The 144,179-nt window shown below is 43.9% G+C and overlaps 2 protein-coding genes and 1 long non-coding RNA gene across 3 annotated transcripts; 1 reads left to right on the top strand and 2 right to left on the bottom strand.

The window, feature by feature from the left end:
- Positions 1 to 16,911: 16,911 nt before the first annotated feature.
- Positions 16,912 to 20,970, bottom strand: LOC140531775 (uncharacterized). Its single transcript, XR_011976439.1, has 2 exons — positions 20,781 to 20,970; positions 16,912 to 18,342 (listed from the first exon to the last, which is right to left on the bottom strand). It is a non-coding gene; the product is annotated as an uncharacterized lncRNA (long non-coding RNA).
- Positions 20,971 to 36,809: 15,839 nt separating this feature from the next.
- On the bottom strand, positions 36,810 to 79,792 carry HEMK1 (HemK methyltransferase 1, mitochondrial release factors N(5)-glutamine). Its single transcript, XM_072650507.1, is given in 12 exon segments — positions 36,810 to 37,515; positions 37,518 to 37,537; positions 38,063 to 38,176; positions 39,464 to 39,559; positions 39,887 to 39,995; positions 41,496 to 41,545; positions 48,813 to 48,877; positions 49,861 to 50,019; positions 67,444 to 67,537; positions 67,984 to 68,075; positions 77,413 to 77,717; positions 79,635 to 79,792. Coding segments are annotated over 11 exon segments (1,059 nt in total). The 5' UTR covers positions 77,650 to 77,717; positions 79,635 to 79,792; the 3' UTR covers positions 36,810 to 37,492.
- Positions 79,793 to 82,387: 2,595 nt separating this feature from the next.
- C1H3orf18 (chromosome 1 C3orf18 homolog) lies at positions 82,388 to 107,668 on the top strand. Its single transcript, XM_072650514.1, has 5 exons — positions 82,388 to 82,847; positions 90,204 to 90,644; positions 94,813 to 94,838; positions 97,416 to 97,545; positions 99,200 to 107,668. Exons 2-5 carry the CDS (start codon positions 90,411 to 90,413, stop codon positions 99,278 to 99,280), a joined length of 471 nt encoding a protein of 156 aa, XP_072506615.1. The 5' UTR covers positions 82,388 to 82,847; positions 90,204 to 90,410; the 3' UTR covers positions 99,281 to 107,668.
- Positions 107,669 to 144,179: the final 36,511 nt, after the last annotated feature.

Here is a 144,179-nt window from a genome sequence, read left to right on the forward strand (position 1 = left end):
CATTCCACTAAAGGAAAGAATAAAATGCACACTCATTTTGGTAGGAAAACCTATCTCACAATACAGGAAAGTGGGGGACAAGGGGACAAGCAGTGGGGGGGGGATGACAGAAGGGAGGGCATGGGGAGGAGAATGCAATTCGAGGTCGACACTCATGGGGAGGGATAGGATCAAAAGAGAATAGAAGTAATGGGGGACAGGATAGGATGGAGGGAAATATAGTTACTCCTATACAACACAACTATTATGGAAGTCATTTGCAAAACTACACAGATTTGGCCTATATTGAATTGCTTGCCTTCCAAAGGAAAGGGGTGGAGAGGGAGGGAGGTAAAAAAGTTGGAACTCAAAGTTTTAGGATCAACTGTCGAGTAATGTTCTTGCCACTAGGAAATAAGAAATACAGGTAAAGGGGTATAGAAAGCTATCTGGCCCTACAGGACAAAAGAGAAGACGGAGACAAGGGCAGAGAGGGATGATAGAAGAGAGAGCAGATTGGTCATAGGGGTAATTAGAATGCTTAGTGTTTGGGGGGGGATGGGATAAAAGGGGAGAAAATTTGTAACCCAAAATTTTGTGAAAATGAATGTTAAAAGTTAAATAAATAAATTTAATTAAAAAAAAAAACCTATTCCTCTATAGGTGACCTCGACCTTTCTGGAACTTCCTTCAGGAACTCTTGAGGGGAAACAATGTTTCTTCATAAAAATTCTGGCTTTCAGATTCTCGACCATCTGGAACAAAGTCAAGTGAGAGGAATTGGGAGGAGGGCATACAGGAGAGGACAAGTGAAGGCAAAAATCATGTCAAGAGAGAAATTCTGTTGGAGAGAACTGAGTTACTCTCTGAATGCCCAAAGGAGAAGGAGTTGATCCACTGAAAGGAATTAGGGTATAGGGAAAAGAACTCTGTGTTTGGAGTCAGTTGGGAGACTTTGGGTGAGCCACTAACCACTTCCAGGCCTCAGGTTCCCTTTCTGAAAATGGAAATAATAGAATTTGTAGAATGAAAAGTAGGTGTAGAGGGTCCTGTTGAAGAAGAAGAAGAGATAAGACTGGAGAGAAAGGCAGCAGGGTGGAATGAAAAGATCATTGGGAGTTGGAGGTCTGTATTCAAATCAGCGCCTTGACATTAAACTGGATTACCTGTGTGAGCTTGGACAAATCTTCACCTCTGTGGGAGGGAGAAGGAAGGGTTAGGGATGTTCTCTGACTCTAAATCCTGTGATTTATCAAGGTAGGTTAGGGCTAGATCCTAGAAGGCCTGTCACAGTTAATTCAGCAATGTTTCTCAACACCTACCTTGAGGCTTACAAAACACATTCTTCTTACAAAACATGGCAACCCTAGAAGGTAAGGAAATGACTAACCCTGTTTAAAGAGCCTTTACACAGTTACCATAGTATTTGTACTAATGCTGACCACGTCATTCCTCTTCTCAGAAACCTCCCATTGCTCCCTATTACCTACAGGCTTTTGGGTTTGGTCTGCTGTCTCTTGATGTCCTGCATTCCCTACAGGCTCATTTTTGCACTTGGAAGGCATTCTTCTGTTTCTACTTGTCAGAATCCATCTTTTTATTCAAAGTCCAGCTCAGGTGGGACTTCCTCTAAGGATCTCTCTCTGATTTTCTCCCTTCACCTGCCCCAAGCTGAAAGTTTTCTTTTTCTCCTTAAATTTTCCTGGACCACTTTGTTCTATCACATTCTGCTTTTCATTATTCTTATTTATGCTATATTTATATCTCCATTAGATTATAAATTTCCTGAGGGCAAGGACTGTCTTTTGCTCCTTTTTGTATCTCCAGTGCTTAGTCCAATGCCTGGCACATAATAAGTACTTAATTAATTGGTTGCTTTATCACGTTCTGTTTAGCATCATTATTATTTATGTACATATTTTTATCCCCATTAAGTTATAAGTTCCCTGAAGGCAGGGATTATATCATTTTTTTCATCTTTGTATCTCTAGCATGAAGCACCAATGCCTTACACAATTTTTAGAAAAGGTAGGGAATTTCAGACATATAATTTCCCTAGTATGGGGAATTCCTGGTATGGAAACTATAGATCTTCAATTTGGCTGTACCTTACAGTCTTAGAGAGCTACCTAGGGGCACAGAGGTTAATTGACTTGCCCATTTTCTCAGAACTAGTATGTGTTAGGGGCATATTGTCTCAGGACACTTGTCTATGTACTCCTCCAAAATGCCTGTCATTATTTCATATAGTAGACACATTTTTAAAACTGAGGAAATTGATTCAGTTAGGAAATTACTTTCTCAAGGTCATACAACTAGTAATAGAGCCTGAGATAGAATCCCAGATCTAGAATGGTATGATGAAAACCACGCTGCAGGAAGGTGAATCTGTGCAAGGTAGATTGAAGGTGAGTAGAGAGTGGAGACAAGGACACCAAGGAGGAGTCTATGACAATAGCTCAGGAAAGAGTGCTGGGGGCCTGGGCTAAAGTAAGTGGGAGAACAGAGGAAATGGCCACCAGAAACAGCCTTTTGTGGTCCTCTTGTGTGTCCAGTGGTTTTCGTCTGCCCATTTTCTTCCCTCTGGGTTATTTGCTCTGGGCTTCTAGTACTGCAGATCTGCCTCAAAATTTGAGAGGTCTTGAGTCTGGGGCCTAAGAAACAGACCATTTTCATAATGAACTATGGGGTCTGAGTGAACTAGAAAATAACTGAGAAAAAAAATTAGTCTGATCCAGTCTTTCCTTTGTGGTGGGAATGCCTGATTTTCCAGTTCACAAAGTGGGAAGCTATAAGACATAGAGTTACATCTCTTTCAGGATGAAGTCTTCCTAGTGAGTCTCCCAGACCCCCACTCAGAATCCTGAGCATAGGACCAGACATATACTAGGTGTATAGGGAATGTATGATTATTTGCTGAGATTTCCTAAATCATAGTTTCATGTGGGCAGCTGCACTGTTCTGGGGGATTCTGGGATGGGTCTAGGAATCCAATGCTTTAATATCCTTTCTGGCTCTGACAATTTTTGATTCTGTTATCAAGCAAATGATCACATTTAGAGTTCTCTGTTTAAGGAGACAGTATCTGTGTGATACAGTTAGAAAGCTCTTATCCAAAGTGGCTAAAATAAAAATGAAAATACATGGAAAATTCATTTCTCATTTTTCCATCAATGCTTGATGACTCTCTGACTTCAAATACTCTTTGCACTCTCCCATCTCCATACCTTTGCTTACACTGCTCCCTCTCTCTAGAATGGCCCTTGTTCCTTATATCTACCAGTCCAGTTCTTATCTATCCCTCAAAGTCACACTCAGGTGTTGGAGAAGATGTCCTTCTCAGATTCCCACCCTCCCACCATGAGAAGGGATCTTTTCTTCCTCTGAAGCCCCACATCTTTCTTAGTCACTTAATACTCTAATTTGCATCACACTTAACCACATCCATACAAGGTCATAGGGAATCAGAACGAGAAGGCACCTTAGACATCATCTTGTCTAGCCCTTCATTTTACAGAGGGGGAAACTGAGACTCAGAGAGGGATAATGATTTGCCCAACGTCAGACAAATAGAAACAACAGAGTTCTTTCTCTGTCATCCGAACTCAAGCCGTCCAACTCCAAGTCAATCATGTTACCACATTGTTTGATATGTTCTTCTCCTTTATCTTGACTATAAGCTTTAGGGAGGCAGGGCAAAGGTCTTATTCATCTTTGTATGTCTGTCCATGCCCAGAGCTTGGTAAGCACTTAGTAAAAGTTTGTGGATGGAAGAAGGAGGAAAGGAAGGAAGGAAGGAAGGAAGGAAGGAAGGAAGGAAGGAAGGAAGGAAGGAAGGAAGGAAAGAAGAAAGGAAGGAAAGAAAGGAGAGAAGAAAGGGAAGGAATGAAGGGAAGGAATGGTGGGAGGAAAGAACTTGGTTTGCTAAAAATGTAGCAGGAAGACCTATATGTTTTTTACCTTGTACAGATGAATTATTAAGAGACTATATAAAAAAATGATAGATTCTTGATCATCATTAGCTTCCTTGAGAGAGGAATTAGTAGGTCCAGGAAATCTCTCACATTCTTCAAGTACTGTGTCTTCCTGGCTAGGGATTGCTTGTGTCAAAGGTTCCTTAGAGATCCTATCCTCCTCCCCTCAGTGTCTTCCTGCTGTACTTGCTGAGCATCTGTCTGGTTCATTCCTAAGAGGTCAGTTTCTAAACGAGTTCACCAGGATGCTGTCTCAGCTTTGGCTGCATCTGTGCCTGAGAGAGGGGACCATCAGACAGTGGAACTCAATAGGCTGTCCCCCAGACGTCAGCACTGCTGATCCATGGGATGCCCATTGGCCAAGTCTGCTGCTGGTACAATGTAGCATCCTGTATGACACCTCTCAGCAGCCAAGTTCTGGGCAACCACCACCAGACAGGCTGCTGCCATCAGCCTAGATATTGGTGAGAAGCTGTGGGCCCAGCACATCATGGCTGGGCAACCTTGGATCTGCCATGGGGACTGAATGAACAAATTCCATCAATATTGTGACAGAGTCAAAGAGCATTACAGTTGGGCCTACTCTTAGACATTATCTAGTCCAACCCCCTCATTTTACAGGGGAGGCAGCTGAGGCCCGACAATGAGAAGGACTTACCCAAGGTCACACAGTTAAGTCTTTAAGGAAATCTAATAACCATGTATTAAGTATCCACTATAATCCAAGGCACTGTAATAGGCTCCTAAGATAGAAATGAACTCTGAAGTCAAAGGGAGCAGGGAGAGGGGGATACTAACCCTAAAATAATCATAAAATAATCCTTTGCACTTTGAACACACTCCCTGAACACATCTCCACATAATGAAATACTTCTCTTCCTTCAAGGCCTAGATTCAGGTACAACTTCCTCCAGGAAGTCTTCTTAGATTTCCGCCAGCTGAAGGAAATTGTTTCCTTCTCCACTTGTCCGAAGGCACTTTGTTTGGATCTCTCCTTTGCCCTTCTCACACCTACCTCTCTTACGCCTGTTTACATAAATACTAGGATTGGGGATGGGGTGGAGGAGGAGGATTCTGGGGCAGAGTCACTCCTTTTGGGGAATCCCCAAGGGCATAGCACTAACCAGAGCCACAAGTCCCAACTCCTAATTCACAATTAGGCTAAGAGCAGAGGGAGGGCCAAACTTCCTAAAGAAATAGGTCACAGAGACCCAGAACATTGCTGTTTCCTGCTTTGACCTATGAATAAATCCTGCAGCCAGATGGGCCCTCTGAGGTCTGGAAAGGGAAACAGTGTGTGTGTGTGTGTGTGTGTGTGTGTGTGTGTGTGTGTGTGTGTGTGTGTGTGTCTATGTGTGTGTGTGTGTTTATGGGTAGAAGTGTTTCTGTGTGTAATGGAATGAGTGCTTAAATGTGTCTCTTAAGAGTATGTTTCGGTGTAAAGCATGCACATTTATGTGCATATATGTGAGTATATCTTTCTGTGTGCATGTGTCTATGTAGGAGCAAATGAGATAATATTTATAAAAAAAAATCCCAAACCCTCGGTATAAGCCTGGCCACCAGTAGGCTCCTTTCCCCGTGTGTGTCTCTGCTGCTTAGCAAGTCCTAGTAAAGGCCACCATCTATCCCTCTTTAGTTCAAGGCCCGGCTGGGTTCTAGGTTCTTTGAACACCCAGGGAGTGAGCTGGGTGGTTAGGCCTCTGAAACTGAGTTGAATTGCCTCAGTCATGGGCCAACACCAGGTGTCCCGATACAACACTTTGGGCCCCATAACAACCAATAGGCATCCTTCAGTGTCACCAGCTGTGAGTAGACCAGCCCAAAGACAGTGATGCAGCAGAATATCACCCCCCCACACGCATGTAGTCAGATCTGAGGCACCTTCCAAGCCCCACTCGTCCCCAAATATCCCCTAACTCCTGGTTTGCCACCAGGCTCCCTTTGGCCCCCTCTAACCTAGGTGGGCCTGAAGATTCCCTTGCTGAGACCGGGCCACAAAATCAAACTGTCTGCCAAAACCGCTGTGAATAAGCACATGGCACCTTGGAGGAGAGAATGCTAACCCAGGCTGGTTTGTCTCGGCAGCTTGTTTTCAGCTTGGAAGTCCCTGAGAAGCGGAGGGAGAGGAGATACAGGCAGGTGCAACCATCACAATCACTTCTTATATTGTTTCGTTTTCTCCATCCAGAATCTTTTGTCACTTCACAACAGCCCTGGGAGAGGAGGCAGGACAGGGCACATCGGGGAGGGGAAACCACATTTGCGGCTAAATGGGAAGGACTACGTGGTCTTCTGCGTGGCTCTTCTGGGCCCACGGTCAGACAGACCTGTCTCAGGTATTTACTAGCTGACTGATGCTGGGCGAGTCACTTAACCTGTGCCTGCCTCAGTTTCTTCCACTGTAAAATGGGGAATATAATACTAACACCTACCTTCCAGGGTTGCTGTAAGGATCAAATAAAATAGTAATTATAAAGTATTAACCACAGTGCCTGGCACATAGCAAACACCATATAAATGCGTTATCATTTTTATTATCATTAAATGTGTGCATGTATGCATATACACAGGAGATATGTCCGTACTCATGCATCTGCAGAGTATGTGTACATATACATACATACATGTCTTAGTGTGTGACTTAGGATATATGTGCAAAGATGTTGTATGTGTGTGTGTGTGTGTGTGTATTTCTATAAGGGTACACGCTGAAGAGGATGGACTAAACGGTCTCTAAGGCATCTCTCTCCCCTCTAGCATTCTAGAACTTCAATTATTATCCTTTTTAGACCAGTAAGAAGACTGATTCTTGGAAAGGATAATGACTTAACCAAGACCACGTAGCAAATTCCTGACAGATCCAGATTATAACACGTCTCTTATGGTCATCCTTTTTTCACTGATCGTTTAGGTCACGGGTTGGAGAAGAGATAGAGGGAGGCAGGGGAGCGACGTGACTCCGGCAGCATTTGGTTGGGGCCTTCATAGGGCAATGAGGCCTGAGAAAGCAGGTCAGACGACCATTCCCAGAGAGAAAGTAGGCTCCAGATGCTGGCATCCTGGAACAAAGCCCTAATCACCTCACTGCACGGGCCTCACATAGCTAGCAAGGAGCCAAGAATGGGAGTCCGTGTTTACTGACTAGAACCCCAGTGCTCTATCCATTATATTCTGGTCCTCCTGCATGGAAAGGTCCCTACCCCAAGAACCCTTCCTTTTCTGAGCAGAGAAGGCACAGAGATAACTAAGTTTCTGAACTTGAGACCACAGGCTTGTCTAAGGACAGCTCAGAGAATTAAGGGGATAGAGATGCCCTACAGATTGATGTAACTCAATTCCAGATGCTGTTACCTCTCCAAACTGTATCATGGGGGATGGAAGACAGCAAGGCAGAGGTCGTGGGCTAGGGCAAGAGACAGTGAGTGAGCAGGGGAAATGTGATTCAGGCTACTGTGTAGGGGTGATTTCACTCACCACTGCTGTGGGCAGAGATAAGATTGTGTAATCCCCTAGAGCTGGCTCCCATAAGCCCCACTGCTTAGGGAATGGAAGTATAAGCAGTTTCTTAGAATGAACCACAGGAGGCTCTAGGTGATATCATTCTTGGGGTGAGTGTGTGTGTGTGATGCGGGGGAAAGATTGGGCTAGGCACCTACACCTACCCACCACCCTGAGCGGAGAGTTAAGTATCAGTTTTACCAAGAACTAGGGAAGTAGGTGACCCTGTGCTGGATATGACACAGCCACCTCTAAGTGGTTGGTGAGGAAAATACCATGGCCAGCTCCTCTCTGCACATCAGACTGGCCCGTGCCCAGGAGTCTAAGCCCCTGTTGGAAAAATCAAGGTCTCAGGTCTTGACTATGTCCATCCCCTGGAGGGAAGGCACTCTAAATATTTTTATACATATGGGTCTTTTTCGTCTTTCTTTGATCTCTGTAGTGGCATTGATAGGTCAGAATGAATATCGGATACTGTGCCGGATGCTGGAGATACTAAGACAGAATAGTTTCTACCCTCAAGAAATGAGAGTTTTTATGGCCCTCCCAAACAGAGACCTCTCTGAGAGCAGGGATTGTCCTCTTAATTTTGTTTCTCCTGCAGGTCTGTACACAGAGTTAGGAGTTCAATAAATGCCTGTTGAAAATGTAAACCTGTACAATGATGTGCTTGACGTAGATAACCTTTAAGGTCTCTGCCAGTTCTAAATCAAGAATTCTACGCTTTGATTTCCCTTATTTGGAGTTTAAAGCCCTGGATTCAAGTTATGACTTGCCACTATTTTTCCATGTGACTTTGGGCAAGTCCCTTCCCTGTTTCAGATTTCAGTTTCCTTAGCTGTAAAATGAGGGGACTGGTCTCTATGATCACTTCCTACTTTTATATTCTAGTTATTTTATGGCATCATAAAATTTAAAGGTAGGAGAGACCTCAAAGATCCCTCAGTCTGACCCACACATAGTACATATGGGGAAACTGAGGCTCAGATAGAGAGATTGTGGCTTGTTCATATCATGCAGTTAATAAGTATTGCAGTTAGGATTATGACAGCCATTTCAGCCTGGGGGTAAATTGGGTTGAGTCTCAAACCCATTGGTGAGTTAGGGGAATATCTACCCCAAGTATGTGAAGACTCCCTCCCAACCCCATGTAATAGGTAGATGAGAACAGTTTGTTCCCACAGCCATGAAAGCATCTGAAGCAGGTTCTGTGGAGTGTTTAGAGCTTGATCAGACATCAAAGATGCCAAGGTCATCCACAGCATCCTGGACCATCATCGGTCATCCTTTTGTCTTTCCACTGGACTTTGATGACTCAGGAAGAGAGAGTAGGGCTGATGACTTTGTGCAGCTCTGCCTCATTTAAATCCAATTCATACTCAAGACATCACCCCATGATGTCACTGGTCCTCTTTGAAAATGATGGATGAATGACAAAGTGTGTGTGTGTACACATATATGTATACACACACATATATGAACTGTGTGTGTATATAACATGTGTGTATATTTATCTATCTAATCTGCACTATGTATGTGATGTTTTTCATTCCTCCCTCCCATATGGGGAGGGGTCAGCTCAGTACAATTGATTCTCTTATCCCTCATCGCTTCTCTGAATGAGCTGGGTACCCTGGTGCACAGATATCCCTGAATCAGGGACCCTCTTCTTTGCTTTAGGGCTCAGGCTCATTCTTCTCACAATTCCTGGGCTACATGATAATGGGGATGGAGTTGAGGGTGGGGAGAATGGAGGGGAAGTAGGGCAGAGGAGAGAGAGGCCTAGGATCTCAGAATGCTGGTTTCTGTCTAATGCTATGACTCAGCCCCCAGCTTCTCTACCTTACTCCTCATCCCACACTGGCCACAGGTGGGAGGGGAAAGAGCTATGTGAAGTGCTGTGGGCACTTGCTCCCTTTTTTCTGTCTTTCTTTCAGACATATAGTCATTGCCCCGAAATGGAAATACCCTGAAGAGAAACCTTAGGGTTTTGCTTCCATAGAAGCCCAGCTCCCACAGCACCCTCTTCTCTCAGCCTCTGCCAGCCACCACATGAGAAACCCGGAGGTACAGGCCTGGCAGACCTAGCTTCCTACCCTGTCCTTGGCTTTCCCCTTGACTTTGCTGTCATGTCTTGGATAGATCAGGCCCATTTTCCCCCTCGCCAATGGGAGCAAACATTTCCTGAATCCTCTGCATGGCTGGTGGGGACAGGGGGTGGGTGGGTGGGGAATATATCCAGTATCTCTCCTCAAGGAACTAACAGGGTAGCGGATGAATTTTTGATTACAGAATACTAGAGAAAGTATATAGTCTACAGTTATGTGCTGTATACTATGTGAGTCAAACAGGTTGTAAGGACTCAGTGGAGGGACAGATCCCTGTGGGCTAGAGCAGTCAAGGAAGGTTTCTTGGAGGAGGCATACATAGTTCAAAGAGCGTCATTGTTTCCCTTGCTTTTCTGCTCTTAGGGTCTAGAAGAAATTGGGGAAGTCATATGGGTGATGGCCAGAGTTGGAGAATTTGGAAATAGAGGCAAAGATACAAAAATATAGAATAGAACTGGAAAGAACTTTAGAGCATAAAATAGAAGTGAAGGGATCTTTAAAATATAGAATGTATATATATATAAAAATATATACACACATATACATGTATATAATATATATATACACATACATATAAACATATAAAATATATGCACATATACATATATAATATACATACACACACATACATATAAGCATATATTTATGTACATATAAACATATATACACACATACATATAAACACACACACATATACATATATACATTATATCTATATCTCTATATATATCACTTGGACAATTGCCCTCAATTTACAGCTAAGAAAACTGAAACCAGACAGAAGGGACTTGCCCAAAGTCACATGGAAAAATAGTGGCAAGTCATAACTTGAATCCAGGGCTTTAAACTCCAGATCCAAGGTTCTTTGAACCTCCTCCTCAGTCCTTACTGAAAGTATCACGGAAGCTGGGCCAGTCCCCAACCTGACTCATTTTTTGAAGACCCTCGTTCCTTGGCTGGTCTTCACGGCTTCTTTGTCTTAGCGTGTCAGATACAACTTTTCTTTCCTCTACATCCAGGTCTGGCTCAGGGTTGGATTCTCTAAAGAAACCTCTGTTCCCATTGCTCATTTGTAGTTTGTTGGTATGGAAGCTGCTAGCTGAGCCTGAGGGCTTGAAGGCCGGACTGGGACTTTGCCTTCTTATCCTCTGTTTAACTCACCACTATCCCTTGGGAATAAGTGAAATCTAGGTTGGAGACTCAGTAGAGGACCTGGATTATCTCTTAAAACAGCAGGACCCAGAAGATACTCAGCAAGGCCAGTTTAACTAGACAGGCATCTCAATGGCTGGCCCTGCTGTTATATAAGTCAAATTGCCCACCACAGGATCTCATCTTAAGGAGATAATGGCTTAGAAAGAAAGCCCAGGGTCCAGAATATAGCTGAGAATTTTTCTGTATATATACTATGTTTACTTATCTGTGAACATGTTTCATTCCCTAGTAGAATAGAAGTTCCTGAAAGGCAGGAATTGTCTTGATTTTGTATTCCAGTGCCCAGCACATGGTGTAATAGGTGCTTTACATAAGTATTTGTAGTTTGAACATCTCAGAGGAGGAAGGAACTAGCTTTGGAAAAAGAAGATCTGACTTTTATTTATTAGCTGTTTTTAATCCCAAGGGAGCCCTCTCCTAAACTTTCATATTGAGTTCCAGGGAAATGGCTATCCCAGTTTTAAGGAAGCCTGTGTTTTTGTATTCCTGAGAGAATCTAGCTCATGAGCCCCTATCAATGTATTTACCTTTTAATTGTCAGCCAGAGAGGACAATTGGCTCAAAGCCAAGACATCTAGTGATATGATATAGTAAGAAAGGTAGCAACAGAACATCTCCCCCATAAGCCTGGGGTGCATTTCCACAAATAAATCTACCATCCGTGTGAAGAGGAGACATACATAGAGGTCACAAGTAGAAAGACTCACACTTGGGAACCTATATGGTCAAGGCATCTGCAAAGAAGGACAAAACCTTCATAAGTCATGCTTCAGAGCTTCAGGGTCACTGATATCCTCATGTACATGACATCATATACTGAAGGCCAAATGGGTACATGATTTAGATATAAAGGCTGATACCATAAGCAAATCAGGAGAGCAAGGAGTAGTTTACTTGTCAGATGTGCAGAGAACAGAGGAATTTATGACCAAACAAGAGATAGAGAACATTATGAAGTGCCAAATGGATACTTTTGATTACATTTTATTGAAAAGTTTTTGCACAAACAAAGCTAATGCAACCAAGATTAGGAGGGAAGCAGAAAATTAGGAAAGAATTTTTACGACCAGTGTCTCTGATAAAGGCTTCATTTCTAGATATATATATAGAGAGAGCTGAGTCAAATTTATAAGAATACAAGTCATTCCCCAATTGATAAATGGTCAAAGGACATGAACAGGCAGTTTTCAGAGGAAGAAATTAAAGCTGTCTATAGTCATATGAAAAAATGCTCTACATCACTATTGATTAGAGAAATGCAAATCAAAACAACTCTTCAGTATCACATCACACCTATCAGATTGACTAACATGACAAGAGAGAAAAAATTATAAATGCTGGAGAAGATGTGGGAAAATCGAAATACTAATGCATCATTGGTGGAGTAGTGAACTGATCTAACCACTCTGGAGAACAATTTGGAACTATGCCCAAGGGCCTATAAAAATGTGCATACTCTTTAATCCAGCAATGCCACTTCTAGGACTGTATCCCAAAGAGATCCTAAAAATGGGGAAAGGACCACATGTACAAAAATATTTATAGCAGCTCTTTTTGTGGTGGCCGAGAGCTGGAAATTGAGGGGATGCCCATCAGCAGGGGAAATTGGCTGAACAAGTTGTGGTATATAAATGTAATAGAATATATTGTGCTATAAGAAATGATGAGCAGACAGACTTCAGAAAAATCTGGAAAGAACTTACATGAAGGGAGCAGAACCAGGAGAACACTATACACAGTAACAGTCACATTGTGTGATGACTGACTTTGATAGACTTAGCTCTTCTCAGCAATGGAAGGATCAAAAAAACAACTCCAAAAGACTGCATCCACGACCCTCTTCTCACAATTTCTGCTGCTTCAATGAACATTGATAGACATTTTTTGACTGTAGTCTCCGTAAATAGCCTCCAGTGTCTGGCTAAACTGAAATTCTTGGTGCCCTTGTATTCCACGTACAACTGTGTGGGAACCATATAAACTGCCTTCTTTCTTTTCCAAGGAACAGGATACATTAGGAAATCTCTCTGTCGAAGATCCCATGTCCAGAACCCTTTAACTCAGGAATTTTTGAAATAATAGTTAACCCTGAGACAACTCTTAAAGCTGGGACTTATTCGGTATTCTTGGTAATCTTTTTCTTTTCCTACAAAGCTAGATTCTGGAGTCCTAATTTCTGGGGAATTTACAATCCCCTCTTTTGTACACAGAAGTTTGGGGTGCAGGAAACTGTTCTTGAGTTCCCTTCTCGGGCAGCATGTAAGAACATGTTTCCAAAGAGCATATATTGCTGCTACAGAATGCCATTGCAGGGAAGGGGGAGCAAGGGGTGCAGGTGGAATCTTCCTTCCCAGTCTCCTTCACTCTGCATGAGGCACAGTGGGAAAGTGAAAATGAAATCTTCCAAGCCCTCAGATATTTTTCCAGAAGGCTTTTCTCAAGATCTGACTGTAGATTGAGACAATTTGCTTTTTAAAGGCCACCAAAAACATGGCTGATCATCAGTGGATCAATCACAAGAAGTTTCTTATATTTTGTCTGTTGGCTTCATCCAACAGCCCGCACCGTCTAACCCCATCCTGTTGAATGGGGAACTTGTTCAACTTGATCAGTAACAAAAATGGCCACTTTCCATTATGTGGAAACCCTTTTTGTAATTGATCAAGTTGCTTAGGAAAATTCCATGATTTGATCAGAAATTTCCCTCCACTATTTCCTTTACAGCTGTGTGAACTTAGACATCACTTCCCCCCGCCCCAGCCTCCTCTGTTTTTGTTTTGTTTTGGAGGGAGGGCAGACTAGAGATCTTTAAGGTTCCTCTTAGTCCAAAGTGTTACGACTTATGTTCTATAAATCCTTTTCCCTGACTGGGCTTCAGTTTGCTTCTATATCAATTGGGCTATGGGAGTAGGAGACCTCGAGATATTCTTTCCAGCTCAAAATTATATAAACTTGTGACCTTAGATGGTAGCTTGGTCAGACTTTCTTCCTAATGCAAGAGTCTCCTGTACAATACCGGGACTCATTCAGCCTCTGCCTCAATATCTCCAGGGAGGTAGTTCATTCCATTGGTTAGGGCAGTTAGGTGGTTCAGTGGATAGAGCACCAGTGCCGGAGTCAGGAGGATCTGAGTTCAAATCTCACCTCAGACACTTGACACTCACTAGCTGTGTGACCTTGGGCAAGTCTCTTAACCCCAATTGCCTCATTCTGGGTCATCTCCAGTCATCCTGAAGAATATCTGGTCACTGGATTCATATAGCTCTGGAGGAGAAGTGAGGCTGGTGACCTGCACAGCGTCCCTCACTCAAAAACAAAGTCAAGTGCAAGTCATGTCATTATTTCTCTGTTGGCATGGTCTTCTTGGGCAACAAAGGACGAACACACACACTCATTCCATTGGTGGCTATCTCTGATTTTTTGAGTTTTTCCTTAATTTGAGCCTACCCCTAGCTCTTCATAAACTCTCTATGTTGGTCCTCGCTCATTCCCAAAGATTATAGTCAACCCTCAGCAATCTACAGTAACAGCTCTGTCTCTAACCAGTGGAATTTGTATGACCTTGGAGAAGTCCATTCCACTTTCTGAGATTCAGTTTTCCCTTTTGTATGAATGGATGGGATTAGAGCACATCTACCACTAGCATTATTCATTCATTCATTTCAGACTCTCTATTACCTTCTCTGCTCCTCTTGTCACTGTTTCCTTCCCCTTCTACCAACTCAACCACTGTTGAGACTTTCAATGACTTCCTGGAATAGCAGTTAAACTTGGCTGCCTTTCCCAGAATGAGTTGTGGGGTAGCTTGTAGGGATGGAAGGAGGAACTGAATTGTTCTTGGAAAGCGAGGAGGGGAAAGGAGGAAGGGGAAAGAAGGAAGGAAAAGTCCCCCAATGGAGGTAAGGGGAAGGATGTAGGGGCATTACATATAATAACTAATGGAAGCCTTATAAGGTTTTGATTTGGGGATCCCTTGGGGATTTTTCTGTTCATCTAGAGGCTCTGTTTGAAGTTTCTAGGAAAGAAGAGACAGGGCATGTATTCCTAGGAATGTGAGGAGGGTGGAAGAGACCTTTAGCCTGGGGGAGTTCTCTCAGGACCCTCTCTGTTCTAGGCATAGAACTCTCCAACCAAATTGCTGGGTGCAAGGAAAATAACCTGGCACTGAGTTCATTTTCTGACTAAATGTGAGACCTTGACCAATTCCCTTCCCCATCCTTGAATCTCAGTTTCCCTAGATGAAAAATGAGGGAGTATTGTGTCCATTTCTAGCATCTAGATTGCTAGGTCTACTTTGGTTGGGCCACATCTGGAGTGATGGCTGTAACTGCCTCTGGCTAGACCTTTTCTAGAGTGTTGAATTCATTTCTGATTGGACCACATCTGGAGTGCTTGATACATTATACATTTTTGCTCAGACCACATCTGGAATGCTCCCACCCCTCAGTCTGGTTGGACTAAATCTAAAGTGTTATGCAGTGTTATGCAGAGACCACAAATTCAGTATGGCGAGCAGCTTATGGGGATGGAAGGAGGACCTGGGTTCAAGTTCTGGCTCTTAGGGGCTATGTGACTCAGACAAATCATTTTCCTGATTTGAGATTCTGTTTTATCATCCACAAAATGAGGACAATAATTCTGGTATTCCCAACCTCACAGAGCTGGTATTGATGGGCTATAACAGTATGACATGGGATAGAAATTACCAAGTGTTACCGATATGTATGCTGTTATCATTGCTGCTGGTGTAACCGTTGTCATTCAGCTCTTGGGGTCACATTTTAGGAAGATCAGTGACAGGTAGGAGCAAACTCAGATGAACCTGACCAGCGGGGGAAGGCACTAGAAGTAATGTCACCTAGGGGACAGTCGAGGTAACTTGGGCTGTTTAGCCGTTAGAAGAGGAGAACAAATGATCTTTGTCTTCAAAATCTGAGGGACTGTCACAGGGAGTTGGGACTGTCACAGCACTAGAATGATTCTGCATGGACCTAGAGGGCAGAACTAGGAGAAATGGGTGTTATGGAGGCAGGTTTTAGACCAGCCTAAGGAAGATTTATTAATTAATGAAATGGGTTGTTCCAATGGTAGCAAGTGACCTGTCACCAGAGGTGTTCATGCAGAGGACTGGATGGACTCTTGGAGCTGCTTTGTTGGGGATCCTTCTCCAATTAGATGGTTTATGATATCCATCCCAGCTCTGACTTTCTGCCACCCTCTGGTTCATTAGCTGTAGGATATCTTAAGCTACTCAGGCCCTATGACTTCTAGTAATAGAACCAGCTGAAGGCAGGGACAATCCATGGAAATCGGATTCTAAAGATCTAGAAGGGCAGTTTCCAGGCTTTGTGACCTAGGTCAGCCAGAGTGTCTCTGGGCCTCAGTGAGACTTGGAAACTAGGCTTGGGAGATATGGCCTCTGCCTAGGGGTGGTACAGAAGCAGAGACTCAAAGGAGCCTTCAACCACATTGCCCCAATGTCTAAAAGATTCACAAGTGGACCCTGGGTGAGAGCCCCTACCCATATGACTCATTAGTTATGTGTCCATAGACTGAGCTTCACTGAGACTCAATTTCTTTATCTGTAAAATAGAGTTAATACCATCTGTGCTCCCTACCTCAACAGGGCTGTTTGCTGAGAGGAAAGCCTTTGTAAATTCTAGAGTGTTTTAGAATTGTGAGCAACTATCATTATGGCTATTTTAAATATATTTTACAGATACCTCTTGTTTTTACATCATTTCCAAACCTGTCCCAAGTGAACCCTCCCTGGGACAAAGAAAAATGATTAAGCAAAAGCATTCCATGAGATGACGACTTGTGACAATGTATATAATATCCTGATCTAGTAGTTCCCCTGCTCTCTGCCGAAGAGAGGAAGAAGTGTGTTTCATTATCTTTCCTGTAGAAACGATATCGGTTTTACTATTACTTAGAATTCAACTTCCTTCGAGGGAGTTTTTCATTTACGTTGTATACAGTCATAGGTATGTTGTTCCCTCGGTTCTGCTCATTTCCCTCCATACAAATTCACATAAATCTGTCCACACTTCTCTGAATTCTTTTTAGTCGTCACTTCTTCCTTCCTCTTGCTCTCTCTCTCTCTCTCTCTCTCTCTTTCCTTTCTTTCTCTCTCTCCTTTCTCCCTTTCTCTCTTTCTTTCCAGACTTATGATATCACTGGTATAGGCAACTTCTAATGAATAGGAAACTCTGTCTCCCAATGAAGAGTTACAGAATTGCAAGATTTCTGCCTTAGACGTGAAAAGAATCCTTTCTATGACGTTCCCAATAAAAGATGTCCAAGGATGGATGAGGAGCCCATTCCAATTTTGGGGTAGCTTCAGTTGCTCTTCTCTCTGCGACTCCCACCTACTCTTGTGGTTTTGCCTTTGGGGGCCAAAAAGAATAAATCTGCTCCTTCTTCCACCTGAAAGCTCTTAAGATACTTGAAAAAAATCTGTCATGTCATGTCATGTCATAACTCCCTCCTGAATCTTCTTCTCCGGGCTAAAAATACTCAGTTCCTTCAACCTATCCTCATATGACATGGCCCCAAGGCCCTTTAATATCTTGCTTATCGATCCCCTTCTTAAACCGTGCTGAGAACTGAACACAGTATACCAGATGAGGTCTTAGGAGGGCAGAGTACAGTGTGCTGGTCACCTCCCTGTTCCTGGAAGCTCTCACTCCCGTAATGCAGCCCAAGATTGCATTAGCTTTCTTGGCTGCTACCATCACATTGCTGACTCACATTGAGTTTGCAGTCCACTAAATGCATAGATATATTTTTTAGAACAACTGCTATCTGACCATGCGTCCGCCAACTCATACTGGTGATACTGATCCTTTATAGCCAAGACTCTACATTTATCTTCACAGAATTTCATCATAATTAATTCTTCATAAAGCTGGTTGAGTCCGATAAAATCTTCTGGTACCCGATTTTGTTGTCCAGTGTGCTCGTTCTCTCCTAGCTTTGTGTCATCTGTAAATCTGATGAGCACAAAATCTGTGTCTTTATCCAAGTCCTTGATAAAAATGGGGTTTTTTTGGTTGTTGTTATTCAGTCGTATTCTACTCTTTGTGACCCCATTTTGGGTTTTCTTGGCAAAGATACTGGAGTGGTTTGCCATTTCTTTCTCTAGCTTATTTTACAGATGAGGAAACTAAGGCAAATAGGGTTAAGTGACTTGCCTAGGGTCATATAATTAGTAAGCGTCAGAGGCAGAATTTGAACTCAAGTCTTCTTGACTCCAAGCCCAAAGTTCTAGCCACTTGCACCACTTAGCTGCTTGGAAACACTTCCTGCTGAAGGTGATACTTGAATCTAAAGGAAAAAGTGGATTCTCTGAATGTTAGATTACAATTTTACAAATGTACATCAGAGAGATACAAAATATTAGGAGAGGTCAGAGAGGGAAGCTCATTGCCATTTGGGGAACCAAAAGGAAGCTTCCTGGTAGAGGTGATATTTGATGTGGATGTCTTCCGAGCTTTAAAGGATGGATGTTGGGCCATGGCCAGTCATCTTGACTTTTGTCCTGCCACTGGATTCTGATGACCCTAGAGGAGAGAGTGAGGCTGATGACTTTGCACTGCTCTGCCTCACTTAAATCCAGTTCACTCTCAAGCTAAGACATCACCCTCCTGATATCATCAGTTCTCTTCAAGAGTGGAAGACAGACAACAAAGGATGGATAGGTAAAAACATGAAGAGGGGCTGTTTCAAACACAAGGAGTGGTCAACCATGAATAGACATTTTTTTCAGTACCTACTATGTGCCAGGCACTGTGTTACATGATGTGAGCAAAGACATGGAGGGAGAAAAGCCTAGGGTAAATTCAAGGGACAGAGAGTCGTGAAATTTGTTTTGAACTCAGAGTAAGTGGAGTAACACGAGATAAGACTGACACCAGATTTTTGAGGGCCTTGAATACCAAGCAGAAAGATCTGAGCTGTATTCAGGAAACAGAAGGAAGTCACTGATGGGGTTTGAATAGTGGAGTGATAAGATAAGATCTAAGAGTAAAAACAAAAACAAAAACGTTTGGCAGTACTAAGGATGGAGTAGAGAGGAGAGAGAGGGAGGGGAGTCAGGAGACTTTTTATAGTGGTCCATTTGGGTGTACTGAGTGTCAGTACATGGGGAGTGGCTGTGGCAGAGAGGTGACAGGTAATGCAGAAATGGAATCAATCATATTCTACTGGACTTCTAGAAACTTCCCTGTTCCCTCTCTCCACATTGTGCCTAGAAGGGATCTCCACTCTCTCCCTCTTCCCCAGTATCTTTGCCTACTGAAATCCAACCCTTAAAAAAGAAAGAAATTCAATCCTTACCTCAAGACTCTGCTTAGGTACGACATTTTTCATGAAGCCTTCCCTGATTCCTGGACTTTTTCACACCTCTTTGATGTTTTGGGCACTTAATTATTTTCTAATGCATTAAATAGATTTTATCCCAGCTTCCTGGGATTGTTACCTTCTCATGGGCAGAGACCCATGTCTTATTCTCCACTTTCATTAACATATAGTCCAAAGCCTCTGGGTGCAAACTGACTGGGTCTGATCCTGGGAGCTGACACCATAGAAGGGCATTTTTTCCCCCTCTCTTTGGCTCATTGTCTCCACCTGGAATTAATCCAGGAAAATCTCTAAATATAGATTAGGTATATTCTCCATATGGGGGTAAAAGGGAACTCCCGTTCTCACACAAGCTCTCAAAGGACTATTCTAGGTTCATTTGGAGTATGAGATAGCCTTTATTTCACCTCATAGAAAATGGAGCTTATAAAAGGATGTTGAAATATATAAAGGACTCCAATAAACTCCTAATTCCCTGCTCAATAAGGAAACCAAACTTGGATTTTCCAGCAAGTCAATACTTTGCCATTTCAATGACTACCTCTTTCCCAAGAATCCTTCACAGTCCACCTGAGGAGAAAGTGAGGCTGGTAACTTTGCACAACCATGCTTCACTTAAATCTGTTTCACTCGCCCATCATGGCATGGCCTCCCTATCGTCATGATTCTCTTCTAGAACCAAAAGCAAACAACAACACAGTCCACCTTGGACTTCTAGTTGTACTGTACCCTGGAAAGTAACATACTTTAGGGACCACTGAGCAAGGAATCTTCCTATTAGATTTGAGTATTGAGATCCCAAGTCCCTTGCCCCTCCAAGTCCCAGGTCCCCTTTACTGTTCCTCAAGTTTCCAACGCCATGGAGGTGATCCTCTTTCTCTAAGAAGGTTAACATTTCTCAGAAACTATATAAGCAATCCTCTTCCTTCTCTAGATGGTCTGATGCCTAAATCCTCCAACCTTAAAAACTCTTAATCTTAGTGGTACCCCCAAGGGTGGCAATGCCTAGGACATATCTCTATTTTGACTAGAAGGCAAAATTCTGGAATCACACTGTTGAAATTAAAAATTCCCCCTCCTCCACACAGATTAGGGTCCCCTCTTGGGGATGTGGCAATCTACTAGCGCCCTGGCTACTGCCATTTCTTGTCTAAGAAAGTCTACTCTTAAGCATGTCTCCCTTCAGACCAAAGACAAGTACATTCTGCTCTCATATGTGTCTTTGCTCCGAGATTCTGGGGGAGAGACAGTGTTCCAGCACAGGCTTCCTTCCTCGAAGGGTCAGGCATTCCTTAATACCCAATGGTTGAATTTTTCAAAAGGAATAAGTTCAACAATATTAAAAGGAAAAGAAACCTTCTTCTTTATTGGGCAGTTCCTAGGACAAGAGCTAGTCTATAGACAACCAATCAGGAATCCCTCATGTCCTCTCAGCAGGGTGTGTTCATGAATTAGTGCCTCCAAAATAGTCTCCTGCTTCCTAAACTCAGTGGAGGAACTCATTAAGCGAATCTCCTTGGATCCTCACCCCAAACTCAACCATACAACAAATTGCACTTAGCAGGTCATTAATCAGTGTCTGTTGAGTTGAGTTGAACTAAACATTTTAAGTAGAGGCCATGAAAGCAAAAGATGTTACCGAGAGGGACGTGCCAGGGGATATTGCCAGTCTGCAGTCAGGTGGAGCTGGCAGGCTCACAGGCAAGCGCTTTGAGGCCGTAGGAGCCACAGCACCCGGCTTGGAGGTAGGGGAGGGCGGTTTGGGCTAGCTCCTCTCTAGGACTACAGGAAACCTCCGTCTGCCTTCTCCAGCCTGCCAAGTACAGACTGTCCTTTGCCTGCCTTCAAATTACATGGATCAGGTGCATTTATAGCTACCCTCAGCTGAGCTTCTCAGAAACAGCTGCCTGGCCCCAGCCTTCAGGCTACAGCCCTGGCGGGGAGGGGGTGGTGTTCCAAGAGGGAGCACAGCTTTCTGAGTTCCCTTTGCCAGCTACTATAGACAATCCTCCTGCTGGTTTTTAGGGCACCAGAGGGATATTCCTGTGGGAGATTGTAGGGGATACTCTGAACTTTTGGAAGGTTACCATTCTGGGCAGTCCATAAGCCAAAAGAGGAGGGTCCTTGTGTCTTTTCTTTTTTTGGGGGAGGGGGGTGTGTGCAAAATAATCAGTGTCTTAATAGTAGGGAAATGCTCTTGTCCTGTTATATAGAGGTTGCCTGGGAGGGATTGGTGTCATGGAAATGGCCAGAAGGTCAGAAGGATGGGTGGGGCAAGATGAAGTTTCTTTACTGCCTGCTCTGTGTTGGGTCTTGAAGGTTTAGGGGGTGAACACGTTTTAATTGTGTGTGTGTTTAAAGACAGAGAATAACCAGGAATACAGTACCAGAAAGTCAGGGTTCTTGGGTTCTGGGCTTAGCAGTTCCCCCAGATGGATATACCACCTTGAAAACTTGGTTTTTGGATCTCAACTTCCCCATCTCTACAGTGAGGGGGTTGAACTAGATGGTCTGTAAGGTCTCTTTCAGCTTTGGCATTCTGTGTTCTATATTTTAAGTACCTTCCTAACTCTGGCAGTCTATGTGCTGTTTGCTAAGGACTCTGTCAGACAATTTGACCCCGAACTGGGGCTGGACTGAGCTGGACAGAGCGTTCAGGGGTTGGGGGTGGGAGTAAGTGAGCTAAGGAGTGGCAACGACTGACCCGATAGCAGACGTAGTTGGGCAGCAGGGTTTGTGACTCAGCTTAGCTTCCTGAGACTTGATTGCTAAGATGTAGGCTCAGGCAGCTTCTCTGACTCCAAAATTCATGGGTACCAGCAGAATGTGGCAATTTCTTCTGACCTATTATACCCTGCATGACTGACCTCCTGGCTGGATCTTTCAAAACTAGGTATTTTGAGGGTTCCTCATTTCCCCCTTTGACAGGAGTGCTCTGTCCTTAATCTAGGTTGAAGTTCAAGATGCAAAGGTTGGCTGTAGGAGTTATCCCTGGGAATCAAGGCTGTCCTCACCCTTATTCCCCATTTGTTTATTGAAATATACTTAGCCCAGGTGCCACCTACTCCATGAAGCCTTCCATATACATACTCTCTCCAGACCTGCCTCTCAGTTCTCCAGGCTGCAAGTTCTCCACTAATGATCCCTAAGGCTCTTTCCAACTTTAAAAATCCCCAAATTTTCTTTTTGTCCTTAATGCAAGAGTCATAAATCTTCCCCATCTCTCTAGGTTAGAGGTACCTGGCCTGGATGAGTGGTATGGAAGGGTTGGTAGTTTTGGGAAAATAAAGCAATAGTGTTATAGAATGTATAAAAGGTCTAGCTCATGTACAGTCATGGTCACTCTGCCCGCAATTGCACTTTATGATGGCAAAGGGCCCAGTTCCAGTGGAAGATTCTTTGTGGAGGTCTCAAATTCAGGGTTGCTCCACAAGTCTAGGTCATCCCCAGGGCCCTAGTGTCCCAGCTCTTTCCTCTCCCTTCCCCCCTTCAGTAGTATTCAATCCGCCAGGATCTTATGATAAAGTAGAAAGAGCATTAAATAGGAGGCAGAAGACCTGTGTCCAAATTCTAGCTCCAACACTTTGTGAGCAAGATCCTTCCTTTCCCTGTGTCTCAGTTTCCTCATCTAGACATTCCTGATTGGATGCAAGGACCACTACCCACCAGTGCCCAAAGTATCTGTGGATAGATTTCAGGGGGTCCAGGAACTTGCATACAAAAAAATTACATCTTTATTTTCATTAACCATTGATTTCTATTGTAATCCTATGTGTTTTATTTTATGCCTTTTAAAAATCTGCTTTTGAGAAGGGGTCCATAGGCTCCACACAGACTGCCTGCCCATGGGGTCCACCACTTCAAAAAAGGTGAAGAACTAGACTCAATGGTCTCAAAGATTCAGTTCTGTTCTAGATCTATGAGCCCATGATAGTGCAGAGCCCTCCTTGTCCCCTCACTCCCTCCTTCTCTGAAATTTCCCCTTGTTTTCATAGAAAAGTGATACTTCCCTTTGGTGTTGCTGCTTGAGGGAGTAAACTCCACCCCAGAAGGCAGTAGCAGTTCAATCAAGGATATTCTGGTGGTGAAGCTCTTCTCCCCCAGCCTCTAGGGCAGGGTTCAGATCAGGTGAGTCCAGGAATGCAGGTCCTCCCCTTTTCCAGAAGGTGTTGGAGCAGCCCACACAGAGGAATCTGCAAGTACTCCTACTAGGGGGAGGAGTCACCCAGGAACCTACCTCGACCAGGAGAATGGATGAATTGCCCAAGTTGAGCAACTCTTAAGGCATAAGTGTTATTTGTTTTCTGACTGACTGAGTGAAAAGGTCTTGAGTGAGTGTTTGCTGTGTATCAAGAACTAGTGATACAAATACAAAAGTAAGACAACTCCTACCTTCAAGGAGCTTATATTCCAGTGGAGGAAAACAGCAAACACATTAAGGAGTGTGGTGTTGAGGGAGGAGAGGTTCCATCTGGGAGTCACAGGTGGTGAGAGTTGCCTTAGGGGAGTTACTTGGCAGATTCTTTTCAGTATTGGCAGTGTTGATTTGATTACTGGTATCCCGAGAAAGAGAAAGAATAGAGGGAGAGGGTGTTGGTGTCTGGATGGTGCAGCTTCAGGGTAGATGGCAAGGTGATGGCTAAGGTGGAATGTGGACTTGACAAGAATCAGGGCACAGCAGGATAGAGGGTCAGGCAGAATCAGGTTCAATGTCAATGGGTTCACACATCACATCTGGACAAGTTCCTTAACCTCTCACTTCCCCCCACCCCACCCTGCATTCCCCCAAGGCAACTCAACACCCTAGATCACAGAGCAGTTGCCAATGTGCTTGGGTGGAAGGCATTTCTTCGCCTAGAGTTCCTTACACCAATGAAATCACAGATCTTGGCCAAAGGGTGGAAAAAGATTAGGAAGGGAATCAATCAAGGATAGTGGAATGAACCCTGAACATGGCATGGGGAGACCTGGATTCAAACCCTAGCTTTAGGGAAATTGACCTGTCCAAGTCATGGTTTCCTCATCTGTAAAATGTAGCTAATAACCTTATTATGAGGAAAATCTTCATAAAGCTTAAAACCTAGTTTGAATGGGTATTAATTTTCATCAGACTATCTTTATAGGACTCCCACCCCCCTCAAACTCAGAGGTGAGGATGGAGGGATGGGGGTGGTGGTACCACAGTTGGTATAGCCATTCCCCAGTTGTCTAAGAGGCCATCCAAGGCACCCCTTTAGGTTCTAGTTCTTCTCATTTTTTGGACCTCTTTTGCCACTTGAGTTAGCCTATTTTTAGAGGTGTTGTTTTCTTCAGCATTTTTTGGGGTCTCCTTTAGCAAGCTGTTGACTCACTTTTTGTGATTTTCTTGCATCACTCTTGTTTCTCTTCACAATTTTTCCTCCACCTCTCTTACTTGATTTTCAAAATCCTTTTTGAACTCTTCCATGACCTGAGACCATTGCATATTTATTTGGGAGATTTTGAATGCAGAAGCCTTGACTTCCTCTGACAGTATGGGTATGCCTTGTTCTTCCTCATCTGAAAGGATGGAAGAAAATACCTGTTCACCAAGAAAGTAACCTTCTATAGTCTTATTTTTTTTCCCTTTTTGGGCATTTTCCAAGCCAGTTACTTGACTTTTGAGTCCTTTGTCAAGAGGAGGGCATTCTCTGGGGATCTGTAAGTTCTTAGTTCCTCCAAGGTACACAATCAAGGGAGAAGAGTCTCCTGGCCTGCACGCTGGTCTGGGAACAACCAAAAACTTTTCTGCAAGTAGAATTCCATCTCCACAACCTCCTCCAGCTCCACTATGCCAGTGCTCCTCCTTATCCCAGGGCCAAGCTCAGGGCTGAGATTCAGCTCAGCAGCTCAATTCCCCCAAGGGCTTTAGACAGAGAGCTCCAAAAATGGACGCTGCCACTGCAGTGACTACCTGAAGCCTGTTCCAGGTCCTGTCCCTGCCACACCATGAAGCCCATGCTGGGCTGTGCTCCACTCTGTGCTTAGTGTAGACCTTTTGTTTTGAACTTCCAGGCTGTCTTGGGCTGGAAATCTCTTTCACTGTCGTTTTGTGGCTTCTGCTGCTCTAGAATTTGTTAAGAGTCATATCTCAGGTATCTTATGGACTATGTGGGGGAGCTTTTACAGTTCTGTCTTTCTATTCTGTCATCTTGGCACTGCTCCCTCTTCTCATTTTTCATATACTTTACTCCATTCACGCTAGAATCCAGTTACCCTGACCTACCTGTTACTCCTCACATGTGACACTTCCATCTGTGCCTTTGCCCTGGCTATGTCCCAGGTCTAGAATGTTCTACCTCCTCATCTCTACCTGGCTTCCTTTGAGATTTAGCTCCAATCCCACTTTCTTCAGCACCCCTTTCTGAGATTTTACAGCTACTAGTGCCTTCCCTATGAGACTGCCTTCCATTTACTCTCTACGTATCTTGTCCAGGCTTACTTGTTTACATGTTATCTCCCCCATTAGAATAATAACTCCTTGAGGGCAGGGACCAGACTTTTGCCTTTCTTTGTCTCCCTAGTCCTTAGCATGGTGCCTGATGCATGGGAGGTGCTTGATGGTTGATTGACAAGTATAGGTGAAGGAACAAAATGATCTCATGAGAAATGGTCAAACAAGCATAAAGTACTAACCCAGGTGGTCCAGACTCTAAGTCTGTGGACATTATTGTCAATAATGTAGTCAGGAAATTCTTCCTTCAACAGGTGCCAATTAAGTTGAGTCTTGAAGGAACAGCAAGATTGGAGAGGAGGTTGGGAGGGCTTTCCAGGCATGAAAATGATCTGAATCTGGGTACAGGGGTGAGAAGGAATCTGTTATATGTAGGAACAATGAAGAACCTGGGTTAACAGAAGCAAAGACAACTTTAGAGGAGTAGTGTGGAAGATTACCTAGGAAGACAAGTTGAAACAAGATGATAGAAGGCCTTGAATATCAAGCTAAGGAGTTTGGCTTTTATTTCTGTGGGCAGTGGGGAGCCACTGTCTATTTCTGAATGCCAGTGTGACTTATTAGATGTAATTTTTAGGAAAGTAGAATGTGCACAATGGAAAGGCATGTAGGATTTGAAGTCAGAGGACCTGGGTTCAAATTCTACCTCTTTCAGTTAATACCTACATGACCTCAGGCAAGTCCATACCTCATACTCCATACCTCAGTTCCCCCATATGTGAAATAAGGGAATGGAATGAGAGGGTGACTGAGGTTCTTTCCAGCTCTCAAACCTGTGGTCTCATCTTCCCACAGCACAGTGATGGATCATAGAATGGAAAGCTGGAAAGATTCTTAGAAATTGTCTTATAGAGGAAGAAACTGAGGCCCAGACAGGACCAAGATTTACACTAAGGTTCTCTGGCTCCAAATCTAATATTCTCTTTCTATTATATCACTATGGGGTAGAAACTGAAAGTAGTTATGAAGCAACAAGGAGGGAGGTGGAGATGGAGAAGGTAAGCAATTGCAAAGATGGCACTCAGGCTGGAGTCAGTTTTGGTTCAGCTGCTTTCTATCTATTATGGGAAGGGCCACTGACTGGGACAGGAATTCTTTTCTCGGTGAATATTAGCTGCCCAAGTCAGTATTAAGGTTGAGGCTTGTTTTGAGATGCGTACCTATTGGACTCTACACTAATCCCTTTCAGGCTTGGGGTAATTTTCAATGACTCACAATCAGAAGGTACAAAACTTAGCAAGCACTGGTCCCCTGCTACGCATGTCAGAATCCAAAGGAGATTGAATTAGATAGAAAATGAGACAGAAATTAGAAAGCAGAGTTTGAAAGATGCTTAGAGGTCACTTAGCTCAAGCCCCGCTCTGCATTCAGGACTCTCTTCTACAGCACCCCATAACATGAGGTGATTGGTTAGACAACCTCTGCCTGAACACATGTAGGGACAGAAAATTCACCACCAGACAAGGAAGCACATTTTACTTTGAGACAGTTCTAGTTATTGGAGGGGTAGTTGGGGGCAGACTATTTAAAGGAGGGACTGGTCAATGAAGGCCTAATCCTCAGGACAGGGGTGGGGAACCTGTGGCTCAAGTTTGGATCTAGAGGCCACATGTGGCTCTGAGGCCACAGGTTCCCCACCCCTGCCTTGGGACATATGTAGCATCCTGATGGAGACTTAGTGAACCATTTCTGGAAATGACTGATGGAGGAGTCCTTTGTCTTTATGTTTCAGAACAGGGGCAGGTATCCTTCTACTATTTCCTGTTGGTTTACTACAAGGTGACAAAAGCCTCTTTGAATGGATGAATTCTCTCTCTTTCCCCTGGTGATAAGTGAACCAAGAAGTATTTTATGCCTCCAAGGGTGGAAGGGGTATCAGGTCCTCTCTCCTACATGTTCTCCATGTGACTGAGAAGGAATGGGACTGTTATTTCATTTGTTTCTTTGTAATTTTTTTCCTGATTATTAAATGAATGAGTATTAGAGATGAAATGGACCAGGTATTGACTTGTGAGCTTCGAAAGACCAGAAAAAACATCAAAGGTCCACTCTGCAAGTCGGGTTAGGAGTGACTTGATTTATCCAGCCTAGCAGTGAATTAACCCAGGAACTAAAACACCATGTCCTGTAAATACAGGGGCCACTCATCCATTACTTATGCCATAGGAAGAAATGAACTTGGTGGTGGAATGTTTTGTAGCATTGGAGTTTCCTCCTCCCAGGGAGGACAAATGGGAGAATGTACCTGCCAATAAAGGGGGATGTTGTACTTCCATCCCTGCTATAGCATATTAATTAATAAATATCCCTTTGTAAAAGCTAATTATGAATTGGTTAATTGACATTGGGGAGATTGATACAGGACAAAGGTAGCACACCAGATGGGGGCTTGTGAGCAGCCATAGGAGAATCTCCAATTCATCTCTAGAACTTTAAGTGGATCATTAAAAGATGCATTTTAGAAACCTAACTGGTTAGTGCTGGAGAGAGTCCAGAGTGGGCACTGCAATTAAAAAGTCTTTTATGATATTGATCCGAAATCTGTCTCCTTGTCATTTCTACCCATGGTTCCTAGTTCGACTTTCTAGGGCCAATCAGGCAAATGTAATTCCATCTTTAAATAGAAACCTTTTAAATCTTTGAGGCCAAGGATCATTTTTGCTTCTCTAGAGTAACTGTGCTCTAAGGGGTGGGCCTGACTTGGACCAGCATCCTCTCAGTTCAGATTTGATTTGGGAACAAAATGAAGAGCACATAGTTTATCCCACACTTGACAAAAGGAGCTAACTTAGCCGTGGCATAGAAAGGAGAGTCAACAAGGATGTATTAGCACTTAGCTTGGGAAGACATGACCCTCTTCATCTCCACATGAAAAAGCTTTTGGTCAGCAAGGCAGGGTGTGATGGCTGCCATGGTCTTGAGACATCTGCCAAGTCTAAGGCCCCAACCCCACATGGGTGGGTCTTTTAATGCCTTTTATTGACCAGGAAGCCACATCAATACAGCCAGAAACTTCCAGGAAGCTGCAGCAAGGGAGGCACAGATTAAGCCTTAGCGCAGTAGGACAATCAAGGCCTGAGGATAGCTTCGTCAACTTTCGTGGAAAAACTAGCTTAAGGGTTTAGGATATTGCTTCTCCCACACTACAGCCCTTGGTGGTAAAGTTCTTATGATCATCGAGAAGATGTTCTATATTGCTTAAATAGCTTTAGGGTTGTTACTGAATGATCTTTATCTCAAGTATTCCAGGAGTCTGGCACAGGCAGCACCAGGAGGAAAAAGAGGAAGGGAAAAAAAATCACTGAAAAGATAGAAAATTCAAAATAAGATAAACAGCAAAAAAAAAATTGGACAGCCTCTGGAAGGAGTGGCCAAAAGCCATGAACAAAGGGAATGAAGACCAGAAATTCTAAGTTTTTTCACTTCCTTTTGGAAGGACCAAATCTTATATCTCACTGATCTGGTCCATGTGGTAAGTGGTGTCCAGTCTTTGAAGTGCACAGTTGTTTTCCTGATTAAGGCAGTGACAATGAGTGGGAGTAGCTCTGGGAACACCGGAACCACATCCTAGGTGATGACACCTTTGTCACAATCACCTACTCTTCCCTGAACATAAGGGCCATCTGCATTAAAGTGCCTAAGAGGTGACAAGCCTCTTGGATACAATCTGTTCCATGATTTAAATAGATAATGAGGCTCTGCCACCTACTCATAATTCCCTGACTCACCCACCCAAGCCTCCCTCTCCATGGGAGTCATATGAAGGGAGCCACATCAGGCCCCCTAAAAAGCTTCTGCCGAGGGGCTGTCCCCTTTCTTCCAAAGAGGTGAGAGAAGGATTCTCCTCACCTTCATACTGGGATTCAGTATTGCTATCAAGTCAGCTAAGGGACTTCCTTTCTTTAAGTAAATATACATTTACCATAGCAAGGCAAGGACAGTTTCATCTCTCCATGCTGCTGGAAAGAAAGATACCTCTTAATAATACCACCCCTTGGGGCTCCCAGGCACTTTCTGAAAAGTTTTTGTCCAAACTATCTCAAAAGAAAGGGAAGTTTGTCAAATGAAGAAAACCTGTGCTCTATCTCCTGGTGTATAAAATCCTCTGAGGGAGGCAAGGACCTTCAGACATAGGTGATTCTGTGCTGGGAAGGGAATAAAGGGAGACTTGAAAAAGCTCAGCTAGAAGCATATCAGGTAATCAGTCCATTCTTCTCAGGTAAGCCTTTCTGGAAGCTGGATCCAAGAAAGCACTGGACTGGAAAATGTGTCTCCTTCTGAGACGGGCATTGATTCCTTGGTCAGGGTTTCAGGGAGGTTAGATATGTGACCTGAGCTGTTAGGAACAGGATGATATAACTGTTGATTAGCAAAGGCAAATCTCCTGCCCTGAGGGCAAGAGAGTTATTTTGCCAGCTGGGGACTGTCTGTGGGCCATTTGAGTTAGATGGATGCTCTGACTGGCCCAAAGAACCCAGCGGGACAGGAATAGCTACCTTGTCTTTAGGAGGATCACATGCCCCTGCACCCAGCACCATGTGGCATCACTAGCTCCATTTCCAGATTGCAGAGAACCCTCTCCCCAAGTTCTACTGTTCTTATAATGGTTCCAACCTTGTTTTTAATTTATAGAGCATATAATGTTTCTGATGGAAAGGAAAGGATGGAAGGAAGGAAAGAAGGAAGCATTTATTAAATACCTACTATGTGCTAGGCACTTTACAGCTATTATCTCATTTGATCCTCACAATAACCCGAGGAGATATCATTGTACCCATTTTACACCTGAGGAAACTGAAGCAAATGGCAGTTATTTGGCTTGCCCAGAGTCACATAGTTAAGATATATCTGAGACAAGATTTAAACTCAGTTATTCCTGACTCCAGGCCCAGCATTCTATGCCCTGTCCCACCCGGTTGCCTGATGGGTGCTAAAATGCCACCACAATTGTACATAGAGGGAGGCATTGGCCAAATTCTTCCACTGATACTGCCCCCAAAGAGGAGACTCCGATTGTCCAGGCCTGTTCTCGCCCTTTAGCCAGCCCCAGGGCTACCATGCACGACTTGGAGCACATGAAACTCTTTTCTGCCCCGTCTCTTAAGGCATTCTCACAGAGCAGCTATGTGGCCTGCGTCCTACAGGGACACCTTCCTGAGGGTATCCCCTATTACTGGATGAGTGGCTGCTGAAAGACAGCCTCTCATAGCAGATGAAGTCATTGCTAAACCAGGTAAAACAATGTTCCTCGGGAGGTGAGGGTCCATTGGGCTATCAGAGGAGGGAGGGTTCCAGGGCCTGGCATACTCACAACTAGTCTGGAAAGAGTACTGATATCTAAGGGACCCAGGCAAGTGAGATTGGGATCTTCCAGGTCAACGTGACCTCCGTTGGCCCAGTCAGCATTATGTTATCAATGTTAATGATTGACATACCTTCCATCTTTCAGGTCTTAGCCCACCAGGATGTAGCAGAATGAAGGCAGAGTTCAAGTTCCCCTGGGGAAAGACATTGAATATATACTAGACTCCCTCCTAGGCAAAAGCGACTCATTTCAACCACAAGCAAAGACAGCAGAAGTATTAGTGATGTCACCAATATCAGACCACGCCCCTTGGGCCTTGGCTACCTAGTCTACACCACTGTTGAGGAAGAGGTGGTCAGGAACAGTGGTAGCGATCTGACAGCTGCGTTTAGCCCTCTATAAAGCTGCAAGGTACCCAGTGTCTTCCTCAAGGGCTACCTAGGTTTGTTGTGATGGGAGCTGGTATAATGAAATACTCCAACTTTTTTTCATCTCTATCATTAGAGAAGGAATATCTTTTGAATTTCCTCACTTATTGTTTAGTGTAAACTACATGGCTGAGACAACTCCAAGAGTTTCCATCTGACCCTACCTATAATACCTTGCAGAGAGGGCACCAAAAGACCCTCAGAGATCTTGACTCTCAGAGTTCACGAACACTCCTTTCTTCCCTGGCCCTTGTTTAGGGGATGCCTTAGGTTTGGATGGGTCCAGAGAGCCCTCACTGCCCCTGTATAAGATAGCACAGAAGAGTTTTACTAGCTTCCAGTACAGGCTGACCATCGACTGCTTTCTTATCAGCCTGTGCTTCTGGAACCACACTCCAGCAAAAGGTGTCCTCGCTCTCTACTTACTATTGTGGGGTGAAGGGTTCAGTGCCTCTTCCCCTGTTCCCAGAGTGCCTATTTGAACTGAGAGCAGTATTGAGCAGGCTATGACTGTCTCAATCACCTGTATAATTGTATGGGAGGGTGAGTGGGAAGTGGAGAGAGTCATAGCTCGAGTTTGAAGTCATTCTGGTGGGGCTCTACCCCAAAGGTGGGATGGAAATGCCCTCCAGTCATAGGATGTGGCAGGCCATGTGAGGGGAGGGGTGGTTGCACAGATCCAAACTTCACACCTTCCTTGTAGCCAGGAGCAGGCTATCTCAGTTAAAAATGAGTAGAAATTCATTTTTATGGATCCAGGTTCACGTAAGTCACCCAAAGTAGTCACCTATAAAAAGAGACTAAGGAGGGGCAAACTGGTCCAGGTCAGAAACAAAGCAGGTCAAAACTTGTGACAGTTAACAGTGAGATTGGGCCAGTGAGGGGTCACTGCATTTCACATTTAATCAAGATAGAGAAGCCAAGGAAAGAAGGAAGGAAGGGAAGGAAGAAGGGAGAAAGGAGGCAGGAAGGCAAGGAGAGAAGGAGGAAAGAATGAAGGAAAAGAAAAAGTGAGTGAGAAGAGAGAAAAGAGAAAGAGAGGAGAGAGAAGGGAGAGAGAAGAGGAGAGGGGAGATAGACAGACAGATTCAGAGACACAGAGAGAGATTATTCCTATCTGGCAAATAAGGAAATTGAGTGGCCTGGGTTATAATGGCCCACGTTTTTCTCACAACAACCCATGAGGCAGGCAGTATGAGGATTATTATTTTGAGGAAACCAAGGCTCAGATGGAAGTGACTTGCCCAAGTCCTCACAGGTGGTTATGTTCTCCTGACTCTAGGTCCTTGTATCCTTCCACTATTCTGGGAAGTTCAGGTACTAACCCATGATTTGTAGATGAAACCAGAAAGGTAAACTAGAGTCAGATCCTCCCTAAAGTTGGCCTTGGCCCCAGCACCCAACAGCTTTGTCTCCCACTGTTCCTTGGACCTCCACCCCTGCTCCCCGCAAAACATCCCAAGCTTCAGAACCCCTCCCTGGCCTAGGGCTATTCCTGCCTACTACAAGACCAGACTAGAGATCTGCCCCAAAGTCAGTTCTTCCCTGGGTCTTCCTAACCTTATATGACTCCTTAAATGGTTTGAGGTTGAACTGGGCTGCTGAGCTAAAAATACCAGCTTGGAGGGGGTGGGAGTCCTCAGTGTGTACAGACTGGAAAGCAGGGCCCTCAAAGCTCTCATTCTTCTCACCCCAACCCTGCCCTGCCCATCCCCCAATTCCCCAACCCCCCCACCCACCCAGAGCCCCCTGTCCCTGGAGCAGACCCAGAGCCTGTGCCTCTAACAGTCTCTTTCATTTACCCATTTGTGTTGTGTTGTTGTTGTGTTGTGTTGTTGTTGTGTTGTTGTGTTGTGTTTTGAATCTATAAAACCCTTTCACATCCATTTTCATTATGTTGCCTTTGCTCAGGGCAGAGGCAAAAAAGGCACAGGGATCATCTGAGAGGAGCAAGATAGGGCTGAAAATAAAATAGGGCAGCTGGATAGAGGATAGAGAGCTGGGCCCGGACTGTGTGACCCTGGGCAAGTCACTTAACTCTGTGTGCCTCAGTTTCCTCATCTGTAAAGTGAGCCAGAGAGGGAAATGGCAAATCCCAAATGGGATCACAGAGTTGGATATGACTGAACAAGCTGAAAAAATAGTTCTATTGGGGGTGGGCAGGTGTTGAGGATGAGAGGATGTACAACCTGACACATAACTGCTTCCCTCTGGTACTCACTTGTAGATTACGCCCCCCAACCTCTAGAGAAGGAGCAGGGCCTTGGGGCGTAATCCAACAGGACCCAAGGTGAGGGGCACCCTCAGCTCTTGACCATGCCAGGCTAATGAGTGTATCATGGAAATAGTTACTCAGTACCTTTGAGCTCTACCTTACAGGGGAAGGACACAGCACGCAGGGACGTTTTTAGAGATCCCTGGTCTGCCTTGTGGTCAGTCTCTGGAGCTATCCTCAGAATCCCAGGAGGTGCATGGCAGCTGTCCAAAGCCAAGGATGAGGCTGCAGCGCCCCCTGCTGGTGCCTCAGTAGGGTCAGTCAGCACCACAAATGTTTCCCTAGCTTGGAGCTGTGATTGAACTATATAATCAGGGAGGTGGGGGTGGGGTGGGTGGGGAAGTAACCTTAGATTTAGTCAGAAGATGCAGGTGCAAATCCTCATCGCACATCCTTCCAACTCTCTGTGTCTCTGACTATCAAATGAGAGGTCTGGAAGAGTATGGGCAGCGTCCAGGGAATGAGAGACTCTGACAGTATTGGGGAATGAGATGTCCTTGGAAGACACCATGGCCTGCCAGATGCCCCAGGCCCTGGTCTTCCCCAGACAGAGAGAACTTTTTATAGCACAAAGTGACAAACTACCCAAAAGTGAAGGAAAAATGGAGACACTCTGGGGGGCCTGCTGGCTTGGAGCCTTGGTCATGCCGGAATTGATTTCAGCATGGTATACAAGGAAACCCAACTCTCACAAAAGAGATTATCGTGGTATCTCTGGCTGTCTGAGGCCCTATCCATTCATCTCCCATTGTGTTGTGGCTCCTTCTCCCAGCCTGCTTCTGAACCATGGCAAAGCTGAGTCCATGTCTCCAAACTACATGGGGCAGAGATGTCCTAGCTCCCTTCCGTGGCCTCCCGAAGGCTCATTCCTGTGTTTGGGCACTTCTGCTAAGTGTCCAGAGTTCTTCCCTTCCTACAAACTGGACCATGCTCACTTCTCTGGTGTCGTCAAGTCTTTCTCTATTTCTGTGCCTTCCTCACAATGTCTTCAGTGAATGAATGAATGAACGAACAAATGAATGAAAACCATTTCAAAAGTTACTGGTGTCAAGCACTGTAGTAGTAATACACATACAGTCCTTGTGCTCAAGAACCTCACTTTCTAATAATGACTCCCCCTGCCCCCCGCTCTCCCCAGATCCCTCTGTGGAAATCCCTTCCATTCTTTCAGGATCAATTCAGGTGCTGTTTCCTCCATGACCCAGCAGATGAAATAATATGATGGCATTATATTACTTATACAATAAATTTATATAATATATATCATTCATATAATACAATAATAACTAGTTTTTAATATGGTGCTAAAGTTTGCAAAGCACTTTTTGAATATTATCTTATTTGTGAACCTTGCAATAAGCCTTGTGTCAGCATTATGATTATTTTTCCTCATTTTGCAGATGAGGAAATTGAGGCAGGCAGAGGTTGAGTGACTTGCCTAGGGTTACAAGCATCTGTGGTAGCATTTGAATTCAGGTCTTCCTGACTCCAGGTTCAGGGCTCTATCCACCTAACTGCTGAAAGCCATTTCTCCTCCAGCTCCATCCTTAAAGCCTGGCCTACACTTCTCTTTTGTAGGTATGGCCTTTACTCTCCTTGGTGTGCCATAATCCCTTGGTAGATGTAATCTTCTTGAAATCAGGGGCTCCTAATTTCATCTTTCTTGCTGGCACCACTGCCAGGTCTTAGGCACAGCATGCTCCTGAATAACATAAGACTGCTGAATTGAATTATGAGGGGTCATTTTTTCCATTGTGTGAAAAAACCATTGCCACAGATGGAAGAAAAGAGATGAGTTCTCACCCCCTGGCCCTTTGCAGGTCAAAGCCACCTGTCCCTGAGTTGTCCCAGAATGCTCTGAGCTCACCAAGGTCTCTATTCTGATATCAGCATTGTCTTCCACGTGGCAGGTGCACCAAACAAACGGCTTCTGGAATCAGGTTCAACAGGGAAGGTAAACATGCCTGAGCTACTGAAAGAATCTGGGACAAGGTTGAGAGCCCTGACCTCCCCACAATCAGGAGCCCCAGGCTCTGCCACCAACTCTCCATGTGACCTTGGGCAAGTCATTCCCCATCTCCTGGCCTTCGTCACTTCAGCTGTAAAATGGGGATATTAATCACTACCCGCTCCCCCTCCCAGCACTATTGTTCAAATGAGAATGAATGGGAAAAAGCTTTGTCAAACATAAAGGCCTCTTTTTTTTTTTTAAAAGGGGGAGAGACCATTTGGTAGGGCAAAAATGAGATAATACTTCTAAAGTACTTTACAAAGCTTGAAACACTGTATAAATGTTTGCTATTACTATGTTATCTGTCATTTCATCCATGCAGCATAAATGCTATAAATGGTACCTTATACACAACTTAACTCTCAGTGTAGCCTAAAACAGTGTAGCCTTAACAGAGGTTAAGTGACTTGGCCAAGGTCCCATCACTAGAGTCACACACTGAGGCTAGATTTGAACTCAGGTCTCCCTGATTCCAGGCCCAGCACTGTATTCACTAATTACTATTCTCACTGTCTCACTGTCCTTGGACATCAGAGCCAGAATTACTGCTTAAATTTTAGTGCCCTCACCTCCCACCCCTCTGGAAGTCACACAGAAGGTCACATAGCTAGTAAGTGTCTGAGGCTAGATTTGCATTCAGGTCTTCCTAAGTCTAGAGCTCTAACCCCTAGCTTTTGGAATGGAGAGAACCTGCCAACCCAGTCTTTGTGTGAGCTTTGCCCAAAGCCCCTTTAGGGAGCAGAGAAGGCAGGATCTTCAGGAATATTCTCTTCTCTGACAAATTATACACTAAAGCAAGAATCTTCCGAGAAGCCAAGGGCTTTGGTGGCTGATGGCACTCAGATTCAGATTCACTTCTACTTTCTAACTTCACTAAAATCTCCAATAGTAATAAATGGATGATGGGCAAAAAAATCCGGTGAGGCTAAGTGAACGCTTTTGTAAAAATCAACCACTAGCTTTGGGGGAAAAGGAGAAGGAAGGCAGTGTGCCACTTGGCCTGGCCCACCTTTTGGTTAAATAAATACAAGATTCAATTGAGAACAGAAACTTTGGGGAGGCTTGACCTATTAGTCATCAGCCCCAACCACAAAGCAAGGGCTTAGTAAGTGCTTGTTGACTGACTAATCCTCCCACACCATCCACTCAACAGACACACTCATACAAGGAATAGAACTGACTTTTCAAGACAGTTTCCATTTATTTAACATTAATTAAACTCTTGAGTTTACAAAATATGCTATGTATATTGTCTTATTTGATTCTAATAACCCTGTGAAGGGGATGCAAATAATATTATTCCCATTTTAACAGGACAGGAAACTGAGGCTCATATATCTCACAGCTAATGGTGACAAAATTAGTCACAGACTTGAAGCCAGGTCTCCTGGCTCCAAATCCAGTACTCTTTAGAAAGGACCCATGAAGGTCATTTTTGTCTTTCCCTGTTTCTGGCCAAGACAATAGTTTTCCCCAATATTGACTGGTTAGGAGTGGAGTGGGGAAGAATAGGGAGAGTAGGTAGTTGAGTTCTCCTTTGGGTCTCTAAGAAATATTTCTGTGCAGAAGAATAAACACCCCCACTACTACCAAAGAATGGGTCCAGGACAGGGGCAAAGACACTCCAGCATCTATCCTAAATCCGAACATCTTGGTAGCAAGAGGCTGGATGGAAAAAGATCATCACAGACCTCCCCCAGCCCCACTCCTCCACCATTGAGAGTCCCACGCTCCTGAAGTGTGGGCCCCCAGTCCTGGAAGGACAATCTTGCCTCTTGCTGCATTATCAGTGCCCTAAAAAGATGAATGTGCTAGAAGCTTCCAGGAGCTGCAGGCTCAGTAAGTTCTAGGTAGGTACACCTACTTCCAGCACCTCTTGACTTACAAATATGTAGAAACCGGGGCCTAAAAGAGATGGAAGAAATAAGGTAGGTACTAGGAGTCATCAGGAAAAGCATGAAAGCCCTGAAAGTTTTCTGCCTGAACCTATGGACACTGCGGCCCCCAGGAGAGGTGGACTGCCCAGATGGACAAAGGGGAAGCAAACAGATTGAGAGAAAAAGAGCTCAAATCAGTCCTAAGTTACCAAGAAAATCTAAGGTAACAGGGACCAAACAGGTGGGGAGTTGTTCCTCAGAAGGTTCAGTCAGCTTTGAATAGAGGAAATGTCATCTTTGGTCACAGAATGACCTCTGACCCTGGCTCCAGCCAGTCTCAGTGATGGCCATTGATGGACTCACAGATGCCTGCCTTTAGCCTCAAGACTCACTGTCTGAGAGTGGAAGAACTCAGAGCAGCCCACTCCCATAACTGGAGACACAACTTACAGGGACAGTCAAGGTGATATTTACTGAGGGTATTCATAGGGCCTGGATAGGAAAGACCAGAAGAGATGAAGAGAGAGGAAGCCATGGGGATGAGAAGCCTTACTTGCCACAGAAGTCAACATGTGTGGCCAAGATTGAGAGATTCAAGTCAGGCCGACTTTGTAACCAATTCCCAACCAGCTCTGGATGTCGAGGGTCAACTTCTAGAAAGATGCTTCTGTGGAGAGGGAAAGAAACGACAAGAGATCTGGTTAGAAGGCAGAGGAACCGAGTCCTGAGTCAAAAGGATCCGAAGTAAAGGTCTGGATCTTCCCCTTACTTCCTATGTGACTCTGGGACCGTGCCTCTGTAAAATGGGGAGAGCACCTGCATTCCTTCCCATAACAGGGACATTCTTTGTAAATCTGAAAGTACTAAGGAAATGTTAGAAGCACCAATCGACTTTTTACCTGCTGGGGACACTCCAGCCTTGCCCCCTGCCAATCCTGGTGAGAGTCTAGGTGTTTTTAGAACAAACTCAGCACATTTGTGAAAGAAAGCTTTCTCTCAAGGAGGGAGCTCACAGTGCCAAGGAAACTGACTTGGCCCATATTCAAAAATGACAAAATGTGAAGGACATAGGAACCTCAGTTTTCTCTCCTGTGAAATGGGGATAATGATATTTGCATCCCCTTCCTCAATGGGTTGTTAAAATCAAGTGAGATAATATATGTAGTATGTTTTGTAAACTCTAGAGTTTAATTCATATTAAATAAATGTGAGCTGTCATCACTAAATCTCTTGAAAAGTCTCATGATCAGTTGTGAAAGGAGATGTTACTTGATCAATACAAAGATCCAAGAGAATTCCAAAGGACTCATCATGAAAAATCCTATCCAACTCCAGAGAAAGCACTGATGCATTTTGAGGACAGATTGAAGCATACTTTTTTCACTTTATTTTTCTTGCTTTTCTCTTTGCAACATGACTAACATGGAAATGTTTGCATGATTTGGCACGTGTAATTGAAATCTCATCACTCGCCTTCTCAATGAGTAATAGGAGGGATGGGAGGGAGAGAATTTGGAACTCAAAGATTTAAAAATCTGAATGTTAAAAACAAATTAATAAAGTTTTTTGAAAGTCGTATAGGCTACTTCCTCCAACTCCCTCATTTTACAGATTGAAAAACTGAGGCCCAAGGAAATTCTTACGACTCTTTCAGCTTTAAAAGTCTATGCTCTCTACAGGAAGTATGTTAACCAAGATCATACAGGGAAGTCAGTGGCAAAGCTTAGGTCTCCTGACTACCAGTTCAGGCTTTTTCCATTCTATGTTTTGTGACCTTAGGTGGCAGAGAGCATCTGTAGGCATTGGAGAAAAGCTGTCATCACAGGTGGTGCTGATCAGCCTTAGGCTTGGGGAGATCACCCACGAAGTAAGGGATGGGGGAGCAGTGGGGGCTTTACCCCAGAAAACTCCCTCCCAGCTCCTCTTCCTACCCTGCTCCTTCCTCTCCTCATACCCTGAGTCTTTCAGCAGCATGGGTGCCTGGGACAGGATCTCTCTTATCACTCTCATGCCGTCCTCTCCTCCATCCAAACTGTCGGTATCTTCATAGCTGTAGCAAGAACAAGGAGAAAGAGGCTTCCTATGGCCTGGACTTTAAGGGCAAGGGCCAGACCACTCCCCAATTCACTTTCAGTCAGGCTTAACAACTATAATGTGCTAAAGCATACGTTAAAATAATCATGTAGCCCAGGGCTAAAGAATTGAGGCAGTAGACTCACAAGAATCCCCAAGTAAGCCAAACAACATGCCTCGCCAAAGATCCCTCAGTTCCATCAGACGCCACCACTCCCCATTCCAGAAAATTAGCATGCTTCTCCTTTCCTCCCTGTCTCCTGTTATACAGGCCCCTCCTCTAAGGATGGGAAGACACATGTACCTGAGGATCTCTGGAGCCAGCTGCTCCATGTCACGATGGAAGATGTATGGGGGGTTGCTGACCATGAAGTCCACTGGTCCCCATGGAAGCAGCTGTTCCCTGTTCATTCCTATATCAAGAAGGAGGACTCCTCTGTCCCAGGCTGGACAACACCCAGCCTCTGACCCCCAGGGTGAGAACTCACAGACAGACAGGCAAGGGAGAAAAGAAACAGTGCTGGACTTGGAATCAGAAGAGGGGCATTCAAACCCCAGTTCAGCTGCTCACTTCCTATGTCTTTCTAAATGGAAATGGTTTAGACTAAATGGCTTCCTTCTCTAAATCCACAATCCTATAAGAGCTGACATTGATACAGTGCTTTTGGGTTTACAAAGAACTTTCCATGTATAATCTCGCTCGATCCTTACAACAAAACTATTATATGCAATTATCTCCATTTTCCAGGGAAGGAAACTGAGGCTAAGAGAGAGTGGCTTGACCAGAGTCACACCGCTAGTAAGCACCTTAGGCAGATTTCAAATATAGGTCTTCCTGACTCCAAGTGCAGGGCTCTTTCTATCATGGAACATCTCATCCTGTGAATTTTGGAGGAGACAGCTCCACCCCGGATCTACTCTCTCCTACCTCCATTGCCCGCCTCTTGATAAGACTTATTTTTTTAGGTTCAAGACCCAGGAGGACAGGCCCCATCTTACCGGATGCCTACATGGTGTAGTACAGAGTAGAGAATTACCAAATCATAGAATTGAGGGCTAGAAGGGATCTTGAACATCATTTAATCCAGTCCTGAGGAGGCTGAGGCCTAGAGAGGCCAAGTGACATGCCCAAGGTCACATAGGTAGTTGGCTGCTGAACCAAGACCTGAAATCCATGCCCACAAACACTGTTTTCCCAGATTGCCCATCTCCCAGGAACTATACAAGCCTTTTCTTGAATGTCCTAAAGAGCTAGAGTCAACTCTCGAGTTTTCATGCCAGTGAGGGGAAGGACAGCATTGTGTATAATCCAAAAATTATGTATAAGAGAGGGATTTTAGCACTTGCATTTAAATAAGTTTGCATCTAACATTTATAGCAATGAAATCATACTATAAAGGTCTAGGTGAGGAGAAGTCCCACAGTTACCTCCTTTACCCCTTCTGACTTCAAGTCAGCTCTTCTCTGCTTCCTTGCTTTACACTGGGCATGAGGATTTGGTCTAGGGTAAACAAAAGTTTTAACAAACGTATATTAAGCTCCTACTGTATGTGAAGCACTATGCTAGGTGCTGGGAGATACAAGGACACAAATAGAATGACACCTGCCCTCAAGGAGCTTACCATCTCCTGGAAGGCCATATGTATACAGAGAAGGATAACACCAGGTAATCTGAGCCTGCAGAGAGTGCTGATAACTGGGGAGCAGTGAAGGACCAGGGAAGGCCTCACCTAAGCTGAGCTTTGAGAATGTGTGGCCATAAGTGAGATAAGACGAGTTATCAGTGTAAGAGTCCCAGTACTTCAGGAAACTGGGGAGAGGTCCCAGTGGGGAGAACCAGTAGGTGACTGTATCTGCCAGATTGCTGAGGATAAAGTGAGGAAAGGAAGAGGAAAAGGTCCAGAGGAACGTACCAGAGGTGATATCATGGCAGACAATCTGGATCCTATTTTCCAAGTTGAGCCTGTTGGGGAAAAGAGAAAAATGATAGGGAGAGATGTGTCCCCCAATGCCTGTGCTCATGGACTGACAGGACAGAGGACAGAGACAACTCCAACACACATATATGTATTTATATAGGTGGGTACGTAGCATGTCCATATAGAGGTAAAAATGCTAGCTAGCATTTGCAAAATATTTTAAAGTTTGCACAGTAGTTTACATGTTATCTCATTTGACCTTCACAATGACCCTGCAAAGGCAGGTATTATTTCCCTAATTTTACAGATGAGGAAACTGAGGCTGAGAGATTAAGTGATTTTTGTCTAGTAAGTGTCTGAAGAAGGATTTGGCACTAGGTCGACCTGATTCAATGTTTGATATTCTATCCAATATGCCACCTGGACATATACAGTGCTATGCCCCAAGGCCGAAAGCTTTCCACAGCTTGTATGTCACATGACAGCTTGATTGACACCTGGATGGCAGTGTCATCCCAAGGCCAGCTTAATCCACCTACAAAGTCTCAGAATGTACCAGATAGGGACAAGAAGAATGTAACCCACCCCCTGCCATGCTCAGATCCACCAAGGCACAAAAAGGAACTCAAGATTGAGCTTAAATCCTAGAACACAGAGGAGAATCATAAAATGGTAGAACTGAGAGGGATCTTAAAGACCATTGAGTTCAACTTAATTTTACAGAAGAGGAGATTGAGACCCAAGGTCACCCAGTGCCCCAGAAGCAGGGACAAGACCAGGATCCAGGTGTTTTGACTTCTAGGCCAGGGGTCTCCCCATACCAAGCTGTCTTCCATGCACAGCTATCCTGTACTATCTAGTCAAAAGACCATGTGCCCTCTGAATGGAAGGGGAAAAACCCTGGGCATGCGTAGACAGAGTTAGGGCTTTGTCCAGTGGGGCGGAGCCAGGGACTTGTCAGCACCCAGAACCACTGGCCCAAACAGTCAGAAATCAATCAAAGTCCAGAGAGGCAAGAGAAGGGAGGCTTCATGTCTGGGCAGAGTTAAGGCTTCCATATCAGCAAACAAAGATGGGAGGGGCTTAGATTGAGTCAGGATATGGTGAGAAGTAGCAGTTCAACAGAGAGATTCGCACCACAGAATCTCAGGTAATTTTGTCCATCTTCGGCCTGGGCAGGAACTTCCCTCTATAATATGCCTGCCAAGTGAATACTGAGACTTTGCTTGACGTCTTCCAGGCATGTGGGGACTCACTCACTTACCAGCTGCTTCCACTTCATAATAGCTGATTGATGGGAAATTTTTTCCTTCTAACTGTTGAAACTTTGGCCACCTACAATTTTAATTCCAGGATCACAATGTTTCATCATGATTGAAAACCATGTAGTACCACTGGGAAGATAAAGGTCTTTTAAGAAGATGGGTTTCAGTGGCAGGCAGAAGCTTGGGAATACTAAAGATTTGCACAATTTTTCAAATGCAATTCAGACTGCTTTCTTCTCTAATTTGCTTCTGGGTATGGATTATTGCCTATTTACAGTGCTTTTCCAAATATATGTATTGGTAGACTAACCCAATGGTCTGCCCATTCAGCTGCATGTCATAATCTTGGCAAGGTTAATTCTTCATCCATTTGGTTTCTTCTGTGTGGATGGTTGGGCTAATTTCTACTTGGAAGTTGTAGATTTCATTAAGGAAACCCTGAATTGCTCTGGGGGTAATGCAACTGGTTCTGTAAATAGCAAACAGGAATCAACAGAACATCTCCATCAATACGAAATCCTCCTTCATTTTGGACTTTGTGCAGAACACTCCCCAAAATATTGGCCAAAAACTTTGATAAGTGTATTATAAATTTTAGCAGAACACTGAACAAATTATATCTGGAATACTATTTGTCAACCAAACAGGTTGTTTGGTAAGTGAATATTTAAATAAGTTTTATTGACATCTTTTATCATTTTACATTGCCATGATTTCCCACTAGTATCTTTCCTCTTTCCTCTCTCAGAGAACCATCCCATATAACAAAATAATATGGGATAAAGAGGCAAAAAAGAAAAAAAATAGAAAAAAATCAGCATACCCTATCAACACATCAAAAAAAGTCTAAAGATATGTACCACACTCGTGGACTTCACTCCTTGTCAGAGGGTAAGGGTGAGGATATCTTCTCCCCTCTCATCTTTGGAGATATGCTAGTTCTTTGCAAATTTGCAACATCCATTTTTGCTTGTTTTTTGGTTGTTCTTTTCATGTACACTGTTGAAGTCATTGTGCATATTGTTTTCTTGGCTTTGCTTACTTCATATTGCATCAGTTCACGTAAGTCTTTCAGTGCTTTTCTGTGGTCATATTTGTCATTTCTTACAGTCTAATATTCCAATATATTCATGTTCCTCAATTTGTTTAGCCATTTCCCAGTGAATGAGTATCTTCTTTGTTTTCAATTCTTTGCTGTCACAAAAAGTACTGCTATATATATTTGGGTGCAGATGAATCTTCTTTATCAGTGGCTTCCTTGGGGTATAAAGCTTTGTAGAAGCAAGCACCCTGACACATCCAGGATGGCCTGCTGTCACAGGTTCTTTGATTTGCTATTCTAAAAGGAAAGCAACTTGAGGGATCAACAATCACTTTGATCAAGCACATGTATCATTCACTTAGTTCAGGGAAAAGAGTCAGCACCCTGAACTTCAGAGAAAATACAGAGAAATCAAAATCAACAGACAGAGCTTCCAACTGTCTGACAGATCAACAGACAGATAACTGTCTGACTGTGCAGACATCGTTACCAGAGAGAGAAGCACCAACATTTGGGTTTTCAAAGGGCAGGGTGTGCTCCTTAGCTGCTGTCCAGAGTCTCATCTGGCCAAAGAAACACTTCCAATGTTATTCATTGTACCCCAAAGTACAACCTTGCCTCAAAGTATTCATACATTTTTCAGAGGGCATCATAACCCTTGAGAACAAAAGGTGTGGACCTTCCTACAAATCTCCCCTAATGAAACCCCTTAATGGGCAGGCCCATTAATGGATGGGGAAGATCTTTAATCTCATTAGCATTACAAGCTTGTAGTAGAATTTTCTTCCTTGGGGAATGCCACCTCCTTCCTCTCCACTGGTTAAAGGTTATGGATATTTTAGTCATTTTATTTGCAAAATTTCAAATTGCTTTCCAGAATAGCTGCCCTGCTTCGCAGCTCCCTCAACAATTCTCTGGGATGCCTATCCATCCACAACCACTCCAACACTGACTATTCTCATCTTTTGTCATCTTTGCTCATTTTCAGAATGTAAGATAAAAATTCAGGATTGTTTTGATTTGTATTTCTCTTATTAGTGTTTCTGAACATTCTTTCCTGTGGTTATTAATAGTTTGCAATTCTGTTGAGAACTGTTTATTCATAACCTTTGATGAATTATTTATCATGGAATGGCTTTTAGACTCTATCTATCTGTCTGTCTATCTATCAATTACTTACTTATACATCTCGAATACCAAACTCTTATCAGAGAAATTTGATACAAAGATTTTTTTTCCTTACTCAACCACTTTCCTTCTTATTCTAGTTGCATTAATTTTATTTGTGCAAAAGCTTTTCAATTTCCTGTAGTCAAAGCTACCTATTTTGTCCTTTGTTATAGTCTCTATACCTTGTTTGATTAAGAAAATATCTCTTATCCATAGTTGTGAAAGGTATACCTACTCTTCCAGTTGTTTTTTTTAATAGCATGTTCTTTAATATTAAAGTTGCATATCCATTTGGAATGTATTGTGGAATATGGTATAAAGTGTTGGTCTAAGACTAATTTTTGCCAGACTGCTTTTCAGGTTTCCCATCAGTTTTTATCAAAGAGGGGACTTCTTTCCTAAGCAACTTATGTTTTCTGGTTTATTGAATAGTGAGTTATTGAGTTCCATTGTTTGTGACTCTCCTTTGTCTGGTCTGTTATCCTGATAGGGCTCTCTATTTGGCAGTTAGTTTTGAATGACTGCTGCTTTTAGTGTGCTCTCCCCACTTTATCCTGACCTCTTTTCATTATTTTCCTTGATACTCTAGATTTTTTATTTTTCCAAATGGATTTTATTATTTTATTGAGTTTTGTAAAGTATGCTTTTCATGATTTGATCAGTATAGTATTAAAACTACAAAATAATGATGGTATTATTGTGACGTTTATTATATTGGCATGGCCTAGCCATGAGCATTCAACATGCCTCCAGCTAATTAAACTGTTCTTTACTTCTTTAAGGAGCACGTTGCAAGAGAATCTGTACAAGTCTGTTACGTGATTTGACAGTTTGATCTCCAAATATTTTTAGGCATCTTAAAGTCATTTGGAATTCTCTTTCTACTGCTGCCTCTTGGCTTTTGTTATTATTATATAAATATGCTGTTAATTTTTGAGGGTCTATTTTGTAGCCTGAGATTCGGCTGAAGCTGTTAGCATTAATTCAATTAGTAGCTTTGCTGATCCTCTAGGATTTTCTAACTAAACCACAATGTTGTCAACAAATAGGAATAGCTTTATCTCTTTTTCATCTATCTTTATGCTTTTTAAAATTTCTTTCTCTTGTCTTATTAGTATTGCTAGTATTTCCAGCAATGTGTCAAATAAAAATGGGGAGAGTGGCTATTCCCAAAGGAAGTAAATATTAAACTCCTACTATACACTAAGCACTGTCCTAAGATCTGACAAAAGCAAAAAGGGATTTATGGTTTATGTCTATCATGGAACTGGCCATGCAAGTGGAAAACTGGTTGCCTTTTGCTCAGTCAAATGATTTATGTGACCTACAGACAGCAGGCACCGTGGCTCTGACATCATCTACAGCTCTCAGCACTAGGACTCTGAAGATGGTGATGGGCAGTGCAGTCCCTCCTTGACCTTTCTCCTATTTTTATCAAGAACACCTTCAATGTAAATCTCCTAAAGACATTTCAAAGATGAGAAAGAAGGAGCATGGTTTTATAATTGATTTTTTCCCCTCCCAGTTGCTCCTTTGATCATCTTTTGTGATTCTTTTCTATTCTTTTGGCTTCTTCTCCACTTTGATATATCTTTAGAATTATTCCCAGAAAGCCTTCAAAAACACTGGTACCTCCTACAGAAACTTTTTTTATGCATACATTTGCTCAGATTCAGTATTCCAAACAAGTTCCACCACACTTTTCTTCTTGGTACCACTGGGTCCCAAGGCGGTAATTTCCAAATGCAGTGGCTTCACTGTTGTCACTGAGGAGAACGGGTGGCTACAGAAATAGCAGCAGATTACATTTACAGCAGAGATTCCTAACTTTGGTTTGTCATGGACTTTTTTGGCAGTCTAGTGATATCATGGACATCTTCTCAGAATAATGCTATTAAGCATAATAAAATAAATCCATAGCATTACAAAGAAAATCAATTATTTGGAAGTATCAGTTATTTGTAAGTTATCAAAATTCATATATTTTTTAAAGTTCATAGATCCCAGGGTAAGAATCTTTGATGTACAGGATTATAGTATTTAGGTCTAGAAGTTCATCTTGTCCACCTCCCTTTTACAGATAAGGAAATAGAGACATAGAGGAGAAATAATTTGACTGAGATAACACAGCTAATGAGTAGGTAAATCTAGATCTCCTGACTTCAGACCTGGTGCCCTTTCTGCTACACCAACCTGTTCTACTTCATGTCTGTTGGTTGAGCTCTTTTCAGTTACATCCACAATGCTCTTGTGATGATCAAGCTTTGTTGGGTCACACGCCAAGTTCCTTGCAAGCTTATTTTCCTCCTCTCCCTTTAACCTGCTTTGTGACATGATAATGCTTATAATCTTGTGGCAACTTCCTTCCTGTTTTGCAAAGTCTATACTGTAAGCCAGTGTTGCCCCTGACTGCCAGTTTTTCTGCCTGGTGAGCACAGCAAAAATTTGCCAATCTAGAAGTTTCTGGGTTCTTCTGACCATCTTAGTACGGTTAACTATTTTAAATTGATCACAATTCTCTAAGAAGCAAATACTTCGCTTATACCATAGCACTCAAGATTATTATCCAGAGCCCTATACAAACATAGAAAACATCTCTACTTTTGTCTATTTCCCGTACATCTGAGTTGATGACTTATTCACACTTGTAGATGTCTGTCCTTCCTAAGATAGGGGGCCCCCAACTAGACACAAGTCAGAGTGAAAGACTGAAGTTATTTACCAAACTTAGTAGGCAATTTTCACTATACTGACAACACCACTATACAAAGGCATCTGTGATTTCATTAGGATGGGGAACTTCTAATCAGACAAAGCTAGCTGGCATGGATTATAAGCCTTCAGTTTAGATACATCTTAAGTGGTTTCCTGAGGCTCAGGGAAATTAATTTGACCAGGTCATGCACTAAGTAGTGGAGGCAAGATTTCTGATTCCAAGCCCAGCACTTTGTAGCTTCTGCTACAATAATAATAAGAGCTCACAGACCTTATGAACTCTCAGTACTGACCACAACAGCCTATCTGGCAACTCCTTAGGCAAAGCATCACGGTACAGCAAAAAGGACGCTATAGTCTGAGGGCTTTGGTGGTGGAAATTCTGTTTTTGCCCCTATCTGTGTGACCCTTGGTAAATCACTTACACTCTTTGGGCCTCAGTTTCCTTACCTGTAAAATGAGAGGACTGAACTAGACAACCTGCAAGGTCTCATCCAGCTCCAAGTCTATGATCCTCTGAAGGTTGTACCATTGATTGTTCAATGCTTGTCACTTCTATCAATAGGCCTGGGAAGGATCTAGCCCTGCGACTCAGGCTTGCCTAAAGTTCTAGCTCGTCCTTGGAACCAATCTCAGGGACCCTTCTCTTGAGCCCAGGGTTAGTTTTTTTTTTTTTAAACTAATTGCTAAACTGTGCTAATCTCCAAGCCCTACACTGAGACTTGATGTTTCTGGCCCCTGAGCTTACTTGGCTCTCTAGGTTCAAAGGTTATGCATACCCAATACCTAGTTCTCTGCCTTTCTTTTCCTCCCACTATTGGTACCCTATCTTGATTCCCAGTTCCACCATCTACACCCTCTATCCCTTATTCCCCTTGTATATCTTTTAGGATTTATTCATAAGGGAGAAAGAGTTGTCACTACTGAGGAGAGGGTGATGAAAAGTGTAGCAAAGGTTCATATATGGGTCCTGCCAGGGATGCAGAGAGGAAATGCTCATGGGACCTCTCAGGGACTCCTGCCCCATTTTGATGGGGCCCAGATCTCTTCACCGAGCTACAGGAGCCTACAAGAGCCCTCTGCTCTTGGTCACCAACTCATGCATCCTTCCCCCAGCACCTCTGAGCATTCTCTCTGGTGAGCTGTATGGCCGCTTCCCCTTTGTCCACTGCAACCGCACGGCTCTGGCAACAGAAGGACAGAAATTAGGAGATGAAACTTGTCCTGCTCAGTCCTAGAAGGCAGAGCTAGGAGTGATGAGGGGGAAAGTACAGAGAGGCAGATTCTGGCTCATCCTATGGAGAAATGACCTGGTAATTATGTTGCTTATAAAAGCTGCCAGCCCCAAAGCAAAATGGACTGCTCTGAAAGGGATAAGTTCCCCAGCTTCAGATGACCGCCATCAGGGATGGTCAAAAAGGAATGCAGCCTTGGGCAGGGTGGACTAGGTGATCTCCACAGTCTAGTGCAACTCTCAGAGTCTATTAGTTTTTCAAGAACTATCTAGAGAAGGCTAGAACCAGCAAAGATGGCTTCAGAGGACTGATACTGAAGGTCTCCTCAGGTGGTGGACCACAGGTGCAGAATGAGGCACACACCTTTCGACCTGACTGACGTCTTCATTTGTTTTGTATTGGTTTGACTGTATTTGTTGCAAGGAAGGGATTTACTGAGGCTGGGGGTGGGGTGGGGTGGAAAACGACTCATTGGGAAGTTAGTGACAGAAATAAAGGGAAGAGCATCTATTTATATATGTAATCACAAACACACATAATATGTGTGTATATATGTGTATATACACAGGTACACCGTTATTATACAGGCATGTGGATATACAATATGCAAACACATATACATAAATACACACACACACATTCTGGAAACACAAGGGAGAGGCTTGGCCAGTTTTCCTGGGAGAAGAAGCTGATGTTTCCCCATTTCACAGATGAAACCATGAGGTCTTGGGGCCTCTGAAGGCAGGGTTAGAATGAAGAAGGACAGTGAGTTCTAAAGCTGAGGGAGTGAACAGATGAGAGATGGTGCCAGCTCATTAGAGAAAACCTCAGTGTGCCCTGGCATTGTCTGCTCCATGGGCTAAAGCCAGACAAGGTGAGCCCAACAGGCCAGATGACTCTTTGGGTCAGGAGGCGGGGCTGGGAGGGCTCACCTGGGTCAGTCTGCTCAGGAGACTGAGGGCGATCGCCCCTGAGCCGCAGCACATGTCTAGGATGAGTGGGCAGGGGCGGGGCTGATGACCAAGGGTGTCCTTTCCTCTGGATCCTTGGCACCTCTGAGATTCCTCATGAAGTACTAAGTTGACCAGTTCCTACAAGGAGAACAGGAAAGGTAAATTAGTTCCTGAAAGAAAGACAGCAGTCAAGGGGGATGGGATGCTGGATAACAGCCCCTCTAGAAGAGGTCTGAATAGAGCAGTATATAATGGATGTGAAGACCATGTGTCTCAATGCAACCTAACATTATATTAGTGTTTTTAAAAATGATTTAATGGAATAAAACAAACATTTCCATAACACAGTATAATAAAACAAGATGATTGCACATGAAACTGCCAATCTGTTGTGTACAGCTTGCTCATTCTTTTTAAATATATAAAGTTATCATGTAGATTCTTCCCCTCCCTCTCTGAGATGGCTACCATTAAACACAAACATGCATACATGTGTAAGATCATTCTATACGTGTTTTTACTTCTCCGTGCTCTGGATACAGATAGCATCTTTCTTTGTATGTCTCTTGTAGTTAATTTGGATATCGATAACAGTCAAAATGAGTTATTTGCTCAAAGTTGTTCTTCAAACAATATTACGGCTGCTGTATAGCACATTCTCTTGGTCTGCTCATTTCACTCTTTCTTATTCCATGTAAGTCTATCTATGTTTTTCTAAGATCATCCATAACAACATTAGCTTTCTTGGCAGTCACATCATACATGATTCCTGTTGAGCTTGTGGTCCACTAAAACCACCAGATCCTTTTTAGATTCACTACTGTCTAGCCATGCTTCCCCCAGGGACAGCAGGTTCTCCTTTCTTGACTCCTCATTCTTGCTTCCACCAAACGTGATAGAATCTCCTTATTTCTCCCTCCACAGCAACTCTTATATATGACCCCTTCTCTCCTTCTGCTCACATAGCTCTCCTGACCCATCCCCGCCCCCACTCCCCACCTGTCCATCTTCACCTGTGGAGTTCCCCAATTGGTGAGAGAGAAAAATTCACAGTAGCAACACCAGGGGGTGACATGGTATCGGTACGCCAGGCAGAACCAGGATACCCTGAGCAGGTGGTACATTTGGAGTAAAGGCAGCCTGGAGGCCTGTGGGCAGTGTGGCACCCCACCCAATACCCGGTGCAATCATCTGCAGCTGCCAACTTACTTTCACCGGAGGTGTTGGGGTCACTCTATTGTGTCAACCAGGGATGGAGACTTTTAAACCACACTTCCTGGGGAGGACCGTGGGCTGGCTACACGTGCGTCCTCAGAGTTCCCCAGGGGTGGTGGCCAAAGCCACGTTACTAGAAAGCCCAGTCTTCTTCCATGAGAGGGGTTGGAAAGGCTTAGTTTGCCATGTATTGATGACTGGGGACTAAACAGACCCTCCAACTATATCCCAGCTGATCTCCCTATGTCTCCCTGAACCCTCAAAGGGCTTTGCTCTCTACCAGCTCTGAAGTCTTACTATCTTAGAGGATTGTTGATAAGGACCTTGGAACAGAGAATGTCAAAAGTGAAAGAGACCACCAAGGTCCTTTGGGCCATCCTCCTCATGCTACAGATGGAGATATGAAGGTCCATGGAGGCAAAAAGAATTTGTTTAATGTTCCACAGCTCATAAGTGGCAGGAAAGTTTGAACCTTAAGCCTTCTAACTTGGTGTTTAATGCTGTCCAAGGTGAGTCCTTGCCAAGTTGCTTAGCAAAGGAATTTCTAGTATGCTCAAGAATGTAGGGACAGAGGGGCAGCTAAGTGGTGTAGTGAAGAAAGCTCTGGCCCTGGAATCAGGAGGACCTGCGTTAAATCTGGCCTCAGACACTAGCTATGTGACCCCCGGCAAGTCACTTAACCCCAATTGCCTCTCTTCTCCCCCCTCAAAAAACAAAGGAACATTGGGACAGAGTAGATTATTACTACTGATGACTAACTGGAAGGAGGGGAAATGTGGTGATGAGGAAAGCACATTGTATTTACAGTCAGAAAATCCAGGACCAAAGCCCATGTTTGCTATTTATCCACTGGATGACTTTGGGTAAGACTCTTCCCCCATCTGGGAGGGACCTCAATTCTCTTCCCATGGATTGAGGGGGATGGGTGATGACCTCTAAAGGCTGAGAAAGGAAAAGGGAAAGGTGTGCAGACAGCAGCATCTGTTGCTTCATCTCCGCTTTTGAGGCTGCTGGGGGGTGGGGTGCATGCTCAGCAGAGCCGTGGGGACTTGGTGAGCCAGCACTGTGGTCTGGGCCTCCTCATTTCTGAGAACTGATACTTCCAGGGAAGCCCTAGGTACCTACTGTGGTCATGTACATAAAGCTCACCCCCACCCCCACCTCCTCCTCCCTGACCCAGCCTGGATTTCAATTCTGCAGCCTCAGAAATGCAGAGAAGCCACAGGTGAGGAAGTAAGGGGGAAAGGGGAAGGGGTCACCAATTACAGTGAAAACCTCATTCAACATAATGTTTACCATGTCAGGGTGCTGATTGTATTAGGGAGCCAGGGAGCCTTAGAACTGGGGTTGTTAAAGAGAATGTTAAATGGTAAAGAGAATGTCAATTATGCCAAGGTTACAGGTTAGATAGGATGGCAAAGGGCAATCCCTCGGCCTGAGCAGGGCCTGGACTTTCCTGTTTCCAAGCTCTGTCTTGACCATACTCTCCTTTGAGTCTTACAATACCCACGGAGTGGGCAGGGCAAGGATTTGTTATCCCATTTTACAGACAAGGAAACTGAGGCTTGTAGCCCAGGGCTTTCTCTTTCCACTATAACACACACCAACTTGGTTATGGATGTTTGCAGAATACAAAGTGGCATAGTAGGTAAGAGCGCTGGACTTGAGTTCAAATCTCATCTCAGATACTGGGTGACAGCCTCAATTTCCTCTTTTGTACAATGGGGATAATCATAGCACCTACCTCACTGGATTGTTGAAAGGATCACATGAAGTTAACATGTACATCCCTTTGTAAGCCTTAAAGCCTGATGTAAATGGAAATTATTAATATTTCAGTCATCCCCACAGGGTATGACTGGGGAAGGAATCCCCCTAGTATAGGTACATGTCCATGAATGTTCAGGCATCCCACCATTGCTCTGTCCTTACTCCAATGTGTCCTCCCGACCACTAACACAAGAATCTTCCTCTTGCACAGATCTTGCTGAACCCCTCCATTATTCAGACTTTCAAAGGTTTCCTATTAAGTTCTATTGAATGGAATTTCAATTTTTCTAGTTGGTATTCAAGAGCCTCCCAAATCTGACACTCTAACTTTCTGGCCTTGTCTGGCGTGACCCTCCTCTAGGAACTCAATGTTCCAGACAGACTGGACCACTGTCACCTACATCTGCCCTGTACTTTTCCATCTAGACTTATGCTCAATTCCTTTGTCAATCCTTTCCCTCTTTCCACTAATCCTTTAAAGCCCAAGTACCTCCTCTAGGTAGACTTCCATGATCTTCTCTGATGTGGAACATCTAGTATAGTTATCCCAGGATGGTAGATTTACAGCTGGAAGGTACCTCAGAAACCATCTAGTCCAACCTTTTCATTTTATAGATGAGCTCATTGAGGCAAACAGAGGATAAGTGATTTGCCCAGGGTCTCACAGCTAGTAAGTGTCTGATAGGGCCAGACTTGAGCTCAGATCTTACTGACTCTAAGTCCAGCGCTCTCAAATCTGAAATGCCATTCTGCCCCTAAGACACATGGGACACTGGAGAAAAAAGAAACCATCCTTTATTCAAAAGAGGCCCTGAATCAAGGTATAAATTGGCTGCACCTCCCTAACATTCTTTATTATGCTTTCTGCCAGATCTACCACAGCCCACCCAATGGCTCAGGGGGTGGAGCCCTTCAGCTTGGTCACCATTGGCACCTTTAAACCACAAGTCTATGCTCACTTTGGACAAACTTTGGTATCCTAAGGAAACACTTGTTCTATTGGAGGTCCATCTTTTTTCCTTTAGTTTGTCTCCTGCAATGTCACCAAAGGCAAGCTCCTGATGCCAAGGGCACATGCCACACCAACTGATGGCCCATAAGCAAATCTGGTCTTCCTTTAGGGTAGTCAATCACCTCTGCTAGTTTTCACCTTGTTCATGGAGGGAACCTCGGCTCAAAGGAGGTAGCCAGTCAAGACTTGATGGGCTCTGAGATGTGACAAGGATGCCCGGGGACTCAGACCGATTCAATTCATTTTCATCCAAGCTTCCATTTAACTTGTCAGGAGTAAGGATGACCAATAATCCAAGGGAAAGAGACTCAGCCTTTGCTGAGCTCACAGCTAGTGAGAGATAGGACAGGGATGTATACACAGTCTCTGGGATGGGGAAAAGAGGTCCAGGGAGACACAGGCCAGTGGACTCCTGGGAATCTCAGGATGCCTGGTTTCCATATCCAGACACTGGACTTCCTAAGTGGCTGTGGCCAGGGTAACAGACAGGTAGCTGCCTTCCACATAATGGGCAGGGGAAGATTCCCCTTAGACATCAGGGCCCTGGGGTGAAAGGCTGGGACATGGTTCCTCTGAACCCAAGAATATGAACCCTAAACATGGCAGTGGTCCCAAAATGCCCCTAAGACTCACCAGATTATGATAGGAGCCTAAGAAAATGCTATAGAGGCTTTGAAAGAGGAAGAGATTAGTCCTGGGCATCAGGGTAGGGGACTTGGGGAGAAAAGAGAAGGTGTCATTGAGGTTATCAGGTATGAGTAAAGAAGGGGAGAAGGATTATACATGGCTCTAAATACGGCATAGAACTTGGACAGTGGCTAGTGCCACCTCCTCACATTCAGAGGAGAAAACCAAGGTGCTGAGATGTTGTGTCCAAGGTTACACAGAGATTGGGTAGTAAGACTGGCATTCAAACACACATCTGTTGAGGACAAATCGAGCACTTGCAGGGTGATGGATTTAGACCTAGAAGGGACCTTAAAGTCCTGGTCCCAGATCCCTTCATTTTATAAGTGAGGTGCTGAGGCCAAGAGGAATGAAGTCACTTGCCAACAGTCACATCAGCAGTGACAGGTGGCGCCTGCACCTTGGCCTTCTAAATACTGTGTTCTTTCCACTGCACTATCCTGCCTCGAAGCCAAGCAGAGGAGAAAGGGGTAAGTGAAGGCATCAAGACGGGGGAAAGTATTTGTCATTTAGCTCTGCAAGGGTAGGGTCTGCCTATGTATGAGTTCATTGTATTCTCTCACACTGTTTAGCGTGGTGGGGGTGTGAGACAGAACACTGTACTGAAACTCAAACACCATCTCCCACACTTTCTAGCTAGATGACTTAGGGGAAAATCCCTTTACAGGACCATCAGCCTAGAATTCTAAAGGTCCTCGGAGATCCCTGAGTCCAAACTCCCTTATTGTACAGGGGAAGAAACCCAGAGGTCAAGTGACTTGCCTCAGGTCCCCTGACCCCATATCCACCACCCTCTCTACTACACTATTTTGCTGCTTCTTTACTGCTTTATCATCTGTAGAATGGGTATAATCATACTTGGGCTGTTACCTCTGTCTCAAGCCTGCCAGTGAGGAGAGCACTTTGCAAGCCTTAAGGGGATGGAGAAATGGAGACATTATTATTATTAATTATATTATATTACCATTAGGAATTAGAGTGAACTCAGTCACTGATATGTGTTGATTCTCCTCCTGACTGGCAGACAGGGAAATGTGCATGCCTCTGGAGGAGCTGGGTGCAAAGGGCCACACATCTGTCATATCAGTACACATGTGGTTAGGAGCTCCAGGATGTAGTGGGGAAGTGTCAGTCTCGGTCCCAGGGTGGGGGGTGCAGGCTGAGTACAAGCAGCTGCCAAAAGCTGGGCGGCTGTACTTTCCCCCTGCTGGAGGGTCTAAAGGCAACCCACACTTTGTGGGAAACTTTCACCAACTTTCACTTTAGAAACAGGGGTGGGGGGATGTGGGGGGATGCCCCCCCAGGCCCAGCCTTTATCTCTTTGTCAGGGGTGCAGCACAGGGGCACCATAGGCAAAAACAGGATATTTGCTCTTCTGGGGCAGCTGCCTCTTCTCCATCTGTCAGCCACATCGCGTTTCCATGGCAACCAGCTACGATGGGGAAAACATAAGTGTGTGACCTTGGAGAGGGGAGAGTGAGGCTGTTTTGGAGGGGAGCCATCATCTCCCCTTCCCCTTTGTCCTCAACTCTCTCTCTGAGAACTCTGGGCTGAGCCCGCCAGTCTCTGGGATGGAGAAGGGAGGCCCAGGGAGATACAGGCCAGTGGACTCCTGAGAGTCTCAGGGTGCCTGGTTTCCAAGTCCAGCCACTGGACTTCCTAATTGACTGTGGCCAGGGTGACAGACGGGTGGCCATCTTTCATATAAAGAGCAGGGGAAGATTCCCTTCAGACACCAGGGCCCTGGGGCGAAGGGCTAGGGGGCATGGTGCCTCTGAAACCAAGAATATAAATCCTAAACATGGCAGTGGTCCAGAATGCCCAAAGCATGGCTCTCAGATCCCCGCAGAACCCACAAACTTGTTTTCCCCTTGTAAACATTTCATCACAGCTGCTCAAACAAGTGACTTATCCTCTCTGAGTTTCAATCCCTTGAAACACCGTAATTAAGGAGAGATGCCCAAAGCCTCTGAAATCTCTCTGCCATGTCCCTCCTCTTGGATCCCACCATCAACACCTTCTTCATCTGTTACCTGGGATATTGTGAAGAACACAATCCCTGAAATTCATTCATTCAGCACAGTCTGTCAGAGTAATCTTCCTAACTTACAGGCCTGCTCATGGCACTCCCTGGCCGCCCAGAAATCTAGCAGCTCCCCACTGACTATGGCAAAATGCAAACTCCTCCGCTTGCTCGCAGCATTCCTCTTCAGATACCTTGTGCTCCAGTTTCACCTGGTTGTCTGATCTTCTGTTGATGTTCCCCATTTATATGTATTTACAAAGGCTCCCCCAACCCCCCACGTCTGGAACACACATCTCCCTCCAAGTTGTTCCTTATTGGAATTCTTCCTGTCCTTCAAAACCCAGCTGAAGCGATAACACCTTCCCAGATCTCTCTGGGTAGAAGTCGTTCCTCCCTCCTTGAATACACTCACAGACCATTTGAAGTGGAAGAGAATTCTGAGGTCAGCCCCTTGATCTTTGTGGTTGTTGACTCATTTCAATGGTGTCTAACTCTCTGTGACCCCATTTGGGTTTGTTTTTTGGTTTTTTTTTTTTGCAAACATACTGTAGTGGTTTGCCATTTCCTTCTTGTTTTCCAGATGAGGAAACTGAGGCAAACAGGATTAAGTGACTTGACCAAGGTAACACAGCTAGTAAGTATATGAGACCTAAATTGAACTCAAGATGAGTCTTCCTGACTCCAGGTCCCCTCCTCTATGCACTGTGGCCCCAACTAGCAGTCACTGATCTTACTGATGACGAAATGGAGGTCCTGAGAGGCCAAGACCTGCCCAAGGTCATACGGAAAAATCAACAACTGACCTAAAAAAGAGATAACGGGAGGTACCTCCTGCTTTCCTCTGCAGGGCTTGGTGACTGACCCCCCATACTGTGGTGCTTGGCTGTCACTTTGTTTTGCTACCCTGCTTTTCCCCCTTTTTTATTCTTGTTACAAGTGATGGGTCTATCAAGGTGGGGAAGTAGGCAGGGAAGTGGGCAGAGAAAGGACGTCTTGGGAATCAGAGGTGACAGAAAGCAAAAGACCTGAAATCAATGCGATTTTTAAAAAACACAATTGAAATACAAATTTAAGACTTTTTTTTAAAAAGTCAGTAGCAAATAAGGAAACTGAGGCCTTAGACAGAGATCATATTTTATCAGATCACTGAACCGGGAAGTAAGGGGACACGGTGTAGAGTCTCCACTCTGAGAAGCAAGCGTGATTTAATAGACAGGACGCCAGAGTTAGAGTCTAAAAGACCTGAATTCAAATCCTGCCCCTGACCCTGGGCAAGTCATTTAGTTTCCTGGCGCTGAAGTTTCCTCCCTATAAAATGAGGGGGTTGGATTTGATGCAGAGGAGGGGAGGAGATAAACACTTGTATGGTATCTGCTATGTGGCAAGTGCTGTGCTGTGCACTTTTTATAAATATAATTGTATTTGTATTGTATTGTTGTAAAATGTATTGATCCTCAATCAACACCAGGGGGCAGGTGCTATTTTTATCCTCATTTTACAGATGAGGAAACTGAGGTAGGTAGAGGTTAAGTGATTTGTCTGAGGTTGGATTTGAACTCAGGCCTTCCTGACTCCGGGCTCAGCTGCTTCTGAGATGGTCTTTAAGTTACCTTGCAGCTCTAAAGAGATAACCTATAAAATCAAGGGCTTGCATGTGATGGCTTCCGAGGTCCCTTTCAGCTCTAAATCTACTACAGCAAGGCTTTGGTCATGCTACTGTGAAGTCACTCCCCTTGTACCCTCAACACTGGAATAGAAAGGAAAAGAAAGGAATTTTAGTAAGGGCAAAAAAATTGACCCATTTGTGTCCAAACCTCTCCCTGACCTGATGGAAAAACCCTCTGTAGCCCTTTCAAGGAGGCAAGAGATGCCAGGTATCTGAAAGAGATATTGTGTAAAAGATGGAGACAAGTCATTCTGTTTGGCCCCTGAGTTCAGAGCAAGGACGATGGGTGCATGTTGTAGGGAAGCTGGTAGAAGCTGAGAACAAAGTTCCCACTTCCTAGCAGTTATCACTGCCTCTAAGGATTAGCATCAGTGGCCAGGAGAAGCAGTGAGCTCCCCATCCCTAGGGCTATTCAAGCAGATACTGGATGACCACTGTCCTGGAGTGGAGTCAGGGGGATTGAGCTCAGGTACAGTTAGACCAGATATCCTATGAGGTTCCTCCCACCTCTGAGCTTCGAACCCCCTGCCTCACCCAGAGGTGTGAGAGAACATCTATGAAGTTACCGGGTAAAAAAAGCCCAAATGGTGGGTTCTCCTTCATTAGTACTGCACAAGGACTGTGACTCCTTGATCAGAAGGATTGCTTGAACAGAGGAGAATCCCAGCCCCTTCCAAACGTCAGGTGAGAGCACCCATGGCCAAACATTACCCTCTGGTGGTATCTGGGGACAAGGTATCGAGGGTCGAATAATGTGCAAGGCTTTGGGGGTGCCAAGACCAAACTGACCAGGACATGCTGTAATGGAGAAGACTCTAGGGAAGGTCTATAACCTTACTGCCCCAGCAGAAAGGGAGCTCCAGGAGGCCAGGCCCTAGTTAGTTTTTGACTGAATACCCAGTGCCTATTTCTGCAAATGCTTGTCGAATGAATAAAGCCCAATATTAACAGGAGTTACGATGGCATTATTTTTTTGCTCAGTGGTTTCCGACTCTTTGTGACCCCATTTGGGGTTTTCTTGGCAAAGATACTAGAGTGGTTTGCCATTTCATTCTCCAGCTCATTTTACAGAAGAGGAAACAGGCAAGCAAGGTTCAGTGACTTGCCCAGAGTCATATACCTAATAAGCGTCTAAGGCGAGATCTGAACTCAGGAAGAGGAGTCTTCCTGACTCTAGGCCTGGCACTCTATCCATTGTACTACCTAGCTGCCCACTGTGCCACCAGTATTATTATATCAGTATTATTAGAGCTCGGAGTGGCCTTGGAGATCTCTCCTAAGCATCTCACTTTACATGTGGGGAAACTGGGGCCCAAAGAATGGAAGGATTTGCCTTTCAGGGATATAGCAGAGACAAGGCTCCCTGTGATAGAGTGGAAAGAATCCTGGACTAGTGGTCAGAAGGTCCAGGTTCTAATCCCAGCTCTGTAACTACCTGTCTGTGTAATCCTGGACAAGTCCTATCTTCTCTGTGGGCATCAGTCTCCTTTCTCTGTACAACAAAGGGGGTCAAACCAGATAATCTGTGAGGTCCTTTCCAATTCTAAATCCTATGAACTCTGACCCCATCTAGACTCTAAATGGTAGATCAATTGTGTCTCCAGGGAGAGTCACCCAGAGGACCCCAGTGGAAAACAGCTGAGTAGAGAAACAATGTGGTGTAGGGCCATCCTTGACCATTTTCTTCCTCCCTCATCACTCCCTTTAGCCTGTCCAGCTAGATAGGCTCTCCAGCTGGAACACAAAACACACACACACACACACACACACACACACACACACACACACACCCCTATCTTTTTTTCATAGTCCAAGTTGATCATGCGTGCTCTTTCTCCCTGCCCCCCACCACCCCCAGGGTAAAAATTATACATATGCAAACATTCCACCCTCCCGTTTCCCACCACAGCCCACGTCCTCTCTGATTCTAGGTATCTGGTATCTCCGGGCGGCCTCTGCCCCTCCCATCATCCCTCTGCTGAGATGCTACTGCTTTGGTCTCTCTTCCCCACCCCCAGCACCACATGGCTTCTCATGGGCCCTGGTATCTCTCCATTTCTCAGAACCGTGGCTGTAAGTGAAAGCTAGTACACTGCCTTCCAGCATCCAAACCACAGCCTTTCATGCCCCTACCCCCAACCCCCACCCCAACCTGCATCTCCACCCACTGGCTGCACGAACGCATGGCTCTGCCCGGCCAGCCCAGACATATTCGGGAAATGGCTAGTGTACAGTAGCTGAGTGGCTGGGCCCCACGGGCAAGAAACCGCCAGTGCAAAGGAGAACTCATTCAGCTCACCTTGAGGCTGCTCCTTTGACGATGGAAAGGGGAATTAGCAGTCATCTCATCTCCCTCCCTCATTTTAGAAAGGAGGAAACTGAGGTCTGTAGGGGGGAAGGTACTGGGTTACAGTTTGACTCTAGCAGTCAGGAGCAGAGCTGGGCTTTGAACCCAAGATCTATCACCCCAAATCCAGTGTTCTTTCAACCAGCCTTCTCTGGGGCTAGGATCAGGTCCCACATGATCCAGAGGAATTCAGTTCCTCAGAGCGCAGTAATGATGGTGGAGGGGGCAAGGAGCGAGTCAGACAGAAAAAGTCTCTTGTGGTTTGTAGGAAGGCATCTCACTCTGCTCACCATGGAAGAAGAAAAGTGTCCTCATGACCCATCCCTGATGACCCCAAATGATCCCAGGAGTTACTGACTTATACTCTCTGCTCTACTACCAGCTTGTTGTCTCATCACAGTGCCTCTAGACAACTAAGGAAGGAGCCTTGGACCAGTGGCCTCTCCTTCTCTGGGCCTCAGTTTCCTAATCTGCCAAATAAGGAAAAATAATGCTTGCCCTGCCTCCTTCCCAGGGCTCTTTTGAGGATAAAATAAGAGGAAAGATATGTTAAGATGGACTGGTCCTGGCTCTGTTCCAAACCTAATGTGTCCTATTTTGGGTCTCAACTTCCTCATCTCTATAATGGGGGGAAAATAATGAACCATCTGAGCCATTTTAAGTGTAGAGAACCAGCTATGCCCTGGTGGGTAACTCTTCCTCGCACATTTCAAGTTTCTATAGCAACCAGAGCTAAGGAAGGGATAGGGAATTAAGAAGGAGAATTCTCCTACTCCCCAACCCCATTTGGATTTAGGTTTTTCCCAAATATATGTAAGAGAGTTGGAGATCTGCACTAAAAGACCCCAAATGAAGTATGAAATTCAGCCTTTTCTCCATCTTTGAGTAAGAAGGAAGGCTAATGTAATATAGGATCAGCGAACCAAGCCAGGAGCTCCAGACAACATAATATTGTAGATGGGGCACTGGACTGGGATAGGGAAGATCTAGCTGTGTGACTTTGGATATGTCCTTTAACGTCTCTGTGCCTCAGTTTCCGCATCTATAAAAAGAATCAATCTTCTCTCAGCTCTCTTCCAAGCTATAAATCTATGACACTATGATCTGAACCCTCAGAACTCCTGGGGTTGGGTCTTTCTGCTAGTTACTGCCTGTGTGAACTTGGGGAAGTCTTTTTCCTGTTTGCCTTAGTTTCTCCATTTGTGAAATAAGTAAGGCTAGACTAAATGACCTTCAAAGGCTCCTCCAGCTAATTGTCTATAATCTTTGAGGAGGACAAAGCAGAGATAAGGACTAGGAAAGGATGGGAAAGATCTGAGTTTGGTTATTCTGTATTTCTCCGTACCTCACCCAGATCTCCCAGGGAATGTTTGCGTGCGAGGCTTTTTCCAGAAACACACATTCCTAGGCTAATGCTCTGGGGACTGCCCTGCCTGGCCCCAGCCCAGCTCTGCCCTGCTTGGCCTTTTCTGCTGCAGGTCAGTCAAGAAGAAAGGCTGGGATACCAAGAGATCTCCGAGGAGCAAGATCCTTCCCCTCTAGACTACAGAGTTCAGAAGATCATAGATAGGAAACTGAGGCCCAGGGGGGAAAATGATCTGTTTATGGTCTCCCAGAGACCATAAGAGCAGAAGGGCCAAGATTCCAACATCATGGCCAAAACAGAACTCATTCTGCCATGTTGTGATGTGTGTTGTCAGTGATTTCCTGGGTTTGCCTAACCCTGAGGGAGACTAGAGCCAGGGCCATAAAGAAGCCTCCCCAGAGTCACAAAATGAAGCAGAAGGATAATTTATACCAAAATCCCCCAGCAGAGATGAGGAAGAGGGGAGTACAGGAAGGCGGCATGACTCATAAAACAGGGACCAATGCCCTCACTTTACAGGTGAGGAAATAACCTCATAGAAGTCAGATGGCCTGCCCAAGGCCACACAAGAAGCACACCGCCAACCTGGGACCCAAAGCCCAGTACTCTTTCCATGACCTCATGTTCCCTTCCCCAGAGGTTGTTTCAACACTCCTTCCCCAGCCATGGGGGACTGGGGCCACTTCCATGCGTCAAGCTTCCTGGTCAGGTCAGGATAATCAGGGTTGCCTCACACCAGTTGGTCAATCTGCGACTGGGGATGGCCTCTGTGGAAAGGGGGCGGCTATGTATCATCTATCCATAGGCACAAAGGGGGCACCGTGGGAAAGTAGAACCTGAGAATAGGAGTTTTAATTCTAGCTCTGGTGCTATCTTGGTCTTTGGGCAAGTCTCAGATCCTTGGTTTCCTCATCTGTAAAATGGGGAATCTGTCCTATCTTTCTAGAACGGTTATGGGAATGCACTTCAGAAACTGAATTGCTAGCGAGATGGGAGCTAAGGTTGCTAATGTTGTCCCCAGGATGGTCATGAGGTTCCCTAGAGAAGTACTTTAATAGCTTATGTCTGTGTCTAGGAGGGGAGAGATTTCCCACCCCATCACAGTCCTGGAGGGGTGACTTTCTTCCTCTTTCATAATCCAGGCCTCTTCTACTGTTCTCAGTTCCTCCCCTCTTTTATTAAGGGTTTAATAAGTAAACCAAAAAAACTAATTCCTAGAAGTAGAAATATTCGTCCCTCACAGAGGATTTGGCAGCAGGATGGATGGGGCCGGAGTGCCCTCTGCTGGTAGCTCACTGTCATTATCAACTCACATTTCCTAGGCACTTGCTCAGGTCGGGTAAGGTCACTCCATTCTCCACTGCAGACATTGAGAAAGTAGCCTCACATCACAGAGTTTTAGGACGGTGGTCCAGATATTCAAAACCTTAGCATCCTCTTCATGCCCCTTCTCTGCTCGTGTACAGTCATCATTTCCACCCTGACACGTCGCCGGTGTGGCCTCTTTTCTCAAGCATCTGGGCTCACATCCTGCCTTTTATATTTATGACCCATATGACCTTGGGCAAGTCACTTAACTTTCTTAGGCCTAGATTTCTCCAACCATAAAATGAGTAAGATAGACCCTGAGGTACTTGGTTCTCAATCCATAAGCCTATAATCAGAAGCATATTGTAGGATTATGGATTAAAACCTGAAAGGTCACCTAATCCATACTCCTCGTTTTATAGATTAGGAAACAGAAGTCCAGAGGTGAATGGTTTGATGAAGGTTATATAGGTAGTACACAGCTAAGTGAGGATTTGAATTTGGCTCTCGTCAACTATGAAGCAAGTACTCATTCTACTTCACCACACCGCTCTACTTCTAGTAATACTCCAACAGAGGCCCTAAAAATATACAGTTAGTAACAGTAACTGTGAAAAATATTTGAAGCAAGTTTCTCTAATAAAGGCCTCATTTCTCAAATATATAGAGAACTGAGTCAAATTTATAAAAATGAGAGCCATTCCCCAAATGATAAATAATAAGTTATGAACTTATGAACTTATTAATAAGTTATGAGTTTTCAAATGAAGTAATCAAAGCTATCTATAGTCATATGAAAAAATGCTCTGACTTACTATTGATTGGAGAAATGCAAATCAAAACAATTCTGAGGTACTATCTCATACCTATTAGATTAGCTAATAGGACAGAAAAGGATAAAGACAAATGTTGGAGAGGATGTGGGGGAAAATCAGATATTAATGCACTGTTGGTGGAGTTGTGAAATGATTCAACCATTCTGTAGGGCAATTTGAAACTCTGCCCAAAGGCAGAAAACCTTTTGACCTAGAAGTGCCACTACTAGATCTGTATCCCAAGAGATAAAAAACAAAAAGGAAAAGGACCTATGTGTACAAAAATATTTATAGCAGCTCTTTTCTGGTGACAAACAACTAGAAATTGAGGGGATGCCCATCCATTGAGGAATGGCTGAACAAATTGTGGTATATGATTGTAATGGAATCCTATTGTGCTATAAGAAATGGTGGGCAGGATGCTCTCAGAAAAACCTGGAAAGGCTTATGTGAGCTGATGCAAAATGAAATGTATTTTGTACGAAGTAATAGTAATATTTTAAGATGATCAGTTGTGAAGGACTTTGCTATTCCAAGACAACTCTGAAGGATTTATGATAAAAAATGCTATGCATCCCCAGGGAAAGAGCGGATGGTGTCTGAACACAGACTGAAGCAGACTTTTTCAAAGTTTCTTTTTCTTGAGGTGTTTTTTTTGGTCTATGTTTTCTTTCACTACATGACTAATCCAGAAATGTTTTGCAGGACTCCATAGGTACAGCCTACATAGACATTGCTTGTCTATTAATCAGGGGGGTAGGGAGGGAGGAAGGGAGAGAATCTGGCATTCAAAAGTTTTAAAACACAAATGTTAAAAATTGTTTTTGCATGCAACTGGTGAAAAATAAAATGCTAAAAAAATATATAGGGCCTAAAAACCCCTGTTTGGATTATTACAACAGCTATCACTTTGCCTCCACCTTGCCTGTTCACCCACTGTTTTTTCCCCCATCCTTCCATTTTTTCCTTTGGCCAGAATTTTCTTCCTTATACACATATCAGCCATATCATTCCTTTGAACAAAACCCTTCCACGGCTACCTCCGAGGAAGATGCAATCTCTTCTGCTTGTATTCAAGGCTCTACACAACATGGCACCATTCCCACCTCAACAGTCACGGCTTTCTTCCCCATAATCTATCCCACCCAAAAGGATAACTCTCCACACCTTGAACACACCCTGCCCCTAGACATTCCTGTTTACTTACTGGATTCCTACTCATGTTAAAAGCCCAACTCAAGCGCCATCACTTCTAGGATCCAGGTCTACCATCACTCCTGGACAACCCAGATCCACTCTCATCACCTTTCAGTCTCCTAATTGATCTCCCTTCTTCCAGTTTCTCCCCCCTCCCATCCTTTTCCACACAGCTGCCTAGCACTAATATTCCTATAACACAGATCTGACCACATCACTTCTCCTTCTTCAGAATCTTCAGTGGCTCCTTATTATCTGTAGGATAAAATACTTAACTTCTCCTCCTGGTTTGTAAAGCTCTCCACCATCTAGGCCCAGCCTAGTCTTATTTCCTATCATCTCCCTTTCGTGTACTCTCTGTTCCAGTCAAACTGGCCTACTAGTTACCACTCAGGACATTCCATGTCTACCTTCCATGTCTTTGTATAGGAAGTGGAGCATGTCTGCCTTGTCTCTTGGAATTCCTAGCTCCCTGAAGGCCCAGTTCAACCGTTTCTAGGCACTCCTATAGGAGACCTTTCCTGAACCTCCCAGCAGTCAGGGTTACCTCTGAACACAGCAGTGGTTAATGTTAACTATGAAACCCACAGTGGTTCATGTTGACTCTGAACCTCCCAGTGGTTAATGTTCACTGCTCTCGAAATTATTTTCTATGCAATTTTGTTTACTTACCTGTGGAATCACTGAACCCCTCCCCATGCCTCCAGCTAATTACAGGCTTCTGGAGGTCAAGATCTCTTCCTTTTTTCGTTGTGTTCCTTGTACACAGCAGGAAGGTGGTAAACGTTTGTTGAACTGAATTTAATGCATTGTGATTTGATCATCATTGTGCTTTCAGGCAACTTCAACAAATATTTACTGAGGACTTACTGTGTGAAGGACTCTAAGTCATTGAGCATATAAGGAAGTACGAAAAGGAGAAAGGAATACGCACGTCGGCTAAGTGCTTTCAGTCCTCACAACCACCCTTCCAGGTAGGCGCTATTATTATCCCCATTTTACAGTTGAGGAAACCGAGGCAGGCAGAGGTTAAGTTACTTGCCCAGGGTCACACAGCTAGTAAGTATCTGAAGCTGGATTTGAACTCAGGTCTTGCTGGAGCCAGGTCCAGGGTTCTATGCACTATGGCACCACCTCATTGCCTCAAGTGTAAGACAAAAGCCTACGCAGGAATTAACAGGGAAATAAAGGACACAGATGCCTGTACTACAATCTGGGTCCTATAAGGATTAGTTAAAGGAACTTGGAGCAGCTAGGTGGCATCATAGTGCACAGAGTGCTGGGCTTGGAGTCAGGAAGATGAGTCAAAGACATGTACTAGCTCGGTGACCTTGGGCAAGTAACTTAACCCTGTTTGCCTCAGTTTCCTCATCTGTAAAATGAGCTGGAGAAGGAAAAGGCTGAACCATTCAAGTATCTTTTCCAAGACAACCTCAAATGGGGTTATGGAGAGTCAGACACAGCTGAAAATGACCGAACAACCACCAAAAGGAACTCGGGGGCTTTACTCTTGAGAAAAGAAGGCTTTGCTGACAGCCCAGTCTTCAGTGAATCCCCCTGCCCCTAAATTCCTGAATCCCTTACTATCTACCTGCAAGACAGTGTGGTCTAATGGAGAGAACACAGGATCTGGAAGTCAGAAGGTCTGGTAGCCCAGCTGCCTGACTGTAGGGAAAGTCGCTTGACCTCTGAGCCTCAGTTTACTGGATAACCCTTGCACCCCTCATCTCACAAGGTTGATGTTAGAATGTACTTAGTACATCTTATGAGTGTCCTATCTATATAGTGTTCAGCACAGTGCACAGCAAATAGAAGGAGCTTAACAAAGGCTTATTTCCTTCCCTATAAACAAAAGCTGTAACGTTATCTCTCGGCACAGACTGCTAGGGGTTATCACTGACATAGGCAGCTTGTCTCTCCTCCTAGGCTGTGGGCAGCCTGAGAGCAGGAACCACACCTCACTCATCCTTGCATCCATTCCCTTCAACACCTAACCCAGCTCATGGCTTTGCACACAGCAGATGATGAACACATTCACAGAATGAGTGAATGAAGAAGAAGTATACTTTCCAACGCAAACAATAATGGTCATGCACAACAGCCCTCCCCTCACCAAGAAGAGTTGGCCTCATGGCCACAGATTACTTTCCTACCTCAGTTTCAGGCCGTGGGATGAAGACTGGAGGTGCCATCTTGAGGGTGAGGCCCTGGAAATCCCATTCACCAATGACATACTGCACAGGCATCCTGTAAAAGAAAAGCACTCTAAAGGCCTGGCCCGGCCCACCACACCCCAAACTATGGACCCCCACAAGTCAGTGACCCAGCAGAAAACATAGGCACACCCATGCAGCTACCAGCTCTGAGCAGTGCCAGGGAAACAATGTTCTGGTGGAGGTCAAAGGCAGGTTTGCCTCTCCCTCCCTCTCACTCAAAACAGTTTCCAATTCAAACTAAGGGCTCTCTCAAAGTTGGGTCATGTCTCCCCAGTAAGACAGGGACACCCCTGGGACCTTATTCTATCAACTCTCCTGGCCCTCTTAACCAGGCTAAGAGGAGAGCAGGAAAAATGGAAAAAATAGGCTATAGGAGGAAAGGGGAAAAGGACTGGAGACAGTGAGAGAGAGAGAGAGAGTGGTAAGGATCAGGAAGGAGAGAGGCAGGCGATGGGCCTGGCCCTGGCCCTATCCCACCTCTGAAGCCTTCGAGCACACAGCTCTCCAATCCGCTTCTGCTGAAGGTCAGTGATGGAGGTGGACCTCTGGCTGGCCAGCAGGCTCTGAAACTAATCACCAAACAACTCTGAGCCAAGGTGAGAGCTCTGTGCCCCTGGCCACGTGCATGCCCATCCCCCCACCCCCCACCCCCAAGGGCTCTGGTCCAGATTTCAGCTCTGTGTGATCCTCTTAGAAAGTCTTTTCTCCTTCTGGGCCTTACTTTCTTCATCTGTAAAATGAGGGAGCTGGGCTAGGTAGCCTCTCAGGTCCCTTTTAGCTCCCATTCTATAATCCTAAGTCAAACCCAAGCTTTTCAGTCTTCCAAGATCCAAGATCTAATCTCTGGGCAGAGGGGAGACCAGTACCTGAGCATGGGACTTGCCAGTGGGACAAAAGAAGGGAAAAACAAAACAGGGGAATGGAGGCCCACAGAGTAGGGCTGAGTACCTCCCAATTCTCATGGCTCCCAGCCTCCAGCTACCCCAGTAAAGAGTCCAGATGCTTTTCTTCAGCAATCTGAGCAGGAGGACTAGATTCCTCTACTGTTAACATCCCTTCTCTCCTCACTCCACACAGACATCTAAACCTTCCTAAGGGATGGACCCAAGGCCAGGTTATACATGGCCATCCATCTCTGCGTGGTCTAGCCCTAGTATTCCAAACATGGGGGCTGGGACATGATCCACACAAAATAAGTTTCGAGAAGCTGCTTCACTGGGCAGGGAAAAGAACATTGGATATCTGGGGTCAAAAACTGTGATTTTGAAATCCTGGATGTGTCACTGACTACCTAAGTGCAATGCCCTCACCTTCTGGGGCATCTTCTTCTGGAAAACGAAAGGTTTCAACTAGATGATCTTACGGAATCTTTCTGGTTCTAAATTCTATGAGCCCCAGAGAGGCGGAAGGGGCCTGTCAGAGGTTACGCAGACAATAAGCCTCTTACTTTTCCCATGTGTAGGGCCCAGGGCGGGTGCCATGAGATTACAAAGAAGCCTAAGGCACAGTCCCTGGCCTCAAGGGGCTTACAGTCTAAGACATACACACAAATGACTACGCTATAAGGCAGACTGTGGCTACTGGTGTAAGAAGTTCCCAAGGAAGTGCTTTGGGGGTAGGAGAGGATCAAGGTGAAGGAGGGAAAGCTTCCTGGAGGAGGCGGTCACTGGTCTGGGGCTGAAAAGAGAGGGAATTCTGACAAGCAAAACTGGGAAATCGAGAGGGAAGGGCAGGAATAACTTCCTTTAGTAAGCTGTTAGAAATATGGAAATATGTTCTGCATTTCACATGTATAATTGATACCATATTGCTTTCTCAATGGGTGAGGGAGAGGTAGGAAGGAGAGCAGAACTCAAATTTTCTTTAAATGAATGCTGAAAATAAATAAAGTTTCTTTCTTTTTTTTTAAGTTCTTATAAAAGTTATACATGAATTTACCTAAACTTTTCCTGGACAGGTTCCAAATTTAACCAATTAGCCCAACATTCCACCCCAAAAGAAAGTCTGGAACCTGCTTGGGGTCCACGAATTTTAAAAAATTGATAAATAGCTCAATATAATGGGGTACCTTTGAAATCCTGTGTATTTCGTGCTTTTGAAGACATCAATCTGAGAAGGGGTTCACAGGCTTCACCAGCCTGCCCAAGTGGACTGGGACATTGGGTATATTTGCTTTCCCAGTGTTTAGCATAGCCCCTGGTAGATAGTAAATACTTAATAAATGCTTGCTGACATCAAAAAAAGGCTCAGTACCTCTGCTACAGACCCACCACGTATGCCTCTGGTCACTGTAATTAGTACCTAGGGAGACGGACATATGAAGGCAGAGGGTAAGAAGTTTGCCCAAGAGTGGCTGGGCTGTGATCAAGCCTGGCACTAGTTGGATCATGCTGGCCTTCTTTTTGAGAGATCAAATCCCTTCAAGGGAGGGATGAAGAGGTAAAGATCAGTAGCCACCCTCCACAGATGAAGAATCCAAGTAGGCTCTGTTGCCCATCCAAGGTCACCTACCACAGACCCGATGCATCTCCCAGGCTCTGCTCCTTAAAGGGGGAGCTTAGGAGAGTCAGCACAGCTCCATCAAGAACAAGGAGGTCATGCCAGACTAACCTCATTTCCCTTTCTGACAAGGTTACTAAACTGGTAGATATGGGGAGTGCCATAGAGCCCACTAACCCAGATTTCAGCCCAGCATCTGACAAAGTCTCTCAAGCTGTGCTTGGCAACAGCATGGAGAGATGTGGGCTGGATGTCAGCGTGATTAGGTGGATCTGGAAATGGTTGAATGGCCAGTCATAAAGGGAAGCCATTAAAGTCCAGTAGGGGTCAATTAACATCAAATCAACTTCACCTTGATAGGAGACCCTTAATGGAAAATCCTAGGGATCTGTCCTTGGTCATTTTTTTCAATGACAAGGAAAAAAGCATACATTTATCATCCAACTCCAAGACTCTGTAATCCTTTGGTGTCTCAGGCCCTACGATGCCTTTTTGTGCCAAATAATCTGTGGCCAGCCCTCAATCCAGTCCCATGGGGTTGAAACTTTGGCATGCTTTTCTTTCCCTCTCATACCCAATCAATTAATAGTCTGATTGATTCACCCTCCAGGGTTATGTATAATTTTTCTTTATTTTATATTTACTTCCTTTTTTGGTCAATGGTTAAAGTTTACAATAAAAACTTAATTTAAAAACATCTCCAGTGATTGCTTATGGTCTACTAAGTATAATAATACCTCACTCTGACATTTAATGCTTTCTACAACCTGGTACCACCGTTAGCTCACAGCTGGAAAAGTCCTCCAGTCCTCTACTCCACCCCCTTCTGCGGTCCTGAGAAGCTAGCCGAGACAGGATTTGAACTTGTGTCCTCCAACTCAAAGTTAGATGCTCTTATCAGTGTACCACTCTGCTCTCTAGCCTTGACTCACATCATTGTGCTGAACGTATGTAGCTCTAGCCAAACACACCAGGAACTCTCCCACTTCAGTTCCCTATTCCTGGAATGTGTCCCTTTGTCTAGAGAATCCCTACCCATTCCTTAATACTCAACTCTAAAACCACCCTTCCTCTATGAAGGAAAGAACTATTGATTGAATGCCTGCTAGCTACCAGGCACTTGACAGCTTCTCATCTGAGGTCCCTTCCAAGGCCAGCTCTATGAGTCTATGATCCAAAGACAGATTTCTCCTGACTCCAAGTCTTTTATACCAAGCATTCTATTAAACCAGGGGCCCTTAACCTGGGGTTTGTGGGTAGATTTCAGGAGGGCTGTGAACTTAGATGGGAAAATAACTACATCTTTATTTTCATTGACCTCTTAAGTGATTTATAGCATTTCTTTCAATTATGAATGTATTATGAACCATATTCTAGGAAGGGGTCCATAGGCTTACCAGACCACCAAAAGACTTTGGAAAACACATACAAATGGTCAAAAACCCCTTTACTGCACAATGTATGCCCTATTATAACGCAGATTAGTTATCTGTACAAAGAGCTGTGGATTCAGAAGACCTGGGTTCAGATCTCGCCTCTGCCACTTACTACCTTAGTAACCTTGAATAATAATAATAATGGCTCATACTTATGTAGCACTTTAAGGTTTGCAAAGTGCCTTATTACAAATATTATCTCATTCTATCCTCACAGCCACCTGGGGAGGTTGAAGTTATTATTATCCCCATATTATGTCTATATTCTTCTTCCCATTTTGAAGTTGAGGAAATTGAGGCAGAAAGAGAAAACTGCCAAGATTATACAGTAAGTAAATGTCTTAGGCAGGATTCAACCTCAAGGCTTATTGAAGCCAGGTCCCCACTCTTATCAGCTGTATCATCTAGCTCCCTAAGTCTCAGAACTTCCCACTTTCTTCTCTGTAAAATGGAGTGGGGGGTGTGAGGTCCCTCCAGGATCCTATGAAAATAGAATAATCTGTATATCTGTCTTATTTCCCCAATAATGAATGAAAAAGTGCTTATTTAATGTCCACTATGTGCCAATCACCATGCTAAGAGCTGAGAAAACAGTTGGAAAAGTGAGACCGTCCTTACTCATGCTGTAATTGGGGGAGCAAGGGGAAGGGGATGAGGGGGATGATAGAGGGGGGATGATAGAAGTGAGGGTGGATTAAGGGAGGCAGTGGTCAGAAGCAAAACAGACTTTAGAGAAGGGTATAAAAAGAGAGAAGGATGAATAGAAGACAATAGGACGAAGGGAAATACACAGTAGTCACAAAGGTGAATGTCAGTGGGATGAATTCACCTACGAAACAGAAGTGGACGGCAGACTGGATTAGAAAGCAGAACCCAACAATAAATTATTTACAAGAAACGTACTTGAAACGGAAATACACACACAGAATGAAGATAAGGGGATGGAGCTAATGCTTCAGCTGAAGAAACTGAGGAGGGATCACATACAAATGAGGAGTCAGTTACTGAGCAGGTGACAAGGCCCAGTGGTCCTTAGAGGGCAATGACAGGTCATAGTGCCAGTGCCTGTGAGTCAGCCAGGCCAATAGCAAAGTCCAGTGGCCCTCCATTTTATCAGAAGCATTATAGTTAGTGGCTCTCTGCTTATCTAGGCAGTATGAGAAGCCACGGGGCAGGAAGGAGCTGGGGGGAAAGTTGGAGGGGACAGGGCCCAAAAGGCACAAGCTCTGGCAGGGCAGAGCGCATCCAAGCCCCTCTACCTGTAACCGCCTCAGAGGGGGCTGACACAGAGTGGTGGATGGGGCTTCTCTCAGTATCCCCAGTGGACAGGCAAAGCGTACTAGGCAGAACAGGTGCTTAATTTCTATCTTCTTCCAAACCACCAGGGTCATTAGTTGTTAATGAACTGAGGGAACTGTTTTAAATCAAGTGGTTTAAACCCCTTCAGCAGAGGGGTTTTTGACAGAAAGCAATGTATGGCTTGGAAAGACAGCAGAGCTGGGGAAGGTTGAGAGAAGGACAATGAAAGTCCTTAATGGGGGAGAGATGGAGACAGAGAATCAGCAGAGACAGAGATAGCAGGGACACAGAGAGACAGAAAACAGAGACTGCAGAGATGCAGAGACAGAGACACAGAGAGACAGAAACATAGCAGAGACACACAGAGACAGAGAGGCAGAGACAGACAGCAGAGACACACAGAGAGAAACAGAGACAGCAAAGGTACAGCGAAAGAGACTGCAGAGACAGAGAAGAAGAGACAACAGAGAGACAGAAAGCAGAGCTGAGGAAAGTTGAGAAGGGCAATGAAAGCTAATGGGAGAGAGATGGAGACAGAGAGAGAGACAGAGACAGAGAGAGAAAGAGACAGAGAGAGGGCAGGGGGAGGCCCCAGGAGGATACACTACAAAGAAAAATCTTCTAATCTAGACAGATAGGCTGAGGAGTGAGTTAAAGATCCATGCATCATCCTAAGGAAGAGAATGCAGGGCTTCTCCCACCAATCCCAGAGATGAAAATCTGGAGTATTATCATAAAGTTTCAAAGGAGAACCAGAGAAAGCAAGGATAATTTTATGTAGTGGGTTGTAAATCTATGGACATCATCTCCCAGATGTGGGAGAATCCAATGATGAGGTGCCTACCCAGCACAGAACACTGAGGGTACAAAGACCGCATTAAAAAAGCCTTTGCCTCCAAATGAACTATACTGAGGGATGTGGGGTTTAACAAAGGAGCTGAAGAGACTTGGGCTGGCCCTGATCAGAGCCTTCTGATATCTGAAGACTGGTAAATCCCTCTGTACTACATATCCTTATGTCATAGCTCCAGCCCAACCGGACTGTTCTCTATTTCCTCTTATATACCCTGGATTTTCCTTCCTCTTCACCTTTACCCATGCTGTTCCCTTCACCTGAGTTATTGTTCCTTCTGCTCTCTGCCTGTTCAATGTTTACCCTTCTGTTAAAGCCCAGCTCAGTTACCTCCTCAACCAGAAAGCTATTCCAGATCTCTCTGTTCGTAACTCCTCCTCCCCCTCCCCTATAAACACATCACATAGTACCCTGTCTTACTCTGTACTGAAGTTATCTGTGTTGGTGTCTCATCCTCCTACAAGACCGTGACAGCCATTAGGGCAGGGACTGTCCTTTATCTAAACTTAGCACCTCCTCTACTGCCTAACACAGTGCTCTAAATACAGTGTGTACCTAATAGGGGATGCAAATAATGTCCCTAATCTAAATTTAGCAGCTCCTCCATAGACTAACAGTGCTCTAAGTGCAAAATGTACCCAATGAAGGAGGGAAATAAACATGAATATGGTACCTACTATGTGTACGACACTGCACTAAATGCTTTACAGACATTATCTCACGAGGGCCTCACAACAACCCTGAGAGGTAGGTGCATTTATTATCCTCATTTTACAATTATGGAAACTAAGGTAGAGAGAAATTAAGTGACTTGCCTAGGGATACACAGCTTGTAAATGTCTAAGGCTGGATTTGAACTCAGGTCTGGCTTCAGACACCTACTAGCTGTGTGACTGTTTGCCTCTGTTTCCTCACCTGTAAAAATGAGCTGTAGAAGAACCAGGAGAACACTGTACACAGGAACGGCAGCATTGTGCGATGCCTGACTTTGTTAGACTTTAGCTCTTCTGAACAATGCAATGACAATTCCAAAAGACTCATTATGGTGTCCACATCCAGAGAAAGAACCATAGAGTCCGAACGCAGATGGAAGCAGACTATTTTCTCCTTTTTTTTTGTTTTTTGTATTTTCTTTCTCATGGTTTTTCCCTTTTGTTCTGATTCTTCTTTCACAACATGACTAATGTGGAAATATGCTTTAATATGATCATATGTATAGCCTATATCAGACTGCACGCTGTCTTAGGGAGGGTGGAAATTCAGAACTCAAAATCTTATAAAAGTGAATTTTGAAAACTAAAAATAAATTTAAAGATAATTTTTTTATAAAGATATGTATTTCTATTTTGACCAGTTACATTTGTGATACTTGTGGAATATTCATGTGGAGATGTCAAGAAAGCAGTTGGAAGTACAGAATTAAAGGCCAGGATAAAAATATGGAAAGGAAGGATATGCAAATCTTGAATAGAGAATGATGACAGATGCATTCCTGGACACAGAAAGAAGAGAAGATCCATTGGCGTATTGGTTAGTTTGCTTTGTTTGTTTTTTTAAGACATAGATTTTTAAAATAAAGGCATCTTCCTGGAAAAAAAAGAGCTATAGAAGAAAATGGCAAACCACTCTATAGTATGTTTGCCAAGAAAACCCCAAATGAGGCCAAGAGGAGTCAGACATAACTGAAACGACTCAATAACAACTTCCTGACCCAAGCCTAGTGCTCTGTCCACTGTGCTAACCTAATAATGTTGCTTGAATTTAACTGAATACAGGAACAAATTTATTCCATGTAACCCTACAGAACAGACCTAGAGGAGTGGGTAGCACTCACAAGCAAACAGATGTCAGTGGAGGATAGGGAAGATTTTTCTATTAGGCAGAGGATGGCTGATGTTAGAGATGGAATTCCTGCTTTGGATAAGCTTTAGACTAGATGACCATTCAAGTCTCTAGCAACTCAGAGGGGCTATAATGCTAAACAATAAAGGTTGGAAGTATAAATAAGTTCAGGAAAAGTAAAAAAAGTTTGTTAAATTAAATTCCTGGCCAATTGACAGCAGCTAATCAGTAGGGAGATGAGAGAGTTTGGGTCTTACTCCTGAATCCTTGAGAAAATTGATCATACTTCCTCTAACCAAGAGTTCTTTGGGGTCTGCTGACTTGTCTTAAAAAAAAAACCCAAACCTTTGATAATTACATTTCAGTATAATTGGTCCTTTGCAATCTTATGTATTTTATTTTATACACTTGAAAACATGATTCTGAGAAGGGGTCCATTGGCTTCACTTAACTACCCAAGGGGCCCATGATTCAAAAAACCAATCCTAGCAGAGCCAGAATTCTGGGCTGGAGGACAGTGGGGTTGACCCTGGACGGGAATTCATATACTGCCATGAATTGCATTAGGAAGAACACTAGATTTGGAAGTAGAGGACTTTGGGTTCTAAACTAAGGTCTGCTACTTGCTACCTTTGGAAGACTGAACAATTCTCTTTCTCTGGGCCTTGATAGAACTGGAGATGGGGGTAGGGATGGGGATTAAAAGGCCGTATAGCAAGGTGGATAGGGGCTGGACTTAAGAGTCAGGAGGATCTGACTTTAAATGTTGCCTCAGACACTGGTTGTATGGTCCTGGGAAAGTCACTTAACCTCAGAATGCCTCAGTTTTCCCATCTTGCTGCTGTTCAGTGTGTTTCAGGCATGTCCAACTCTTTGTGACCCATTTTGGGGTTTTCCTGGCAAAGATACGGAATGATTTGTTCTCCAGCACATTTTACAGATGAGGAAATGAAGCAAACAGGGGTAAGTGACAGCTCATGAGGCTGGATTTGTACTCAGGAACATAAGGCTGCCTGACTTTAGTGCTGGCACTCTATCCAACGCACCCCAAGCTGCCTTTCCCCATCTACAAAACTCAATTTAATCCACATCTACAAAATGCAATCTAGCAGGATGACACCAGAGGTGTTTGGGTCATAAAGCTGACTTACCATCGACCCTGAGTTCTCGTCAGACATATCAGTCATCCTCTAAGATTCTTCCAGCTTGAAATCTATGATCCTATGATCTCAAAGGCTCTTTCTGCTCTAACATTCTGTAACCCTCCCAGTAAATATCAGTAGTTTTTTCTAATGAGTAAAGCCCTTGGGAGAGTGAGCCTTGTGCAGATATTTTGCACAATATGAGTTCACACTTAGGTCAGACCCTGGATTAACTGTGATATGATATTCCCCTAAACTTCAAACTAATCTATGAACTCTTTGTGGACAAGGACATGCTCTACAATCTTCTTACATTTCATGGTGGTTAGCAGGATGCCAAACACAGAATAGGCCCACAGATAACTGGGGCTAAATGGATCTCAAAAATCATCCAGGCCAACCTTTTCATTTTAATTTTACAGCAGGGGAAACTGAGGCCCTGGGAGAGAGAAAAGATTTACCTAAGGTGATGCTACTAGTCAGTAGAAAAGCTTTAGTCAACAAGTATTTGTTAAGTACTTACTATGTGTTAGGCAGGTCCTATACTGGGTGATTCAAAGACAAAAATGAGATCTTTGCCCTTGAGGAGCTATTCCCCCATGTCTAGAACAGCAAAGGCAATCTAATAGATGCTTGTTGACTGACTGACAGAAATAGCAGCCCCTGCTTTCAAGGAGCTTATATTCTCCTGGCAGGAGTACATACTTGTTGAGTAGAGAGACAAATTCTGCTCAGGAGACAGCTCCCAATGTTTACCTTTCTCCCTCCCACTCTGTCCCTGGTGGGGTTGGGGGATTATCTGGTTCACTGCCTTCTGTTTAGAAGCAAACTTAACTGTTTTGGCTCCAAGCACATGAGCCACGATATACTCGCTGGATTCCTGGGCTTCGGGTACTCCTCTGTCCTCAAACAGCTGTGTCCAGTGGTTGACCAATGCTGTCGCTGTCATTGATGGGGTCCTGTAGCCACGGACTAGCCTCAATGGCAGCAAAACAAGAGGGGAGTGGAATCCTCCCTTCCATTTCAGTCCTCTCAGTCCGAGGCCCCATGGCTTCATGTGCCAAAGCCACATGTCTGCATCTGGAGCAGCGGCCACATGTAAGGAACTCTTGGAGCCTGTGATTCTCTGTTGACTTGGGGCTGGGGAAGAAAGAGACAGCCACCTCCATCCCAAGAACTTCCTCTGGAACATCCTCCCCCCCATTCCCAACCCCATCTCCACTCTTACTCCCAACCACCTTGGTCCAGGTCTCATTACATTTCACCTGCACCACTTCAGGTGTCTCTGATCCAGACTCCCACACAGCCAGACATATCTTCCTTCCACGGCCTATAGCACACCACACCTTTCTTGCAACTGATGCTCCATAAACATGTGCTAGATGAATGGACCCCTGTAGTAAGGGCTGGAAAACCAAGACAGTCTGCCTTCTTCTCCAAACCCTGCCCATCTTTCAAGGTCCAGCTTAGCCCTCCTCTCCCAGAAAGTCTTCCCCACCATCGGGATCCCTCCTTCCTTTGAACACTATAGCCAGCCCTTCACATCTACAGCCAGTCCTTTGCATTTGTTGTGTTTGTAAGGGTTTAGCTGATTCTTCTCTAACATCTCAAGTCTTTAATTATTATTTAGCTTTTCAATATACTTGCCTCCCCGAGCAAAGGGACTGAGTCTTCTCCTGTACTAGAGCAGGCTGGGGAGGGCACAGAAGAGGGGGAAGTCTGATAATAAAGAGCTCATGGGCTTTCCTAGGAAGGCATCAGGGTGCTGTAGAAAAAATCCTGGTTCACAGGAGAACACTGTACACAGTTCCAGCCACATGGTGCGACGACTGACTTTGATAGACTTAGCTCTTCTCAGCGATGCCAGGACCTAAGACAGCTCCAAAAGGCCCATGATGGAAAATGTGTCCACATCCAGAGAAAGAACTAGAGTCTGAATGCAGATCGAAGCACACGGCTTGCTCTCTCTTTTTCTTGTGGTTCCTCCCATTAGTTCTAATTCTTCTTTACAACCTGACCAATGTGGAAATATGCTTAATATGAATGTATATGTAGAGCCTATGTCAGACTGCACGCCCTCTTGGGGAGGCAGGTAGAGAGAAATGAAAACTCCAAACCTTGTGAAAATGAATGTTGAAAACCAAAGATAAATAAATTAATTTTTAAAAAAAGAATCCTGGTTCGATTTCCCAGGGCCCAGCTTTGTCTCTCTATCCTTTCATGTTAACCTGGAGACGCTTCGGTAATGTTGAAAAATGGAATCTACGTTCTAGTTCTGTCTCTGATACTTTCTGTCAGTCTGGGCAAATTGCTGAGTCTCTGCATCTTTTTCCTATCTGTAAAATGAGGCTGATTTACCCTCTCTCATGGGGTAGAGAGCAAAGTATTTTCTAAAATTTAAGAGAGCTACACAGTGAAAAGTTATTCTGGTATGAGCTAAAAGAACTGACTCTGGAGTCGAGGACTGGGTTCAAATTCTCCCTTTAAGCTTATGACCTGCATGACCTTGAATAAGCCTCTTTATTTACCTCCCTGGATGTCACTGTCCTCATCTGTCAAATGAGGCCTGTGGGGTCCCTTCAAGTTCCACGGGCTTTAAGGCAAGCTAAGATTTCTTAACGTGGGTTTCATAAAAGGGACCATGGCCAGATTTCAGGGGATCCATGAACTTGGATAGAAAACAATTTACATCTTTATTTCTTAGTTTTCTTTGCAATTCTGGGCATTTTATTTTATATACTTAAAAACATTATTCTGAGAAAGGCTTCTTTGGCTTCAACACATTGCCCAAGGGGTTCAGGACATACATTAATAACTCCTCCTCTAAAGACTCCTCCAGTGTGGACAGTCTATGCACATGTCTGATCCGTTTCTGTCTGATCCTAAGTCACACAGCATGAGATGGAGCGGGCTGGTGGGTCCTTTGTGAGCCTGAGGCTGTGGACGCTGGCCCCAGACTGCTGCGGCCACCAGGCCGAGGGGCCACCAGGGAAAGGAGGGTTCAAATGAGCCTAGGGTCTTCCTCTACCACACCCCGAGACCCCTGGCCACGCTTACCTGGCCGGGCTGCTCTGGACACTGGATGCTGCGGTTCTGGGGTCCCTAGGGCTGTAGGTACTGACTCCAATCACCATCCCAAGCCATGGCCACCCCGCAGCCCATGTGTCCTTCCTTTCTTTCTTCCGGGAAGGGCCGCTGCCTCGGCGAATGGCTCCACCCCCCAAGGCATCGGTTCTCCTCCTCTCTAAGCTTGGGGGCCTGGAGTCCCCACCCTCCTCTCTTCTCCCATCCAATCCTCCCCCTGACTACCTCCTTAAAGAGGCGGGGTCTCCCACCTGGCTCTGCCCTCTGATGTGTAACGACCACGTGGTCTGTGCTCAAGCAGGAGCTGATTAAACCAAGCCGATTATGCACAGACTCCGGTTGTCCAGGGCTCTCGCTGCTTCCTCCCTCTGATTAGATCCCAGCCAGCTCCCGGCGCCTCTGAGTGCCGCTGTCCAAGGGGGAGTGTGCTGACACATAAGCGTATCTGCATTTATGAGTTCACTGCTTCTGTGCATATCTGGAATGGCAGCATCCCTATATGGAGGGTCCAGAGATGCCTTTGGCTGGCCTCTGGAGGTGTGCGTGCATTCCCTGGAAACAGAAAGGGAAGTCGAAACCTAAGAAAAGCAGATTACTAGGTCTCCCTGGAGAGTGACAGCATTGACATGGGAAGAAGATGCACATTTTATTAAACATCTACTTTGTGCCAGGACTGTGCTTTACAAATATTATCTCATTTGATCCTTACAACAACACTGGGAGGCAAGCGCTATTATTATCCCCATTTTACAGATGGAGAAACTGAGGCAGGTAGAGGTTAAATGACTTGCCCACTGTCACACAGCTAGTGTCTTGAGACGGAATTTGAATTCAGGCCTCACAAACTCCCTACTCAGTGTTCTACACTGTACTACCTAACTATCTTCAAAAAGGCTTATTGATGATGCCCAGCTCCCAGAGCCAACAACCACTAGACAACAACTCCTTGGTCTTTAGACATACATCCTGAGACCTTCCGGTCTTGGAATAGGTGTCCTCCAGTTTGGTTAAGCTCCTCCCCCAGCCTCAAACACTTCTCAGCTGTAACCGACAGTCCCATTACAACTGCCCAGCTAAGTAAAGGAGTCACTCACAATTTTATTATTATGTATCTAACTCTTCTCAGCTTTTATTTTCAATGAGGATCCTGGGATAAGTCACTATCCTGCTATTACTCTTTTATATTTAAGGTCCTTTTAGAATTGTCAGACAGGTGAACAAAACAACTGCTTTTTGCAAATGAGTAAGAGTGTTGGGGGCGACTAGGTGGTGCCATAGTGTGCAGAGCAGCAGGTCTGGAGTAAGGAAGATTCATCTCTCTGAGTTCAAAGCAGTGTGACCCTGGACCAGTCACTTAACCCAGTTTGACACAGTTGCTTCATCTGTAGAATGAACTGGAGGAGGAAATGGCAAATCACTTCAGTATCTTTGCCAAGAAAACCCCAAATGGGGTTGTGAAGAGTTGGACAAATGACTGAAACGACTAAACAACCACCAGAGAGTGTTGGAGGAGGCAGCTATGTGGATAGAATGCTGGACCTGGAGTCAGGAAGACCTGAATTCAAATCTGATCTCAGATATATCCTAACTGTGTGACCTTGGGCAAGTCACTTAACTTCCATTGCCTTAATCCACTGGAGAAGGCAATGTCCAACAGCTCTAGTATCTTTGGAAATCCCTTGGAAAATATGGTTGACCAGAGTCAGGAAGAGTTGGGTACAATTGAACAAAAGTCTCATTTGATAATGGATTGAGGACAGGGACTGCTTTGCTTTTGTTTTACATCCTCTGGTCTCCTAAGTCATAACAAATGGTGGCTGATTGATTGATATGGTCACAATGATCAGTTGCTCACATTTCACTTTCAGAGTAGGGTCCTCACAATGTCCTGGTAAGGTGACCCCCTCCCAACCCTCCAGAGGAAGGGGGTGAGCTCTGGCTGTAAAGAGGAGTGGGAAGAAGCCTTATGTAGTAATAGTTTAGGTTAGCTCTTCCTAGTGGCTCATTCTCACTGAGTGACCTTGGGCAGGTCCTTTCCCCTCTCTGGACTTCACTTTCCTTCTCCGTAAAATGAGGGGACAGAACTAGTAAGCCCTGCAAGAAGGGGTTCTAACCAAGGTCAGCTCTGCTACTGAGTCATTGTGTTTTGGGGAGGACACTTACCAGCCTGTAATAGGATTAATGCTCCTAAGTGCATAAAGAGATTTTGTCCAGCCCCTTTCTGGGTGTCAGCTTCTTTCTCTGTAAAGTGTGGGGTGGGGACGGGAGGGGGGTTAGACTAAAGAGGCACTGGAATTTAAATCAGAGGATCTGGGTTTGCATCTCTTCTCTGTCACGTTATTGGTGCATAAACTAATCTTGCGAGGGTCCTCAGTCTCCCCATCTGTAAGATGAGAAATCTGGATAAAGAGATCCCACTGCTATGATGCTCAGATTAGCCCCAAAGCTCAGGTCGAGAGATCTGTGATTTGGTGGATGCCAGCCCATCCCTTGCTGGTTCCCCACCAGCATTTCCTTAAGAGAATGCCAGTTCCTCCTGCCACAAATCCAGTGCTGATTCTGCCTGGCGAGCATGACACCGGGCAAAAGAAGCGGAAGAGTGGCGGGAGAAAGAACCAATCTTCAGCCCCAGCCCAGTCCGTCCACCAATCCCCAGGCAGGACAGGAGGAGAGGGGAAGGCCCAGGTCTGCGAGCTGGGGAGGCGGGACCAGGTACTCCAGGCATTTCGGAAAATACAATGCAAACAAACGCGCTGACAGCTGCGCCTGCTCCCCGGGCCTCGCTGGAGCCTGCTCAGGCCCTGGCATCGGCGCTGCCAAGCCCATCAGGCCGGGGCATGGTGCCAGGCTGCCCTCTGCAGAACCAGCGCCTCCCGGTCTGCTGAGGTCACTCGCCTCGTCGGTGCCCGCCGGTAGGAAGGCAGCAGCCCTCACCCTCGCCTAACCCGCTGCCCCCTCGCTGCCCCGTGCCTTAAGGAAACCCCAGAGGCAGCCAGGGCTCCTCTTCACCTGGCTTTGCAGCTAGGCTAGCCAGGCAGGCAGGTGGGCAGGCAGGTGGACAGGCAGACGTTCGGGGAGGGGGGAACAGAGAGCGGGGTCTCTCACATCCCCCAGCTCCTGGACCTGCTCCGCAGCCCTGCGCCGACTGCTGGAAATCCGCAAGAGAGCGACTTAAACGAAAACCAAGTAAGTGCTGATCCCATCCTTTTTAATCAGGCCCTTAACACCAGAGGGGAGGCTGGATGGGCAGGGGGCAGTCACACAGAAGGAGAATAGGAGAGAGGTGGGGAGGCAAAGGGTGGACCCAGGGGAGGAGGACAGAGGGAGAGGTTAACAGGGCTGGGGGATAGGAGGGAGGGCAAGAGGAGAGGGTGGCAGGGCTAGGAGTGGGTCCAGGAGAGGGGGCTGCAGGGGAGGCTGGGAGGAAAGGGCTGGCACGGGCAAGAGGAGGGGATAACTGGAAGGGCAGGGAGAGGGAGGAAGGAAGGCTGGAATGGCATATGACAGATTCCAGGGAGAGGAAAATAATATTGTATTATCACATACTGGCACATATAAGATATCCTTTATCGGGACAAGGATGTATATAGAGTACTTTCACATGAATTATGGCTAGTTGGATCTTCACAAGGCAAGGCAGATATGGTCATCCTCATTCTACAGATGAAAGCCATTGAGACTTGGTCAGGTGACTTGACTTGCCCCTGGTCTCACAACGAGTCAGTGGCAGACCTAGGTCTTAGTTTTGTTTTTTTTTATAAGCTGCTTGAAGTGGAGAATTTGTCTTCTCTGAATTATCCATCTCTCCTAGCAGCCTGCACAGTGCTCTTCAAAACCTTAGGCACTAAATGTTTGTTATATTAGATTGCAGGGAATCATCAGATTTTAGAGTTGGGAGGGACCTTTAAGATCATCTACCTAGATTCCCCTCCAGTTTTGAAGGTCTCACCATAGAAGGGAACGGTAGTAACAGCAGTAACTTACTAGCGTCATAATCAGGTATTATGATATGAGGCAGGTAGTGCACGTACTCTTAATCACAGGTGAATAAAATGAGACCCAGAGAGGTAAAGCAATTTGCTTGAGGTTGCACAGCAAGAGTCCAGATCCCCTGACCCCCTAATCATAGATCTGTTTGGAGAGAGGATGGGAGGACAGTTAGAAGGAAGAGGAAGGAGGAGGGGGGTGGGACAGTAAGGGGGATAGGAAAGGGGGATGGGGTGGCAGGAACCAGGTAGGAGGTGGGAAGGGGAGGGGGGCAGAGAAGGAAGGAAAAAGAATAGGGTATGAGAAAAGATATAACATAGTAGAATCAACAAGTACTGGATTAGGATCTTGGGTTCATATCCCATCTCTGCCACTTACCTTAGGTAGTCACTGGGCCATCCAGGGACTCATCATCTGTAAAATGAGTGTGTTGGGCAAGATGATCTCTTCCAGATTTAAAATTCTTTCTTCAAATCCCTATGAGAGAAAAGATTTGTCATAGTGTGCCTATAGCTTGATCACTGGCATCCCCACCTTTCCCCCACCCTAACTCCTCCCTGTATACCCTTAGCCAGAGCAGGAGTGGAACAGGGCAGCTAGGAGGTACAATGGTTAGAGTCCTGGACCTGGAGGCAGGAAAATTCATCTTCCTGAGTTCAAATCTGGCCTCAAGCACTTACTAGCTGTGTGACCCTAAGTAAGTCACTTCACCTTGTTTATCTCAGTTTCTTCAACTGGAAAATGAATTGGAGAAGGAAATGACAAGTCATTCCAGTATCTCTGCCAAGAAAACCCCAAATGGAGTCATGAAGAATTGGACACCACTGAACAACAGTAGGGGTATAGAGGGAAGCAAGTGAAGCAAGCTGTGTCTGAAGAGTTGGCCTTGACCCAGGGTTGGTCCGGTTTTCTGCCTGAAGGCAGTACAAATGAAAGGTGGAGGAAGATCCGGAAGGATTGTGAAGGGAATCCTACTGGGCTAGAATTCAGGAGGGAGGAGCAGGGAGGCTGGCTCATGTGATTGATAGGGTAAGATGGTAAGATACAGGACTGGGGTAGGACAGGAGAGACCTTCATCAAATCATAGAATATCAGACTTGGAAGGGACCTTGGAGGGCATCTAGTTCACCCTCTAACGGCAGTAATTGTCTCTGCAATGTCCCTGACAAGCACTCACTCAGTTTGTTTCAAGACTTCTAGTGATCTGGAGTCTCTGGGGCAACCCATCCAACTTTTGGACGACTCCAATTGATGAGACATTTTTCTTTCTATAGAACTGAAATCAGCCTGTGTGCAACAGGCTCCCATGGTCCCTAGCCCTGTCCTCCAGAGCAGAGAAGGGTCAGGAACACAGTGAGGAGAGAATGGTCCCCTAGGCTGAGGTCTCAACCCATCATCAGGGAGCTGGCCTGACTAGGGGCTCCCTTAGGTTCCCTTATTTAGAGTCACAGGGGAGATCATGAGGTGGAGAGTCAGAATTGGGGAGTCAGGGGCTGCTGAAAATATCTTCATCCATGCTAGTATCAAGGACTGCAGATAAAAGTGGGCATGACAGATGGTAGGCCAGAGTTACACTGCAGGCAGGACTGCAAAGGACATTTTGTTCCAAGTGACCAAAAACCATGTTTGTAGAATCAGTGGGGGTTTTTTGTGCCATGGACACACACACACACACACACACACACACACACATGCACACATACACATGCACACACACACACTCACCTTCAAATTGTCATTCATTTCATATTTATGGTCATACTTACACTAGGGGGGTACATGCACTAGGAGCGACATACATCCTCACAAACAGGAGCAATAAACTGTCACAAACCTATGGACACACATAGGTACTCAAAGAACACTGTATTTGGAGTGAGACAGCTGGGTTCAAATCCTTGCTCTGGTGATTTACTTACTTTGTCATTTCATTTGTCCTAGAGCTTGTCTGTTTCTTCAGCTGTAAAATGGAGGGGTTGGACCAAAGATGCTCTCTAGGGCCCCCTCTAGCTGTGGAGGGTAGGATGACAATCAGAAGCATCTAGTGGCACCCCAGATGTGTGTAGTGCAGAGTGCTTTGGTACGTACTGGGGTCTAGCTGGATCTTCACAAGGCAAGGTCGATATTGTCATCCCCATTTTACAGATAAAAGACATTGAAACTCAGTCATTTGAGACCTGTGAGTCTCCTGTGCCCATTCATCCTGTGCCCACTCTCACGGGCGAACACCATATCAATTTTCACAAATACACACAGTTGTCTACTTTTCAATAAAAAACAAACAACATTTATTAGGTATTTCCTATGTACCAGTCACTAAGATAGGTGCTAGGGATACAGAGAACAAAAACAGCCTGTCCTCGAGGAGATTACCAGGAACACAACTTCTCTTCAGGTAAATAAATACAAAGTAATTTGAGGAATGAGCCAGCACTAATAGTGAGGTGGAGGGGCAGGAGGGATTCACATAAGAAGTGGCTGCTGAGCTAAGCCATGAAGGAAGCTCAAGACCGTAGGAGGCAGTGAGGAGGAAGCACAGCATTCCAAGCTTGAGGAATAGCCTGTTGGGCTAATAGCCTGTCACAGATGGGCAGCTACATCCAGGAAATAGAGAAGAAGTCAGTTTAGCTGGAACAGAAGAGTAGGTGAAGAGGAGTAATAAAACATAGATCTGGAAAGATAGGTTGGCACCAGATTGTGGAGGTCTTTAAATAGGTCCCTCTTACCCTGCATCTTCCCAGCCTTAGTCAAATCCCTCCCCTTCTCTGATTCTCAGTTTCCTCACCTGGAAAGTGGGTATAACCATACTTGGGTTTGCTGACTTCACAAAGCTGTTGTGAGAAAAGTGATTGTAAAATGTAAAGGACACAAGAAGCAGGATTCAAACCAGTCTCTTGACTCTAGAAAATAGAGCTACTATTTTGGCTATTACTCCTGGTTGCTGAGCAGGCCAGTGTGAGGTATGTGGGTTCAAGGCAGAGTTTGCCTGGCCATCTTCACTTGGTTGATGCTTAGAGGACAGAAGACGAGCTAAGGAAAGTTGACATGAAGGAGTCAGATCTCAGTCTCCCCAAACCATTGGTCAGAAGACTTGTCAGGGTCAGGACCCCAAAAAGGCACCTCAAAGCCACATTATTTCTGAGCTGGGAGGTGGTGCCTCAGCAGCTCTAGCCCAAACCATGCCCATCTCTTCTAAAATATACCCTTCAAGGAATCAGACAACCATCACTTGGAGACCTTCAATGAAGGAGAAGCCACCACCTCGGGAGGCAGCCCAGCCTATGGCTCTAAAGTGGCATGGAACCTAAACTTGCCTCTCTGCTACTTTCACTCTTTGCTTCTGGTTTGGACCTCTAGATCCAAGGAGAGTATAATACTCTTTAAATACCTGGAGATAGTGATCAGGTGTCCTGTAAGTTTCTTCTTCATATTATGAGGTTGCCTTACTGATCTCAAATAAGGAAGAATTGATGGTTTTTGTCCCTTAGTCATTTAGATATCCCCCTTATTTTACTTTGCAGACCTTTCTTGACACACTCATTTGATCAGATTTCATCCAATCTCTTTCCTGACAAACCCTCTGAATCCAAGATCTTCCTTCTTTATGGAGTATGTCCATGTTTCCCAACCTTTTACAGTGAAATGACTCCATTCTTAAAGCAACAAAAACAGAGGCATGTTATAAAAGTTGTATTAAATTCACCTACTATGTGCCAGACGGTATAGTAGGTGCTGGGGGTACAAAGACAAAAGTGGAAATAATTCCTACCCTAATAATCCTTCCAGTCTCACTCCTCTTTAATCCATTTCCTTTCTTCTGTAGCCATTTTACACAATCTCTAAATTGCTACAAAGGCAGCCCTGTATTGTGGAAAAGTCACTGGGACAATAGAGCAAGAAGTGGTGGGTGTTGGAAGGAGCCTGGAAACCTGGGTTCTAGTTCTGGCTGCATCACTAACTCATTATATAATTGTGGGCAATGACTTCTCATCTTAATCATTTTCTATTCTCTAGACTTCCATTTCTCTAAATATAACGTGAGGGGGCTGGTCTAGTTGAGTGCTCAGGCCCAATCCAGCTGTGACTCTAATTCTGGTACCATGTGGCTGATCCTGGGATAGTGTCTTGTGTATCATTTCTCTGTGTCGAATCAAGAAACAAAGAAATGAGGAAGGGAGATGGCTTTGTCTCTAGGCCTATACTATACCGTAATGAGAGTGGGATGGTTCACTTCCACTAAAAGTAGTGGGACGTCTACTCTTCCTCATTCCTCCCCACCTCATTAACCCTCAAAGGTGAAAAATACAAAGAATTGTATTTTTAAATAGATTTTTGCATTGGTATCTTTTGTTTTTACCTTGCCTAGATTTTCTTCATGTCCACCCTCTCCTCCCTCCCAGAGATTCCTTATAACAAAGAATTTTAAAAATTTAAATAATTTTGACTTAATAATTATTTTAAATTTTAATTTTTTAAAAAGATGAAACAAAACAGAAAAAATCAGCAATGCTGATCAATGTATCAAAAAAATCTGCAATTATATATAATGTTCCATATCTGTAGACCCCCATCTCTGCAAAGGGGGAGAGTCTCCTTGTATCTCTTCTTTGTGGCCAAGGTTAATCTTTATAATTTGGGGATATTCAGTTTCAATTGTTTTGTGATTATTGAGTGAAGGCATTTAAAACTTCCTCTCACTTGCAGCCAGCTAAACAGTAAAACCCATAGAATCTTGTCTGTTGGGCAAGAGGCAGAGAATTGGGCACCTGAGCCCAGGCTACTGGGTTTTTGCCTGATATGATTTTTAAAAACACATTCCATTATATGTTGATTAATGTCTTCAGCTTTTATGTAGCCTTCATTTTTTAATGTCCCTCCCCCTGTCCTTGTACACTGAGCCATTCCTTGGAACAAAGCTTTTAAAAAAAGAAAGAAAAGGTCTTTGTTACAGGAATGAATGTCTCTCTGCAAGGAGAAATATATTCAGAAATGAATATGATATAAAAACAAAAGGCATCCATTAAAAAATAAAACCCACATGCTTATTATTCTCCATTAAATCAGTTTCTCTCTCTTAAAAAAAGCAATTCAGCAAAACCAATCAGCATAGCCTTTATAATGGTCTTGGAGGAAGAAACAGTGAGATGAGGGAAATAGTTTCTTTCCAAGTTCTGTCGTCATTTGGTCATGTCCAACTCTTTGTGACCTTATTTGGGGTTTTCTTGGCAAACATATTGGAGTGGTTTGCCATTTTATTCTCCAACTCATTTTAGAGATGAGGAAATTGAGGCAAATAGGGGTAAGTGACTTGCCCTAGGTTATACAACTAGGAAGTGTCTGAGGCTGGATTTGAACTCAGAAAGATGAGTCTTCCAGGCACTCTATCCAGGGCCACCTAGCTGTCCCCAAATTCTTCAACATTTTATAATTTCATTGGTGTGGACAATCCCTTCACTGATGCATATTGAAGCTTGATTCACACCTTAAGAGATGATTTTCATGAGTTGCCAGTGGTCAAACCTCACCTAGTAGCCAGCCTCCTGGTAGCAGATTCATCCATACTTAGCTAGGCTGGTCCAGCTTAACTTGAATTACTTCAAATTAATAAACATTGATGATGCCCCAACTATGAGCAAAGCTCCTGTGCTGGGCTCTGGGAATACAAAGACACAACCCCATCCTATCCTCAAAGAGCTTATATTCTAAAGCGGGGTGGAGGGGTGGAGGAGGGGGAAAACAAGGAAGCAGATAACTCCAATACAGAGGCAAGGCAAGGGATATGGCCCCATTAGAATGTGAACTCCTAAGAAAAGGGATGGACTTGCTTTGCGATCTGAATCTCTGGGACTTAGTTTTGTATTTGGCACAGCATAAATACTTTTTTATTTATTCATTCCATGCAATGTGCTATGAGAAATATGAGGAGGAAGAGATTGTTTTCATCTGGGAGAGTCTGAGGAAGGCTTCCCGGAGAAGGTGGCCCCTTATCTTGACCTCAAAAAGAGGAGATGGTATTAAGCAGGAAGTCTAGTAATAAATAGTTTGAGCAAAACTAAGGATATGGGAGTGAAGGGAATAAGAAGAGGCAACAGAGAATAGTCCAGTCTGACTGGACTGTAGGCTATATGAAGGAACATTAGAGAAAGCTGGAGAAGCAGAGCAGAGGCTTTTCAGAGGCTGGAAAGGGGCTTGAATGCAAGAACCATTTCCACCTTGGTCTGACGCTCCATGGCTTGTTTCCCTGACAGACTCTAGAGCTTTGAAAGGTCCCTTCCCTGCCCTGGTGAAGATGACTTATAGAGAACTTTCCCACACATGGAGAGAGTAAAAACAAAAGACAGAATAGGCTTTCACATCCTCAACTGTACAAAACATGGTCCTTTGATTACAAATTCAGTTCAATCTAGTTAATGTTATTAAGTGAACAGAGTGACTGCAGATCCTGTAAAGAATGTTCTAAAAATAAGGATTTCATAGATTTTTTCACTTGTCTTCAAATTTCAGCTTTCTTCCACCCCCACCCCCAACCCTATTTGTTTTTTTCCACCACTTCAGCATTTCTGGACATTTAGCATCTCTCAATTCAGAAGCCAAGGCTCCTTCTTCATTAGGACACAGCGCGTCAGACTGTGCATATGACACTAGAGGCAGACCCTCCCAGAAAAGCCCTGGGCAACCCCCAATCTGTTTAAAACTGTTGGAAGACTGTCCTGCTTGGGAGAGTTGTTGGAAGACTGGACCTGCCGTAGCCAGAGCCTTGGGATGACTTACAGTCCAGCTTCCCCTCGGAACTTGTACCAGAGTAGCCCCCCCACCCCAGAGCCTGACCTGGGTACCACTACAGATGGGGCTGCTTCAGAGAGCGCCACCCTCAGTCCTGAAACTACTAGCTTTAATGGCACCAAAATTCCAGATGTGGCCAGTAGTGGGGCCAACATGGGGACAATGCTACTATCCTTTGGAATCATCACTGTGATTGGCTTGGCTATGGCAATGGTAAGTGATTAATTGATGAAAAAGGAGGATAACATGAGTTTACCTCATGTTAAGGAAATCCACAGATGGAGGCAGGGGAGGGAGGTAATCAGTGTGTCTTCACATCTGTCATATAGTAGTAAGTGGAAGATCCGGGATTTGAACTCAGATTCTCTAACTCCAAAGGGAAACTTTTACCAGAGGTGAAGTCATGGCAGGCAGTAGGTAGGACCCCATCATCTTCTGAATTACAGAATCCCAGACCTTAGCAATCATAATGGGATCATAGGATATTAAAGTGGAAGGGACCTTTGTGATCATCTAGACTAATTTCTCCCATTTTACAGGAGAGGGAACTGAGACCTGGAGAGGGCCAGACCCTTAGGACTGGCTCAGGGTCACCCATCCATCAGTGGCAGAGTCAAGGCTCTGTATCCCTTAGTTAGGGTTCTATTTGGTAGACCATGGTGACTCTCTTTCCTTGAGTAAAGCCTGATGGGTATCAACCACCAACATTGATCGAATCTGTGTCCTTTCTGTGACTCTGAAGCGGGCAGGGAGATACCCTGATTATACTCATCATTTATTTTGGCAGTTCAGTTGACACTTATAATAATTCCTTAAAATTGCAAGGACCTTGTTGGCCAGTGATTCAACATTGGGACAGAATAGAACTATCTCTTCAGTTTTTTGAACTAATGCCAAAAAATACACCAAGTTTCTGGGAGACAGCATAGAAACTAGGAGCCAGGAATCTTATGTTCTGATTCCACTTAACTTGCTGATGCACTTTGGGCAAGTGACTTTATCTCCCTGGGTCACAGTGTCCTTACCTGTAAAATGGGTGCTTTGGACCAGATTCTCTCTAAGGTTCCTTCTAGCTCTGATATACTATAAATGTTCCCCATGCTACTGAGTGAGGCTCTCTGATTTGTAGAGAGAGGGGAGCTAGATAAAGATCCCAGAAGTTTGAGGTCTCACCTTCTTTCTGGGAAGCTTTGGCTCCTCCAAATTCTCTTGGCCCTAATCTATGGGATAGAACTTAAGTACTTTACCCAGGCTGAGCCCGACACCAGACTAGAGAAAGAAAAAAAAATAGGGGTGTAATCTTAGCTGTAATGAAGGCTGGAGAACATAGCTAGTGATGGCAGAGAAAGGTTGCTGCCTTTTCCAACCCAGAGGGCAGCCCAAGCTGGGGGTGTGTGTGTGTGTGTGTGTGTGTGTGTGTGTGTGTGTGTGTGTGTGTGTGTGTGTGTGTGTGTGACATGCTGGGGATAGATGACGGCTCCTAGGAATAAGTTCCTAAGGTTGCTGCCTTTTGCAACCCAGAGGGCAGCCCAAGCTCTGTGTGTGTGTGTGTGTGTGTGTGTGTGCGTGTGCGTGTGCGTGTGCGTGTGCGTGTGTGTGTGCGTGTGTGTGTGTGTGTGTGTGTGACATGCTGGGGATAGATGAGGGCTCCTAGGAATAAGTTCCTAAATTTTTCTCAATTAAGGGACTGTAAAAGAGGGATCTCACTCCATTGATTTTGGATAAGACCTCTTCTTTCTGGGTTTTGTTTTCCCCTTCAAAATTGGGAATGAATTAGTGGTCTGGATTTCTAGACCTTCCCCTAGCTCTGAAAGTCTCTCCCCTCCCATTCATATCCTAACCTATAGGTTTTCAATTCAGTTGGACGGATATTTTCAAAGTGCCTACTGCCTAAGAAGCCCTGTGTCAGACACTAGGGAGATAACAAGTCTTCAACAAGACAGAGTTCCTGCTGTCCTACAGCTTCTACTATAGTAGGGGGATAAGACACAAATATATAACATTATGGCATATTACTTGACAAACGCATGAAGTGCCCTGAGTTGGAAGGCTGGTTCCCAGGAGAGTGAGCCAATTCTATCAGGTGATTTATTGGATAGAGTGCTGAGCCTGGAGTCAGAAGGATCTGAGTTCAAATGTGACTTTGTTGATTGTCCTTACTAGCTGTATGGCCCTGGACAAATCGCTTAATCTCTGCCTGCCTCAGTTTTCCCAACTGTAAATGGGGATAATGATAGCTCTTAGTCCTAGGGTTGTTGTGAGGATCAAAATGAGATAATATTTGTAAAGGGCTTACCATGGTGTACGTGCTTAATAAATATTTATTTCCAGAGAAAGGACCCTCAGGATACCCCCATCCCCCACCCCTACCTCCTGCACATGCCTATTGCCCTCATGACACTGGGAGATTCTCCTGCTTCATAGTTATCCCTCTCCAGCTCTGGCTCCCTTCTCATCTACCTTAGGAGCTGCCTTTTCCAGGCAACCTTCTTGGCTCTCCCACCCTCCCACCAAGTGAAAGGGGCCTTCGATTCCTCAAAAGGTCTTGGGAGGCTTTGCCTGATTCCCTCCAAGGCATTTTTCTCACTCTTGCAGGTATCAGTTTTTGTGATTCTCCCTTAGTTTATAAATTCTTGGAGATTAGGGCCTGGGCCAAAGCAGAGCACCAGGCCTCCAGTTTAGGGCATCTATTTGAACTGAATTGAAAGAATTTGCCTTGAGGTTGTTTGTGTCTAAGAGGGAAAGTGCCTTGAAAACCTATTTGTCAGTTTCCCTGGTAGCTCATAAACCAAACAAGCTTCCCCCTTCTTTGTGCCCCGAGAGCCAAAATGGTCCATATTTATGGAACCTAACTTTTGTCCCAGAAAAATTCTCTTTCCTTCTGTTATTCCCGTAACAGTAAGAGCTTGCTTGTCCACCACAGAGGGAGAAGACTTAGGAGTCCTCACTCTGAATGAAAGTTGGCCCCTGCACTAAGGCAGTCCTGGCCTGAGTGGGTCATTCAATCTCTTTATCCAGGGAGCAGCTGGTCTGAGTGTGGCATCCAGCCTTTATCCTCAAAGTGCCCCTGGTCTGAAGGGGAACCTCAACCCCTCACCCCAGGGAGCCCATAACCCCAGGGAGCCCCTAGTGGGGGTGTGTGGGACATGCTTCCCCTGTCCTCAGGGAGCTCCCAGGTCTGAAGTGGGAAGGCAGCCTCTGCCTTCAAGGAACTCATGAAGTAAGGGAGATCAGGTCCCAGCCCGAAGGGAGTCTCTAGTTTGTAGAGAACATAACTCACACCCTTACGGAGTCCCTGGTATGAGTCAGAGGCAGGGCTGTGCCCTGAAGGAAGCCGTAGGGTAGAGGATACAAGTCTTACTCAAAGAAGGGTACCATGTCCAAGTTGTTGCACCGCCCCCCCTTAGGGGAACCTTTACAAATTCTCGGGGATACTCCACAGCTTCTAGTCTCCCTACCCCACCCCAAGATAATGTTTAGGGAAGGTGTCAGGCAGACAAAAGCAGGCAAGTGGAAGTTTGTATGCTGCAGGTGGGTAAAACTGGTGCCACCTTCCTCAGCTTGGCTAAGGAGCCTGAGAAGGCTTAGCCCCCGATGTGATCACCTGTGATCTACTAACTAAGTAGTAGTTAACTAACTAACTAACTAACTAACTACTAACTAACTAAGGTGGGGGGGGAGGGTAGAAGCACTGTGTTTACCAGGAATGGAAATCCTATTCATTTAATTCCACAAACATTTATGAAAGTCCCACTGGATACATATAAAGGTGAACAAAAACCAATAGATCCCTGCTCTTAAAGGGCTTAACACCTTGTCTTCAGTTGTGTCTAACTCTTCATGACCCCATTTGGCATTTTCTTGGCAAAGATACTGAAGTGATTTGTCATTTCCTTCTCCAGCTCACTTGACAGATGAGGAAACTGAGGCAACAGGCTTAAGTGGCTTGCCCACAATCACACAGCTAATAAGTATCTGAGGCCAGATTTGAACTCAGGAAGAGGAGTCTTCCTGACTCTATGCACTATGGCACCACCTAGCTGTCCCTATGAAGTCTGCTAGGGATAATTTACATCGCTATACCACTTTAATGCTTGCAAAGAACTATTCCCTATGACTTTATGAGATCAGTAGTGAGAGTATTCTCATCCTCATTTTACACAAGTGAAAACGGAAGCTCCCATTTACCCAGATCACACAGCTAGTAGAACCTCATTCAGGTTTCCTGGTTCCATATGTTACTTCTTCTTTCCTGTCCGTCTATGTCACTTCCCCTCCCTAGACATCTATATCACCAAATGCTTGACTCATCCTCTTCCATCCTCTTGCTTAGGGAGGGTTTACTCACCCTGCAATAACGTTGTCTCTCCTTCTCCCCTAGGTTCTGTACATCAGGAAAAGGAAGAGGTAATCTCCTCATTTATTCCCCCAGGGTTTCAGTTCCAGGAGCAGAGCAAAGAGAGGGAGACACAGTGAAACAACCAAGGGCAGAGAAGAGAGAAACACACACACACACACACACACACACACAGACTTTTACACAGACACACACACACATAGGTCTTAGACTGAGATGTTGGGTGGGGATCTCTAGGTCCTCAGTGAATCCTTTGGAGAACAACATTAACCCTCATTTCTCTACCCTTTCCCTACTCCCTTTTTTGATCCAAACCTGTGATTTCATTCTTGTAGGAAATTCCCATCTATCAATGTATACTGATACCATCTCTGAAATTTATATGTATATATTTATAAATTTAGACAACTGCCTTGTATACAGAGAGGTTGAATAACTTGCTCAGGATCACACAACCTCTGTGTTATTGGTAGAACTTGAATCCATACCTTCCTGAGCTAAAGTTGTCTTTCTATCTACTAGGCTACATTGTCTGTCTTAGACTTTTAAGTTTAAAAAAAACTTCACAGGTACAGTTATTATTATACCCATTTTACAGATAGGAAACTTAGGCACAGAGAGATTAAGTGATCTGCCCGTTGTTCAACCTCTAGCTGGGAGATTAAGGGAAAAAGAAATGTGAAAACTGATATATTCCCTGACCTTGAGAAGTCTGCTAGGGATAATATATGAGTCAGAAATTGAACTCAGGTCTTTGGACTGGCAGAATGGTACTCATTCCACTCACTGTACCTTGACAAATTTAGCTGGTTTTTTAAACCATAAGTTAGACCATGCCTGGCCATGGAGGGAAATACTCAAAATAAAGTGGCGGTTCTCACTTTGGCCTCAGTGGTCAATGTGAATATCATACGGGTGGAGCAGTGGAGAGAGTGCTAGACCTGAAATCAAGTAGACCTGGATTCCAGTCTAGCCTCAGACTGGCTGTGTGACCTTGGGAAAATTACCTAACCTGTCTCAGTTTCCACATCTGTAAAATGGGGCTAATAATAGCACTACTACTACTACTACTACTACCACCACCACTGCCACCCCTGGGTTATTGTAGAATTCAAATGAGATAATATTTGTAAACTTTTCAAAAGTGGAAGTGCTATAGAAATGCTAACTAGAGTTAGAATGCCCTTTGTGCTTATGGAAAGCAGGTGAGCTTTGAGACTCCTCTCCTAGGCTACTCCTCTCCTCCTAGCTCCCTGCCATCCTTTACCAGGTCCCCTAGTCTCCTGTCCTGGGTCTCTTGGCCTCAAGTCAGGAAAACTCTGCCTTGGAAGTCAATAACTTCATCTTTGCTGCCTCGCAATCTCAACTAAATTATCCCCTAAAAATAAGTTTTTGAAAAGTCGGTTGCTTTGGTTCCTGTTCACATTAATATAAGTCAAGCACCAAAGATAGGTAGATAGATCTTGCAATTTACTTTTTGGGGGGGGAGGTGGGAATGAACATTCATAATTGCCCAAGGTCATACAGCTAGTTAGTGTCAATGGTGACAGAGAATTCAAACTGGGATTCCGGACACTTGGGTTCTGATTTTGACTTTGCCACCAGCCTTACTGTGTGACCTTGGACAGCTCCTTTCTCAGTGGGCTTTAGTTTTATTTCTTATTGGGCTTTTAGTTTTATTAGAAAAAAATGAGGAATGATCACTAAGGTCCCTTTCTGCAGAGAGATGTTTGCTAGTATTGCCCAAGATGACCCCCTCAGAGCGGGAGTCAAGAGACCTGGCTGCCGGTCTCTGGTCTATCTCAGTTCTGACATTCTGGGTTCCTTAATGTCTTTTCCTGGTATTGACATTCTATATTCTAAGGTCCCTCCCTGCACTAACATTATCTGTTCTATGTTCTAAGACCCCTTCTTCTGATGCTGACATTCTGTGTTCTAGCGTCCTTGTTAACTCTATGACAGTCTCATATTCTACGAATTCCAAAGGCAAACATAAATACTTACGATTAATATCTGCTCCTTTGGTTCACATATGCTTCCTTCCATTCACATGTAAGGCAGAGTGGATAGCCCATAAGACTCAATCAGGGATATAGTTCCTGGTATGTTTTGTAGCCAGTGGGGCCTGGTTCTGAGCACTCATGGGAAAGCCTTAAAGGTGAATGAAACATGTCATAGGAGGCCCTGCCCTCAGAGTTTCTGCCAACACTGTGACTAACTTGCTAAAAAAAATGGGTAAGGGAGAGATGAAGGTATGAGTTTATAGGTACATCGATTCATAAGTGGAAGGAGCTTTAGAGGCCATCTATTCAAACCAGAAACAGGCCTAGAAAGCTGAAGTGATTTGTCCAAGGTCAATCAGCTAATAAGCAGAGGCTGGTTCTAAGTTAAACCTTTTAACTCTAAACCAACAAAGGTGGGGGGTGCAGCCTAAGAAAGGAAGGCCTGCCATTGTCTCTCCTTACTGGCAGCTGTTGCTTTCCCCCTCATATCCATTAGCCAGGCTATGTGTTAGGCCACTTAATAAAGTATTCAGCACCCACCGTGCATAGAGTGAGGCCTCCACTGGTACCAGATGGGGGACAAAGGAAGGGGATTTCACTTTCCACCCCACCCTCTGCTTTCAGGTTGGAGAAGCTTCGTCACCAGCTTATGCCCATGTATAACTTTGACCCCACGGAGGAGCAAGATGAGCTGGAACAGGAGCTGTTGGAGCATGGGAGAGATGCAGCCTCAGCACAGGCCTCTCAGAACAAGGTACAGAATTCTCTGTCTGTATTTAAAGTGCTAAATGAATGTTGACTTCCATTGTCATTATTGTCATTATTTTTAAAGGGTGGGTTGAAACTTAGGCAAAAAGAGGAAAAGAATGTTATAGACATAGGGGACAGCATAGTCCAATGTATGGAGTATGAAAATCACAGGCCATGTTCCAAGGCAGTGAATAAAGGTTAGGATAATAGGAGACAAGACTGGTAAGGTAGTGTGGTATTCATTTATTGTGCTATTATGTATACCTACTGTGTGCCTATTTCTGGATTGGAGGTTATGGGATGATAGAAGAGGAACTCAGTCTGGGGAAAAGGGACATACATGACTAGGACTCAAGAGACCTGGACTCTAGTCTTGGTTCTAAAAAAACCCAAACCACACACAAGTGTGTGTATGTGTGTGTCTATGTATATATACCCATATATACATACCTACATATATACACATACACCTACACACATACATGTATGATTGTAGATATAAAATATAGAGAGAGATATAAAAGATTATATAGATATGGATATACATTATAATCTTTTTTATATCATATAATCTTTTCTGTCTATATATAATTTATCTATATATAAATAAATATATATGTAAATTATATATGGACAGAAAATATTATATATGTGTGTGTATGTATGTATGTATATATATGTATGTGTGTATATGTGTGTATTAATAGAAAGAGAAAGAGAGAGAGAGAAAGCGAGAGAGAGAGAGAAAGCGAGAGAGAGAGAGAGAGGGAGAGAGAGAGGGGGGGGAGAGAGAGAGGGAGAAAGCGAGAGAGAGAGGGGGGAGAGAGAGAGAGAGAGAGAGAGAGAGAGAGAGAAAGCGAGAGAGAGAGAGAGGGAGAGAGGGGGGGGGAGAGAGAGAGAGAGAGGGAGAAAGCGAGAGAGAGAGGGGGGGGAGAGAGAGAGAGAGAGAGGGAGGGAGAAAGTGAGAGAGAGGGGGGGGAGAGAGAGAGAGAGAGAGAGAGAAAGCGAGAGAGAGAGAGAGAAAGCGAGAGAGAGAGAGAGAGAGAGGGAGAGAGAGAGAGAGAGAGAGAGAGAGAGAGAGAGAGAGAGAGAGAGAGAGAGAGCTTTTCTTTTTCTCCTAGGGAACTAACCTGCCGCACAAAGAATAAAACAGGGAAAAGTCAACAAGGCTGGCCAAACATTCACCAAGTCTTGCCGCAGACACAGAGTTCTCTACCCATACTGCCTCATTCCTTACAAGAAAGCAAAGGGCTTCATCCTCCTGTCTCTTTGTTAGGGCTAAGCTTGGTCATTAGAATTTCACAACACCGAGTCTCATTTTTTTTTTTCCTATTCACATTGTTGTCATCATGTGTATTGTCTGGTTCTATTTACTTTACTTTGTATTCATTAGTAGAAGCCTTCCCATGCTTCTCTGTATTCATTATCTCTTAGTCGTGGCAACATTCTATTCCATTCATGGGCCGTGTGGTGTAGCCACTCTCCCATCAACTTTGTTAGCAAGGTCTACTATGAACTCACCATGTAGCCTTGGGAAAGTCTTTTTCCTTCTCTAGGACTCAAGCTTTCCCTTCTTGACATGGTAGGTTTTACCTGAGTGGTTTCTAAGGGCTTTCCCTTTGCTCTCTGACCTTCTGCAATTTGCTGCTTCCTCACAGATTCTACTGACGAACCAGGGTCCGATGCAGAGACCTAGCCGGCTGGTTTTCACCGATGTGGCCAACGCCATCAACGCTTGACTGGCATCAATCCCAGTCTTGGGATGCAGCTGGTGGCAAGGAGGACAGTGCCTCTCGCTGATCAGCACTAACTCTAGTCAGCTCATGGGAACTGGATCTTCTGGGAAGGTCTCCTGGTCATTTCTATTTCTAACCCACACAGTGTGCTGCCTGACTTGGAATTTATAAAACTCTGATTAGACATAAAATTGGCATCACAGCCCAGCACAGGGAGGGACAGTATCCCATCATATAGGACAAAAATGGCGCCTGAGGTGCCTGGGTCCTCTCCGCAGGAGGCATCAGCCAACTCCACAGTTCACTGGTTCTCTGTACTTTGCCCTCCCTCCCTCTCTCCCCTCCTCCAACTCTTCATCCCTAGGCTTCAAGCAAATCACACCAGGCTAACACCTGGCTTAAACTGATGATCAAAGGAGTTGGAATCTATGAGCACAACAGGCTAAAACTTGGGCCAAGCTGAGTGGTCGGCTTTTATGTGTGCGTGTGTGAGGCAGGGCTGGGGGAAACTGAAACCATCATACCTACAAAGCCTTTCTGTCCCTTATTCTCACCTTATCCCCAAACTGTGTGTTCTCTGTTCAACAAAAGATAAAGGAGAAGGGGTGAGTGGAGAGAGGGAGGGATAAAAACAGGAAGGAGAAAGAAAGGGAGACATTGGGATGGAGAAGGAGAGATGAAGTGAGGAACAGTTAGAAGAGAAGAGAGGCAGGGAAGGGAAGGAAAGGAGGGAAGGAGAGAGATGGGAAAAGATAGAAATGGGAGAGAGAGAAAGATATAGGGAAAGCAAGGGAAGAAGAGTCTGGACAGGCTGTCATTATAGTCCTGACTGATGTCCAAAATCCCTGCATGCTTGGTACAGCTCTTTCCATTTCTCATAAGAAACGTCACTGGTGAGTGTGAGTGGTGGATCTGGAGTTAATGGGAGAGGGAAACCAGTGGCTCCTGGAATGGAATCCCCACCCCCACTTAGACCTATTTTCAGTAAGGAAGTAGGTCTTTTGGGATTGCTTAAAAGATCATCTACCCTATGGAATATAGAGCTGTATTTTTAGAGGGTAAGACACTTGGGATCCTTACTCGTGCCCCTAAAGAATCGAAGAGGTGCTAAGAGATGTAAGAAGCAACCAAAAGCACTCAGACCATCTACCCTGCAAACCCACCATCCAACAGATAGCAGGTGAACATTGCTGGATTAGCATCTGAACTAGGTTTGGCTTGGAGGACACCAAGGTCTATCCAGACTGCTCCAGATAATCTGGCTGCACCATTGACAAATGTCTGGGGTGTGGGTGTGCATGTGTGTGTGCATTTGTGTGTGCATGTTTATATGTAGAAGTACATATGCCTGTGTTTGGGGGTTTCAATGTATGAATGTGCACACATCTGTTTGTAACCTTTTGTTATACTTAATCCATCTAAAGTAACTTCCCCCTGTGATTCTGGTGCTACCAGATTAAGACAGCTTCCTGACTTGGGGCTGGGTGGGAGTAAGCAGAGAGTAAGCTTCCTGCTCTCTGAATGGCACAGGAGCTGAGCTAGGAGGCACCTGGAGGAGGTGGGGGTGGGGGGTGGGAAGCAAAGGTCAGATCAGGGCAATAATGATATTCTGATGAATTTTTCCCCTTCCCCCCTTCATGGAGCAGGAACATTCTTCAAAAGGCAAATATGGCTGTGCCATATTCTCTGCCCACTTTTCAGTAAATACTGCCCTACCTGTAGCTGCAGACCCTCAAAATGGGGAGTTCCACACCTGACCGTCATTGGGGTGATGCTGATAGTGTGGAGGAAGGGGGCAAAGTGAGGCCTTGGGGAAGAACCCCACAAAGCATCTTGCCTCTTTGTTAGGCTGACTCCATTAGAGTAGACCTTCCATGCAGGGAGTCGATACCCAATGGAATTCCACCAATGCATTTCAGAAAGTATTCATTAAACATCCACTGCCCTGAAAGCTCTGTGCTAGGCCTTGGAAGCCATACATAGTTAATCTAAGCCAGGATCCCTGCCCTCCACGGTGCTCAGGGCCTAAGATGGGGGAAAGATATAAACACAGACAACTATAATGCACAACACATTTTTTAAAAATAGTATTTTATTTTTCCCCAATTACATATAAAGACAATTTTTAACATTCACTTTAAAAGCATTTTTCCCTTCCTCTTTTCCTTTTCCCTCCCTGAGATGAGAAGCAATTTGATATAGATTACATGTCCAATCATATAAAACATTTCCATATTAGTCATGTCGATGTACAATATTTCTTGACAGGCTCATTAGAGAGGTACAAAGTCTTGTATGAAGACCCAGTTCACCCTTAAAGTTAAAAAAAAGGTCCCTGTGCTTCCCAGGCAGAATGTAAGATCCTTGAGGACAGGTCTGCCTCACTTTTGTGTTTGTATCCTCAGCTAGTACAGTGCCTCACACACTGTAGATACATCAAAAAAAACTTCTCGATTGATTATGTATCTAAAATCTTCTGCACCAATCCAGCCTCTGCCCTTTCCCCTCCCTCCCATGATAACTGCACATTTACTCCAGCCAACAGGAGATATAACGGATTCTCTCTCTCTCTTTCTCTCTCCCTCTCCCTCCCTCTCTCTCTCCCTTTATCTTTCTCTCCTTTCTCTCTCTCACTCTCTCTCTCTCTCTCTCTCTCTCTCTCTCTCTCTCTCTCTCTCTCTCTCTCTGTCTCTCTCTTTCTCTCTCTCTCCCCTGCCTCCCGTGTGTGTGTGTGTGTGTGTGTGTGTGTGTGTGTGTGTGTGTCTGGCAGGGGAACAGGGTGTGAATTTTCAGCTTTTTCTGTAGCATAAATACTACCTGTCAGGAGCTCCAGGTCCTGGGAACACTTTGCTAAGGGAACGGTATTTATAAATTCCTGCTTTGAAAAACTATAAATATATTGGTCCTTCAGTATGTTCCAAGATTTGTGGATACTTTAGCATTTCCATTAAGGTGTAATTTAATGCTGGGGGTTTTCACGTGAAGGCATTAAAGATGCAATTAAGATATTTACGTGAACTGAAGTGAGGACCTGTTAGGCCCTGTGTATTTGCAGAGTGGAGCATCCACACTGGCATACTGCAGGGAGAATGCTGGCATTATGAATCAGAGCATCCATGCCTGAATTCCCACTTTGCTACTTGAGTGGCCTTCAACAAATTACTTGCCCATTCTGGGACCTTGGAGGATTATAGACCTAGAGCTGCAAGGGATCTCAGAAACCATCTAATTCAAACACTGTTTGAACAGAATATTCTTCTACAACCTCCCTGACAAGTCTCTATTTGAATCATTGAATGGGTGTTGTCTCAGTCAATTGAGACCTGGGAAAGACCTTAGGTTAGATTAGGTCATGGTCTCCCACTGCATCTGGGGCCATTTCCAGTCATCTTGATTTATATCTTGCCACTGGATCCAGTTGGCTCCGGAGGAGAAAATAAGGCTGGTGACTTTGTACAGCCCTCCCTCACTTAAATCCTATTCACTTGCAAGTCATGACATCACCTTCCTGAGGCGGTATCCTCTTGGAGAACTAAAAACTAACAACAACTTGAAGACCTCTAGCAATGGAGAACTCATTATCTTATGAGGAAGCCCATTATATTTTAGGATAAGCTGTAATTGTTAGGAGGGTAGCTAGGTGGTGCAGTGGATAGAGCACCTGGTCAGCAGTCAGGAGAACCTGAGTTCAAATTTGGCCTCAGACACTTACATACCTGTGTGAACCTGGGCAAGTCATTTAACCCTGTTTGTCTCAGTTTCCTCATCTGTAAATGAACTGAAGAAGGAAATGGCAGACCACCCCAGTGTCTTTACCAAGAAAACTCCCAGTGAGGTCACAGAGAGTTGGACATGACTGAAATGACTCAACAGCAACAATTATTAGGAAGTCTGTCTACATGTTGAACTGAAATCTGCTTCTCTGTAGGCCATGAAACTCATTGCTCCTTTGACACCCAGCAGAAAAAGCCTGCTCCCCTAATCAGGCTCCTATTCCAAGGAACAGGCTGACAATACTTTGAGGAAAGTTGTAATGTTCTCCCTTCCTTCTCCTCCACTCCTACTCTCACCACAATCATACCTAAGTCTTCCCAGGGTAAACAACCGCAGCTCCTTCAACATAGCCAGGCCTCTCACCATACTAATCTCCTTCCTTGGGACATGCTCCATTTTGATAATGTTCTTCCTAAAGTTAGGACTTAGAATTGTATTGGATGCAACTAGATTTGACCTGATCAAAGGACAGAGTAGAGTCCTAGGGCCTGAGTTGGAATCTTGCCTCTTTTAGTTTTTAGTTGGCAAACTTTGGCAGTCACTGAACCTCTAGACTTCAATCTCCTTCTTGTGAATCTGTCATTTGTTAGCTTCACAATTGGGAGCTGAGGGAGAAGGAAGACAGGTGCCACGTGGTCATCTTTGAGCATTGGCTACTACCACAGGTGATGCCCTAGTTGCCAGGTACTATGGTATGACAATTACTGGTGAGTTGGGAAGCTCATTCCCTGAATCGTATTGGCACACTCGGTCAATGCTACAGTCAGATACAATTAGTGCATCAATGGTGCAGCAAGGACAGAGCCAGAAGAGGACCAGACTTGCAGCTGTTGTGTTGCGACACTTCAGCTGTGGTGGTGTAGATGAGATCTTGACTTCCTTAGGCTGCATTCCTAGCAGTGAAAGCATTGCTACATAGTTTAGTCACCTTCTTGGCATCATTCTAAGACTGCTGATTGGGGTATAAATTGGTCTAAACATTCTGGAAAACAATTTATTTTTAATATATTGTTGATAATATATTTTGTTCTTACATTACTTTTATTTCTCAATACATCTCTTTCTCGCTTTCCCACTCTGGGAGTCATTTCTTACAACGAGAGAGAGAAAGAGAGAGAGAGAGGGAGAGACAGAGAGAGAGAGAAGGAGAGGAGGAGAGAGAGAGAGGGAGAGAGAGAGAGAGGAAAAAGCTGATGAGCAAAACTAACATATATCAACGTATTCCCAAACAATACAATATGGGAATTTCCAAACATGTAGCTTTCCAAATCTGAAAAGGAAGGAAAGAAGTTACATTTTCATGTCTCCTTATCAGAACCAAGCTTATTTGTTATAATTATGTAGCAGCCAGTCTCCATTTCTTTTGTTCTTTCCATTTCCATTCTTTTGTAGTCACTGTTAATATTGTTTTCCTGGTTCTGCCTTCTTTTCTTTGTGTCAATACACATGTGGGCACACACATACATGTATATCTTTTCCTGTGTTTCTCTATATTCTTAGAATTGAGGAAATTAGGTAGTACAATGAATAGAATGTTGGATTTGGAGTCAGTAAAACCTAAGTTCAAATCTTGTCACAGACAATAATTGTGTGACCCTGGCAATAGTAATATCCTAGGATTGTTGTGAAAATTAAGTAACACTTACAAAGTGCTTTGCAAATCTTAAAGTGCCATATATAAAATGCTAGTGATTATCATTCAGTCTTTCTTATGATATGCTTCATTACATATGAAATATTATTGACTTAATTTTATATCAAATATTACTGAACCACGCTTTGTTTAGCCATTCCCCCATCAATGGGCATTTCCTTTGTTTCTAGTTCTTTGGAAAGATGTTGTGATAGTTTGGTATAGATGGGAACTTCCCAACTTTGATTTCCTTGGAGTATATATCTAGCAGTGGGTTGTTGTTTTTGTTTGTTCTTGGAAGAGGACCATGGGATTGCTGAGTCAAAGGGTATGAACACTTTAGGTACTTTCATGGCTAAACTAAATTGTTTTCCATAATGGTTGAGTTGAGTCATAGTTCCATCCCCACCTGTTAGTATGTTAGTGTGTCTCTTTTTTGGATACTTCCTCCAATGGACGGTAATTGATCATTACCATCTTTCGTCAGTTTTGCCAATTTTCTGAGTATGAGGTAAAACATCAAATTATTTTGATCTGTAGTCTTATTAGTAACTTGGAGGAATCTTTCATATTGCTAATAGTTTGCAGTTTTTTATCTGAGGACCGTTTATGTCCTCTTATCCTTTATCTACTGGGGAAAAGTTTTTGTCTTAAGAATTTGTTAGTTTTCTATATACCTTGAATATCAAGCCATTTGATGTAAAGATTTTTTTCTCAACTGCTTGCTCTCTTTCATTCTTATCCTACTCACATTGATTTGCTTATGCCCAATGTGTATTAAGTACCTATTAAGTACTTAAGTATCACTGAATGCACAAGATAAAATCTAAAAGTAGTTCTTGCCCTCTAGTTTACATTCTTTGTTTGGGATACTCCAAAACCCTCTATGTCTTCCCCCATCCTCTTCCTCTTTCTCTTGCCGTTTCAGAGAATGAGGGCTAGCAGGCAATGCTGTTTATGCTCTTTGATGCTGTCCCTTCCCCTTTTATTCAGGACCTTACCATCCTGAATAACTAGCCCTTCAATCTCTTTTTCTTTGTATGAGGCACTTGGTAGACTGCATGACCCTGCACTCGATCCTTCCAGATTGAAATTCTCTAATATACTTCTATGATTTTCCAACTACTGTGGCGGCTCCATCTGTCCCATTCCTCTTACTCCTTACTGTTCTAGGACCGGACCCCTTGGAGGGTATGGCAGGGAGGGAAGTGCATGCTGAGGACATTACATACTGCTATTAGTTTAGAATCTGAGATTCCAGAATTCTTAGGGTCGGGATACATTGGTCGATGTGGTTTTCATCAAGATAAAGGATTTATCTGGGATTCAGGATTACACTTGGCATAGGAAGTACTACTTTGTGCTACAAAATCAGGCTGACAGACCTTGGCTTATTGATCTTCCACCTTGTTCCTGTCCAGGGAACAGATCAGAGGATAGCTGAGCAGATTTGGGTCCTAAGGAAAGAGAAGTCTTTCCATGTACATGGGATTCCTCCTGGTCTCTGAAACCAGAAATGAATTCCTTGAGGCAGGAGCACATAGAAATAACATCTGGCATTTGTAGCAATTTAAGGTTTGTAAGGAATGTGTGTATTTATATGCATATACATGTGTATTTCATGTATATATTACATTTATATGCATATATACATATATTTCATTATATATGGATATATATTAAAGAGAGCAAGAGAAATTTTTATCTTCACATCAACTTTGTCTTATAATCCAGATAGTCTCCATTTTACAGTAAAGGAAACTGAGGAAAAAATTACTTGCCCAGGGTCACACAACTACTATGTATTTGAACTCAGGTCTTCCTGACTCCGGGTCCATCACTTAGCTATCTGCTATATCTACTGTGCTACCTATCTGTCGTCCAGAATTTTGCAAGCACAGGTTGAGCCCAAGAGATCTTATGCAAAAGCACATGGCAGAGACCCATATGCCACCTAAGAGAAAATAGCATGCCTTGCAGACCCAAGTGAAGGTCCAACTTTCTGTCATACTTCCAGCAGAAGCACATGGCAGGAAAAAATGTGTTTTCCAACTTGGGCTGTGTTTCTGGAAAATGTTCCTGAATAGAATCCTTTAGGAAAAGGAGGATAATTGGCTATTTAGTTCTGGAATAGTACTTCCTTCTTGGAAAAAGAGGATCAACCCTACTACTCTGGCTGGAGGTTCAGTAAGGAAGCAGTGGACCTTGCCACTTTTCAGCAATACACTTAGTGAATTCAAGATGGTGCTGACTGGCTTGAGAGGAAAGAATATTGCTTGTTTAGCAACCCTTAAATTGTGATTGCCTTTCTAAGGGGATATTTATAGATTGATTATGGGGGTTTTTTTCTATGTCAGTTTATAGGCTCTTATGAGTCCTTTGTGTTTTCTGTGGGGCTTGAAATAATTTCCTATTCTAAATCCTCATAGTTACCTTGAGTTCTTGTATGGGAGCTAGAGATTCAGTTACTTTATTTGGAGAAACCTGGATATAACTTATGCCTAAAGAAACTACAGTAGAAATTTGCCACAGAAAACTCTTGAGTGGAGACACTTAAGATGAGCCAAAGAGATTCCTTTCTGGGGTCATTCCCAAGGATTGGCCCAGTACATGTGAACAGAGAGTCTTGTGGGCCATGGATCATGGGTTAAATATAAATTCTGCATTTCTATAATCCCATATAAACTGTGATTGCTATTTGAATACCCACCTGCTGCTGCTAGAGGAAGTCAATAAATTTTGCTGATGAGCTCACCATAAATTCACGCTATCTAAACATCCAATCCTTTTTTCATTTCTGATTGACTTCCTATCATACTCCTCACAGTCATGTGTTCTAAACCTCTTTTCTCCAATTGTCAAGTCATTCCAGAGGCATCAAACATGTGACCCTCAGCATTGCCGTTCAGTACGCTGGAGTGGGCTGAACCAGGTTAAAATGTAATTGGGAAATATTTAACAAAATAAATAGAATGTTAATATGTGATTTTCTAAGTCACTATGCTGCTTAGTGGCCCCCTGGTTTCTATGCGAGTTTGACAATCCTGGAGTGAATGATCTCACCTCATAACTTGGATGAGACCAAGTCCATCTACTTACATTCATTGTAAGCAACTTCATCTTCCCTCCTTCCAACCACAAAATGTGTCTATGTCTTCAGTTCTATAGGTTCTTCCATTGTTCTAGTACCAGAAAATGAGCAGGCACACCTCCTTGCCAGGGCTAAGCCCTCCACTTATGCCACTGATCCCATCTTTTTCTTCTTCTACTGGAAGCTTTGTCTTCTTTTTTTCTTCCTTTTTTTCTTTTCTCTTTCCTCCTCTCTTCCTCTCTCCCCTCTTCCTCCTCTCCTTCCCTCCTCCAACAATCCCAAACAAGCAACAAGAATTTATTAATCACCTAGGTGCCAGGCACCATTAGATGAGGGAGATATAAAAATGGCTCCCTCTTCAAGGTTGGCCATTCCTTTTCTTACACATCAAATCAGGAGGAGGAATTGGCACAGTTCTGGCTCCCCTGTTGTCCCTCTTTCAAACCCTGCCTTCTACCACCACCACCCAGCAACCCCTTTTCTTTAATGTTCACTCCATCCTTTCCAGATCATCCATGGATCCTCAGGTCACCCTTCCTTCCTTCCTTCCTTCCTTCCTTCCTTCCTTCCTTCCTTCCTTCCTTCCTTCCTTCCTTCCTTCCTTCCTTCCTTCCTTCCCAATAAGCTCAGTAATCTACCTCAATCTTTTTCCTTCACTCTAACCTTCATCACATTTCAAGCATTGTGACCTCCAATTTTTTTCAGTTCTTCCACTCCTAAGACCATCTTTCTTCAGTCTACCTTGGCTACTCACCAGTAATGTCTCAGACCATTAGTTCTCAAAGCGTGTGCTCTGGTACCAGGAGTTTCATCTCAGTATGCCTCAGATTGGATGGGCCCCACATTCACACTCACATGGGCATGGTCCAGGCTCTCAGGTAAGGGCTGATTCTTACAGCCAAGAATGATGCCATCTTTGCTATGCAGAGCACCTGGCATCCAGCCCCACTAACTGGTCTGGACAGCATGACAGAGAATAGTGCTAGACTTGATAGTCAAGAATTCAAATGAATTCTCAATGAATTCAAACCATATCCCAGACATTTATTATGTGTGCACCTAAGGGGGGGCAAGTCACTTCACCCCTCTGAGCCTCTTCTGTAAAATGAGAATGACATCACCTTCTATGTCCCAGGCTTTTTGTGAGATTCAAATGGGATAATAGACGTACAGTAACATAGCCAATAAATACAGCTGTATTTGTAAACCTTAAAGTGTTATACAAATGTTAGTTATGATTGATTATCCCTAACCTGACCTCCTAGAATTTCTCCTCCCAGTTCTGTACCTACTTACTCTAATTAGGAGAAGCCCCAGGCCCTGAGTTTGCACTTGAATTGGCCTTTGTTCTCCGTTTTTTTGCATCACCTTAAGATATTCTCATCCCTGTCCTTGTCTATGGCCAAAAAGGACACTTTGGGATCCTCCTCTCCCCTTCTCCCCATCCCTGCAGGTCTTGTGGGTCTGACAGAGCTCTGCCAAGCAGAATGAGGAGAGTGAGCCTCTCTCTGAATTTCCTTTTCTTATTGTTTGGTTGTGTCTGACTCTTTGTGACCCATTGGAGTTTTCTTGGCAAAGATACTGGATTAGCTTTCCATTTCTTTCTCCAGATCATTTTACAGATGAGGAAATTGAGGCAAACAAGTTTAAGTGACTTTTCCAAGGTCACACAGCTAGTAAGTGTCAGAGGCTGCATTTGAATTCAGGTCTTCCTTACTCCAGGTCCAGTGCTCTATCCACTGTGCCACCTGGTTACCTAGAATCTCTTTTTCAGGATCCTTTTATTTTAGGAGAGTGCCATGTAAGACTCTGGAAACAATTCCACACTATACTTTTCAGCAAGGGGAAGGTCCTGGCTTGGGAGTAACTTGGAATCTGTTAGAAGAAAGTTGGCACAGATTTAAAAAAAAAAGAGGAAAGAAGATTTGGGGTCTTTTTAATTATGTCAAAACAAACTTTCCCTCAGCCCCACAGTCTTTTTGTTCACTAGTGGGGAGCAGGGAGGTCAGGGGAATCAGGAGACCCTAAGAAGTGTATATTCGTGTGGCTCCTTTCTTGTGGGCCTGGAGGAAGAAAGAAGAGAGTGTTAGAAACACAGTGATCATAGACAAGGTCCTTATTGGGAGACTACCCAACTTGATCCATAAAACCCTGGAGGACTTGGTCTTGGAGATCTGCTTGACTCCTCTCCTTCCCCCATTCTTTCTTTCTTCTCTGATGGGATGATTTAAGAAAAATTGATTTACTTATTTACTCTTCAGCAACAGACAAAATATGTCTGATTCTGTCAGGGCCTGGGGACTTGGGAACCTTAGAGATGTTTGTGGTGAGGAATGGTTGAGTTGGATACTCTAGTGGGAAATAGAAGTATCTTTCTACACTACCTAGACACACACACACACACACACACACACACACACACACACACACACACACACACACACACACACACACACACACACACACTGTTCCTCCTGTCTGGAATGGCCTTCATCCTGCCTAAATGCAAAACCCAGCCATTCTTTAGAAAAGTACCAAATAGGGAGTCAGCTTTTAGGACCCCCCCCCCCCCAGCCTGGATCATCTCATCACTACAGAGCGTGTTGCCATCACTCTTCTGGCACTTGATCAGTCAGTTTTTACAGCATCCATCTTATTCTCTCTTTTTGCTCCCTAAGTATAACACCTTTCTCCTATGCTCCCTGAAAGAAGGATCTGTATCTGGTTTTCCTGTCTCCTCCTCCTAGTCTCAGTGACCTAGGGGGCTGGGCCAGGACTCTAAATTCTTGCTTCTATTTCCCCCATAAAAGAGTTGGGAGGGAGGTGGGGTTAGGAAAGATTTGTTGAATTGAATTGGTTACTGTATCTAATCTAGTAACAAATATTGATAGATCATAGGGCTCCCAGATTTTGACCTGGAAGGGACCTTAGAGACCATTTACTGTAAACTCTTCATTTTACAGATAAGAAAACCGAGACAGAGTTAAGTGACTTGCCCAGAGTCATACAGATGCTTTCAGAAAAACCTGGGAAGATTTATATGAACTGATGCAAATTGAGAACCAGAACAACGTACACACTAACAGCAACATTGCAAGGACAATCAGCTGTGAAGCAGTTGTTCGTTATTCGGTCATATCCAACTCTTTGTGGCTCCATTTAGGGTTTTCTTGGCAAAAATACTGGAATAGTTTACCAATTTCTCCTCCAGCTCATTTTACAGATGAGGAAACTGAGACAAACAGTTAAATTACCCAGGGTCACACAAATAGTAAATAAATGTCTGAAGTCAGACTTGAACTCAGGTCTTCCTGACTCCAGACCAGACACTGTACCCACTACCCAACTACCTTAGAAATACTTGGTAATTCTGATCAATACTACAGCTCCAAAGGAATAATATAAAATACTTTCCACCTCAAGATTGAAAACTGAAGGACTCAAATGCCAATTGAAGCATATTTTTTCCTTTTCTTTCTTTTTCTTCAGAGCACAGTTATAATAAGAAAATGTTTCACAAGCCTATGTGTGCATAATGGGTACCATTATTTCTTGCCTTCTCAATAGGTGGTGGAGGGAGGTAGAGAATGTAGAACTAAAAATAAAAATAAAATTTAAATTAAAAAAAGAATGGCAGTTGCTCAGAGAAAGGAGAGGTGGATAAGCATGGTCTAGAGGCACCAGGGAAGGGGCATTAGAGCCCCTGGGCCTTGAAGAATGGGCAGGGGCAAAAGAGGAAGGCTGATTTCTTGTTTAGAGGCACCAGCCAAGGGGCTGAGGTGGGAGTTGGAACTCTCTGCATCTTTTCATTCTCTCTAAACCCCTCCCCCATTCCTGACCCTGTGAGATGGAGAAGGTAAGCATACCCAGGAAGTATATGAGCCTAAACCCAATGGAACAAGGGAGGGAAACAAGGCTGCAAAGGGAATTTCACTCAAACCACATAAATGGCAATGACTTTTGACCCTGTGTGTGATCTGGGTAGTGACTGTTCATTGATGCTGACTTGGGTGGCTAATAAAGAGGAGAATATAGGATCTTCTAAGGATTTAGGGCAGGAACGGACCATAAAGGCCATGTAGCTCAGCCTCCCTCTCATTTTACAGATGAGGAAACTGAGGCTCAGTGTGGGCAGAAGATTGTCCCAAAGTCACCAAGATTGCTATACAAAGCTTGCTGGTCATCTGACTCCAAGGCCATGCGTTCTTGCCATTGTCCACCTTAATTAGAGGTGGATAATAAGACAAGAAATGAAGATAGGTGACACTAGCCAGTGTCTCTCTCCCTGTGGTCTCCTTTCCCATCACAGGTGTACCCACTACTCCATCTCTAAATCACTATTAGCTCCTCTCCTTAGTCACCTGGGCCCAGCCCCCAAAAGACACCACTTTGTTCTTAGAGCCAACCACCTCATGTCCATAGCTACACCTGGCGTTTTTCTCAGGGCACCAGCAAGAGATATTCTCCTATGACTGGCTTTGACTTTGAGATCACTCTGTCTCCTCATGGCTGGACTCCCTCCTTATTCCGGGAGTTCCTCCTCTGCCACCCCCCTCCAATCCCCTGCAGTGAAGTCACAACTCTAAAGAAACTTATAAGTATGTGGACATTGCTGTCCAGCCATATCCAGACAAAGGCTGTCTCCCACCAAGGCTTGGCCACTGTGGAGCCCCTTGCTACCTCACCTCCAATCCTGATCATTTTGAATCTCTGTTTCTTGGGAAAGGAGGTTAAAGGCCCACCCTCATCCCTCTCATTGAGCACCCCACCTCAGTATTCTCAAGGAACCTCTCCCACTACTGTTTTTTAGATAGGGGCCACTCTACTCACCTATTTTCGGCCTCTCCCTTTTGACCTTTTCTTGGAATTTCTCTTGTGCTAAAAGAAGTAAAGGTTTTATTCCTACACCCTGTTTCCTAAAGTTGTGAACTTTAAACCTTTGTGACAAGTAGACTGTTCCCCTTCACCCTCACATTTCCCTAACCAAGAATCTATCTCATCAACAATCCTTGCCCCCTACTTGGTTCCTCTGGCAAAGGACCGTAGCTCAGCATGAGTAAAAAGCACCACACTAAGACTTGTCATTCGTAGCTAGAGTACAAGGTAGCTTATGGTTTCAGAGGGCCTGGGAAGACCCCTTTGTACCCCACCCTCCCCCAAATTCCTTGAAACTCTATTATGACAGGGTTTAGAACTGGTAGGGACCCTAAGAGATTATCTAATCTAAATCCCTCATTTTTACAAGTGAATAAATGGAGCCTAAAAGAGAAATGACTGTCCAAGTATCACAGTTATCAAAATCACAAGGTAGGATTCAAACTCAGGTCTTCTACTGTCTTTCCCATAAAGGGATTAGGCTTCTGCTGCAAAAGCCCTCAGTAGAGGGTCCATGGGGACAAAATCCATTCACAATGAGTGGTGTGTTATGGGGTGGAGGGTGGTTAGCTATTTTTTGATCACTCCCTTGGGGATTTTTAACCACAAGGGGGCACTCTGCTCAATAGATTGTTGGGCATTATTTCACCCATCACCAGGGTAACTGAAGATGCATAATGGGCATCTTTCTCTCTGTCTCTCTGTCTGTCTGTCTGTCTGTCTGTCTGTCTCTCTCTCTCTCTCTCTCTCTCTCTGCCTCTCCCTCTCTCTCTCTGTTTCTCTCTGTCTGTCTGTCTCTGTCTCTGTCTGTCTGTCTGTCTGTCTGTCTGTCTGTCTCTCTCTCCTCTCCCAACACTCCCAAACAAGAGAGAACTTCAGAAAGCTATGGTTCTCCAACAAAAGCTCTTTACCTGAGAATTTGTGGAATGTTTTACCATACTGACCCAAAAAAGGGCCAAGTGAGGCAGAGTGACTCTTGGTGGTTAAAGATGGTGGCTCTGTCAGATGGGTCTAGAATTCTAACTCCTGGTGCCAAGTAACTCATCTCAACTTGGGGAGACAGACAAGTCATCCCTTCTCTAAGAGCACCAAGGGCCTTGAATTGAAAATCTGAACCTCTCCATGTCCCTGGGCATTAATTTTTTCCTATGCAAAATGAGGGGGCTAGCCTATGTGATCCTTAAAGTCCCCTGCACCCCCTGTCATGATCCTGGGCTCTTTGCTCTTACCGAAATGCTCCGCTTGCGTTTCCTCGACGTTGATCGTCGGGTGTAATGATGTTGAGGTCTCTTTGCAGGCAAGGGTCTTACTGTTCCCTGTTCAGATCGATTGGATTGGTTGGGTTTAGCTTGGTCCCCCGATCTGGTGTTTATGATCTGTCTCTCCTATGACAAAGGTTAATGAGCACACTCACAAGGGAAGTTAAAGGTTCCAAGATGTCCTTTCCTTCCTAGCCCCAAAATATAGCACAAGAGAAAAGGAGCTAGCTTTGGTATCGGAAGACTTGTAATCAGATCCTAATTCTGCTACTTACTAGCTATGTGACCCTGGGCAGGTCAGTTAAATCTCCCTGGATCTCAGTTTCTTCATCTGTAAAATAAGAGATTAGACTAGATGACCTCTAGAATTAAATTTATGATCAAAAGAGCCTGTCTTTCTCCCATTCAAACTCTAGCCTTATCAAAGTACATGTTTCATTTGTTTCCAGTAGTGTTCCAACCCTTTGTGATCCCATTTAAGGTTTTCTAGGCAAAGATACTGGAGTGGTTTGTCATTTCCTTTTTCAACTCATTTTACAGATGAGGAAACAAGGTTAAGTGACTTGCCCAGGGTCCTACAGCTAGTAAGTGTCAGGCCGGATTGTAACTCAGATCTTCCTGACTCCAGGCCTGGTGCTCTATTTACTATGCCACCTTGCTGCCTCATACAGGTGCAGTTAAAGAAGGAAGAATAATGGATTTGGAGTCAGAAGTTCAGCACTGAGCTGTCCTCAATTCTAAATTCATTCATCTACATTTGGCTAAGCCAGCTTCGCTGGATGGTTTTTTTTTTCAGTCTTCATTGGTTTCATAGACTGTTAGAGCAGGCTCTTCAGGCTCACAATGTCAAGTTCAACCTCACATTCTTATAGAGAAACGAGACTGAACAAAGGATAGTAACTTGTCTGGTAGCAAATTAGAAGCCGAGCCTAGACTAGAACAACATTCTCTTCTGCCCCAATCTCAGTGCTCTTTCCATTTCACTGTGATGTTGCCCTCAGTAGAGCTTTGTTTTTTAACTTGGCCCTGTTTGAGATCAAGGGAATAAGAATTAACTCATTTTTTTTTCAGGATTTTAAGGTTAATAAAATGTCTTTTCTCACAACCACTTGAAGTTCAATAGGGCAAATGTTATCATTCCTTTCTACAGATGAGATCATCAAGGCATGGGGAAGCTTAAGGAAAAAAGTGTTTTCCCAGGGTCACATAGCTAAGATAATTTGTCTCGGGAAGAGAGTGAGGCTGATGACTTTGCACAGTTCTGCCTTACTTAAAATCAAATTCACTTGTACATCAAGACATTACCACTACCCCTCACGCCCATTCCCCACCCCTCCGTGTTGTCACTGGTTCTCTTTAAAAACAGAGTATTTGGGTTAGACTGACTCATCATACTCATTTTCTTTCTTTCTACTATGTTGCTGCCTTTCAGGGTGATCCATAATCCACCAGGCACCAGAAAAAGACTGGATGGAGGTAGAAAAGACAGTGAAATAACGCCCAAGTCCAAGTTAGGTGAAATTCAATGGAGCCTAAGGAAACTTGCTCCTCAAGACCTGTGGGACATAGCTGGCTCTCCTCTCCTCTCCTGATGTTTCTCTTTCTTAGATATTAGGGTTTAGAACTGGAAGAGAATTTATGGCTAGTTGGTATAATCCCTCATTTTCTAGGTGAAGAAGCCAAGAAGAAATGACTTGTCTAATGTCATGTAGGAAGTAGAAAGTAGCAGGGTAGGATTTGAATCAAGTGTGCTGATTCCCCATCTAATCAATGCTCTCTCTACTACTGTGCTGCATGCATTATTTTCCTTAACAAGCCAGGCCTTTTTTGTCCCATGGAAGCCAGCATTTGGAGCCCACTCCATTCTGTGCTCACCTGGGTTTGTTTCTGGGAATGCAATGTTCCCCCCCGGCATTTCCTCTGGGGCTGTTGCTTTTGGTTAATTGAGTCATAGCTGGTGTGCCTTCCACTGCTACCATGGCTCCCTCTTTTCTCAGAGTGGTGACTCCTGAGCCGGTCAGCAGTCGAGGAACCTGATGATTTTTCCATTGGTAGCGGACACACTGTCCGCTTTGGAATATATACTTGGTCACAGCCCCACTCCTCGATGTTGGCTCTAGGCTGAGGTCGACCTACAAAGCATGTTTGAGACAGACATATGGACAGACATATACCACTCCATGCACGAGAGAGCATGCTTGAACCACCACTCTCCATGGGTAGAGGAGATCTCTTAGTTGGTGAGTTGATCCATCCCATTTGTAGGAATGAACTGCACAGAATCAGATACTAATGGCCCTCAGGACAGTCACTTATTAAGCCCTCAAAGTATCATCCATCCATAAACATTGGCACCAGAGCAGAGTTTAATGAGATATTTGTATCTCACCAAAGATCATTTAGATGTGGGGCTCTGCCCCCCTGGAAATCAGTCTAGCATCCCCAGGCATACAATAGCTATATTATCAAGTGAAATGAGACCACAGCATAGAATATGAACATAAGAGATGGAAAAAAAATATTATGGGAGTTCTAAGGCTATTAAGCTCTAGTAGAATTATGGAAACCTAAGGGCATGCCTCTAAAGTCCTAAAGTCAGAATTAGGATTCTCAATCTAGGGCCAAGGTTAATTCTCATTGTGTGACAAGGAAAGGTCAATACTCAGTCTGGTTAGGCAAGGGCTTCCCATCTGAGACCAATTTAGGCAAATTCCATGATTAGTCAGGGCTCAATCTATGATCAATGCCAGGATTCAGGGTTCATGGGAAGATGGTCAGAGAGTAAGCCAAACTGAATAACCTACAAAGCTTACTAAAGTCCTTTGGAGCTCTATTCTGACTCAGGAGCTAACCAAGCAATAGGTCTCCAATGTCTAGATTTATTGCAGGCCTCCCAGAGGGAGGAGACTGAGTCCAGGAATGAAAACATTGGTTCTGCAGGGTGGAGTCGCAGAGAGATATTAATAAATATCTGTTAAGTTAAATGGATTGGGCTCTGGCCAAAAGTTAAAATCTTTCTGCCAGTGTTCCATGGAGATGTGGAGGTGATCCCTACCTTTCCATGGGGCGAGTGCCAATGCCTCCTGTTATCTGTGCCAGTGGTCCTGGGTGCCTCACTCTTGGAGGCTCTGACTACAATAATTCCTTCTATTAGGTCACCTTCCCCTCCCCCAACCTAGTCATTGTGAGGGAGCCAATGATGTCGTCCTGCCAAGTTGAGGATGACTTTCACTGTTGGAGGGGATTAGAAAAATTATCCAGGGACTACTGAGTTTCCCTTTATCTCCTCCTTTCCACTCATTTTTTTTTCTATTGAAAAATCCTTTTCCTTTAAAGCTCAGCTCAGCTGCCACTACCTCTATGAAAGTTCAAAGGCTCTGATCCCTCAGTTAAAAGTCACTTCTCAAGTTTTCCAAAGAACACCTTGTTTACCCTTACATCCTCCCTTGTATCACCTTTATATGTGTATATGACACGTTGGGCAGCTAGGTGGCACCATGGAGCATAGAATCGGGAAGACATCTTCCTGAGCTCAAATCCAGACTCAGATACTTACTAGCTTTGTGCGACCCTGGGCAAGTCACTTAACCCTGTTTGCCTCAGTTTCCTCATCTGTAAAATGAGCTAGAGAAGGAAATGTCAAACCACTCCTCTACCTTTGCCAAGAAAACCCCAAATAGGGTCTCAAAGCATTGGACGTGACTGAAACAACAAAAAAGTCATTCAAAAGACAACATTTGTTCAGAGCAAAGGCTCTCAGTGAAATAGCATGGTGAATATAGCAAGGAAATTGTCAATTAAATGACTTAGTAAGAAAGATAACAATGGAATATGTTTCCATAAACCTGGGAAGTACCTACCCACCTATCAGTGAGAAGGGTAGGCATATTCATGGAATGAGGCTGCAGAGGTATATAGGGATTCCATGTGGCTTGGATGTCCACATGGAAAGTATTCATGTAAGGAAGGTATAAGCCATAGGGAGCCACTCTGACACTGAAGGGCAGTGTATGTTCTAGTGAGGTTACTGAATCACTACCAATGGGCTCGCTTACCACTGATATGATAGGATGAATATTCTCTGCTGAGCATCTAGTCTCTACTTGGCAGTGTCCCACTGATTTCTGGTCACTGTGCTTGTCTGCTACCAGTTACCAGATTCTAATCGTGGCTCTGACACAATCTGTGTGACACTGAGCAAGTTTCTTCCCCCAGTTCTCCATTGTACCCAGTTAGACTGTCCCCTATCTATTCTACCACCATGCCTCACCCCCTTCCATTATATTTGTTTTAGGAGAGAGAACGCCTAAGTGTTGCTCTGGATGGAACACATACAAGACAACTATCATTTAATCTAATAAACATTCATTAAGCCTTTATTGGGCCCTTGGGGTTTTGCATGCAGCAGGTGCTTAATGAATGCCTATTTAATCTAGTTCATCCCTTTCATTTTACAAGAGGGGAAAGTGAGGCTCAAATTGGAGGAGGAACTTGTCCAAGGTCAAGCAAATAGTAGCACAGTCAGGATTAGAACTAGAATCTTTAGAGATCCAGTCACTTTTGTGTACCAAGAGTACTTTGAAAAAGACAAGCTGGTGAAACGTTGATGATGCCAGGCCACCAGGCTCAGACCTGTATGTCCAACCTCTTCCTCTCTGTTCTCAAGCAAAGGGCAGCCCCCTGCTTTCTGAGAATGTCTCACTTAGGTCTCTCTGGGCTGCCTCTTTACCCTCTCTTACATGTTCTCACCTAAAGTGAAGGGAGATGTGTCAAAGAGGTCAGCTGGGGAATGGGGAACAAGTTGTGGTATATGATAGCAATGGAATGAGGATCTTAGAAAAACATGGAAAGACTTTCAGAAAATAATGAAGAGAGAAATAGGCAAGACCAAGAGAACATTGTATACAGTAACAGCAATACTGACTTAAGAATGGCTGGGAGCAAATAAGTCATTTTGACTTATAAATATCCAAACATCCATTTTAGATAGTTGCCATTTGGACATTTTGACTTTGATTAGACATATTATAAATTGTACCATATTTATATATAAATTATGTATTATATATATAATTATAAATATCCAAATTAACTGCAAAGGACGTACATTTCTCTGCATCCAGAGAAAGAACTGATAAAGAGAAGTATGTATAGAATACGATATATGTGTGCATACATATACATATACATGTATACCTATATACATAAGTGTGTGCCTAATGGTAGCCATGGGGGAGGGGAGAGAAGGAAAAAAGGGAAAAAAATGACATAATTTTGCTATATATTGAAGTGGAACAGCAAGTTGCATATAACTGATTTTTTAAAAATTATACTGTTATGGAAATGCTTATTTTATCTCACAAATTCAGAATAAAAAATAAAAAGTTTTCACAATCACAGTCAGATAAAGCTGCCTGCTTTTCCCCTTCACCGTTTTGTTCTGTCATTTCCCTGTAGCAGGCATTTTGAATAAGGTTATTTTATGCATTTGGAAGTCAATCAGTAAGCATTTACTGTGTGCCAGGCACTGTTGTGAAAGCAAAAATAAAACAATGTCTGCCCTCAAGGAGCTTACATGCATACAAACACACACACATACATATGTACATATGCACACGTACATATACATACATATACATATATTTACATTATGTAAATGCAGATAGCCATATGCAAAGTATATAAAAATAAGTATAATTGTAGAAAGAGGCACCGGCAGCTGAGATAGGAGAGTAGAGATTCTAAGGGGGGAGATGAAGAGCGAGTGTATTTCAAGCACAGGAGACAATCAATGCAAAGGCATAGAGGTGGGAGAAGGGATGTCATTTATGAGAAAGAGCAAGAAGGTCACTTTGGCTAATTTGTGGAGTATAGGAAGGGAAATATGACACAATAAGGTTGGAAAGGTAAGTTGGGGACAGCTTTTAAAGGTCTTTATATACCAGGCAGAGGACTTTGTATAACTTTTGATCCAAGACATAAGAGGGAGTCACTAGAATTCATGGAGCTGAGCTTTAGAAATATTACTTGTCAACTTTGTGGAAGTCACTGGAAGAGGAAGAAACAAGAGGCAGACAGACCAGATTAGGAGGCTGTTACAGTAGTGATAGGTGATGAGGACAGATTTCACAGATAGTGTGGATGTTGATATGACAAGACTTGGAAACTGATTTTGAGGGTGACTGAGGTGGCAAGGATGATGCCAAGGTGGAAAAACCCTGAGTGGCAGGAAGAATAGCGATGCCCTTTATGGATATAGTGGAGTCCAAAAGAGGGCTGGAGGTGAGGGGAAAGATAATGAGTTCTAGAAGCAGGCAGGGTGAGTAAATTCCACTTAACCAATTTTTTTCATAGTTTCTCTTTTTTTTTTTTTTTAAAAAATTATTTATTTATTTAACTTGTAACATTCATTTTCACAAAATTTTGGGTTCCACATTTTCTCCCCTTTTGTCCCCTCCCCCCACCCCAAAACACCGAGCATTCTAATTGCCCCTATCACCAATCTGCTCTCTCTTCTATCATCCCTCTCTGCCCTTGTCTCCATCTTCTCTTTTGTCCTGTAGGGCCAAATAACTTTCTATACCCCTTTACCTGTATTTCTTATTTCCTACTGGCAAGAACAGTACTCAACAGTTGTTCCTAAAACTTTGAGTTCCAACTTCTTTTCCTCCCTCCCTCCCCACCCCTTCCCTTTGGAAGGCAAGCAATTCAATATAGGCCATATCTGTGTAGTTTTGCAAGTGACTTCCATAATAGTCGTGTTGTATAAGACTAACTATATTTCCCTCCATCCTATCTTGCCCCCCATTACTTCTATTCTCTCTTTTGATCCTGTCCCTCCCCATGAGTGTTGACCTCAAATTGCTCCGTCCTCCCCATGCCCTCCCTTCCATCATCCCCCCCACCCTGCTTATCCCCTTCTCCCCCACTTTCCTCTATTGTAAGATAGGTTTTCATACCAAAATGAGTGTGCATTTTATTCCTTCCTTTAGTGGAATGTGATGAGAGTAAACTTCATGTTTTTCTCTCACCTCCCCTCTTTATCCCTCCACTAATAAGTCTTTTGCTTGCCTCTTTTATGAGAGATAATTTGCCCCATTCCATTTCTCCCTTTCTCCTCCCAATATATTTCTCTCTCACTGCTTGATTTCATTTTTTTAAGATATGATCCCATCCTCTTCAATTCACTCTGTGCACTCTGTCTCTATGTGTGTGCGCGTGTGCATGTGTGTGTGTGTAATCCCACCCAGTACCCAGATACTGAATAGTTTCAAGAATTACAAATATTGTCTTTCCATGTAGGAATGTAAACAGTTCAACTTTTGTAAGTCCCTTATGACTTCTCTTTGCTGTTTACCTTTTCATGCTTCTTTTCATTCTTGTGTTTGAAAGTCAAATTTTCTTTTCAGCTCTGGTCTTTTCATCAAGAATGCTTGAAAGTCCTCTATTTCATTGAAAGACCAATTTTTCCCCTGAAGTATTATACTCAGTTTTGCTGGATAGGTGATTCTTGGTTTTAGTCCTAGTTCCTTTGACTTCTGGAATATCCTATTCCATGCCCTTCTATCCCTTAATGTAGAAGCTGCTAGATCTTGTGTTATCCTGATTGTATTTCCACAATACTTGAATTGTTTCTTTCTAACTGCTTGCAATATTTTCTCCTTGACCTGGGAACTCTGGAATTTGGCCACAATGTGGATTTTTGGATCTCTTTTAGGCAGTGATCTGTGGATTCCTTGAATACTTATTTTGCCCTCTGGTTCTAGAATCTCAGGGCAGTTTTCCTTGATCATTTCATGAAAGATGATGTCTAGGCTCTTCTTTTGATCATGGCGTTCAGGTAGGCCCATGATTTTTTAATTGTTTCTCCTGGATCTATTTTCCAGGTCAGTTGTTTTTCCAATGAGATATTTCACATTATCTTCCATTTTTTCATTCTTTTGGTTTTGTTTTGTGATTTCTTGGTTTCTCATAAAGTCATTAGCCTCCATCTGTTCCATTCTAATTTTGAAAGAACTATTTTCTTCAGTGAGCTTTTGAATCTCCTTTTCCATTTGGCTAATTCTACTTTTGAAAGCATTCTTCTCCTCATTGGCTTTTTGAATCTCTTTTGCCAATGGAGTTAGCCTATTTTTCAAGGTGTTATTTTCTTCAACATTTTTTTGGGTCTCCTTTAGCAAGGTGTTTACTTGTTTTTCATGCTTTGCTTGAATGTCTCTCATTAGTCTTCCCAGTTTTTCCTTCACCTCTCTAACTTGATTTTCAAAATCCTTTTTGAGCTCTTCCATGGCCTGAGCCCATTGAGTGGGCTGGGATATAGAAGCCTTGACTTCTGTGTCTTTCCCTGATGGTAAGCATTGTTCTTCCTCATCAGAAAGGAAGGGAGGAAATACCTGTTCACTAAGAAAGTAGCCTTCTATAGTCTTATTTTTTTTTCCCTTTTCTGGGCATTTTCCCAGCCAGTGACTTGACTGCTGAATATTCTCTTCCCACCCACTTTGCCTCCAGATCCACCCAGCCAGCACTTGGGGTCTGAGATTCAAATGCTGCTTCCCAGCCTCAGGGCTTTGGGCGGGGGCAGGGCTGCTATTCAGTGTGAGATCAAGTTCAGGTGCTCAGGTGGGGGCAAGGCCTCCTCACAGGCTCAGTTCCCTCAGGGGGTTTATGCAGAGACCTTCAACAATGGATCCAGGCTCCTGCCTGCTTGGGGAGCCCCAGTCTGCTCCCACCTCCACTGCTGCCTCCCGAGGGGGTGTGAGTTATGGGGGCACCCCACTCCCCTCTCGACCCACCAAAGAGACTCTCTCACTGACCCTTGTCACCTGTGGGTGGAGGGACCTGCGTGGCCGCTGGAGATTCTGTCCCTGAAGCCCGCTTGGATCTGCTCCCTGCTCAGATCCGCTCCTCTCGGCGCTGCGCGGCCAAGGAGGGCTGGGCTCTGGGTCCACAGTGCGAGGACCTTTTGCGAGAGGTTTTCAGGCTATCTGGAACAGAAATCTTGTCTGCTCCATTGTTCTGTGGCTTCTGCTGCTCCAGAATTTGTTAGAAGTTCTTTTTTACAGATATTTTATGGGCAGTGGGTTCGGAGCTAGTGTATGTGTGTCTATCTACTCCACCATCTTGGCTCCGCCTCCCCATAGTTTCTCTTAATATTAATGACAGCTTATATTTCAATAGCATTTTAAAGATCGTAAAGCACTTTCTTCACAATGACCCTTGGGGGATGGGTGAAAGCCTTCACTTAATTTTACAAAGGGGGATATCACGGTTCAGAGATCCTAAGTGATTTGCCCAGGGTCACACATTGGGTGTGACCATCAAAGCTGTGAGTCAAACCCAGGTCTCTCCTAACTCCAAGTTCAACGTTCTTTCCACTACACCCCTACACTCTTTTCTTGCCTTCCTAGTTGTCCAAATAAAAGTTTTTTTATGGCTTTAAAAATAATTCTATGTAATAACCCACTGGCATTTTGATTGGTATTATTACATTAAACCTACAAATTATGGTGGGAAGCACTGACATTTTTATTCTACTAGGTCTATCCAACTGTGTATAGGAGATAGCTTCCCTAATTGTTTAGTTTATTTCTTTAAAGTCATTTAAATTATCTTTGCACAGGCCCTGTGTGTCTGTGAGCAGGTTACTGCCCCAATACTTGATGTGTTATATGGTTATTATAAATGGCCTGTCTTTCTGTTATTTGCTGATTTTTGTTTGTGATATATAGACATGCAGATGACATGGCAGTCTAATTTTGTACTCAGCTACTTTGCTGAAGACGTTATTATAACCTTAATTTTTGTGGTTCTTGTTCTTGAGTTTTCTAAATAACCAACTGGGTCAACTTCAAGCATTTTTTTTCAAAATTATTTTGTTTTTAATTTTCTACAATCACTTCCATAAATCTTAGATTTTTTTCCCCTCCTTCCCCCTCCTTATCCCCTGCCTCCCTGAGATGATGTTCAATCTTATACAGGTTCTACACATACATTCTTATTAAATACATTTTCACCTTAGTCATATTGCATAGAAGAATTAAAATGAATGGGAGAAACCATAAAACAAAACAAAACGTAACACAAGAGAAAATGGTCTGCTTCAGTCTGTGATCCAATTCCATAGTTCTTTTTCTGGATGTGAAAGGCATTTTGCCTCAAAAGTCCATTGGGAATTTTTTAGGTCCTTGCATTACTGTGAAGGACTAGGTCTACCAGAAAAATTCCTCACACACTGTGGTTGTTGCTGTGTACAGAGTTCTCCTGGTTCTGCTCCTTTCACTCAGTATCAGATCATAGAAGTCTTTCCAGGCCTCTCTGAAGTCTTTCTGTTCATCATTTCTTACAGCTCAATAGTATTCCATTACATTCATATACCACAACTTGTTCAGCCATTCCCCAGTGCATGGGCATCCCCTTGATTTCCAGTTTTCCTCCAGTAACTCATAACTAGTTCCAATGTCTGAACTCGTCTCACTCCCGAGTTCTTTTCCAAAACTCCCTGTGTCAGTTTAAGGCCATCTCCTCTTGGGCCTGTGATTCTCTTGTTTCCTGAGCTATCCTGGAGATTCAAACTAGAAGGTTTGGCCATCTACCCCAAGGAAGCTGAACATGGAGGCCCAGATATGTACAGAGTGGTGCAAGGGGAGTGCCCTTGGTCTATGTGGAATACCCATGAACAGGAAATGTATTCTTTGTTTCTCCCAGAGTGGCTGGCAGGCCTGATCTGCTGCTGCTTCCCCATCTTGAGGCTAGCTGGCGACAAACACTTTAGATCAAGATTAGGAAGGGTTAGGATCCATCAGTGTGAGGTAAGTAGCAGAGGCAGAAGAAAGCAGTGGCCTAGGGCTGCTCAACACTTCTCCCCTCTTAGAAGCAGAGAATAGAATGGACGTGGAGTCAGGAGGGCCCGAGTGCGAATCCTGCCTCAATCATTCAGTCAACTAGTATTTATTATTATGCGTGAGGCACTGTAATAAATGCTGGGGATACAGAGAAATGAAAGCAGCCCCATCCTAAAAGAAAGTATACTCTAATGGGGCAGCCAAGTGGCTTAGAATCAGGAAGACTCATCTTCCTGAGTTCAAATACAGCCTCAGACACTTACTAACTGGGTGACCTTGGGCAAGTCACTTAATCCTGTTTGCCTCGGTTTCCTCATCTGTAAAATGAACCAGAGAAGGAAATGCCAAACTACTCCAGTATCTTTGCCAGAAAACCCCAAATGGGGTCACCAAGACTCAGACATGACTGAATGACTGAACAACAACAGTTCCAATGGGGTTGGGGGCAGGGAATTGTGTTTTTTGTTTATTGTCCTTCTTTCTTGAATAGAACCAATGACATCAAGAGGATCTTGACTTGCAAGTGAATGGGATTTCAGTGAGGCAGAGCTGTGCAAAATTAGCCTCCTTCTCTCCTCCAGAGTCATTAGAATCTGATGGAAAGGCACAGGTCAAGACCTCGGCCTTTTTAAGCTAAGATCTTTGCCAGGTCTCAGTTTGTCTGAGGTTGGGGGAATTAGAATGTAATGGGAACAGAAGAAATATACCCTAAGGACATCCATCCTTCATTTGGGCAGCTTAGCACCCCAGCTATAAGTGCATTTTCCCTCCAGGTTGCTATGTATTTGTGAATGTATGTAACTGGTGTGTATGTGTGTGTGTGTGTGTGTGTGTGTGTGTGTGTGTGCGTGTGTGTGTGTGTATTGGGGGTTAGTTGTGAAGACTCCAGCAGGGTTTCCTGATGCAGGAGAGGAAGAATCAGGACACAAGCTTGGAGGGAAATACAGATAAGAAGGAGGAGAAACCAAAACAACCCTCAGCTTGCCTCTTCCCCAACCTCAACCCCTTTCCAGGAACATAATTCTGAGTATGGATAGCCAAGGCAGAGGGTACAGTGGGAAAAGCCCTGAACTGGTCTCAAGCCACTGGCTGACTCACTGTGTGATCTTGGACCTAGGACTTCCCTTCTCCTAGACTCAGTTGCCTTATGTGTAAAGTTGGGAGAGCAATCCTGGCTTGCCTATGTTACAGGTGGTGAGATTCTAATCAGAGATGTGGTGAGACAATGCTTTAGAGAAGGACAAAATGCTAAATGCTGATAGGGGATTCTCTATCTGTTCATTTTGTCATCGAAAGAACAGTTTGCTTAAAAGAGAGGACTGGCAGGTGGGCAAAACGTTTACAATTCTTGGTGAAATGGCACTTTATCATCAGTTTGCATCTGTAAGTCATTGTTAGAAAATATTACCTGTCTTTTTTGAGTTACATCCAACTTTGCAGCTTATTGCCATGGTTTTGCAGCTGAAATTTATGTTACTGATTATTATCTTCATGAAGAAAGGACAACATTTTTCAAAGAGGCAATGACTTCTAGAAAATCCATTACTCAGGGTACTATTTGTAATTCTGATGTGAATAAACATTTATTCACCTAAATCTAGATGGTCTCAGAAGCCCCTCCTAGCTCAGAGTCTGTGAAGCCAAACCATGTGTTTCACTGGAAATTCAGAGTCAAATTCAGCAAAGATTTATTCAGTGACTATATGCAAGATTCTGTTGTTAGTTTCTGGAGGGACAAAGAAAACAAGGAATAGTCCCTGCTTTCAAGTAGCTTATCATCTATGGAGGTAATGTGTGTGTGTGTGTGTATGTGTGTGTGTGTGTATGTACATATGATAACAAAAGACATAACATATGTAAAGCAATTAGTTTAAATATTATCTAAATGTCAGCTTTTATGATGAAGAGGAGGAGGGGAGGAGGAAGGTAAATGCAGCATATACACAAAGATAATTAAATAAAAAGTCATTTCAGCAGGGAGAGAACATTATTCAATTTGATAAAAAGAAACACTTCTAAAGTACAATGTACTATGCCAGGTGCTAGGGATGCAAAGACAGAAATGTCCTGTTCTCAAAGAGCTTACATTCTTTTGGGGGAAGGCATCAAGATAGACAGATGTTTTGGTTAAATATTAAGGGAAGGGGATATAATTTATAAAGCCTGGTGAGAGCCATATATCATATGTTCCTTGGCATAAACAGAGATTAATCTAAGGAAAAAGAGAACAAGAAAGAAAAGTGAAACAAAATAAATGTGTGAAGGCTAGAATAAGAAAAATAGAACAGGATAGGACAAAAGAGATGAAGAGAATGAGAAAGAATGAGAGGAGAGAGCAATGGACAGAAAGTGAAAGAGAGCTAAGGAGAGGGTGATAGAGAAAGCTATCCTAAATGAGAACATGGAGAATTGGATATGACTGAAAAATGACTGATTGACAACAACAAAAATGGCAGTTGAATAAAGATGAAGGACAAAATGACAGAGATGGAATGCGAAGGAGCAATAGGATGATACAACATGATGGAAGGAAAAAGCTTCCGAACCATCACATCTGTCCAGAGGTGGCACTGGCTGCTTTCTCCATCACTGAAGTTCTTCAGGCAGAGGGGAGATGACCAGCCATTTTTCAGAGATGTTGCAGATTTCTTTGCAAGTGTTGGTTGTATAAGGTGTATTAGGGAGTTCCTTCCAACTCTGAGATTCTGTGATGATGATGATGGTGATGGTGAAGATAAGAATAACACATTTAAACAGAACTTTGAAGATTGTAACCTACTTGCCACATATGTCTTTTAAGTAATAGCATCCTCAGACCCAGACAAAATGAGAAAGATCATTAGAATGATGGAGGGAGGAAGAGAGCACTAGAACAATACAGAACAAGAGTTAGAGCACTGGCGTGAGAAAAAGTGATAGCGTTAGATAGATTGAGAGTTACAGACCAAGACTGAGTGAAGGAGCTAAGACAAGTGACAAAGTTAGCAATAAAAAGAAGAAGAGACAGAAGTGGAGAGAACAGCAACAAGGCTGAGATAGACTGAGAGAGAGCAATAAAATGAGATAGAATGAGAACAGGGGCAGAACGATGACCAATGGATGGAAATTACAGCGAGGCCAATTTGGGCACAATACAAGGAACAATTTCCTGACCATCAGATCTGTCTAAACTGGAGGTCTCCAAATGGAGAAGGGATGACAAATTTTCCAGGTCAGTGACAAGACTTATATTTGGCATAGGGGTTGAATGGATGGCTGAAGCCCTTTTAAACTCTTAAGATTCTATAAATCTATGAGAGGGAAAAGGAGAGAGAGACAGACAGACACGAAGACAGAGGGAGAGTAAGAGAAATGGAGATGAAATAGGAGAGACTGAAACTGAGAGGCAGAGACAAAAGATCATTAAAACGGTTCTGGATCTTGTACTAGAGGACCTTGTACTGGATTTGAATTCTGGTTTGGTTACTCGCTACCCCTGTTACCCTGGTCAAGGCACTTACTACCTCTGACTGTGTTTCCTCATCTGTAAAATGAGAGGTTGGATTCGATGGCCCTAAAGGACCCTTCTAACTCTAAATCAGTGACCCTATAATAATAGACAGAATGAGAGAAAGAAATAGCAATGGGTCACTTTGGTTTGTCTCAAATCTGACCTCTTCCAAGACATTAGCAGGGTTCTGACTCTACCCTAGCAGAATACACTGGAGGCACATGTTCGGTGACTAAAGAAAATAGACTAGAAACTTATTACTCAGTGTGGGAGTCTTTTTTAAACCAGCTGTCATTGCGTAGTCAGACTATTGACTTGTTAGAGCTAAGATAAAAATCGACACCAAATTAGAATAAAGACAAAGGTGAGAAGAGATGTGGCATGCAATTATAATAGGTCTATAGTGACTTATTCAAATGAGCTCAAGGTACATCAGAGGTTATTTAGTTCAAATTCTTTTTACAGATGAGGAAACAGAAACATTTTACAGACAAGGAAACTGAAACCAAAAAAGAAATGGTATAAAGCACAGATCAAGTAAACAACTTCTTATCTCTGTCCAAGTGTTTTCAATTGTGGACCACAAGATCATGTGTGTGCTGGGAGCATGGGTATTTTATCGGTCAAGTTGGTGAGTATCTTGATGTCTGACAGAACACTTTCCAGAACTGAGTGACATGTTCAGTCTTGGCCCATCTCAGTTCTCACTCCCAGATCCTATCACTGATGGGAACTCCACTCAGCTCTGGTTTTTAGCTATTTTATGAGATAAAACATACATTCATGGATCCAAACATTGTCAAAGTTTGGGACACGTGATCAGAAAATCCAGGTAGTCAGGTTGTGTTAGCCTACCAGTTAATTTGTACTTTATAATTAGGGAAAGACACTTTTTTTAAAATAAAAAATCTCAGAGTCACATTTTGAAGTCTTAGGGGGTATAATAGCTAGCCTCCAGAGGAAAGAGTGCAAGGAATTAAAAGGAGGAGCTGTAAATGACAAAAATATATAAACATACCCTTTCTTCATATTTCCCTGACTAATACTAACCTTAGGAATGTCTTCCTTGCCTTCTCCTTCTCCCCCCCCCAACTTCTCTATCATTGATTATTGGGTGGCCCACCCATTAGTTTTGGTTGTAGACTTCTTGGGAGGGATTGCATTATTTTTCATTGATATACTTCTAGGGTCCTCAACTGAATTCTCTGTGAGAGGAGGAAGCCTATATTATTTACTTTCCTCAGCCCCTCATAGGAGACTTGAATATGGCATCTAGTCTAGAAATGAAGTGACAAATATTTCTCTTACCTTCTTCTTAGCTTCTATCACTCTCCTTTTATTCCCCAACCCTGTCCCCTTCCTATCTCTGCCATTCCCTCTCTGACTCCATCTCTCTCTCTTTTCCTCTCTACTCATCTTTATTTCCTCCTACTACTTTCTCTCCCCTCCTCAAGCCAATTCTATAAACATCTATGGTATTCAGGTCCCTGTCCTTGGTGCTGAATGGCTAGATATAAAGATATAGATAGATATAGATGGGCAGACAAGAGGTACAGTGAATAGAGTGCCAGGTCTGGAGTCAGGGTGATTCATCTCCCTGAGTTCAAATCTGGCCTCAAATACTTTCTATCTATGTGACCCTGGGCAAGTCAGTTAATCTTGTTTGCCTTAGTCTCCTCATCTGGAAAATGAGCTAGAGAAGGAAAGGCCAAACCACTCTAGTATCATTGCCAAGAAAACCTCAAATGGGGACATGAAGAGTCAAACATGACTGAAATGAATGAATAAGAACAAAATGTATATAGTTATGGAAATAGTCCCTGACTAAAGGAACTTAATAGGAGTGTTTGTGGCAAGGATCACACACACACACGCACACACACACACACACACACACACACACACACTCCTTTGCCCTACTGTCACCTCTGCCTCCAGTTTATATGTTCCTACCCATTTTCAAACTTCGTTCAGTTAAATTCCAGATCTTTTTCAAGAAGTAGAAGTCAGAGAATGTGTCAGAATAGAAAGGCATTTGGCTTTAAAATCACAAGAACTGAACTCTATCATGTCTTCACTGTAGGTAAGACATTTCATCTATCTGAGACTCAGTTTTCTCATCTGTAAAATCAGAGCAGTAATACTGAAATGGTCTCACAGGACTGTCATTATAGGAAAGATGCATTTAAATAAACCTCCAAGTACTGTATAAATTAGCATAATTATAGAGGAGAAGCAGAGTGCTATAGTGGATAATATTAGACTGGGGAATCAGAAAGATCCTACATCTGACATTGACTAGCTATGTGAAGCTGGACAAGCCTTTCTGAGCCTTGGACAATTCAAAAACATATTTACTAAATTACAGATGGGTTATGATGTGTGTAGGCACTGATCTCACCTACTAGGTCATAAATCTGATGCACTGAAGTATTATTTTTGCTTTCATATTTCAAAATTCAATTCAACACTTATTTCTAGGATACCTATTTATTCAAGGTCCTGACCTGGGCACTGAGAAGACAGAGATGTCTGAGACTCTGTCCCTGCCCTTGGGGAGCTCATAGTGTAGACATACATATTTAAACTATCACTTAACTCTATAAAACAAGATTACACAAGATGTAGATCCATTTAAGGAGGGTGATTGGTCTTCACGAATGATGGTGATGGTGATGATGGTGACGATGATGATGATGATGGTGATGATGAGTTCTCACGTTAACTTGTGAGGGGAGAGATCTATTATTTCATTGGAGAAAATACCACCTATGAATGCAGCTCAGTATCTATTAGATTTAGAATATTAGTAAATTGCCTAGGGCCCTTGACTTGCTTGAGATCACACAACTTGTCTTTAACAGAGGTGGGATTTGAATTCATGTCTTCCTCACTCTAGTTGAAGACCTCTATCCATGATGCCATGTCTGTGTCATGCTGCCTTTTACACAGATTTACTCTTATAAAACATGAACTCATTCATTGTATCCCACCAATACTCACATGAAGTAGCCAAAGCATGAATGGTTAGTTCTATTTTTGAAATGGAACTTAAAAGCCCAGAGAGGGGGAATGATTTAGATTTAGAATCAGAAAATGTTAGAGTTGAAAGAAACTTTGGAAATCATCTAGTTCAACCTCATTTTATACATCTTATGAATAAAGAAATAGAGATCCAAATATGAAATGTCTAAATGCTCAAGGCTACATAGTGGCAGACCAGGACTCCTGGTTCAGTGCGCTTTCCCAAAGATGAAATACCTAGTGTCAAGACACTGGGAGGCAGGAAGATGAGAATGAGAACAGATGTGACATGAAGGAGAGAATTTCCCTTTGCTTCTGGAGTACCTGACGCAGAGATGTATTGACCAAACCAGCATTTCCACCAGGATTTTTAAGAGTCTTGGGTAGTAGGAAGTAGAATTCTGGTGTATGAGTGGTTTAATAACTTCAGAAAGTAACCATTATTTAGTGCTATTAGGGAAGGCCCAATGGAAAGTAGTGATTGGGTACATTGGATGAAGCAATGGTGTAAATACAGGGGAAAGACCAGTGAAACTGGGGGCATGGGATGCTGTCTTTGGGTCTTTCCCCTCATGTTGTCATTGTGGTATGTGTGGCTATTGGTGGGTGTTTGTGTGCCCAGGTTGTGCCTTGTTACTACTACATATCACACACACAGCATATTCAGAATTAGAATTTAAGCTCCTTGAGAGTAAGGGCTGTTTTTCTTTTCCTTTGTGTCCTCAAGAACTCAGCACAGTCCCTGGAACGTAGGTCTTAACAAATGCTTATTAAATGATTGATTATTGATTAAATTGAGAAAGTATGTAATGACTAAAGCTGTGAAGACCTAATGAAGCCCTAATTATCTTAATTGTACCAGCTGAGCTTGTTCCTAGTTTCCTCTTCCTAGGGAATGGTGTTCAGGTCTGAGACTGACATGAAGCCCCTCACAAATGCTTTCAAATTCAGCTTCTCGTCAAGTTATATACATCACCCTGGGGTCTCTGCCTCTGCCCAGGTGAGCATGAGTAGGGGCTCAGAGTTCTGGTAATTATAGATCCTGCTTCTTCCAGGGCCATGCCTTCAGAACACCCCAAATATTAGAATTTTTCCAAGACTGGCATGAGGACCCAGTCTCGATAACTGGGAGCACTTGTGGGCACAAGCCACCTTACTTCTCAATAATCTTCCCAGCATTTAAATAGAGATTCATTCAAAGGGGTGCGCCAAGCCATCTGAGAGCTGCACTGGAAAGCATATCCTCAAGCCATCCTGGATCTGTACCCCGCCACACACACACCCTCCACACACCCCACACACTCTTATGTATTCACTTCCATCCCATAGCTTGCATACCGTTGAGTCACCAACCAGCCACCTCAGATAATACAGTAGCTAACACTTTTTTCTTTAATAATTTTGTAATTTGTTGCTATTCTGAACTTGACAAAGCACCCACAAATATTAGCATTTCCATACACAAAGGAGAACAGAAATGATTGTCAGCAGAACCACAACTCTCTATGATGTACAGCTCTTTTTTGAAAGCATGTACGCTTCTAAAAAGCGTATTAGTTCTAAAGCTGACCTGGTTGGTTTCTCTGCTTCTCTCTGTTCTTGCACAGATTCTGCCTTTTCAAAGCTGTTTTATCACAGAGCCACCTAACAGTAGTACTCCCTTGTTATTTCTTTAAATGGGAATCTTTTTTTCCCTTCAGGGCTCTCAGTTCAAGGAACACCTCCTCTGTGAAGCCTTCCTTGAACTTCCCTCCCTCCTCTAAGTTACCTCAAGCAATTTGTTCAGCTCTGTCTCCTCCTTAGAGCACAGGCTCCTTTGTTCCATACTTACGTGTGTTCATCTTGCATCCTCCTAGTGAATTCAAAGTCACCTGAGGATATTTTTTCATCTTTGTATTCTCAGACTCCAGCACCCAGCTAGCCATGCCTTGCTGAGAGCGAGACAATGAAAGGAGGCCCACTCCCAGAGGAACATGGCCTGCCTCAGCTCAAGGGCACCCTGGAGGGGTTGTGCTCACTGTCTCTCCCTGGCTGGTGCAGTGAGGTGCCTGGCCTCACAGTCAGACAGGCATGGATTTGACAAGTGAAGCCTGGGCATTTTGCTGTACTGCTAAGGGGCACACCACCCAGAATCCCCAGGATATCCTGGGTTGAGGAAGGCACTTCTCTGAGAGGAGTATCTCTTTAAGAGCCTCATACCAGGTACTCAATAAATGTTTACTGAGTGAATGAACAAATGAATTAGTAAGTAGAAGAACCAGGAGTAAAAGCATCCTGACCCTCAGTGTTCCAGGGTTCTTCTTATAGTGCCTCAGTTTGTCTTCCATCCTCATGGCTCCAAGTAAGTGGGAAACAGCAAAGAGGGACCACTCCAAAGGGTGAAGAAAGGAGTAAATGGTGTGTAAAAGTAAGCACCCACCACACACAGGAAGGCCTGCTGTCACAGGTTCTTGAATCTACATTTCTAAAAGGAAAGGTACCTTTTGAGGGGTCAACAATGACTTTAATCAAGCACATGTATCATTCACTTAGTTCAGGGGAAAAATCAGCACCCTGAACTTCAGAGAAAATTCAGAGAAATCAAAAGCAACAGACATGTTTCCAACTGTCTGACATACCAGACTAAAAACCAGATCCAAAACCAGATCTGACCATTACATACATACATGCTTACCAGAGAGGGAAACACCTACATCTGGGTTTTCAAAGCTGGGCCAGCTGCTTAGGCTCCCCAGAATCTCATCTGGCACACAAAGCTGCTTCCAAAAACTAAGCCCCCAAGTAAAACCACACCTCAGAGTCTTTATACACTTTTTAGAGACAGATGGCATCACAACCCTTGAGGACAAGTGCCTCATTAACAAAAGGTGTGGGCCTTCCTACAAATTTTCCCAGGCCCATTAATGGGTGAGGAAGATCTTTAATCACATTATTGAATCAGAGGCACTTGATTATACTAAAACAAAGACAGCAAAAGATCCTACTTTGCTTGACGTTACATGGTGTCAAAAAGTAAACTTAGGCTGAAAGAAAACTGTCCTTATGAACAAACAGCAACCATTTGCCAGTAGCATGTCCTTCACGCTCTACTTCAAACCAAACGGCCCACTATCTGCCCCTTGTACATGACATTTCATTTCCCCCTCCAAGACTTTGCACAGGGTGGCCCCCATGCTTGGATACTTGTCCTCATTTTCACCTCACAGAATCGCTAACTTCCTTTAAATCTCAGTCCAAGAGCCTAATCCTACCAGAAGTCTCTTTTGAGCCCCTAGTTTCTAGTTTTTAGGATGTTACTTGGTATCTACTTTGTATCTCTTTGCTTTTTACTTTTCTGGATTCATGTTTTCCCTCCACCATCATGGATCTCCTTGAAGGCAGGGACTATTTCATTTTTGTCTTTGACTCTCCCGTGCCCAGCACAATGCATGGCACATAGTAGGGGTTCAATAAATGCTTGCTGAATGATTTGAATGAATATGTGAAGCTCAACACTGATCCCCAGTATGTCTTTGGAATCTGTGCTATCTATAGGAGTAGCTATCCACAACTGAGACTGATCTAGAGAAGGGCAGGGAGAATAGAAGGGATGCCCTCTCATTTCCTAGTGGCTTGCCTGGTTGCCCCTGCCAATGCTGGCAGCCAGATTGAGATGCCTGCTGGGGATAATGCTAAGGAAGCCACCCATGGGCATCTGAGTGTCAGTTCAGGAGACATCAGCTTTTCTGTGGCTGGTTCAGTTCTGCTAAGACATCAGGACCCGGCAAGAACAGATGAAAACAGCAGCTTCCTGAGTCAGTCATGTGGAGGGGGAGGTGGAAAATACCCCAAGTCTCCCATATGAAACTGGGACCATCAGTGTGAAAACATTTGGAGGATTTTAAAAGAACACAATGAATGCAAGATGGGAGGAGGGGAGTAGTTCTGGGAGCTAATATAACTTCTGCTGCTCCATTACCTCTACTTGAAATGTTCTTTCCCCAGGTCTACCTAATTTGTAGCCACTTTACAGCCCAGCTCAAATAATGACTTCTTCCTATGTCTTTCTTTTATCTTAAACTCTTCCTCCTTGGCCTTTCCCTTAATCTAGCAGTGATCTTTCTATTCTTCCCATTAATGTAGCAATTTCTTTGGAAATTTTTGGAAGGTGAGTCATCCATATACATTAAAAAATTTTTTTTCCAACTAAAAAGCATTTATTTTCTATCCTTACTGTCACCCCTCCCCACTCCCACTGGAGGAAAAAAATCCTTGTAACAAATATGTATAGCCAAGCAAAACAAATTCCAACATTGTCATCCAGCTGCCCCCGTGAATTACGTGCTGTCTCCTCCATTACAATGTGAGCTCCTTGAAGACAGGGACTGTTTTTGCTTTTCTATTTCCAACACTTAGTATCTGGTACATAGTAAATGCTTATTAAATGCTCATCGACTGATTGGAGAAGATGCCAGGAAGGGAACCAGAATGGTGTATATAGGCTAGGCTCCATGGTCACTGAGATTCCTTCCAGCTCTCCGATTCTGTGATTTGAAGATCAGTCAAAGAGACTGGGGATGTTGAGTCTGCAAAAGGCTGGAGGGACATAATAGCTGTAGATGGAAAATGGGTTAGAATACTTCTGTTTGTCCCAGGAGGGCATTAACAGGAGCAAAAGGGAGGAGTTATGAAGAGACAGATTTAGTAACAATAGCTGGCACTTAAGGTTTGCAAAACGTCTTACAAATATCACCTCATTTTATCCTCACAACATCCCAGAGAGGCATTTAGTTCCCCTGATTTATAGATGAAGATATTGAGGCAGATAGAGATGGATGGACTTGTCTAAGATCACAAGGTTAACAAGTGTCTGAGACTGGATTTGAACAGAGCTCTTTTTGACTGCAAGTCCAGCACTTTAACCACCGGACCACTGGATGCCTTCTATCAAGAAAAATTTCCTAAGAATTAGAACACTCCAGAAGTGAGATAGGATGCCTCGAGAGGTGCTGAGCCCACTCCTGCCCAGCTCTTTGCTTTTAAATAAAATAGCATAATCAAGCAAAAAAAAAAAATCCATATGGTGGCCGTGTCTACACAAGGTGTCTGCATCTTGCCTCTCTGACAGCCCTCTGGATTCTTTGAGCAAAGACAGTGTGACCACTTGGCCTGTGTGTAGTAGGTAGGATTCTTCATCGGACTCTTATTGGGCTAGATGGCTCCTGAACTCTGAAATTCTGTGATTTAGTCCAGGGGTGGCCAGGAGGGTTGGGTTGAAGTTGCTAAGAAAGGTAAGTAAGGAAAAAGCTACCAGGTTCATCCCAAATTTCCGCATGATCTCTTGGACTGAAACCAGGAAGGGAACATCTGCACATGCTCCAAAGATGACACTCTCCATCCCTGGATAGTATATCCCCATTATACTAGCCATTAGAACTTTCCAAAAATGGAATGCGCTAATAAGGTAGTGAGCTCCCTGCCATCAGATATCATCAAATAAAGGCTCAAAGACTGTTTGTTAGGGATGACGTTAAAGGTGCTTGTTCAGGGGCAGATTGACTTAGATACTCACTGAGTTACCAACCCTGATGCTGCCTCTTTCAAGATTTCCTTGACCACCCCACCCTTCGGCTGAAAACTTTCCTTCCTTAAAGTCCTCCTATTGCTTTGCCTAGACCTTCTCTTTGAATTGATCTCATTCTCCTTTGGATCATGCTTATCTTTGTACTTGTCTATTCTCCATTAAATTGTCCTCTCCTTGAGGGCAGAAACTAGGCTATATTTCTATTTTATGCCCAGTGCCTGTCATAGGATTGTGCTTACTGTTTATTGAGTGAAATATACCACTGGAACTGAGGGAAGTGGAATAATCTCTCGCTGAGCCACCAGGGGACAGTGTTGGCCCAGATAATCCTCCAACCAGTCAATTCTCAGAGCTGCAATAGGACCTTAATTTTTGAAAAAAGAGAGCTAACATTTATATAACACTTACCATGTGTCAAGCACTGGGCTAAGTGCTTTACAATTATTATCTCACTTGGTCCTCTGGGAGGCAGGTGCTATTATTATCTCCATTTTACAGGTGAGGAAACTGAGGCAGGAGTTGCATGACTTGCCCAGGGTCACCCAGTTAGTAAGTATCTGAGGCCAGATCTGAATTCACACTCTTACCCTCTATCCACCCTTTAGACAACATCTAGTCTGACTCTTTCAAATTTCAAGTGGGAAAACTGGGGCCTTTACATATCTCAGCAAACATTTGTCACCCACTCATTCTGCACACCATATACAGCAGGGTAAGCAAGGCCTGAACTCTCTTTGATAGTGATTTTTTGTGAGTCGGGAACATTTTAGCCTAAGCCCAGCTGTTTAGACATGACTGTTTGGTGCAGTGGGGAGGGTGCTGCTTTTGGAGTCAGGAGACCAGGATGTGAATTCTGGCTCTACAGAGTCACTAATGGGAATTTGGGCATGTAAAATGAAGGGGCTCAACTAGATCAGCAGTTCTCAAGGTGTCTTTTGGAAACCCCTGGGGGTCTGTATGACCCTTTCAAGGAATCTCTGAGGTCAAAGCTATTTTCACAATAATACTAAGAGGTTTGCATTTCTAAAATAGTAAACATCAATGGATATAACCCACATTAAAACAAGTTCTTTGGAGAATCCTCAATAATTTTTAAGAGTATGATTATCAAAAATTTGAGAACCATTGTACCACATGACTTCTGAGATCTCTTTTGGCTCTAATATAATCCTATGAACCTTTATTTCCCTACTCCTTCTTCTCAGAAAGGCTCTTGGTTAAGTGCTCAGGAATCTTTCTTTCCAGAAAGAGGTCCAGAGGGAAAGTCTGTCCTTGAATGTCATGCTCTTTCCAAAGCTCCTCTTGGAACTGGGATATGCAAGACCCCCACCTAGCTTAGGTAGACACTGATAAATCAAGTCTTTCCCTCTGTCAGGTGGACAGCCATCTACTTTGAAGGGAGTTATAGTTCCTGGATGAGGTTACACAGGGTGTCTTGTCTCCCCTCCCAGCCCCATTATTGAGGCAGGTAGAAGAACCCAATTAAAATTTTGAGGGAGGGAAAAGTGAGGCCCAGAGAGTTTGTTATTGCTTGCTACAGAGGTAGGACTTGGGAGACCATGGTAAGTTGCCAGTCTTCAACCTTTGTTTCCTGGGCTGAGAGAGAGCCTCAAGGAGTAGAGGCAGAGCCCTGAACTCAAGATTCCCTGCCTCACAGTTACCCAAGGCCAAAGCATCTCCTTGGCCTAGATCCTGAGAGAAGCCAACCCCCAGCGGTAAGCAGGGAGATTGCTAAGAAATTCTCCCCTAACTGGTCTTTATTATAGGGTTGGGAGGAACTCTAATCACCCCCCATGTAATCAGAGCTGGAGATGGGTAATTATATTATTAACAAAACAGAAACTCTTCAAAAGCATGTTCCAATGAGCCCAGAATTAGTCTGAGTTGATGAATCTCACTAAGAATGTTCTTGATGCATGGTGGGTTCAGAGGAGTGAGGGAGTTGAGGGGGAGAGGGCTGGATCAGGGAAGGGCTACAGCAGTGTAGACTTAGCCCAGTAGATGAACAACACCTGCCCAACGGTCCAGTACCTATTTCATCAGGGTGACCTCCACAGTCCAGAACATCTGAGCCAGAGCTCCCTGGGACAGTTCTTGGCTATGGTTCGTGGACTGGCCTTCTTTGTAAACCTGGGGATGTTTGATCTGTATTGATCCTTGACGTTGTATCCCCATTTCTTCTCCTTAGTTGAAACAGGGCAATGACTCAGTTATGAACAGGTTTCAGGTTGAAATAAGGAAAATCTCTTTAATATTACCATGTGGCAACTAATGCAGTCTTGGGCTCTGTTGGGAGAGGCATAGCTTCCAGGAGTAATGTAGATATTGTCCTGCTGTCCTCCGCCCTTTCCAGAACATCTCTGAAGCACTGTTTTCTCTTCTGGGTCCAACAGATGAGCTCAGGAGTGACCAGACAAAGGGAAACCAGACCTCCCCTATGCCACGGGGAGTGGTTGAGAGAATTAGAGATGTTTAGGCTGGAGAACAGAAGACTCAGGTGAAACATGATAGTTGTATTTGAGTATCTGAAGGAGTAACATAAGAGAAGACTGATTAGAATCGTCCTATTTGACCCCAGAAGGAAGAACAATGATGAAAGACACAGAGGTCAGTTTAGTCTCATCAGGGAACAATGAGATTTATCCCAGAGTAAATGTTCTGGTCCTGTCTTGGAGGACTTCAAGCTGAGGCCAGATGGCCACTTGTTAGGTTGTTATAAACAGGGACCCTTTTTCAGGTATGAGTTGCACCAGGAGGTTACCGAGGCTCCTGAAATGAGTGGGGGTTTGGGTTAGACATTAAACTTGCCTGTAGAATAAGCCCAATAGAACCCATGAGGTTCTCTAACCTCTGACACAGGTACAATACTGAGAACCTCTCAATAATAACTTCTATGGTTCGTGTCCAAAAACAGAGCTCCTCTGGGAACTTCGGAATCTGATTCATGTCCTCAGCGTACCTGCAAGCACTCATGCTAACGATGTCATAAAATGTACAACAGGGTTGCCAAAAGCAGTAATAATGCATGAAAGACCCATATTTGAGTCTTTACCAAAGTCCTTCCTTGTAAGCCCTGTTTCTAGCACGTCACCTTACCCCTAAGAGTTTCAGCAGTCCCTGCAAATGCACAGCACTGAACTTTATGAAGTATGCTCTCAGTGTTTGCAGGGAAGGTATACATTCAGCACTTCCTTCCATCTGGAGTCTGGTTACCTCTTTGTCTCCAAAAGACACCAGCACTGGCATACCAGCCTGGCACCCAGTGAGCTGGACTCTTCAATCCACGTTCTCTTGTCATAGCTCTTGGTCCACCACTGGATGCTTCTCACTTTTCCACGTAGTCCTCTCCAGCCAGACCTCTAACCTGGGTTGACCCATCAGTACAGAAGCTCAATGTGTTCCCCACACCTGTTCATGGGTGTCACCATTGCCTTATGTTGAGGGGACTTCCTCAACTTCAATCAGCACATTTCCAATAACCTAAGAAAACGAAAGTTGGATGGAGCTGAGTGGTACGGAGGAAAACATGAGATCAACAGGCAAATCTGGTGGGAGGTTGAAGGGAGTTTGCCATGATGGTGGAGGTTTTCCCTGAGATGTTGTTATTGCACACAACATGGGGGCCAGTTTGTCAAGGAGAGAGTCAAGATGGTACATATCAGAAAACAGAGGACCTAAGTTCAAGTCTTGCTCTGCTATTTATTCTTTATGTGACTCTGGGCCAGAGGCAGGCTGAGATAGCGGGTAGAAAACTGGCCTCAGAAACAGGAAGATGGCTTCAAATCCCCACTCTGACACATACTTGGAGATATGATCCTAGGCAAGTCAGTTCATCTCTCAGTGGCTTAGGAGAGTGGAGATGTGGCCAAGTGGAAAGAATATTGGTTCTAGAGTCAGAAGACCTGGGTTCAAGTCTAGCCTTTTTTGCTTACTCCCTGTGCTACTTTGGGCAAGTCACTTAACTACTCCGGTCCTCAGTTTCTTCATCTATAAAATGAGGGGATTGAAATAATTGTGCTCTGAAGTCTCTTCACTCGTTAGATGGATGATCTTTAGATAATCTCTAAGATCTCTTCCAGATCTGACAGTTTATGGTCCCCAAATCAGGAAGTATGGAAGCTCTCCACTATGAATTGGATAGGTTTCTTGTACATGGAAAGGTGATGGTGGTGGTGGTTGGGGTGGTCAAGAGAGTCTCTCTTCAGTCTAAGTTTTTCCTCCATTGACTTGATGGAAAGATCTTTATTAGAAAGAGAGACCTCTTTCTCCATGAGAAAACAGGGAACTCTTATGGCTGAACCCTAGTCCAAGGGCTAGGTCCACCTTTTGATATTATATCATTGACATCATTTGATATTATATCACATATTATATTTGATAACCCCAGGACAGATTCTTTTTTGGAGAAACTATTTCTACTGTGGTCTGAAAGAGTGAGCTGTGAAATAACTCTGCCTTGGCTTACCCCTTTCTTCCTAAGACTTCAAGAATGAAGCAAGTGAGAGAGAGGTTTTCTCTCTCCCTTTCCCCCAACCAGGAGCAGCAATGGTAACTTATATCAGAAGCACATGCTGCCAGTGTTTGTCCAAGTGAATCTGTCACCATATTTCCTAGACCTTCCAATGCCTGGTTACCTCCTGCCTTTTTGTTTCTTCTTCTTCTTCTTCCTCTTCTTCTTCTTCTCCTTCTTCTTCACCTTCTCTTGCTCCTGCTCCTTCTGCTCCTCCTCCTCCTCCTGCTCCTCCTCCTCCTCAATCAGGGTTAAATGACTTGCCCAGGGTTACACAGCTAGTAAGCATCAAGAGTCTGAGACCAGATTTTAACTCAGGTTCTCCTGACTCCAGGGCCAGTGCTCTATCCAGTGCACCAGCTGGCTTCCCCTTTGTTTCCTCCTCTGAGCACAAATCAGTAACTTAGAGATACTGGGAAATGAGCATTTCCAGCCTTGGGGGTTACCTCATTGGGTAATATCAAATTCAAGATTTCAGAATTTGAGGGTTTCTGATTTTGGCACTAGCTGCTCAGAGGGAGTTTACACTTTACCAGCAAGCTTCCCTGAAGGAAGGATTGTCTGCAGGATCATCCCTAAACTGGAAGACTAAAGCCATGTATGCCACGAGGACTGGAAGGTCAGGACTTTATCAGTCTTTCATGATATTCCCATGAATTGCTTGGTTGGTGCAGGGAGAATGCAAGTCTAAGGTGAATGAAGAATGTTTGCTCCCTTCTGGGCAGTATAATGAGTGTAATAGGCTACTGTGGTGTTTTGTGTTCCTCGAATTTGTTCATATGTCCCCGTGACTCCTTTGCATCTCCTTTAGAGGGGAAAATAAAAAACTTGTTCCAAACTCAATGTCATTGTTGTACATTGAGGTTGGTTTTTTTTTTTTGTGGGAGGGGGCTTTGGTACTCACATCTAAGATCTAAATATGGACCATATCTAAGCTTTATTTTAAAGATTCTATGGAATTTTACTACGAGGTGATGACACTAACAAGACTTTGGACCTAATCTGTATGAACCCAGAATCCCTTCGGAAGGCTCTTGGGTTGCAGGTAACAAACATTCCTGATGACTTGGGTCTTTGAGTATCAGGTATTCTCTCTGGCTTCTCCCTGTCATTTGAGATGGGGATGAAGGGTTGGTGGTAAAGAGTATGGGTGGTAAGGAGTATTGGGGATATCTCTTTCTTCTCTGCCTTTCTCCAACTCCTTGCTAGTCTTCATGGCTCTAGAGCACTTAGTGCTCCAGTGATTCTTGTGAGTCTCTCTAGAATCTTTCCATTGTTTCCATTTAGAATCTTTCCCATCTTTCCCATCTTGACATCCTTTGATGCCAGGAATGCAAATACATCTCCCTCTCTTTTGGTTGCATCTACTCACAGACCCTTCTTCCTTCTTCTCTTCTGTTTTGTTCAGCCTCTCCCTGGCACCTAGCACCATCCATCATCTTTTGTAGTGGATGGCAGAGATGGCAGAGATGAAGGGACGTCCGTTGGGAGAGAGATTAGATTTGTTCTGCTTAAGCTCCAAAGGATGGCCAAAAGCAACAGGTAGAAATCACAGAAGATGAAGATGAAGGCTCATCATAGGAAAAGACTTCCTAACAATTAGAGCTGCCCCAAAATGCAATGGGCTGCTTCGGGATGCCATGAACTCCCTACCCTACCAGCAGAGTTCTTCAAGCTGAGGCTGGATAAACCCTGATTGGGGATAATGTAAAGAGAATTCCTGCATGGGTAGTGAGTGTACTAAACGATGCCCTTCTGGTCCCTCCCAGCTTGGAGGTTGGGAGTGTCTGGGATTCTATAACTGTTCCATTTCCATGAACCCCACAGACAGATGAGGTTGAGGTTTTCAATCTTAGAGACTCAAACACTGTCAAGAGTTTTCCAAATGGAGGCCCTAGACAAAATCTTTGGCCTCTCAAATGTTGCCCATCCAATTCTCTGCAGCCAAAACAGGCCACTGTTCTGATTATAATCCCAAGTGTCGCAGCATTCTAGGTTCCACGGCCTATCTCCCAAGGTGAGGAAAGAGAAAGGAATTGAGGTTGTTCTTTGAGATATGAAAATGGAAACCTTTGACTTGGGAGCAGCTTAAGCAAAAACTCAAGCATCTTCCACTTCTTGCCCTTCACCCTATTCCCTTCAGCTCTTGTACTCAGTCATTGTGAAAGACAGGGAGCTGGACTGGGGGGATCCCCTGCCCTCTCAGCATTTACCTGGGGGTAAGGAATGCCCATCAGAGCCCACCTTATTATTTGGGTGTGTCAGACCTGTCAAGGTAATGAATGAATGAATTGTACTGGTTCTTAGGACCACAGATTTAAAACTGGTCAAACCTCAGAGGTTACCTCACCCAATCCACTCATTTTTCAGATAAGGAAACTGAGTCCCAGGGAGCTTCACTGGCTTGTCCAAAGTTATGCAGGTAATAAGTATAAGAAGATGTGGGTCCTCTGACTCCACAATCAATATTCTTCAGTCTACCGCACTGTCTCCTAAATGTGTACTTTGCCACTAACTTGCTGAATAACCTTGGGCAAACCATTTTTGTGACAGTTTTCTCCTGTGTAAGACTTTAGGCCTCGATACTTGGTGGAGAGGGTGTTCAGAATTGTATAGGGTGGTGGTAGATCTGGCATAATCCAGGAAGTCTCACTAGGAATCTAGTTTCTCCTTTTTCATTCACTGACCTGGCTCCTAAGGAGCCAAGAGCAAAGGTCACAGAGTTATAGAATCTAGAACTGGAAGGGTGCTCAGAGTCCAACTATTGATTTTTACAGAGACCCAGGAGGAGAGGGTGCCCAAGGTCACAGAGGTAATGAGTGGCAGTGGAAGCATGCTCAAT

The sequence above is a fragment of the Notamacropus eugenii genome, chromosome 1 (genome assembly GCF_028372415.1).
Source record: "Notamacropus eugenii isolate mMacEug1 chromosome 1, mMacEug1.pri_v2, whole genome shotgun sequence".
NCBI lineage: Eukaryota > Metazoa > Chordata > Mammalia > Diprotodontia > Macropodidae > Notamacropus > Notamacropus eugenii.

Bases quoted from the DNA above. Each gene is read 5' to 3' on its own strand.
- C1H3orf18 (XM_072650514.1), top strand. From the start codon at position 90,411: ATGACTTACAGTCCAGCTTCCCCTCGGAACTTGTACCAGAGTAGCCCC. The intron at 94,839-97,415 runs GTAATCTCCTCA...CTCTGCTTTCAG, and splicing joins TACATCAGGAAAAGGAAGAG to GTTGGAGAAGCTTCGTCACC. The intron at 97,546-99,199 runs GTACAGAATTCT...GCTTCCTCACAG, and splicing joins CACAGGCCTCTCAGAACAAG to ATTCTACTGACGAACCAGGG.